Genomic DNA, 108,973 nt, shown 5'->3' with positions numbered 1-108,973 from the left:
ATGAAGATATACATAAATTGCAAGAAGATCAGGTAAAATTCACTCAGTGTGCCAAAGATTGGCTAATGTCCTTTAATTTATCAAAATGTGATCATCTAACCATTACTAACAAACAGCTACCTATTAGTGAGCTCAGCTAGAAGAAGTCACCATGTAGAGATCTCAGCTGCAAAGAAACCCTGTAGAGAGATCAATATTATCTATAGTAGTATTATTATAATTGCAGAACTTTGCACAGCGAGTATAAGAGTATTCAGATCCTGACTGTTCTATTAGAGTATCTCAATCTTTTCTCGCAAACAGTGTCCCAAAAAGTGTGTGTGTGTGTGTGTGGGGGGGGGGGGGGGGGGGGGTTTCCACCGCCTATGCTTTGTGTCATCCTGACCAGCTTCCCAGCTGCTTTGTAACTCAATACAAATGGGCAATTGGAAACAGTGGAAATGGAAAGTGGAAAACAGAGTAAAACCCTTGTTTAGTGGTTACCTCTTAAAGACCACTTTCTGACCACCTTTGTACAAAGATCACATTGTAATTAGATCTCAAAGATGGCTGAGGCATATACCGACCACTTCATGGTCACCTTTTATAAGATCACCTCTTTACAAAGACCACCTCTTCACATTGCAATAACAGCAGGTTCCAAACATCCTATGTCATTACTGTTTTATCAAAACAGCTAAAAAGACTAATGTCTTAAGGTCATCATCCTCTATGAGACTTCATTTTTGTTGATACAGTAGGTTGTAGTGCACTAGCTACATTTCACTTGTATGGAACATATTTTTTGTATCACACATTCTGGTACCATATTATTATCTATGCTGGTACAAACTAAGTGATGATGGTATATGAGTTGAGTGAAGTTTGGACAAAGAGATGACATTGATATGAGTCATAAAACACATAATCTCATGTTTGATGTTTACCAAATATTACCATGTAAAGATGTGGTCTTTATCAAGGTGGCCACAAAGTAGTCCTTAGCCATCTTTGAGATCTAATTACAATGTGGTATTTGTACAGAGGTGGTCTTTATAAGAAGATAGTCTTTAAGAGGGGGCCACTAAACAAGGGTTTTACTCTGGGTACATTTATATGACAATTTGACCATTTCTGTTTTCCATTTCCACTTTCCGTTTCCAGTTTCCATTTCCACTGTTTTCAATTGCCCGATACAAAGATGCAAACCAACTTTGGTAGAAACCAATGTGGTGACAGAGCTGCTACCTGAGCAAACTTAAAAACTTCATGCACTAAATAATTTTAAATAAACAGGTTTCCGGATACTGGGCATCAGATGATGTGAATAAATCGTTTCCGGATAGGTAGAAGGCATCCACCTAGAAAACCTACATAGTGTTTTTCCATTAGTGTCCATTATTCTCCATTAGTGTCCATTATTCTCCATTAGTGTCCATTATTCTCCATTAGTGTCCATTATTCTCCATTAGTGTCAAGTGCCAATAGCTTCCAGATTGGATCTTAATTAGTGGCTAATGCCACTTGTTAATAACAATAAAAAGTGGCATTAGCCACTGATTAAGATCCAATCTGCAACAGCTGTTAGCCTTTGTGTCACCAATGGGCTATAGCTTGGAAGAATTCACCAATTTTATTGTAAACAGCCACACATCATGTGACACATGCCAACATGGCTGTTAGCCTGTATATTATTATTATAGCTAATGCAAGTTCCTCTTGACATTTTGCTTGCCCACACTCCCTTCATTATCTAGCTATACCCGTGGACATGGCCAGTGCTTCACTATTCCTTTTCCCAGAACTGATACATATTTAAATTCTTCCCTACCCTCTACTATCAAATTGTGGAATTCTCTAATGATTCTATATGTTCACATGCATTGTTGTTTTCTTCATAGATCAGTGAATCTTTCTCTACCCACTCCACTAAAACACATACTATGAATTATATCCTAAATATAAAAATGCTAACAGATTCTTACAGCCAACATGCACGTTTCACCCTGTAGTGATGTAGATACATGAACAAGTATTTAGTACTAGCTACGTAGACTATAACATTCAAAAATATATGCGATGCACCGTATTACTTTTTGTGAACACAGTATTCTTATGGAACACTGTTCCGGTTTCTTTTTTGACACTCATACACTGTAAAAACTGAAGTGCTCTCTGGACACCAAAATGCCCCAATCATGAATCATGGTAGTGGTTCATAATAGAGATCACTTATGTTTTTTTTCCAAAATTCTAACGGAACACTCAACTAAACAACATCTTAGAAACCTTTTCCAACCTCAAAAGAAGCCTTAGAAGTTAATTTGGAAGAAGTTTAGGTCCACTAGCAAAGATGAAATCAAAAGAACTTAATAAAAGTACTTTTTTAAAGAACTGAAATTTGCAATTTTGTTCATATTCTTCTTATCATTATTATTTTCCTGCAGGGCTAAAGCAAAATGTGCATAGGTACTTTTTGGGGATAAAACTACATAACTTTCCTTCCTATGTCTTTCTTCACATCCATGACCTATTTTTAAATTCATATTACAATGATAACACCCATTCTCAAGCAAATTTGCTTCTTGTAGGTTCACTTTGCCATTACTTTCAACTTAGTCTCTGCAAGGGTAACCAACTTGTTATTACGTTAATAAGTATCCAATTTATTCATGTTAACACATCATTTGAAAACCTTATATCATTACCTATGTTTAACCACAGTATAACAATGTTGTTGTGTACCACTGTATGCTTGACTTACTGTGATCACATAACTGTACAAGTATGCATGTCTATATGATAAATCTGAAGCCATACTATTGCTGACCACAGCATGCTGTACACTGCTTATCATTGGATATGTCAGAGCTATATAGTACAAAGTACATTCCAAGGGCGTCAGAGTAGGTACAACCAGTGAGGCCAGAGCCTCACCACATTTTGGCTCAGTAAAATAAAAAAAAAATTTAAACTACTTGATGAAGCCAAACTAAAAGTAATTAACCTCTAATACTTGGCATCAATTTAATAGCAATAGTGGACAGAAACAACACTAATCTAACCTGTCTTTAAGTCAGAACAGCTTCGTGTTGACTTCGTCCATATTAAGTGCCACTAAAATAGTTATTTATTATTATTATTAGCGCTTTACAGTGACCGGCACTGAAGGTCTGACAGCAACATGTGCTTAACATTATAGTAGCTTTGGCTTTGTTTCTCTTTGTAGCTGCTTTGGAAACACTTAATAGACTCAAATGGTAAGGTTAGGAGTTAAACAGTATTATGGAGGTGCTTTTTGGTCAGCATCCATTGAACAATTGTACACAGCAGTACAACCAAAGAGTGCCTCCAAATAGCATTTCTACAATGTGCAAGTTTAAAACTTTCCTGGGGGCATTTCCCCAAACTGAGCCATACCACTTTCACTTTTACTCAGACGCCCCTGCATTCAATAGTAAGGAAACAATACACTCTTGTTTGCTAGCTCTGATAATATTAACTGACTACTTAACAGCTACTATACATGACTGACTTTGTTTTAGTACTGTGTAATATCAAGCACTACCAGTATATCTTATTATCATGTTAGCTATCCATAAATGGATTTATAAAAAGTAAACAAACTAGTGTAAAAGTAATTAAAAAAATTAAAACTTGGGAATAGAGATTGCTAAAAAAGTAAAGAAACAAGAGTCAAACAAGCCAGCAAGTTAAACACACATAAGAGATCTCTATTTGGACTCAAATAAGCATTAATACAAAAGCATTCTCAGTACTTATCTGCCCCTGATTTATGGCAGAGAAACTACTGTTTTTTACCTTAGTTTCTACCATATCCATTGAATCCAAATAGAGATCTCTGTATGTTTAACATGCTGGCTTGTTTGACTCTTGTTTCTTACTTTTTCAGCGATCTCTATTTCTTTGTTTTAATTTTTAAAATCATTTTTACATTAGTACAGATATGACCAGTGGTGACATTGTGACTGGTGGTGTCTGTATTGAGACATTTAGGTTTCCTGTGGAGACTTCAGTTTTTGCAGTGTGCAGTCCTTCGAAATTTTGACATGCCCTGCATCCACCATTTTATCATTGCTAAAATGTTAGGCTTGGTGTTACATTTTGCTTTTGTATTTGTTGACGTAACTGTATGATATCTTTGTTTTGTGTTTTGGGAAACCCTCATACACCATGTCTTCTGATAAATATATAAATAGACAGCTAGCTAAAAAACAAATCTAAGAAAATATAATTAACTAGAAAGCTAGAGGAGTCAACAAATCAAGTTACTACCATTAGTCCAACCAAGGTGTCCACACACCGTCAAAATTAGCAGGATTGGACTTGCGATCAATAGGAGGATACAATTGCTCAATATGTGTTGAATTGTAGTACTCAATCCTCTCTTTCAACTGCTGCACTATTTCAGGATGTTGGTCAGCAACATTGTTCCTTTCATTAGGATCATCTTCAATATTGAACAGCCATGTAAAGGAAGGAGTATATGGAGGAGGCTCTACTGTGCCATCCAAGTGAATCCATCCATCACGACAATTATCACCCACCCACCCAGGTGTTAAGGTACAGTTAGGTTGACCTGTAATAAGTTTCCATTGTCCAATACGTATAGCAGCCTGTCCAATATAATTTTCACGAACTGGGTCTAAGTTTATCAACAGTTCTTTACGAGGTGTGGTTTCATTTTCGGTAATAGTCTTCCACACGTTGTACCCATCTAGTGCCCACTTGTCTTTATCCAGTTCCAAACCAGCAATACCTTCTACTATTGTTGGTAGCCAGTCAGTTACATGAATTAGCTGTTTATTATCGTAATTTAGCATTGGTAATTTAGAGCCCCACACAAATGCAGTACCACGGACTCCACCTTCAAACACAGTAGCCTTGTTCCCCCTCAGTGGCCAGTTACTGCTACCCTCGAAAGTCTGCCCTCCATTATCAGTTGTGAATATAATAATAGTGTCATCTAACAAGTTCCTCTCTTTCAGTCTCATTGTAATATTAGCAATTCCCTCATCAACTGCTCGCAACATTCCACAAAATATACGTCGGTTGTCATAAGGTATATCCTGGCATTGATCAATGTACTCCCCAGGAACTTCCAGTGGAGTATGCACTGCCTGATATGCAGCATAAATTAAGAATGGTCCTTTATCACTATCATGGTTCATGATAACTTGTTCAACTTGTTCAGTAAATATATTGGTGCTGTATGTACCATTTTTATCCGTAACTGGTGTGGTATTATTTCTGAAATCTACTCCATTAAATATAGGTATATCTTCCTCATCCTCCAGACCACTAATTCCAACACTGTGCGTATAATAGTCTTCACCAGCATTGTAGAATCCATAAAAGCTATCAAATCCCCTGTAAGTCGGAGTAGTCTCCCACTTGTGCATACCAAGGTTCCATTTCCCTACATAATGCGTAGAATAACCACCTTTCTTCAGCTCATCTCCAATTGTGGTTTGGTTTAATGGCAATGAAAAAGGATGACCATTCGTGATTACCATCCTAGCTAATCCCATGTGATACGGATATCGACCAGCCATTATCGCAGCTCTCGTAGGAGAGCACACTCGTTGCACGTAGTATTGCTGTAAACGAATTCCTTCATTGGCAAATTGATCGATAGTTGGTGTTTTAATATCGGATCCTCGGTAGCTGGTATCATTCCATCCCAAGTCGTCTACTACAATCATCAGTATGTTACGCTTCGTGACTGCAACGGACTGACTCCACTGTGTCAAGAAAGCGAAACAGATAATAGCAGCGACACTGTTCAGCATTTTTCATGGAGTAGCTAGTTAACTCGCTATTTTCGTGCTAGCTAACAGCTAGCAAACTATTGAATAGAGTATCTATATATAGTCATGATACCCGTGAATCATAATAACCACACGTAATCATATGTTGGGTAGTTATGTAATGCAGCGATTTACCGTATAGCCGAGGGGCAAATAGCTATTTCGAGGTTGAGCAATATTGCTAGAAAAAAAAATAAAAAAAATTCGCGGATTGCGAAATAATATTTATATTAGACTATAATATTATGGAGGTCTAAATATTTCAAGGATAAAATTTTCGCTGATAACCCCAAAAACCGCGGAATCAGCGAAAATTTTCCCCCTCGAAATATATGGCTATATGGTAGGGTTGGCAGTGAAAAATCGACTCTCGTTGGATTACCTTGTAACTCAGGAGATGGAGCCTACCAATGGTCTAGTTTTAAACGCTGGATTCGGTAGCGACTTTATGTAACGCGTTACGTAATATTATTACTTTTGTGGTAACAAAGTAATATAACGAAATACGCTATGAAAACAGGTAATATAACGCTAGATACCTAGATACTTTACTTACAAATGTAACAGCGTTACCTAAGTAATATAATTACTGTAACGAGTCTAATATGACGACTAAAATGTAACGAAGTTACGAATCTCGTTAGTAATCCTCTGAGTAACGCCTAACCACAACGAAGTAGCGAGGCCTACTGAATGAAGCTTATTCACTAGCTTCTTACTTATAACCAAGATTTGCACATTGTCCAACAACGCAATCATGTCACGTGATAAGGTGGTAGTTTCACACGTGACAGCTTAAGGCTGTGGACACAAAGTAATATAATATAATTATATTACTTTGTGTCCACAGCCTTAAGTATATTACTTTGTGTCCACAGCCTTAAGCTGTCACGTGTGAAACTACCACCTTAAAGTAACTGTAATAATATTACATATATGTAATATTATTACACTTACTTTATTTATGGGTAATATGTAACTGTAACTAAATAATTCAGTTGCAAGTAATATGTAATATGTAACTAGTTACTTTTACAAAGTACTTGCCCAACACTGGGTAGCGACCAAAATGTCTTCCGTTTGTTACATTGCAGCAAACAATGACAACAGCAAGCAGCCTCATGCAGCAGTAGCATCAACATTGGATATACATTTGTTGCCAGGAGGGGCGGAGGAAGTAGTTGATATGAGGGGGGGGGGGGGGGGGGGGGGGGGGGGCTGGCTGACCAGACTTATGGAAATGAGGGCGATGTCCCTAATATCTAATATACAGTACTATCATACTGTATGAAGTATTATACAAATAGTATCTTATTGTGCTGTGTCACGCTGCTGTTCTGGTTATGATGGAGAACCTCCATTGTGTCAAAGTTAATATGCATGCATACACACATGTACAGAACATATATACACACATAACTACCTACCTACATACATACATAAACTCGTGAGTATTTACATAAGCATGTATACACACATATACATAAATGAACTTGTAGTCCTGTACATGTGACTGAATTTGACAAACAAGGCTTCGACACACAAGCCTTCGTTAGGAGATATGGCAATTTTAAGGAATCATTGTGTAATAACTTCCCAGTGCCTACAGCTGTGCAAACAACATTTGCACCAATTATTCATCTATTTACTAGCTATCACTGAGTGGGTGTATACATTTCTGATACCCAAAATTTGCCCTGTTTTGGGCAGCTTTTTTTCGAGCGTGGTAATAATATCACAGGTGGTAGTAATAGTGGTGGGCTTAATATAGGGGTATAAAATGAAGTAAGAAGACGATTGGAATCCAGAGGCCAAGTTTGGGCTCTCCATGGCCCTCGATGGCCCTCAAGATCACTTCAAATTGACTGAGAACACTATTGGCGAGCTCTCTGTGAAGTCCCCAATTCGCTACACACCATTATCACAAAGCCATGCCCATTTAATGGCATATGAGGCTTATTATAAGACCATAATTCTTTGTAACCTTTACAGTACACCAATGTACATGGTGTACATGGATTGCAGTTATAGCGCAACGAACACTAATCATTAACACGAGTATACATTTGTGCATGTGAGCCAAAACTTTATGGTGTTGTGCAGTGTACTGGTGTACACATAAAAGGCTACAGCATGTTAACGTAAGCGTATAGAGTGTACAGCGGTGTACATGGGTGTACAGCGGTGTACATGGTTGTACAGCGGTGTACATGGTTGTACAGCGGTGTACATGGGTGTACAGCGGTGTACATGGGTGTACAGCGACGTACATGGGTAGCCGTACATGGTACAGCGGTGTACATGGGTGTACAGCAGTATACATGAGTGTACAGCGGTTGTACATGGTATACAGCAGTGTATGCTAGCTATAATACTTTGAATGCTCCAGTAGCTATGGGTTATACTTTACGTAAGCTTTGCACACAATCAGACATCAGCCTATTATCGTTTTCCATTTTCCTATCATAGCTATCATACATTGCAGGGCTCAAAAATTCAATTATTTAGCTAAACTTAGTAAATTTGTACTTTCTGCATTAATAGCTCTCTCCATAACAGTAACTTTTAGTTTCTTCAATGTTTAAAATTTGGTCAACTTTTGTACGTGGAAAAGTTGGTATTCCATTGTTTAGTCACCAGCTTTAAGGTAGTTTTGTCAATCTATGCTAGACCTACCCAACTTGCGAGCCAGTGAGCTACAATCCCTGTTAATGCAGTGGTAACACCATGTAGACTATAGATATTGTCATTCACAACACCATCACTTCTAGCTTAACATCATTTGAACTGACATGTCCATTAGATTCTAATCATCACCTCTCAGGCTTGATCTTGTAAGCAAAATGAAGTAGAGTACCATCAAATTCTAGCAGAATTATATCGGCTGAACGTTTCTAACATATATGAAACCCTCGAAATTAGGACATTACCAACAATTTTCTGTGTCAAGAACACTTTCATTTTATTGCAAAATTTTTACCCAATACCAAGAGAGAAATTTTAGACGATGCCTCAAAGATTTGCATCACAACATCTCAAAATGTATTTATTGCATGGAACTGCAGGGAGTAGCTGTGCCTTACTGAATCTTGTAACTTATAAGGATTCAGGGCAGATCCAAGGGGCTCAAAATGTAATGGGACTCCAGATTGAGATATAGCTTTGCAGAGTATGCCAACCTATAGGGGCTCTGGGGTCACCCCCCCAGAAAAATTTTGAAAATTAAACTCTCTGAGATGGGATTTAGTGATTTCAGCATGAGTTCATCACTGTTTTTTGGCTGTTGTACTGCTATATTAGGGAATCTCAATCTTGGTAAACTAGAAAAATATTGAGGGGGTCAAGAGCCCCCTTGACCTCCCGAAATCCGCTGAACCTTGCAATATGGTCTATAGTTTATGTCACAAAATATTTTGTCATACTATGGACTACTGACTCAAAACCATGTGCTGGAGCATGGGATATTAATTCAGGAAATTCTATAGTATTTTGGTTATTCCATGTTAATTTTTCAGAGAAATTAAAAAATAGAAGTGCATGTAGCTATCATGTGACAAAGTCATACACTAAGTTTCATTTGATTCCTTTTATCATGTTCCATGTTATGGCTGTTTGATTTACTGTAGGAATTATATTGTATTTGTGATTGCACAATACTTGTAATATTCAACTATACAATAAAATCTGTTAATAGGATCACAGGTTACCTCATTTAAACTGGCCATTGTAACAGTCTCCCTATTTAAATGTCATTTGTGTACACAATGATGTTAACATGTTTAATGCAGCTACTTCCTTAATAGGCAGGCCCAAAGGTTACTGGAATGAACAGGTTCACTATTACTTTTATGCTTAATGATTAAGTAAAACTGTATACAGTATTTAAATTGATACATTCTCACTAACTAAATGGCTTATTAGGTATAAGTAAACTGCATAAGTTCTATTTTGATATCAGCTTGACTTGCTGTCCTGTTGAACCTTGAATAGAGCACATGTAAAGTAGTGTGTGATGAGATCAGTACAAAATAGCCAAGCTGTGACAGTTTAGCCAAGCTGTGACAGACTTTAAAGATAAAAGCAGCAACTAATTAAGAAATTGTTGCATTGCCATATCCAACAATTAAGCGACTTAAAAAAAAATTTTTTTTTGTTCACAAGATACATGCGTCTACACTGGAAGCAGGTTTTCAAGGCTCTGTCATAGAGCGTCAGACAACTTTTAAACCTTTCCCCGGGTCTAGCAGGAGTGGCCAACATGACATCTACTTTCACGTAAAATGTAGCAGCTTAATACAGCCTTTTTCATGGTACAAAGTAAGGGGTTTAACATTACACATAAAACCATTGGCAATGAAAATATTGGCTCACACCAACAATCCAGGCGCAAACTTTTAACGAATCCCGGTTATACAAGGCTAAATCGCTCCTTGCTTGAATACTTCAGCTAGTTATACTGTCCGTGACGAACATTTTACATGATACAAATAATTTTATAAAAATCACCATCTCAATCCAATAGTCGTATACCCCGGCTGAGCACTGATTATTAGTTCAGCTACATTTCAAGTCACCCAGTAGAGAGATCAGCTACAAAAAAAAGTTATCCTGTAGGGATTAATTGACATGTAATAAAAAAATATATCTGTTATATAATTTGTACATTTACTGATAAAATCTGAATTAATCAAAGTATTTATAAAATCTGCTTCTGTCATCTTTTTCTTCTTCCTGTGGTAAAGAAAGAAAGATAGGTTAAAAAGCCCCAAATCCAGCCATAGGCTGGCTTTGGGGTATACAAATACAAAAAGAAGTGAAATCTAATCCAAAACAGTCAAGCTGTAAAAAGGGAGTGCGGCCCTCAAAAAGGCTATGGTGAAAAAAGATGTGAAATCCAAGTGGCAGCCAAGAAATGGCTGTGATGGTAGGTTAAAGGTAAAAAATTTAATAACGACAATTCAGGTGAATTTGGTGCTGAAACACAAATTCACATGAATTTTCGTTATTAAATTTTTTACCATTAACCTACCATCACAGCTATTACTTGGCCGTCACCTTGGATTTCACATCTTTTTTCACCACAGCCTTTTTGAGGGCTGCACTCCTTTTTTACAGCTTGGCTGTTTTGGATTAGATTTGTCTTACAGCAGACAGGTAATTTTATAATCCCAACTCAATCAACCATCACCATCACTGTATGAACAGTTTAATAACAACCCCATGGATAGCGAGTTAACATGTTTCATGTCATTCTAATTATGATGAAGAGCAGTCTGGCCAATTATTTTATTTATTATCAATTTATAATTACAAAATAACCACAACAATTAGTGCATAGCTACACTGTAATATTATTTTGAACCAGTTGTACACCCATGTACATCAATGTATGGAGTTTAACTAGGTTAATGTTGCAGTCAAACATGCGTGAGTGTATTATGATAGTGACTAACCCAAAGCTCTACCTTGAATAGGGGGAAGATTGGGCAGGCACACACGTGAGAAGGGTTGACAATAATTGGAGAATAACATTGCGCATGCGTTACAAGAAAAAAGGCGCATGTAGAGGTGTTAGAACAAATGGTACTACATGGCATAGTGAATCTTGTCCGACCCATACCACTCCCCTCTACCAACTATCTCATATTAGTATTTTTAGAAGATGATAATCACAAGGGGATTGTTCGGTGGGATTTAATGTAATGTATTGCCCAAAAAATAAATAGAATAAAATTAATAACGGGGGTGTGGAGAGGTGAAGCATGCACCACAGACAGTCCCAGCAGGGAGCTTAAAAAAATCCCCCCCCCCCCCCTTTTTTTTCCATTGTCTTTTCCATCTTGAGGCTTGCTCAGGGTGTGACAGTGCAGGGTTTCTATTAGGAACATTGTGGCATGTGGAAATTCTTGTGGCTTCAGAGAATGCTAGAATCCCCAAGCATTCCTATCTCCAAGCCTTTGTAGTAAAACATGCTGTATACATCATGTAAAATTGTTGAAAAGGGGCCTATTTGAGAATTAATCGGAGAATCCATGGAACCCTGCACACCTACCAAAACAACCACCATCTGTTGATGGTGACAACCCGCTCACAACAGGGTAAGACCTGCTGACTGGGTTAAACTGACAAGCAACATTAAACACTGATTTACAATCATGTACACCAGTTTACACTCATGTACACCCATGTACACTGCTGTACACCCATGTACACTGAAGTACACTGCTGTACACCCATGTACACTGAAGTACACCACTGTACACGCATGTACACTGAAGTACACCGCATGTACACTGAAGTACACCGATGTACACCCATGTACACAGCTGTACACCCATGTACACTGAAGTACACCACTGTACACCCATGTACACTGCTGTACACCCATGTACACTGCTGTACACCCATGTACACTGCTGTACACCCATGTACACTGAAGTACACTACTGTACACCCATGTACACTGAAGTACACTGCTGTACACCCATGTACACTGAAGTACACCGATGTACACCACTGTACACCCATGTACACTGAAGTACACCCATGTACACCACTGTACACCCATGTACACTACTGTACAACCATGTACACTGCTGTACACCCATGTACACTGAAGTACACCAATGTACACTGCTGTACACCCATGTACACTGCTGTACACCCATGTACACTGAAGTAAACCCATGTACACTGAAGTACACCGCTGTACACCCATGTACACTGAAGTACACCCATGTACACTGCTGTACACCCATGTACACTGCTGTACACCCATGTACACTGCAGTACACCCATGTACACTGAAGTACACCCATGTACACCCATGTACACTGAAGTACACCGCTGTACACCCATGTACACTGAAGTACACCCATGTACACTGAAGTACACCCATGTACACTGAAGTACATCCATGTACACTGAAGTACACCCACGTACACTGAAGTACACCACTGTACACTGAAGTACACCACTGTACACCCATTTACACTGCTGTACACCCATGTACACTACTGTACACCCATGTACACTACTGTACACCCATGTACACTGAAGTACACCCATGTACACTGAAGTACACCCATGTACACTGAAGTACACCCATGTACACTGAAGTACACCCATGTACACCACTGTACACTGAAGTACACCAATGTACACCATTGTACACTGCTGTACACCCATGTACACTGAAGTACACCCATGTACACTGAAGTACACCACTGTACACCCATTTACACTGTTGTACACCCATGTACACTACTGTACACCCATGTACACTACTGTACACCCATGTACACTGAAGTACACCCATGTACACCAATGTACACTGAAGTACACCCATGTACACCACTGTACACTGAAGTACACCAATGTACACCATTTTACACTGAAGTACACCACTGTACACCCATGTACACTGCTGTACACCCATGTACACTGCTGTACACCCATGTACACTGCTGTACACCCATGTACACTGCTGTACACCCATGTACACTGCTGTACACCCATGTACACTGAAGTACACCCACACTGATGTACACATTTCTATACCTAGGTACACCCATGTACAACAGTGAACTGTAAAACAGACTCCTCTTTACCGTGTCAAATGCATACTACAACCCTTTATGTGTACACCTGTACACCAGTGTACTGTACCACTATCATGAAATTTTGGTCTTATTTCAAGCCTTATCTCTTTAATGGGAGATTTAATGGCGCCAATCTCCCACTCGTGGCTTTGACAGGGTCGGAAGAAAGCTGCTACAGAAACCAGACTTGCCAGTGCTGAAGGAAGTACAGTGTGGAATATGATAGTGTATTAGACCAGCAATCCATTTCTGGTAAAAACATAAGTTTGATTTTGTGTGTGTAGAAGCCTTGTTACATGAAATCCGGTCACATATGTAGATACATAAGTACTAATTCAACTGCAAGCTATAACACTTTAATTACAATTCTTGTACTGACACTTTACAGGTTGCGTTTAATTATACACAGCTATCTGTTCTGGTAGTTGTCTCAATAGAGGAACATGCAGTTCACCAGAAGTGTGCACATGTACTCCAGGATGGACTGGTAACAATTGTGAACAAGGTGAGCAGAGATGTTGGTATGAGTGATATTTACCTCATGATCATCTTCAAGACATCAATGACTGTAATGGTGATCATGAGTGTGATCATGACTGCACTAACACTGATGGATCTTTTGTGTGTTCATGTGATGATGGGTATCTGTTACAAGCTGATGGAAGAAGTTGCGGAGGTAGATACATATAAATGTCTCAGATAATGATGATGATGGCTATGCAGCTTCTACTGTGCATTAGCCCTCGTAAATAAAGAGAAAATACTAACATAATGCTGTAATCCCGTTAGCTATTATATATCTTTATTCAGAGAAAAGCTTTTCTTGATTTAATATCAAGAGAGTTCATGCATGTAGTGCTCAAACCTTCCCAAGCCAGAGCAGGCTAATAGTCAGTGTAAGCTATAATAGCCTGCACTGTGCATCACCCTAGTCAGTAAGTGTCCACCGACTTACATACACACCTCGTGACTTTGATGACATGTGGCAGTAGGTAATGTCAGGGCCACTGACAGGGGTGGGGGCAACTGGGGCAAATTTCCCTGGGCCCCACTTTGTTTAGGGTCCCAAGGGCCCCCAAAGGTGGGCCCCATAGCTATACATTGTTCATACATACATACAATAAAAGAACATACAACAGTGTAAATCTTCTATGTAGACTTGTCTGAAGACACAGAAAGTCTCAGGTCTCATGTAACAGTACTAACAAATTAGATAGCAAATTCAATATCCAGCATAGTTCCAAGGTCATCAAATCATTACATGCAACTGCTTGTAGTAATATAGGTGCTTAAAGAGCACTGTGACTTAGATCAAGATTGATATACTCTAATAGAACAGTCACCTATTCTCTAATAGAGCAATCAAGTACACTCTAAATATCCAAATACAAGTACTAATGGACAAGAAACTTTACTGTTGGAAAAAGCATTGAATTTCTAAAGCAGACATTGTAGCATTACAAATACCGTGAGTGATGCAAGACTGAGTATGACCTACTGTAATTACTATATGGTCTGCAGTTGTATTTTTAGTCATGTATGGGTATACAATTTTATATTATGCACCTGGGTGTACAAATATCCTCAATACACTTATTAAATTGTATAGCAAAAACTCTAATTTGTCACTGCAAAATTCTTCTGTACATGTGTAGACCATCTGCCAGTAGATAACTGTCCCAGCTGTGAGTTATACAAAGTATAGCAATAATTCATCCATAAGTTATATTATAGCAATCTGTTCGAGTTTTGGACCATTAAAATATTCAAGATCTTTCAGTGGCTGGGGGCTGTGCCTCCAGATCCCTGCCACTAGTATTATAAACTTGCGTTCTGTTGGAAACTTCCTTTGAAAATCCTGCCCTAAACAATAATACATTAATAATCAATCTCACATTCAAATTCAAAGGGTGCAGTATTTAGAAAATTCTTAGATGGCATTGCATGATAGCTAGAAAGAGCTTTAATTTAAGCTTCTGAGATACCCTGCTGATAGAGTAATACAAACAGTCATAATATACTGTGATAAACTACTCAAATCACTCTCATATTCATTCTCAGAAGGTCTGATTTTCAAAAATTTTTGGGGGAGGCATGCCCCCAGACCCCCCTAGTTTAGCATGCTTTGCATGCAATCTATATCAGTTATAGAGCCCCATATTCTTAAAATGCCCCTGGCCTCTTAAGGTCTCTTGGTGGCCCTGGGTAATGTTACTCCTATGTTTTTTTATGTGAATGGACAGGTCCTAGGAATATATATATATATATGTAATATATATACCACACCTATGGTTGAGATCAAAAGTGCCGTGCTGTGGTATATAACTGATATACCATGCTTTGTGGCTACGCTTACCATATATGGTATAACTTCACACATTCCGCGAAATCCTTATCTAAACGGTAAACAAATATCTAATACAAGCACCTAAATCAACCAATAATTATTCACCTGAGCACTATGGGCAAGGAGAAGGATTTTTGATGAACTCTTGTCTCCTTTACTAAATCTAGCTTGTCTCCTTTACTGAGTCACGAGTATATTGGTGTGACACTGCTAAAGAGTTTAAAACATCTAGGATTTCTAATTCTCAACAGGAGCTGTTTCACTATAAATTGGTATCTATAATCATTTTATCTACTGAGGTGTAGAATACAACAGTTATAACACAATGACTCGGGATATGACAAAAAAAATTATGCAAGTGCCCGCATCCCTTATAACCGTGTTATACATACAGTAAAATTGTTATAGGAATCCTATGAGCAAGTACACTATGCTAAACTATGGTACATGGTGAATTAAACATGAATTTCTTTATTAAGTTAGTTAGTGACCGTGCAAATGGTGTGTTAGTGTTTCATGTAGTGCAAGTTAAGTACAAATTTTAGTAGCTATATCAAGACTCACGGTAGTGAGTCGCGCGGCCAAGAAACTACAAGGCAGACGCCCAATTAAAAGACGCGCGGCCACTACTGTGAGTTATTTACGTGTAGGGCCGGTTTCGCAATATTAGTCCTAGATTATGCAACATCTCTCAATAGATTTGTATTGCGTTATGTGATTAAAAAATCTTTAGGAGTCGTCATCATCATCATAGTTTTCTTGCGACCTCACTAAAATAAAAAAGTAACCATCGCAAAATAAAAAATAGGCGTATTTCACTTTATTTCTCTACCTTATGTTACAACTACTGTCACGTTATACCAGTCAACATAGTCGTGTTTGTATAGCCCATCTAGCACTGACATTATCCAATCCTGGTTTGCCTATACGCGTATTTTCTTTAATCAAACCTCTAATCCCTACAATAACTTTTAAAGGCACGACGTGGACACAAACTCTAATGCCTGATAAACAAGTTGTGACAACGTGCTGAACCGTAAGTTCCCTAGGGATGGCGTTTTAAGCAGAAATCTTTTAAATTCCATTTAGTACCACACCCCATGCGAGCGTTTATAAATCGCCAGTTGTCTTATGGTGTGAAGAACAAAATCACTAGTGAAGGTGCTTTAAGCATACTCTTCAATTCTCTAGTTACATGTAATTTTTAATAGATTAACCACAAAGGCCGATAAGGTAAATACAAAAGGTAACAAGCCTTTAGGGGTTACCACCTCTATGTAGTGTTTACCATGTAGCTTGTGTTGTGGCTTTCATTAAGTATTATGCACACACAAATGGTGCAACAAAATTTTGTAATGGATTGCTCGAATGTGGTTGGTGGTGTTGTGGCTCGAATGTGGTTCGTGGTTTGCCAGTGACCCTGTATGAGTTGGGGTTGTTCCACACAACTTACACAATTTTCAAATTTCATGATGGCCATGAAAATTTCTTGCCATATGGTAAACATACAACAATGTGTAACAACGTTAATCAACATCACATCAAGACTTGACTAAAAATAGTTCCAACAATAGTGATGATTTCTTGTATGTCAGCATGACGATACTGAGATGTGTAAAAGAATAAGCAGGCACTGAAGTTAACCTTAAATTAAACACTCATGCAACTGACCTGGAACATTGGTCGCAACACCAAAAACACTTGTTTCAATATCTGATGACACAATCCAGCAGGCACTGAATTAAAAGAGAATGCACAAAAAATCAATATGCCGGGTTGTATCAATAATAGCATGGATAATCAAAATGAACAAAAATTATATCCCAGGCTAAGTGAATGAATAACATAACTGTTGGGTAAGCATGTCAAACCTGAACATTAGGACATTAGTCAAACAAAAATTCGTTATCACAACTTGGTCATAATACAATGTTTCTACCACTGGACTTCACACTGGTTGCCCAAAAATTGTGCCATTCCAGGACAACAGCATAATTATGAAACAAATAGTTACTACAACACAGAAGGCTTACTGTTGTACTGTCTACACTGATATACCATAATTTAAAAACATAACAGGTAGGCATTAAATACAATACACTTAACATCTGGGTACTAGGAAAAAATCACTAACATCACAACATGTAAACTGACCTAGAAATTAACACCCTTGATGCCACTACAGTCTACACTGGATATTTGTTTGAACCCATCAACACTATACTCGATACATCTGAGTAGACTGACCTGCAAATTCACATCACTAGTATACAGTGATAATTGATAACCACAAAAACAACAATTGCAATAATACAATTCTTCTGTACGTCAACTGACCTGAAATTTATGACACTCGATACCGAGACCTGTAAAAGAATAAGCAGGCACTGAAGTCAACCTTAAATTAAACACACATGCAAACTGACCTGGAACATCGGTCGCAACACCAAAGACACCTGTTTCAATATCTGACGAAACAATCCAGCAGGCACTGAATTAAAAAGAGAATGTGCAAAAAATCAATATGCCAGGCTGTACCAATAAAGGATGGATAATCAAAATGAACTAAAAATATATATATCCCATATGCAGGTTAAGTGAGTAACATAACTGTTGGGTAAGCATGTAAACCAGAACATTAGGTCATTGGTTAAACAAAAGTACGCTATCACAAACTGGTCACTGATAATTGATAACTACAAAAAGAACAATTGCAATAATACAATTCCTCTGAACGTTAACTGACCTGAAATTCATGACACCTGTATCTTTGTTCTTGCATGGTCTTACATATGTACCATGATCACATTCAACTGCTAGTGGATAAACCAGTATGACCAGATGGCCTGCAAAAGCCAACAACCAGGTGTTAAATACAATACACCTAAAGCCTGGAATACGAAAAATATTATATATGCATTATTCCACACTGATATAGTAATAGATTATAGGACGTTGTGGAACTTGCCTAAATGTGTAAACTTGAACATGAGGACAACTGCATAATCTGGACACTTGGAATTGTCCAATACCTGATGAACAAGTTAGTACTAATGACATTCACTCAACATTTTATCCCAGCTGGGTGAATCTCTTGTAACTGAGTAAAAAGGTGTTTATTTTCCACCTGCAACCAAAGTTCTCCAAAGTTCTACATTTCGATCTGTGGTTGAGTGTACATAAACTGACCAGGAAAATCAGTATGCCATAGCCGGGGTATGGAAATGGTTCCTTTCCTTCTGTTGTGACATTACTTACAGCTGACTGGTAAATGATCATCGATGTCCCCGTGGACCCCAACAATGAGTATATCAATAACTTCACAAGTTGGAATGAATTTCCTTTCAACATGTGGTGAAATGAATTTCCTTTCAGCATCTGGTGGACAGGTCCATAAACCCTATCGCACAAACACGGTGAATCAGTGTGTGGCGATGTGACACGTTACACAAACTTCACTCCTCGTTTCGTTAGCATTCAAGACCGGCATATATCATAGAGTACCTCGATCAGTATTCTTGACTCTTACTTCTTCAAGCGTTGCTCAAGCGATGTAGTTTCTCACGAGGGGTTCGAGTTTCTCATTAAAGTCGAGCCGATTAAAGTACGCCTCACCATCTAGTTACATTCTTAAACCATTCAATTTAAAACCACGTATCACGAGTGTCCGCTTAAGGTACGGTAATTAGGGACTTTCCAAGAGATTTCCCCTAAATAGATCACGTGTTAGTTGTCAATCCGGTGGATTCTGGTGGTATACATGGTTCAACAATGCGGTAAGTGTACATATGCTGTCAATAATTGTTTGTGCACTGCTAAACTAAGTTATTTTTGTGTGATAAGCATGCTTGAGGAAGGGTCTGGGGGACGACACTAATGTTTTGACAGCAGTTGATGATGGCCAGGCAAAGAACTGCGAGAAGAACTACTGTGATAGTGTGATAGTAGGGAAAAATTCCCACCCCTATAGCTCTGCCTAGGGGCATTATCTACAGCTACTGTATTATGTTGCCAATATGTACATCCAGGCCAAGAATAAAGGTGAAAGTGGTAGTAAGGCTCAATCCTATTATTCTGCTGAACAGCCAAGGGAGTCTGGGACTCTGGGGGCATGCTCCCTCAGGAAAGTATAAGTACTACAACTTTTTTGTTTTAATTGCTTCATCAAGTATAAAAATTTCAGTCAAAAGGTGATGATCGAGGTTCTGGTCTTATGCACTGGTTGGAGTGGTTGTATCGATACTGCACTGTGGCAACCTTGAGGGGTTAGTGCTGGTATTATCCTTGGCAATACTATTCCATCTCCCCGAGTCTTGATGATTGAGTCCTCCATTCCTTTCTCTGCTGCTCCAATCCTGAAGTTGTGACCACAGTCAAAAGGTGACGATCGAGGCTCTGGTCTTGCATCTATACTGTACTGCAACACTCTTGAGGAGTTAGTACCGGCATTGTCCATCGCAATACTGTTCCATCTCCCATATACAAGTCTTGATGGTTGAGTCCTCTATTCCTTTCTCTGCTGCTCTAATCCTGAAGTTGTGACCAAAATAATAAAAAATGGTTATAACATGATAAATGATTATGGTGATAACAATTACAAATGTATCTATAGCTGTGTAGCAACTGTAAACTAATTAGTCACTTGCAAGTTTAATTAGGTGTCTGAAGCATTTAACATGCACAGATATGAGATATATTCGTCACATGCAGGCAGTAAAGATAGATTTACTCTAATAGAACAGTCATACTACACCGTAAATTCATACCCATCCAAAAACAGCTTATAGCTGTAAAAAAAGTGCGCGTCCAAGTAAAGCAGAGTTAACTGCGACAAAAAGTAATGATATCATAATGCGGCCATGTGCGAGGTGTGCAAGTTGTAATATTAGCTAATCAGATAATACAATGTTATTGTTAAAGTGTTAATGAGAACTATGTGATGCTGCTAGTTTTGAAGTGTGTGAGCATCTTCATAAATGCCACATAAATTTAATTCTCAATAAAGCAATGTGTATAGATTCTCTGATAGTAATAAATAGTTTGAGTTTGGCCACCTTTCCTTTGTTCGTAGCATTGCTGTATACAGGAAAGGCGGCCAAACTCAAACTATTTATTACTATCAGAGAATCTATACACATTGCTTTATTGAGAATTAAATTTATGTGGCATTTATGAAGATGCTCACACACTTCAAAACTAGCAGCATCACATAGTTCTCATTAACACTTTAACAATAATATTGTATTATCTGATTAGCTAATATTACAACTTGCACACCTCGCACATGGCCGCATTATGATATCATTACTTTTTGTCGCAGTTAACTCTGCTTTACTTGGACGCGCACTTTTTTTACAGCTATAAGCTGTTTTTGGATGGGATTTCAATACTTTTTGTTAGAATAAGCAATGCACTGTTGATAACAGTAGGTGAGTCAGTAGTTTCCATGGTTTTGACAGAAACCCCAGATTACAGTGACAGAATATTAAAATATAACTGTAATTTTAGTGGCCAGGGCCGCCCACATTGGGGGTAACTGGGGTATTTTTCCCCCTACCACAGCCTGAAAGGGGCCACTTGAATACCTGTTTAAAGAAAGATCGATATACTCTAATAGAGCAGTCAGGATCTAGACCCTTCCTTGCCCCTGGGCCCCTCTTTAACTCTTTTCCCTGGGCCCTCTAATTTCTCTGGACGGCCCTGTTAGTGGCATGCAACTGCAGTCAACTAACACCCATTTTAACTAGTAAACCCTTAACAACACTTTGCCTTTCATCTTGTACTGCATTGAAACGATCAAGATACTCTATTAGAGCAGTCACAAAACAGCTGTAACACAGCCATAGGCGGCGGAAAGGGGGGGGCTTAGCCCCCCCTCAGAATGATATCACACCGAAATTATCTTTCTTGGAGTGGGGCTGAAAACCGTGATAAAGATCGAGATACTCTAATAGAGCAGTCACTCTAATAAAGTATTCAGTGTGTAGCGAGCTATGTAAGGATTTTTATGTAGTTTATCAGCTAGAAATGGTAGCTGGTGAGGTGGAAGCTCTTGTCAGTTGGTTGCGATCTTTTTTTTTTTTTTTTTTTTTTTTTTTTGGTCTCACCTTACTAAACTATAGAAATAAGTCTGGGTCAGCCCAGCCCCCCTCATATCAACTACTTGCTCCACCGCTGAACACAGCAATCAATATTTAGCATAGTTACAACTTCTGCTTAGCATCGGATTGTATAGTTTAAATTACTAGCTACTTACAGACTTTACAATATAAAAATATGGCACTTGTAGAAATGTGACTGTTTTATTAGAGTATCTCGATCTACTTCAAGCATTGACTAATTCAAGTGAAGAAGCTACGCCCCTGCCAAGAGATCTTGTGAAATGAAATGAGAATAGTAAAGAAAAGGCAAGTATGTACAGAGACAATAGAGGGGCGCGTAATTATGTCCTGTTGTAAATAAACGCCTTTAAAATTTATATTACTACTAAATAAACGCACCAGAATAGGCTTGTGTGGCTGTTGTCTCCAAGGTTGTCTCATTATTTGTCTTTTCGTGTTGAAGGGATTTAGTCGCAATTGGTGAGTTTAACTATACATGTATTTGTGTTGTAAAACTTAATTGTAAAAAGGCGATTAGCACATATCATGATAAACATGTATTTGTCACAGTAGAGTCTCTCACGAAGTCACGATTATTATGAGACATTGGACCAGGGTAAAAAATTTACTGCTATATTTAGAGGTTGTAGCGTTTGTATATCTTAGTATCTTAATAAATAATCCCCCATGATCACTAATCACTAATAGTACAGTGAAAACTGGTCATTATTCAGGCCGTAGGGACAAAATTTTCTAACCTTGCCTTTTAAAGAGGTGGCTGCATTATGCGGCCTTAAAAAAAGGTAAGAAGCATGCTGTTCTAACTGGCTATAGAGATGGATTTAGTGTATGACAGCGTATGAGACAGTGAGTGCTGGCAGCAAGGGGGCAGCCAATCTGTTAGAGCACCAAAAGCACTGCTTCAGACATAGGCAGTTGACTGTCAGCCCCAAGTGTAAAAAGTTTCACTGTTGGTCCTTATAAGCTCCTGATGAAGAAAGTGATGAAGTCATTATCCATAGGATATATTTTTCAGAGTATCCATTTCAGTTCTACAATATAGTAGCCAAGCATAAGATGAACATAACACAGCATTCCAGTAGTTTAGTGGTGACCACAACACTGCCTGAGTTAAACTGTGGTGAGATTTGAGACTACCAGAAGCCCTGGAATGTCTTCAACACATGAAATACCAAATATCTAATGCCTGGCTTTCATCCACAGTGGACCTGTCTTGGTGGCCACTTGTACAGAAGGGAAACAGCTAGTTGCCACACCCCTTAATTATCAATTTGTAAAATCGTTAGCAAAATTGTGTGTGCGAGCAAGTGCGATGTGGCAGTGCCGTGTATATGGTTGCTGCCTAGCAGTGACACATCACGAGTATTGAAGTCACAATGCGTTACTGTATCATCCATCTAAATACAATCTCTGAATGTGTCATTTTGTGTAGAGAGCAATCTTCCACAAGAAGTGACCTGCAGGTTTCAGTGTATATTGTTAACCATTAATATTGTTCACAATATTGTGAACTATATGTACAGTGAAACCTCACTTAGTGGCCACCTCTTTAATAAGACCACCTCATTATATTGGCCACCTCTAGTAGGTCCCAAATATAGCTAAGCATTACTTATGACCTCATTAATAAGGCCACCTTGTTATTCAGGCCAAATTTTTTGGTCCCACAGCCTGCCATATTAATGAGGTTTCATTGTACTTATGTGAATTTTTATTTTTCGTAACTTTTCTTCAGGTTTACTGATGGGCACTATGAAGCATTGTTGACTGGTACGTGTATAATGTGGTGACTTGAAATGCTAAAACAGTACGTAGCGTGTCTTGTATGTACATGTAATGTGTTGTAATGTGTCCACACATCCACACATCTTAGAAATAAATGTAATTGTATTCTCTATAAATAGTCAGTTCCATTGTGCCACTGGGTCATAAGTTGGTTGAGTATGGATCATCCAGGGCACTTGAGTCACATTTTGTCCTGGCCAAGTGGATCTCATCCACTGACAGAATATACAGGATCAGATCACGTGTATAAATTACGGTGGAACTTGTTTATTGCCACCTTCACTCATTCAGCAGGTAACAGTGTATAAATTCTCAATTGGAATTGGCTTTTCAAGAGTGGTTGTCTTTCTATACTAGTGGCCATTAAGATAGGTTGTACTGATAGAGTGTACATACTAGAGATGCAACAATATCCTCCACTTAGTGTCGTTTGATAGTGATGCAATGGAGACTATGTATTATTGCATTTAAATACTATACTATTATATTGCAACTCTAGCACGTATTTATAACAGGAATGTTTGTTAACCGTTTAGACATACTGGAGCCACACCCACTCATCTGGATTCTACAAATGGAGTCATACCAACTTGTTGTCATCATACTCACTCGTTACTCCCATTGTGTTTGGATGAATATACATGCCGTCATGTGAGACTTGCTACCATGGCGGGCCACTGGAAAACATTTGCATAGCAGTTATATTACAGTCATTATTGTACAATTCTTACATTATTGTTGTGAAAAGTGTTTGGTATTCATGTGTCTCCTCTGTATGTTGTAATTACATGTGTAATTTTGTGTGGGGGTGCTATAAAATGCAATAATGCATGGTGACAATTGTATTAGGCGATTTTGCACACTTCCTTTTAAGCTAGCTACATGTGCTAATTACTCACAGCTTGTGTCAACAACTGGTAACCGCAGTTGTACTCTTGTGTCATTCTTTAAGCCGCGCCCTTAGAGGACAAATTATGTGGGGGCGACTAATTTCAAAACGAAGGATGGTATGCAGCACCATAGATTAGCTATATCTATGGACTATAATCTATGGCAGCACACTTCTTGGTGGCTATATGTACTGATTAACTACATAGAGCGCCAGTTCATCAATACCCAGAGACCGCAGTTGTGCTCTGCGTCATTCTTTAAATTCCGAGTAAAATTCTTAGAGAGCAAATGACGTGGGGGCGACTAAATTCAAATTTCAAACTAGCCATTCTCGAAAACAAATGTTTCAATCTGAACGAAACTTTCAGAACAGTTTAAAGACACATTGCCCTACATGCCAAGCGAGTATTGCGGAAAACAACAATCTGGGATTTGTATTTGGCCTCTAGGTCGACTGAGGACGACTGAAACTTCGTTTGGTGCTGAAATCACGACTGTAGGGTAATCATGTATGGTGAAATCGATGATGTGAATCTTGAGGTGATTGAGTGAATACTGAAGCGATAACAGGGCGATCAATGTTCGGAATGCACAAAGGAACGCAAGGCATACACCTGCGGTTGCGTCTAACCGCATGCGATAAAAAAAAAAATTTAAAAAAAAATGAAACGTCCCCTTTCATGTCGGCAATCTCGATCACGAAACAATCGGCATGGATTTGCTTCACTGCTTGTGTGGTAGTTACTAGTGACACGATGAGTTCAACTCCAGAGTTTCAGAGGGATAGCGTAAGTGACGGGTGGATTACAGGAAGGCCAAATTTGAGAACGTTCGTTCTTGTAAAATCCTCACGTAGTGGTCGCGTCATTTATTGTCTGCGGCGCGAGTTTCTGCTTTACTGGCCGCGCGACTCACTACCGTGAGTCTTGATTTCCGAATTTACGGTGTTATGAAGCAATCATTATTATGTATGGATTTTACTGACTCTCCAAGATAATATTCTGCATTAATGTTAATTGCTCATTTCCAAAAAAATTACCTTTTAAACCAAATGTAGAGTCTATCACTGACAAAAATGAGTAATATCCACCCCAAGAACACCTTCGCTGTAAAAAAGGCGCGCCCAAGAAACTACAAGTACCTGGAACCCAATGTAAAAAAACAAAAAGAAAACAGCTCAGCTGAAGTGAAAAGTAACTGGTAACTTAAAGAGCTGATATCTGAAGCGGCCAAGAGTACAATTACTAAAGTTTAATCCATGCAAGAACACCTTGGCTATAAAACAGGTGTGTACATGAAAGTAACTGGCAACTGAAATGGCTGATATCTGAAGCGGCCAAGAATGAACGGTCATATACAACTAATTCAAAAATTTAACACTGAACCTTTATAATTCAGCTGTGTTCTATATTCACTCTTGCTGCATCGTAAAGTAATTTCTTTTAACTCTAATTGGCTGGTAATTTGGCCGCCTTTTTTTGCTCTATTATACTGACTATTAAAAAAAGCGGCCAAATTACCAGCCAATTAGAGTTAAAAGAAATTACTTTACGATGCAGCAAGAGTGAATATAGAACACAGCTGAATTATAAAGGTTCAGTGTTAAATTTTTGAATTAGTTGTATATGACCGTTCATTCTTGGCCGCTTCGGATATCAGTCATTTCAGTTGCCAGTTACTTTCATGTACACACCTGTTTTATAGCCAAGGTGTTCTTGCATGGATTAAACTTTAGTAATTGTATTCTTGGCCGCTTCAGATATCAGCTCTTTAAGTTACCAGTTACTTTTCACTTCAGCTGAGCTGTTTTCTTTTTGTTTTTTTTACATTGGGTTCCAGGTACTTGTAGTTTCTTGGGCGCCTTTTTACAGCGAAGGTGTTTTTGGAGTGTTATATATACAAACCCTATAACCATAGCTACTTTAGTGCAACCATAACCATAGCACACATATGTATACACTCCTCATCCTCAGTCATTGGAAATTTACTGTTGATAAACCCTTCACTTTTGGGTTGGGGCTTATTAAATAAATTTCCTCAAATCTTCGGATTCAAGTGTATATAGCTTTGTAAGTACAGTATACCTTGTAGTCATGGTTTATATATTTATCACAGGAGGGATTAATTTGAATGTATAATGTGAAAAGCTTTGACAGCGCTACAATTGTAGGGAAGTGTCACATGAGTACTGTAGGGTTCACCTAGTATGCAGCGTCTGTGACATAGCTTATAATTCAAGTTTGGAAATAAGACTTTATATCCAACTATTATGAACCCTTGCTTAAAATTAGAGTTGAGAATATGGAACCTCTCTTAACAAACTCCCTGAATTAAGGACACAACAGAAAAAACCTACATAACAAGGACAAAAATTTTGGTCTCAAAAGATCTGGTTAATACATTTTTTTTACCTCTGAAAGAGGAAAGCCTTTATGTTACAGCAAAAGTGGCCAAAACTTCTGGGTCCCAAAATGTCCACAATAGAGAGGTTCCACTTTCACTGTATACCGGTAATAGCAATAATGCTAATACAAGCTGTCTGTGGGTCAATTCATCACTTTGTCTGGGAACTTTTCAATAATTTTATTATAAAGATTCTGACCCCCTGCTGCACGGCTTTCAGTAGTTTCCTTAGCAGGCCCCTAGTGGGGTAGTGACTAATACTACAATATAGCTACTTTTACAAGAATTCAAACCTGCATTTCCATAAAAACAGGTCATTATTTATACATTAGAGGATTTGTGAGATTTAATTTGTCTAAGTTTACAACAAAAAATCCTCCTAGAAATACTGTATGCTGCAGGTGTATTGTAATATATGTAGTTGGTTACTATTTGTTGTATTTCTGTAATAACTCTTGGGACATGGGCTAACTGACAAAACATTGTGTAGTGCCATGGATGAAGCCCTTTAAATACTAAGCTGAAACAGTTTATCAAAAGCACTTTGATATGATCAGTTATGAGGCTTTAAAGTATGCCTATGTATCTAGCACCAAACCATGCATACATATGTAAACCAACTGTAGATGAATGCAAATTGATTATAGTTACTTAATAAATGTAATTGTTCAATATTCAGATATCAATGAATGTCAAACTGATAATGGAGGATGTACACAAACTTGTGATAACACTGATGGATCTTATCAGTGCTCTTGCAGAGATGGATATGAGTTAACTAGTGATGACCACAATTGTGCAGGTATGGGATACTGTAACAGTTGCAAATGTCTGTTTATATAAATGTGTCTTCCAATACAAGTGATCAATATTTCTGTCGAGAACTAGAACTTACATTATGCATACAGATCACGTGTTTAGGTTAGGTTATATTTAGAATGTTGTAATGTTGTGTATCACGTGAGTATAAGAGTTAGTGCGTGCTTATCTGTGGTTGAATCTCTCCGCCATCCGGCGATCCGACGTTGAAGTAGACGGCTCTCACTGTAGCCCCCTTCCTCCACTCCTATATGCTGGTGCAGTGACCAGGATTTTGCTTGTCTCCCCCTTTTAACCGATCACCTAGAAGTCGTGGTACCGTGGCATTTCCCTGAACGGTACCACCGAAGGCAAGCAATATTTCATTCAGAACACTTGTTTTGTTTCCTTTACCGTAGGAGATGGAAGAAATCAAGCGCCTTACCAACTCACGCAAAGGTTACCGAATTCATTTAAAGAAACTCCTAGTGAAGGCTGCTGACATCATCGAACGTCAACGCGACAAGTCCACGGAATTATCTGACTTACCCTCCCTTACTGATATGCGAGATCTTCGTGATCAACTGAGAAGAAAAGATGAACTGATTTCGACCTTGGATGCAGAGATATTGAAACACATTAAGGACGAGGAAGAAATAGTAACGGAGGTTTGTGAGGCAGAGGATATCAAGGAATCAATAGCAACCAGCATTGCCCACATAGAGCAGATCATTGCTACACACGTGGCAACTACTGTTGGTGAATCCATTCCAATAACTGCACACCCTCACATTATGTCACAGTCACGTGCAAGCACAGAACCCACCTCAGTAGCCACTGAATCCACTGCAGATCACACTGTTGAACACACCCCTCCCACAAATGTTGAGAAACCTCTTCCCCCAAGTGATGCACCCCCTTCGATTGGTCATGGTGCACCGCCAAGTCTAGTGTCAGCAAGTCATGATATTACAAGGCTCCCAAAACTCAGCATTCAAATGTTTTCAGGGGACACTCTAAAATGGCAGTCCTTTTGGGACTGCTTCGAGGCTGCAGTGCATCGTAACCGTTCAATCACTGGAGTTCAGAAATTGAGCTATCTTAGAGCACAGTTGCAAGGAAACGCACTCAGGGTCATTGCTGGTCTCCCATTAATCAATGACAATTATGATCATTCTGTGACACTGCTCAAGGAACGGTATGGCGAACCCCATAAGCTCATCGATGCGCACATGCAGGCACTGATAGAGTTAAAGTGCCCAAGTAACACCTTATCAGCACTTCAGGTGTTCTACGACTCGGTTGAAGGCCACATCAGAAGCCTTCAGTCTTTGGGCACTCCACAAGAGCACTATGGATCTATGCTGGTACCAACAATTTTGAGGAAACTCCCAGCAGATGTGCGTAGGAATCTTGCTAGATCTCACGGCAGTGAGCAATGTACATTGAAGGAATTACAGAGGTGCATTCTTCAAGAAGTGAGAATTCTAGAGATGGGAATGAACTACTCTCCTAACCAGAGCAATGCACACACACCAACTGGTGCCTTTGTTGCCAAATTGGAGCGGCAACAATCACAGAAGTCTTCCAATGCACAGATTACCAGGAAATGCACATTCTGCAAATAGAACTCTCATCCAACCTCAAAATGTGACATAATAAAAGATTCACAACAACGAATTGAGGTTGTCAAGACCGAAAATCTTTGCTTCAACTGCCTAGGCCACCACAAGGTGTCGCAGTGTACATCCAAATATCGATGCAAGGTCTGTAGAAGGAAGCATCATACCGGCCTCTGTGATGTCAATGCTAGCACTAAACCACAATCACAGCCAGAAAGGGATAGTGCTACTGCTACCACTACCACGACAGCTGAAACCAAAACATCCTTTCTAATCCCGGTATCATCAGACTCCACCCACAATCTGTCATTACCCACTGGTACCAAGTGTCTACTGAAGACAGCCGTAGCAGACGTGCGAGCTGGTCCCCATCGCTGTAGTGCCAACATACTGTTGGATGAAGGCGCACAGCAGTCGTTCATCTCGCAGAAACTAGCAGACCAATTACAAACATCCACAAGTGAAAGTGTCACCATGTCAATCTCAGCATTTGGAGGGACCTCAACACCCAGTACCCTACAGTCCACCAGTGTTCAGTTAGTAACCAGAACTGGTGATGAAGTGACTCTGTCTGTACTACTTGTTGTTCCGACAATTGCCACTCCACTGAAGATATCCAATCTAGTGTATCAAGCAGTTGAACAACTCCCCTACTTACACGGGCTGGATATGGCACATCCCATCACATACTCTCCAGACTTTGAAATCTCTGTGCTCATTGGTGCTGATTTTTACTGGCAAATAGTGGAAGATAAGATAATTCGTGGAAATGGGCCAACTGCAGTTCAGTCGAAGTTAGGCTACTTACTTTCTGGCCCTTTACTGTCACTCAACAGCACAAGAGATCTCCAAGTTTTTCATGCAGTTGCTCAACCCATTGATAATTGTTCAACTATACCTGAGTTTTGGCAAGTTGAATCAGCAGGCATATTGTCATCTCATGAGTCACCTCCCACCAATCCTTTCCTCAGTTCATATCTTGAATCTTCTATCAGATGCAGAGCAGATGGATCCTACATAGTGAAATTCCCATGGAAAGACTACCACCCTCCCTTGCCATTAAACAGAAACATTTGTGAAGGGCGAGCACTATCTCTAGCCCGTAAACTCAAACACACTCCTGTTCTACTAAACCTGTATGGGGATATAATTGCAGAACAGCTGAAGCGTGGCTTCATTGAACAAGTTGTTGAATGCCAGATTCTTGCGGATTGTCACTTTATTCCCCATCACCCAGTGAAGAAAGACTCAGCAACAACACCATTGAGGATCGTGTACGACTGTAGTTGTCGTCAGTCTTCAACCCAACCCAGCCTCAACGATTGTCTACATGCTAGGCCACCCTTCATCAATGATTTATGTGCTCTACTCATAAGGTTTCGAGCTCACAAGATTGGTATTGTGACTTATATTGAGAAGGCTTTCCTCCATGTACACCTAGCTGAAGAAGACAGAAATTACACCCACTTTGTGTGGCTATCCCAACCTACTGATCCTGAGAGTGAGTTTGTAATTTATCGTTTTAAAGTTGTGTTGTTTGGGTCAGTTAGTTCCCCATTCATGCTTAGTACTACACTACACAAGCTCCTTCTTGCTGATGGTTCCACTGTAGCTAAGGATATTCAACAGAACATTTATGTTGATAACATAATATCTGGCTTCCCCAGCGTAGATGTGGCTACACAATATTACCACAAGGCAAGGCAAATCATGTCAGATGCCCACTTTAACTTACGTAGCTGGGCTTCCAACCACCATTCTATAACAGCTCTTGCCCAACACGACAAGGTTGCTGACAGTCGTACTGCTGTCAATGTCTTAGGTTTGCTATGGGACACCAATTCTGATACCTTGATGCTCATTTCAAAGGAACCCTTATTCACACAACACTCACTGGCAACAAAACGAGATGTTTTAAAAGATGTATCTAAGCTGTTTGATCCCCTCGGGTTTGTTTCACCAATTACAATGTCCTTTAAAGTGTTTTTACAGGAGCTGTGGCAGCATAAGCTTGACTGGGATGAACCCCTGCCTGATGACCTCAAGACCCGCTGGGCTACTATTGCAACTAGTCTCCAATCAATTCAAACTCTTCCCATTTACAGACCATATCTCAGTTCAGATGCTGGTTGTAGAGAGCTTCATGTATTCGTGGATGCCAGCAAGAAGGGCTATGGAGCAGTTGCATACATTTGCCAAGATGGCAAGTCATCCCTCATCATGTCAAAAAGCCGTGTAGCACCAATCAGAGAGCTAACACTACCAAAGTTGGAGTTGATGGCAGCCGTCATTGGGTCCAGATTGCTCAACTTTATCCTAACTTCACTGTCACCAATTTACAACAACATTCCCATTTACATGTGGTCTGACAGTCAGATCGTTTTATATTGGATTGATAGCTCCAAGAAGCTGCCTCAGTTTGTGTCGCACCGTGTCACAGAAATTAATCAGACTGTACCTGTGACATCATGGAAATACTGCCCAACCGGTGACAACCCGGCTGATCTCCTCACTCGAGGCCTGACAACAGATCAATTCAATGCCACCCTTCATTTGTGGATGAATGGTCCAACATGGCTTCGTGTTCAGCACCAGTGGCCTACATGGCAACAGTCTGACATTTCCCACCTACATGCTATAGCTGCTGTCAGTGACACCTTTCAACCCGAGATACAAACACCATTCACTACAGGACTACACCATGTCCTCAACATCTCTAACTACAGTACACTGAACCGGCTTCTCTTAATTACAGTACATGTTCTCAGGTTTATCTTTAATCTACGCCATCCAGGGCATAGACAAACTGGACCCATTTCAGCTACTGAACTAGACAAAGCCAGGAAATTATGGATCAATGACTGTCAGAAGGCAGTATATTGGAGAGAAATTACCAACCTTACATCTACCTCACCGAGCAAGAAAAGGCTCACACTTGTTAGACAGCTTCGACTCCTTTTAGATAAAGAAGGTATTCTTCGTTGTGGTGGACGAATCCACAATGCACCGTTATCTGAACTCACAGAGTTTCCGTACTTCCTACCATACAGACACCCATTTACAGCTCTCATTATTCGCAGTATTCACATCAAGCTTTATCACACAGGAATCATTGGTACACTTACAGCCATTCGACAGAGTTATTGGATCCCCAGAGGCCGACAGTATGTGAAGATGCTACTTCGTCAGTGTACCATATGCAAGAGGCACAGCGGTAAGCCATATGCCACTCCAGATCCACCTCCACTGCCCAAGACCAGGACCTTGGATGCTCCACCCTTCACAGTGACTGGTGTGGATTTTACTGGTGCGCTGTACGTACGACAGAACTCTGAAGAAATGAAGGTGTACATTTGTCTATTTACATGCGCAACCACCAGGGCCATACACCTTGAAGTTGTGAATGACCTCTCCACCGAGACATTCCTGTTAGCATTTAGAAGATTTGCTGGTCGGAGATCCCTTCCACAAGTAGTCATGTCAGACAATGCGTCTACTTACAGGTCTGCTGCAACAGAACTGCACAATCTGTTCACCTCTAAGACACTTGCCACAGCCCTTGAGCATCAGGGTGTCGAGTGGAAATTTATCCCTAAGAAAGCTCCTTGGTTTGGGGGTTATTGGGAGAGATTAATTGGGGTAACCAAGTCTTGTCTAAAGAAGGTCCTAGGGAGAGCATACATCACTCTGACAACACTCCAGACCATGGTGGTTGAAATAGAAGCGGTACTGAATGACAGACCACTAACATACGTTTCTGATGACTCCCAAGATCCTGCACCACTTACGCCCTCGCATCTCCTTTATGGCAGACATATCACCAGGGTACCTTATGAGCACGTCACTGACATACAAGATGGAGACTATGGTGACAGGTCTGATATGAACAAACGAGCGAGAGTTTTTGCTCACCTTCTGGAACATTTCAGGAGTAGGTGGAGGCAAGAATAATTGACTTCGCTACGTGAATTTCACAAAGCTTCAGGGAACAATATGCAGCGTATTAAAGTTGGTGGTGTTGTGCTAATCCACGATAATGGGCCACGTGTGCAGTGGAAGCTCGCAGTGATTGAGAAATTATCTGAAGGGGGAGATGGTCTAATCCGCGCAGCAGATGTCAGAATGAGCAGTGGCAAAACCAACTGGCCGATTACTAAGCTTTATCCTTGGAAGTGACAGATGACTCCACTACAGCTGTGAAGAACAGCGCAACAGAAGAACAGGATACCACTTGTACTCAAGATGACAGGCCTCCAAGACGTGCAGCTGCAGAGAAGGCAACTAGAAAAATGAGAGAATGGGCGAAAACCCTTGGCGCCCCCCCGGAGGATGTCGAGAACTAGAACTTACATTATGCATACAGATCACGTGTTTAGGTTAGGTTATATTTAGAATGTTGTAATGTTGTGTATCACGTGAGTATAAGAGTTAGTGCGTGCTTATCCATGGTTGAATCTCTCCGCCATCCGGCGATCCGACGTTGAAGTAGACGGCTCTCACTGTAGCCCCCTTCCTCCACTCCTACAATTTCCAAGGGTACAAATGATATTTCCAATACTGTGTTGGTATGTCTAGTGCACTATATGTACTGCAAAAATTAACTATTAACATTGTGTTACAAAGACATTGATGAGTGTGTGGAGTCCAATGGAGGATGTCAACATAATTGTGAGAACACTGTTGGGAGCTATTCATGTACATGTCATAGTGGATATTTACTTCGACCAGATGGCCACCATTGCAAAGGTACACATAGTGGTAGTAAACAAAGGAGTTAGTTTGCTTACTGAACATGAACGTTTAATATGTACATGGTACAACATTAAAATAAATGTGACTGCATTTATGAATAGGTAATCTTCTTTAATGTTAAGGAGGTGTGGTTAATTTATTAGATACATAATTATATAATGCATTGAAATAAACTGTGTTTTCCAACTTGGGTTTCCAGCTGGATGAACAGAAGTTATACATACTGTATGTATGTACGCCTTCAATAATTTAATTTTCTTTGATATGATGGGTTTAAAGGTACCAACCATGTTGTGGTGGGTGATAATGGTGGCCAAAATGATCAGGATTATGATTATAAAGTACAGGGTAGAGACACAGCTTGTATACCTGATCAATTACACATTACAACAATAGATATTAAATTTAAAGTCAACAAGAAAAGTATGCAATAAAGAATTTGAACTATTAAGGGGTCATCCATAATTTTCAGCATTTTCACAAGAGTACAGAGAGTACTCTTTTCCATAACCCCCTCCCCCCCACCTAAAAGCGTACTATTAAAAATGTTGATATCGATCATGAATTGTTGTATGTATGTATGTCACATATGAAATTGTTTTTAAGAGTTATTGTTGCTGTTTTTACACTGTAGGAAATGCAGACAGATCAATCACACAAGAAGTTATTTACATGTGTGAATTTGTGTGACAGTCATATACTTATTTCTTTTTAGGTCTTCCCCTTCCCATTTTGTAATTTTGCTCAGTCTGGTGTTTCTGAAGCTGGTATTTGGTGGGATAAATTTCACCATAAGCAAGACGTTTTATCTCAACTTTGGACTTCTTTGACTGTGAAGTAGATTCTGATTCCTCTCGTGACCTAGTTCCACTGTGTATCAGGCATGTGTGGCGCTCCTTGTCAGCTTCACTGGTAAAAACATAACGGAAATGTGCACATCACAGAAATGGCTATCTGTTGGCTGTCTTCAATATAATGCATCAAATTATCATCAGTACTACAGCTTGAAACACCTGTACTAACTTGCTGAGTTACAACACTTTGTACATTATCATGAGCTTCAGCACCACTACTGACGTCGTCTTCTACTGCTACAGTTTCTTCATTCACTGTGCTTGTCTGCAAAGAAAACAAGTTATAGGTAGCTGTCGTTCAATACATTGTGCAAGTCACCTATTTGTAAACACTACTTCTATAAATTAAACCGGCTATCTGGCAAGCTACAATCCTGCATGTATGAAATAGTGCTAAACCTATCAATTTAGCCATTTAGTACTGTACAGCTACGTGCTTTTAGTACAGTGAAAACAGTTTTTTACTGAAAGCGATCCTGGCTATTACCCTACCTGCATACCTAATGTACAGCTAGCTACGTGGTTTTATAGCCTGTTTATATATTGTACCTTGAAAAATGAATCAATACGCCTTGTTCTGCTCCACTTCAAGTGTTGCGCAGCTTTTTTCAGTGCTGCCACATAGTGCTCTTTGCTGTAAACAACTCGCTCCTTCCACTCTACTTGCGCGCTTCACAGCATCTGCCCTCTTCATTTTCGTATCGTTCGTCACAACAAAGGCGTTCACGAAATGCTGGTAATGATTAGTTGGTGACTTATGTACACTATCTGGATGCCTAGCGAGTTCAAGAAGAAACTGCCTTGCCTCGAGCTGCAACTCACATTTCGCCATCTTGATACTGAAATTGTATGCGCATGCTAAATTATTTAGAATTATTTTTATATAGCGCTACTAGAGTAAATTATCTATTCTCGGACACCATGTATACTCGGACACTCGTTCTCGTAAACTGCTGGGCAGAATCCTACGAAAATTGGTGTGGAGGTACCTTGCATATAGCCCAACTATACCTCCAATTTTAAGCCAAAACTATTGTTTGATTGTTGTGCTAGACCACATCAAAGTCGTTGCTCAAAATCATATATTCTCGGACAAAATTCAAGCATTGTCGGACACCGGTCAGTAATCCTACATCAAATACTTTTAAAGATTTACCACCAACACCATCTGTTAGGGCTATTCATTAGCTATCAGCAGAGCCATAGTTTATTTCTTTCTATCTCATTTGCAGGAAGCTGTGATCGGAAATGTGCGAGCATGTCACTACCTCTATTCTCGGACACGAGCTATCAGCTGGTTCTCGTACACGGTTATATCAAATCGTACAAAAATTATTGTGGACATACTTTATACATAGCCTATCTGAACCTCCAAGTTTGAGCTAAAAATCTTTTATGGTTAGCTAACTAGAGCGGATTAAAGTTTCCACAAGAAAATTAGTATTCTAATTTTTCTCGGATAAAAGCCAATGCTTCCTACCCCAAATAATTTAGCCACTTGCTACCACCACCATCTGATAGAGCTGTTCATTGGCTATCAGCAGAGCCATAGTTTATTTCTTTCCATCACCATAATGGATAGTTATGATCGGAAATATGTGAGTATGTAATTACATCTATTTTCGGACACATTGTTTCTGTGCTGTCTGATTAAATCTTGACTCAAGCTATTTCTGGTGATGCAAAAAGGTAGTTTACTGGCATTACATGCTATTTAAAGTAGTTCAAGTCAATAAAAAGTAAAAAAAATTCACCAGAAATAACTTGAGCCAAGATTCAATCAGACAGCACAGAAACAATGTGTCCGAGAATAGATGTAATTACATACTCACATATTTCCAATTATAACTATCCATTAGGGTGATGGAAAGAAATAAACTATGGCTCTGCTGATAGCCAATGAGCAACTCTATCAAATGGTGGTGGTAGGAAGTGGCTAAATTATTTGGGGTAGGAAGCATTGGCTTTTATCCGAGAAAAATGAGAATACAAATTTTCTCGTGGAACCTTTAATCCGCTCTAGTTAGCTAACCATAAAAGATTTTTAGCTCAAACTTGGAGGTTCAGATAGGCTATGTATAAAGTATGTCCATAATAATTTTTGTACGATTTGATATAACCGTGTACGAGAACCAGCTGATAGCTCGTGTCCGAGAATAGAGGTGGTAACATGCTCGCACATTTCCGATCACAGCTTCCTGCAAATGAGATAGAAAGAAATAAACTATGGCTCTGCTGATAGCTAATGAATAGCCCAAACAGATGGTGTCGGTGGTAAATCTTTAAAGTATTTGATGTAGGATTACTGACCGGTGTCCGACAATACTTGAATTTTGTCCGAGAATATATGATTTTGAGCAACGACTTTGATGTGGTCTAGCACAACAATCAAACAAGAGTTTTGGCTCAAAATTGGAGGTATAGTTGGGCTATATGCAAGGTACCTCCACACCAATTTTCGTAGGATTCCGTCAAGCAGTTTACGAGAACGAGTGTCCGAGTATACATGGTGTCCGAGAATAGATAATTTACTCTAATATCAACATTATTAAAAAGCGTACGCATTGGATTTACCCCCTCCCCCCCAGCGTACGCTCTGTACGCTTGCGAAAATGCTGAAAATTATGGATGACCCCTAACAGATCTAGCATTTAAAATGTCTGAATATGTCTAAATCATTAATTATTTTGTTGAAGTACGTAATATGTAATTTTGTATGATGCTTGAAAAGCTTGAAGTGATAATTTTTATAGCTGTAGTTGTGATTGCCAAGTATTCATTGAAAAGGTCAACAAAGTGGACACATACCTTGCTCACCTGCACATGTCCAATACTTATAAATTACGTATCTATTCAGAAAGTGTAGCTAATATGTGACTGGATCTACGAAAACCGTTCTTATCGCCCAAGACAGGAAGTTTGATTTTTTCACACAAACACAAAGCTTAATGAATGCACTATCAAGTTTCACTGCCACAGTCGACCAGAGTAAAGTGGTCTGCTTTTGCTGGCTGCTTTTCTAGAGCACAGTGGCGAGCCGTACGAGTGGTCTGGGGTCTTGATGGAGCCCTGGCCAACCAGGAGATGGCTGTGTGTGGCTGTACAGCTCTGTGGTGTTGGACAATGACCTGTGCTGTAAATTTCCTTTCATTTTAGCCATTTCTGAGCCCTGGATGGCCTATAACTTGGCCTAATTCATCCCAGCACGTCTCTTTTCAATTTTTGAACACCATCTTGCCCGCCTTCCAGGGCCCCCCACCTCCCACCCTTCTGGAGCTCGCCTGATACAGACAACCTCGGTTTAAAAACTATCTAAAATGGCGGGAAACTTAGCTGTTGACTACTTCTTCAGTGGATGATCAGGAAGGTAAGAAATTGTTGTGAAACGTGTGAAAATTTGGTATGCGCAGCTACCACCATTGGCCAGCTACAACACACAGAATATTTAAAACTGACGTTTCTCGATACCTTTAAATGGGCGATAAGACCGGTTTTCCCAGAGACAGTCACATATGCTATCAAAACATGGAACTGAGGTATAAAATTAAATTCTCCAACTTTTCAAACACACCTTAAGTAGCTAAAGTCTAAGTAGCTAAAGTCTTTGAGCAGGTTGTAGGACCAGGTGTCCTACAGACCTTCAGCACTTGTGCTGTAAAGCATTAATAAATAAAAATAAAATAAATATTTAGTATGTTTGTAAGCCTATATAATAGGTTAAAGTTTTGAACACTGCAGCATAGGGTATTAAAAGTATACTAGGCTTGTGCTTAAAACAGAACAGATAGAAAGAATGTACCAGTCATCTGATCTTGTAGAGAGAAGTCCCAGGCTGAGCTAATAAGTTGTGTAATAACACTATTCCAAGTGGTAGCTCAGCAGCATCACTAAAAACCATAACTAACCGATTCAGTTAAATGATACTGAAGTGTTATTATAATCAAGATAATGATTGATATTGGAATTAATATGCGATTCATATGAGCACTTTTTCTTCTTTCCATAGTAATAATTAGCATTGATCACAATATGCGGTGCCACTGTTGAAATGAGGTGACAGAATAGGCACTTAAACTCAAAAAGAATGAGAGTTTTAATAGAGCAATCAAATACTCTAATATAACATTCAGATACTATAATCCACAAACTTTAATCTGAAACATGTGTTTGTGTAAATTTTTTGCACACAGATATCAATGAGTGCAGTAGTTCCAATGGAGGTTGCCAACACAATTGTGTTAATAGTCGTGGCAGTTACTATTGTACCTGTGCAGATCCTACTGGTTACACTCTTAATGAGGATGGTCACAGCTGCTCTGGTAAGCAATAAAATTGAGATAATGAGAAGAAAAAAGGTTCTTTGAAAGTGCAGTAATTTGCAATAGAAATTAATTTCAATTTTAAATAAAAATCATTCTGAGAAAAAATTCTAAGGCAAAACCATTCCCAAGTTCAGTGGTGGATCCAGGGGGGTACAGGGGACACCTCTTTAAAAAAAATTACATACAAGATTGAGATACTCTAATAGAGCAGTCACTCTAATAAAGCAGTCACAGTGTTCATGAGGCAGTGTAGCTTAACTATGAAGCTATGAATAAAGATCTTTATAATTTATAGTAATTACATTTGGTAAAGGCAGCTATTATTGCTGTGACCTTTATTTGTTTCCCTTTTTTTTTGCTCTTCAACTTTTCAGCAAAGTGCACCCCCCCTTTCCAAACTCTGGATCCGCCCCTGAAGTTAGTTAAATAGTTCAATGAAATACTTTCAAAGCCTGTTACAGTATAGATAAAGTACTGCTGCAAGTGCTATATGGGAAATATAGCACTCAAGGAGTAGGCGAGAGACAAAATTAGCATGAGGCAAAGCCGGGTGCTATATTTCATCTCAAGACCACTCTTGAAGTGCTATATTTTGCGTATTGCATAAGCAAAGACAGTGCTTTATCTGGTATAGAGAACTGTCAACTTGAGATACACACAAGACACACAAAACAATTAGAAACTCATGAAGTAGTATTATTATTGTTAGAATAGGAATTGCTCCCGTGTTGCACTGTGCTGCGCCTTCATTAGTCGTTTTGTGAGTCTAGTCTGTCTTCTCAACAACAAAAAGTTTCGATTGTGGTACTTTAATAAGCATGTTTCCATGATGTTTCCATGATATTCCTAGGACTCGTCCATTTATGTGAACAAAATGTAGTAAGAATGTTTACTGCTGACCACAATCGAAATCTTCAAGTGCGTCTATAAATTAAATTGAGTGGTTTTGCTCTTACTGGTTGGGTTGACTGATCAGCCAGTGCAGTCAGGCTATCAGCCTACGCTGGCTTGGTTGATTGATTGTACTGGCCAGAATGAGTGATTACTCACTCAAAGTAGGCTATTAGCCTGCAAAATAGACGTGGTAGTTCTATAACTACCTGATATAGAACTATGGTGTATTAATGTGTTCTATAACTGCCCATTATAGAACACTTGTGCTTGTATGGCAAATATAGAGCACTTTTTTGCTTTGATCCTCCCACGCAAAGTTCTTTATATATATATATATATATATATATACGGACAATGTTAAATTGCGTGTTGATTCCTTGCTACATAAGCTCTTAGTATATATAGCCTTCTTGCAGGTCCATATTGGGATATCAATTAATTGAAACCTCTTGAGCATCTGTTGGACCTGACGTGAGATTGGAATTCTATTAGTGATAAGGTGTTGTACATGACCGTGCTGAGTGACTGACTGACCAGTTAACCAATCAACTGGCTGACCAACCAGCTAACCAATTGAATAAGTGACTTTCCATCCAGTTTACCACTGACTGACTGACTGACTGACTGACTGACTATACAAATATACTAGATAGATGCTAAAGCATGTTGGGGCAAGCCTGAGTTTTTATAATATTAGCTAGCTAAATGTGAGTTTGGCTATAGTATAAACACACGCACAAGTACACACACGCGCACACGCACACACACACACACTGTATAATCTATGGATATAGGAGCTACTAAGTATTATGCATGTTGTTGGGCATGCAGGCTACTTGAATTATGATAAGTTTCACCAACCTTAATAACATTTCATCATCTGTCTCATTGTGCATTCTTAATGCATCACGGTCCCTTCTTAGGATGAAGCCTTGCATCCTGGCTTTCTTCAGAAGTTTCTCTTTGTCTTCTGGCTTTGTTACGTAAACTCTCAGGAATGGTTGTATGTATGGTTGAGCACTACCAGTGTGGGGCTTTCTGTGTTCGTTACATAAACTCTCGGGAATGGTTGTATGTATGGTTGAATGGTTGTACGTACGATTGAACAAGCACTGCTAGTGTGGGGTTTCGGTGTTCACTACGTAAACTCTCAGGAATGGTCATACATACATGAGCAAGTACCAGTGTGGGGCTGTCCATGTTCGTTACATAAACTCTTGGGAATGGTCAGGACTACTGCCATTTGTGGGGCTCACTCAGGCTTGCCCCAATAGTTGAATGGCTCATTTATAATGGACTGAGTGACCATCTAAATGAATGACTATGTTCAATACAAAGATGGAGAGCCAATGGAAGTACAGTGTGCATTTTGTTATGCAAATGCATGGTCAACTATTCAATCATTAAAAATATGAATATAATGTTGTATACTATACTGAAATCATAAACTCAGTAGACAGTGATATAATAAACCGATTAAAGGTTATTGCAATATGTATCTCAATCGTAGTATGCATCATTTTGTGGTCTTGTTTAGAAATTATGTAGTACTGAGGTACAAACCTCAATGTAGCAATTCCAGTTAATAATAGCAATATGCACTTTACTCAGATATCAATGAATGTCAAACTGATAATGGAGGATGTACACAAACATGTGATAACACTGATGGATCTTATGACTGTTCTTGTTGGGATGGATATGAGTTGACTGATGACGATCACACCTGCACTGGTAAGTCAGTAGATAATGTAAACAATAGCTACTAATTGTAATACTCTTCCTTAAAATTCTTTAAAACAGAGTTTTAAAAGTCTGTCTAAATCTTTGTAATAAGTAGCAGACTTTTAAAAGGGAGGTTCCAGTTTCGCTCTGAAGTATAGCAACTACATAGCTAATTGTAGCTATAGCTACAGTCTAGCTACTGTAATTTGCATAAATATAAATAATTATTTCCCTGCAATGTTTCACTGTTACCCTTTGGAATATATAAGAAAAGTAGTTGAAATATAGTCATCAAAATAACTGTAATACGCTCATCACATATAAAGGCATTAAGGGTAGCGGCAGATTTTATAGTAAAGAATAAAATGAGTTCTTTTGTCACTGTAAGTCATACAATACTTATTTCTGGGAGTGATAAACTGTGTATTATTGATGTCAGCATGCAGTCAAGAAAAAGTTGTCAGCAGTTCAGCATGTGATATGAAGGCTTCTGCCTAAATAGTGGGATTCCATGGATTCCTTGACCTGGATCCTACACTGATAAGGGTATTGATATTCTCATAATGCAATACACAGTGGAATCTCAGTTATACAGACTCCACTTATCCGGATTCTTGGTTAATCAAACTACGGAACAATGATTGCTCTATTAGAGTAATGACTGTTCTAGAGTAGTTGAAGAATACTGATACTTTTACCAATGTTGTTTTAAGATTGTTTTTACACAGTTACAGAGACATGGACTTTTCTGACTGATGGACCACCCCTGGTCCCAAGGGGTTTGGATAACTGAGTACATATAGGCGTCTTTTTTGTAATAGAAGGCCAAGGATATTGACACCAACGATTGGTGTCAATAGCCACTGTGGTAAAAGAATAATTGAGGAGCTACAGTTATGTGAATATTCAATGTAAGCATCAGCTATCACTTATACTACAGATATTGCAGAGTGCTATGTTGGAACACATAACTGCTCTCAAGTGTGTGTGAAACTAACTGGAGGGTTTAAGTGTAATTGTTCCTTTGGATATATGCTACAAGATGATGGAGTTACTTGTAAAGGTTAGAACTTTACAACAGTTACTACACAGACTTGATTTGACTTCTATGTAGATATTAATGAATGCCTACAAGGAACAGCAGGATGTGATCAAGGTTGTAACAACGAGGTTTTAATTGCACATGTGATGATGGATATGAGTTGCATCATGATAACCCTACTATGTGTGTTGGTATGCTACTGTATAGCTATAGAATGTCCTTGCTATATGTGTGTCCAAATTTTGAAAAACCGTTTATTTTGACACATTGTTTGATTTTCTTTATAGCTAAAATTATAAGCTGAGTGGTTATTAGAGAATACGGATGATAACCGGAACATTGACATATAAATAGACTGAGATGTATCGTTGTGTTAGTTGTGCTTGTCATTGATTTCGTGTCCAGTTGACAATAAATTATTTAAACTGTGTATGCGATCAAATAGGGACGTTCCTTATTCTCTATGACAAGCACAACTCAATGCTCAAGGGGACGGCTGTCTGGCGACTGGCTTCCTCAAGACCGGGAGAAAGGCTTGGCAATCTACCTGGCAAAAGGTCAGCTGGTCCAATTAAAGAGCATCGCTATTGTGAAGAGATGCCTGCCATCCGGTGCCAAATTGAAGGTTGCATGTACCAAACGCCGGATGTGGAACCTGTGGTGGCTGCTGTCCTTATCATAACCCATGCGAGCGTCCATGCTGTACCCCACCCTGTTGCTCCTACGGCGAAAGCTGAAAAGGTGAAATGCCCGTGTATATTGTCTGCTGGAACGACGGAGGAATGGCAGTATTTTCAGTCCAGATGGAGCGACTATGTGAGAGCGACTAACCTATCAGGTGTGGACAAAGTGATCCAACTACTTGAATGCTGCGACGACCAACTACGAAGGAACCTTACTCGAAATGCTGGAGGAACCCTTACGGGAAAGTCAGAAGAAGAGGTACTTGCGGCTGTGAAGACCCTGGCAGTCAGGGAGGAGAACGTTATGGTGGCCAGAGTGGCGCTCCACAATATGAAACAAGACAGAGGTGAACCAATTCGTGCTTTTGGAGCTAGACTTCAAGGGCAGGTCAGTGTATGTAAGTTCATACAAAAATGTACAAATTGTGACACTTATGTAGGTTATACTGAAGCCATACTGCAGGGCGTATTGTGCCAGGGTATGGAAGATGCTGAGATTCAGCTCGATCTATTGGGTGATAAAAACCAAGACATGACCTTTGAAAAAATACTTAGATTTATAGAAGCTAAGGAAGCTGGTAAGAGGTCAGCTACCCAGCTGGCCAGCTCCTTTTGCCACACGCAACTGATGCCATTGCTGGCAGTACATATAAGCATCAGAAAAGGGACGCTGCGGAGAGACCACCAAGGGAGCAGGATTCATGCTCATATTGTGGGAAGAGAGGTCATGGAAAAAGTGCACCCGCACGTCTGAGACGCAGAGAATGTCCAGCGTATGGCACAGTTTGTGGCCATTGTGGCAAGGACCATCACTTTGAAAGTGTCTGCAGAGCAAAGGTCAAGGTCAGAATGGATACCACTAACGAGAGTGCGATATTTGACACCTTATGTGAGTTAACAATACAGCATAATTTGGCATCTGTTTCCCTAGATCATCATGTTTATGATCAACCATCAAACAAATGGTTGCGGCACCCATCAAAGCCCCAGCCATTTGTCAGGTTATCAGTGAGAGTGGAGAAGGATGACTACAAACGTTTTGGGTTTCACTTATCCTTCTCACCAAGCAATATTCTACTTGGCAGACACAGGGTGCCAGAGTTGCTTGGCAGGGCTCAAGCTGGCTGAGAAGTCAGGACTTCCCAGTGAGGATCTCATCCCAGTTAACATGCGGATGCATTCTGCCAATAATCGTGATATCCCGATTCTGGGTGCTACAAATTTTAGGTTATCTGGGAGGGACCAATCAAGTAGTGAGAGGGTGACTCGACAGATGGTTTACATCACCAACAATACAGATAAGTTCTTTCTTAGTCGGGAAGCTTGTATGGACTTGGGTATTATACCAACTCAATTTCCAATTGTAGGTGAGATACCTCCATGGGTGGATCACCAGGTACTTAATATTGACCATACCAGTTCCTCTCAGGAAGTGGCTTCTCTGAAATGTGATTGTCTGAGGAGGACCAAACCACCGCCTCTCCCCACCACCCTCCCCTGTGCTGCCACCGAAGAAAACATAGTGAAGCTCAAGCAATTCTTACTAGAATATTATGGCTGCAGCACTTTTAATACATGTGAACATCAACCTTTGCCCACGATGGAGGGACCACCTATGCGTCTAATGATTGACCCCAAGGCGAAACCAACTGCCTATGATTCACCGATACTGGTCCCTATTCATTGCCAAGGTGACGTTAAGGCAGAATTGGACAGAGATGTCAGGCTGGGTGTTTTAGAACCTGTCCCCATTGGTGAGCCAGTAACATGGTGTCACAGAATGGTCATTTGTGCCAAAAAGAATGGAAAGTCTAGGAGGACCATTGACTTTCAACCACTCAACAGTCATGCCACTCGGGAAACTCACCATACTCAATCTCCTTTTCATCAGGCTAGATCTGTTCCCCACGGAAAGAGGAAAACCGTATTTGATGCTTGGAATGGCTATCACAGTGTTCCACTTCACCCTGATGATCATCATTATACCACCTTTATCACTCCATGGGGCAGGTACCAATATTGTTCTGCACTTCAAAGATACATTGCTTCAGGGGATGGTTACTCCAGGCGCTACGATGAAGTTGTAGCATTGTTCCCCCAGAAGACTAAATGTGTGGACGATACACTCTTGTGGTCAGACACTATCCATGACTGTTTCTTTCAAGCAGCCAAATGGCTTGAGATCTGTGGACGAAATGGTATCATCCTCAACCCAGAGAAGTTTGTGTTCACCCAAGACAATGTGGAATTTGCTGGATTTGAGATAACAAGTGATACGGTTCGCCCTTGTAAGAAATACCTTAGAGCTATTATGGAGTTTCCTACACCTAGAAACATTACAGATGTTAGATCATGGTTCGGCCTACTAAATCAAGTGGCATATGCCTTTAGCATCGCTGAACGGATGCTCCCATTTAGAAATCTGCTCAAACCAGCCACACCGTTTCATTGGGATGGTAGTCTTAATCAGTTATTTGAGGAGTCCAAAACTGTGATTGTTTCTGAAATTTCTGATGGGGTGAAGATCTTTGACAAAACTAAACCAACTTGCCTTGCTACAGATTGGTCCAGGCATGGCATAGGCTTCTGGCTTTTTCAGAAGCACTGCTCATGCCCATCAATTGGCCTCTTCTGTTGTCATCAGGGATGGAAGATCACCCTAGTGGGCAGTAGATTCACTCACCCTGCAGAATCCCGTTATGCGCCAATTGAGGGAGAAGCTCTGGCAGTGGCGGATGCCCTCGACAAGGCTAGGCACTTTGTTTTGGGATGTGATAATCTTGTGATTGCAGTTAACCACAAACCTTTATTGAAGATATTTGGAGATAGATCTTTAGATCAAGTAAGCAACCCTCGACTACGTAACCTTAATGAAAAAACTCTCCGCTATAGTTTTAATATGGTACACATTCCAGGAGTCAAAAACAGCTTCCAATGCTATCTCTAGGTATCCCTCTGGTGACCCAATCCCATCCAAGATGGAATTATCAGATGATGACATTTCCTACATCACCTCGGATCCTCTCGTGTCTCCGGGACTTAACATTCCTCTTCAACGTTTTGCAGGTGTACTTCGTGATGATCAACTACCATCGAATGACATGGAGGCTGCTTTGAGGCATTCTGCGGCTGCTCAACTTGAGGACATTCAAATAGTTGATTGGAATCAAGTCTGCATTGCCACAAGTTCAGACACAGATATGCATTCCTTACTCTCTATTATTGAAGATGGTATGCCAGACCAAAGATGCCAGTTACCATCTCAGCTTAGAGACTATCACCAATTTAAGGAGCATCTGTACAGTGTAGATGGTGTAATTCTGTACAAAGATAGAATCGTTATTCCACCATCTCTTCAGCAACGCTGCTTGTCTGCTCTTCATGCAGTGCATCAGGGCACTTCCTCAATAATTTCTAGAGCAGACGCTGCAATCTTCTGGCCAGGTATCACCTACGACATTCAAGCAACTAGGGCCAATTGCAGCCACTGTAACCAGATGGCACCATCCCAACCTGCTTTGCCACCTACACCACCAATTCTTGCAGTGTATCCTTTTCAATGTATATGTGCTAATTATTTTCACCAACAGGGAATGAACTACCTTGTCATTGTGGACCAATATTCCAGTTGGCCAGTAGTTGAAAGGGCGCAGAATGGATCCGAAGGCCTCATTGCGCTGCTTCGACGGACATTCGCCACTTATGGGATCTCGGATGAGCTGTCTTCTGTTGGTGGGCCTGAATTTGTCGCCCGCATGACAAGATCATTTTTATCTAGTTGGGGCGTTCATCACCTACTTAGCTCAGTGGCCTTTCCTCACAGCAATTGCAGAGCAGAAGTTGCAGTCAAAACAATCAAGCGACTAATTGTTGACAATGTTGGATCTGGAGGTAACCTTGATGTGGACAAGTTCCAACAAGCAATTCTGCAATACCGCAACACTCCAGACAAGGACACCAAACTATCTCCTGCAATGTGCATATTTGGCAGACCTATCAAAGATCTCATCCCAATCCTACCTGGAAAATACCAGCCAGATCCAGTGTGGAAAGAATCATTACTGGCTAGAGAGGCAGCACTGAGGAGGCATCACATAGCCAATCATGAAAGATGGCAAGAGCATACCAGACGCCTCCCACCTCTGTCTGTTGGGGATCATATAAGGATTCAAAATCAGGTTGGTAATCATCCCAGAAAATGGGATAAAACTGGAATTGTCATTGAGGTACTTCAGTATCATCAGTATGTTGTTAGAGTGGATGGCTCAGGCAGAATTACTATCAGAATAAATTTCTACGAAAATACACTCCTGTGTATAAACCTGATAGGAAAAGATCGATACTGGATGACTTGAAGTACCTGCCACCTCGCTGCTCTGCTGATCAGTCACCACCAACCTCCACTACACATACTGATGATGCACCCATCCATCCTGATGTTTCCTCTCCAGGCAATTCGCCTGAAGTGCACTTATCGACCTCCCCTCCTGTTGAACAGGATCAACCAGTAACCCTGATCCCTCCACAAAGTTACTCTCCTACATTGTCACCAAGACCACCCTCAACAACTCCAATTATTTCACCTCAGTTGATGGCCTCACCACAGCCAGCCCAGACGGAGACTTCACCACATGTACGTACAGCCGCCTGTTGAACCACAGACCTCTCCAATCAAGTTGCGGTGCTCTACCCGGATCAGACAACCCCCTAAGTGGCAAACCTCAGAAGATATCATCCTTTATTAAATTAGTCTCTACCATGTGATTATGATACAGACTTGGGGGGAGATAGAGAATACGGATGATAACTGGAACATTGACATATAAATAGACTGAGATGTATCGTTGTGTTAGTTGTGCTTGTCATTAATTTCGTGTCCAGTTGACAATAAATTATTAAAACTGTGTATGCGATCAAATAGGGATGCTCCTTATTCTCTAGTTATCTATCTAGCATTAAAATTTGAGCATGATACATTGAAGTGTTCCAAAGTTCAAGACACACGGTAGTGTGTCGTGCGGCCCAAGAAGCCGGCGCGCAACACCCGTGAGTATATTGACAGGAAGGAAGAAAACGCAATTTTCGCACCTCCGTAGCTCTGTGCTGCCTTGATGAAACAAGACGATTTTTGCTGTGGACACTCCCTCCACCTTCAGCACTCCACATTCCAAATTTGAGCGAAATCGCTTCAAGCGTTCCCGAGATATGCGACTTCAAAAATTGGCTTAGTTTCTTCGGGGTTTTTTTCTTCTTATTTTTCTTCCTCTTTTCGCACACTTACAAAAACTGCTATAAAACGCGAACGCCATATCCGATTGCCTTGAAATTTGGCACACTGAAGCGGAGTATAAAGGCGCATCTCTGTACAAATTTGGCTAGGATACGATAAACAGGAAAAGAGTTATGATCGATTATTCACGAAAAATAACACCAATATGTTGTCACGCCTACAGGGTAAACCGCGTATGGGAAGAAACTGAAAATCGGTGGGTGAATAGGTTAACTATTGAACCTCAAACCTTTTGTGGTTTGAAAGAAATCGAGCTAAAAACCAGGAACATACAACGAAAAAACCAACAGTGTGTAACAATTACGCAATCGAGATTAGCTAATAAAAAACTATTACTTGCCACGCCTACCAGATAAACCGCTTGGGGTAATGCTTTGAAAATCGCTGTATAGATGGAGTAATCATCTTAGAAAGGCTCTTCAATGGTGTAGAAGAATCAGACTTAAAGCCACGGAGTTATAACACGAAATCCAACTTGGTGCAGCAAGTGCGAGATCGAGATACTCTAATAGAGCAGTCATCCTAATAGAGCAGTCACCCTGAAGAGAATTCAAGAGATCAGCTAGAAACAGGTACGTAACCTGTATAGAGATCAGCTACAAACAATTCACCCTGTAGAGTGATCAGCTACAAACAATTCACCCTGTAGAGAGATCAGCTAGAAGAAGTTACCTTGTAGGGAGTTCATGCAACTATGGAAAGAGATAGTTCAGCTAGAAGAAATCACCTTGTAGAGTTCAGCTGCAAAGAAACTACCATGTAGAGAGTTCAACTACAAACAAATCACCCTGTAGAGAGATCAATAGAAGAAGTTATACCTTGTAGATAGTTCAGCTATAAAGAAACCATCATGTAGAGAAATCAGCTACAAAAAAATCACCTGTAGAGAGTTCATCTACAAACAAATCACCCTGTAGAAAGATCAGCTAGAAGGAGTCACCTTGTAGAGAGTTCAGTTACAAAGAAACCATCATGTAGAGAGTTCAGCTGCAAACAAATCTCCCTGTAGAGAGATCAGCTAGAAGAAGTTACCTTGTAGAGAGTTCAGCTACAAAGAAACCATCATGTAGAGAGTTCAGTTGCAAACAAATCACCTGTAGAAAGATCAGCTAGAAGAAGTCACCTTGTAGAGAGTTCAGTTACAAAGAAACCACCACGTAGAGAGTTCAGCAACAAACTAGTGACCTTGTAGAGACATCAGTTACCTTGTAGAGAGTTCAGCTACAAAGAAACCATCATGTAGAGAGTTCAGCTGCAAACAAATCACCTGTAGAGAGTTCAGCTACAAACAAATTACCCTGTAGAAAGATCAGCTAGAAGAAGTTACCTTGTGGAGAGTTCAGCTACAAAGAAACCATCATGTAGAGAGTTCAGCTGCAAACAAATCACCTGTAGAGAGTTCAGCTACAAACAAATCTCCCTGTAGAGAGATCAGCTAGAAGAAATTACCTTGTAGAGAGTTCAGTTACAAAGAAACCATCATGTAGAGAGTTCAGCTACAAACAAATCTCCCTGTAGAAAGATCAGCTAGAAGAAGTCACCTTGTAGAGAGTTCAGCTACAAAGAAAGCATCATGTAGAGAGTTCAGCTGCAAAGAAATCACCTGTAGAGAGTTCAGCTACAAACAAATCTCCCTGTATAGAGATCAGCTAGAAGAAGTTTCCTTGTAGAGAGTTCAGCTACAAACAAATCATCCTCTTGAAAGATCAGCTAGAAGAAGTCACCTTGTAGAGAGTTCAGTTACAAAGAAACCACCACGTAGAGAGTTCAGCTACAAACTAGTGACCTTGTAGAGACATCAGTTACCTTGTAGAGAGTTCAGCTACAAAGAAACCATCATGTAGAGAGTTCAGCTGCAAACAAATCACCTGTAGAGAGTTCAGCTACAAACAAATCACCCTGTAGAAAGATCAGCTAGAAGAAGTCACCTTGTAGAGAGTTCAGCTACAAAGAACCATCATGTAGAGAGATCAGCTGCAAACAAATCACCTGTAGAGAGTTCAGCTACAAACAAATCTCCCTGTAGAGAGATCAGCTAGAAGAAGTCACCTTGTAGAGAGTTCAGTTACAAAGAAACCACCACGTAGAGAGTTCAGCTACAAACTAGTGACTTTGTAGAGACATCAGTTACCTTGTAGAGAGTTCAGCTACAAAGAAACCATCATGTAGAGAGTTCAGCTGCAAACAAATCACCTGTAGAGAGTTCAGCTACAAACAAATCACCCTGTAGAAAGATCAGCTAGAAGAAGTCACCTTGTAGAGAGTTCAGCTACAAAGAACCATCATGTAGAGAGATCAGCTGCAAACAAATCACCTGTTGAGAGTTCAGCTACAAACAAATCTCCCTGTAGAGAGATCAGCTAGAAGAAGTTTCCTTGTAGATAGTTCAGCTACAAACAAATCACCCTGTAGAAAGATCAGCTACGTAGAAGAAGTTACCTTGTGGAGAGTTCAGCTACAAAGAAACCATCATGTAGAGAGTTCAGCTGCAAACAAATCACCTGTAGTGAGTTCAGCTACAAACAAATCTCCCTGTAGAGAGATCAGCTAGAAGAAATTACCTTGTAGAGAGTTCAGTTACAAAGAAACCATCATGTAGAGAGTTCAGCTACAAACAAATCACCTGTAGAGAGTTCAGCTACAAACAAATCTCCCTGTAGAGAGATCAGCCAGAATAAGTTTCCTTGTAGAGAGTTCAGCTACAAATAAATCACCCTGTAGAAAGATCAGCTAGAAGAAGTTACCTTGTGGAGAGTTCAGCTATAAAGAAACCATCATGTAGAGAGTTCAGCTGCAAACAAATCACCTGTAGAGAGTTCAGCTACAAACAAATCTCCCTGTAGAGAGATCAGCTAGAAGAAATTACCTTGTAGAGAGTTCAGTTACAAAGAAACCACCATGTAGAGAGTTCAGCTGCAAAGAAATCACCCTGTAGAAAATTCAGCCACAAACAAATTGTCCTGTAGAAAGATCAGTTAGAAGAAGTTACCTTGTAGAGAGTTCAGATACAAAGAAACCATTCTGTAAAGAACTCAGCTGCAAACAAATCACCTGCACAGAATTCAGCTACAAACAAATCAACCTGTAGAGAGATCAGCTAAAAGAAGTTACCTTGTAGATTGTTCAGCTACAAACATTCACCCTGCAGAGAGAGCAGCAAGAAGAAGTCTCCTTGTAGAGTGTTCAGTTACAAAGAAACCACCATGGAGAGTTCTATGATAAATATATGTATTATATATATATATAATTTGTACATTTAATGATAAAATCAGAAATATTTAAAGTACATTTGCTTCACATTTTCTTCTTCCTGTAGTAAAGAAAAAAAGACAGGTTAAAAAAGTCCCAAAGCTGGCCATAGGCCGGCTTTGGGGTATACAAATACAAAAATAAATGAAATCTAATCCAAAACAGCCAAGCTGTAAAAAAACAGTGCGGCCCTCAAAAAGGCTATGGTGAAAAAAGATGTGAAATCCAAGGTGGCGGCCAAGAAATGGCTGTGATGGTAGGTTAATGGTAAAAATTTTAATAACGGCAATTTAGGTGAATTTTTTTGCCAAGACCAAGTGGCACAAAAATTCACTTGAATTGTCGTTATTAAAATTTTTACCATTAACCTACCATCACAGCCACTTCTTGGCCGCCACCTTGGATTTCACATCTTTTTTTCACCATAGACTTTTTGAGGGCCACACTGTTTTTTTACAGCTAGGCTGTTTTGGATTAGATAATAATATTATGGCCTAATACATGTAATAGTTGTAACATGGGCATGAGGGCTTTGCCTGATGTGTATGCCAGAGGGCATACATATCAGGAAAAGCCCGAATGCCCATGTTACAACTAATATGCAACACTCATTAGGCTGATAGCCTGTACAGGGCAATCAATCACCCAAGCCAATGCAAGTGCAGCCACTAGATGTATTATATATGCATACCTAAAGTTTTTGATTATGGTTCAGCAGCTAGTACGTTCTGGTTACGTTCGGTTATGATAAACGGACATATCCTAGAGATATCACGGAGAATTTCCGTTAAGCGAGTTTAATGTTTTAATCAGTGCTATCGAATCATTTATGGGAAAACTACGCAGTTCACTAAAGGCCTAGACAGGTAAGCTTGCTTGTAGAGTGGTTACTCCATGCAGAGTGGTAGCTTGTCGTGCAGAGTGGTAGCTTGTCGTAACTTGTCGTAATTGTACATACTTATATGTGACTTTTGACAAAACAAGGCTTCGACGCACAAAGCTTTGTTAGGAGAAATGGCGATTTTAAGGAATCATTGTGTAATAACTTCCCAGTGCCTACAGCTGTGCAAACAAAATTTGCACCAATTATTCATCTGTTTACTAGCTATCACTGAGTGGGTGTATACATTTCTGATACCCAAAATTTGCCCTGTTTTGGGCAGCTTTTTTCGAGCGGGTAATAATATCACAGGTGGTAGTAATAGGGTTGGACGGTGGTCTTAATATAGGGGTATAAAATGAAGTAAGAAGACGATTGGAATCCAGAGGCCAAGTTTGGGCTCTCCATGGCCCTCCATGGCCCTCAAATTACTCCAAATTGACTGAGAACACTATTGGCAAGCTCTCTGTGAAGTCCCAGCTCACTATACACCATTATCACAAAGCCATGGCCATTTAATGGTGCCAATCTCCCACTCGTGGCTTTGACAGGGTCGGAAGAAAGCTGCTACAGAAACCAGACTTGCCAGTGCTGAATGAAGTACAGTGTGAAATACGATAGTGTATTAGACCAGCAATCCATTTCTGGTAAAATCGTAAGTTTGATTTTGTGTGTGTGGAAGCCTTGTTATATGAAATCCGGTCACATATAGTTAAGTAACTAATTGAGATTGTACACGTGTAATTGAACATCAGCATTATATCCCTGGAGGGTCCTGCTGATTAACAATAAATAATAATAATAGCTTGGGGGTGGTAGGCGGGAATAAAAATTGGCAAAAAAATAGCTTCGTGATGGGGGTGTGTCCGTATTTGAAAATGTGCGGAAACGATCGAATGAATAGGCTATAGCACTAGTTCTAATCTTAGACCAACGTTTTTCAACTTGTAGGATGGCGAGGTTAACGAAACGCTCTCCGTCTCAAGAGCGTAGGCAAGGGGGGTTCGGATGATTCGGACGAAAAGAAGCAGAATTTTTTTAAATTAAAAATCATACCAAATCTTACAACCCTGGAGCTCTCCGGTAGCTACTTTCCAACTGGCGCTCCTCTGTACTACTCTTGAGGGTCACATCACATTAATGCTGAACCCTGCAAATCATGTCTATTGCATCACGTGATCAATCGCGCACGTGATGAATGGCACGGGTGAAATGGCGAAGGACTGTTCAGTGGTTGGTTGAGACATATTACAAGCTCAAGGCTGCAGCTGCTAAACTTGAGTGGTCGTGTTATACATGTGTTAGCACAAACTGTGAATTGTTGATGTATATTTACCTGATTTATTTATTACATGTTGTGGTCACGTGATGTCTCGAACATATTGGAGTACAAGCCAAGTCTAAAGTTATTGACCATCAACAGGAGGACCGGCTGAGAATAATGTATATAGCTGGAAAGAAGTATTGCCAACTAAGGGACTCGAGTGTGGAGGACTTCCGTGTGCTAGGAAATTGAAGTTGGCTGTCAGTATGCTGTCTGGGAGTGAAGATTAGTTAGTTTTACAAAAGGTTCATGGTTTCTATAAGCTGCATAAACAGCAGTGTGTAGGTTTTAGCTAGTTAGATACACAAACACCTTTTAATGTTACTGCCTAAGGGCACATTTTGTGTATGCATCATTTTCGTTCAAACATGGTCTAGGGGAAGCACCCAGGCCTTCCCTTAAGACATTTCGGCCACTTTAAATCCAAACCCCCTTCAAAATAATCCTGGCTACGCCCCTGCGTCTGTATGGTTTTCATGGCAAAATTCAAGTCGTGTATCTTAATCACGTGGAGTACAAGCCAAGTAACCCCAGGCATCACCTACTGAAGCAGTCTTTATCATCTCTTTTGTCTCTTTTTTCCACTCAAAGATCACAATAATTTAATAAATCAGTCAGGAAAGCGTGCGCCCCTGATAATTATTACAAGGGTGGAATAGGAAGCAGGTGAAAAGTTTGAGGAGACTGGATTGTAATATGGATTTTAAAATCATACTAATTCATGCATAATATTTGTAAAAAAATCGTAGACCCTCTGGATGCTAGAGCTCTTTAACATTCCACTATATGTACCAATTATAACAACATTATTTGTGACTAAATTTTGGAAAATTACCCATATGGGCGCACGTGAAATAATTAGAATTTTTACGTTTAGTGGGTTGCTAATAAGAGCAGTAAACAATTCTATAAATATTTTAAGAATTTTCTTGTAATTTAAGGTATTGAGAATGGCTTAAAACCATCAACAAGTAGATTGCACTATAAAGTTTGTAATCTGATCATTAAATATTTTATGTGTCAAATGCGCCCATATGGGTGATTTTCCAAAATTCGGTCACATTTTTGTGTTGTGCTTCACCTTCTATGTTAGTTGGAAAATTACCTCTGGCATAATAATAGCAACTGCTTTAAATTTTCAGCATTTGAATATGCATGCAGTAACACAATTCTTGCGATTCAAATGAGAACACAAACTTAAATTGAAGGCATTTTGGTGAATGAAGACACCTACTTAATAGGTGTATTACTGTGAATATGCTATCTCTTTAATGGCTAAATTTGAAACACAAGATGTACGACTAATGAATTGCACTTGTTGTTATCCATTTATTTGCAAAAGCAAGTGTTCACAATTTTGAAATTGCTGCTCTTAAAGCTGACCTTATGTGCACGTGCACGTAGAATGAATTTAATAATCTGATTATGAAGCTATTATATTCAATGACACTGTTGTATGTATTGTGTTCAATTTGGAATTTATTTTCAAACATTTGTGGGCAAATATAAAGTCTTTGGTAAACTGATCTTTGCCTGCGTACTTTCATGGTGTAAATTTTCAATTCTATTGTTTTGAGTGTACAGCTACACACAATCAGTTAGAATAAGACATTTTGATTCAGTAGGCAAATTTACTATCTAAATTATTATGTATATTATACAAAATTACTGACTATATAATTACAATATTATCAAACTTTTATTTATCCATCCAAGGAGCTTCATCTGCATCTAAACAGTCCATTAAATAATTTTATCCTTATTTGACACAGAATGGCATTAAATTAAACATGCTAACAATAGCCAATGGTATTGTAGGTGAGTATCTACTGTACTTTTTGCTAACATATGTCAACAAATTTCTGTTACAATGTAGTTGTAGGGTTAGTAATCATCACTGTGATTGATTGTGGTGAAAAGAAAGCAAGGAAGGAGTAAGATCATTTCTATTCTGGCAGCAGCTCAATTAAGGTACAACTATAAGAAATAACCAGGCAGGAATGGAACTTGAAACAGATGAGACTATTAAGAATGTACAATATGCTCAACCAGTAGCTGCTAAAGTGAAAACATTTATGAAAATCCTGATTACGCTACCAGCACTTTTGGTAAACCTGCTAGTCCATATGAAAATCCTATATCTGGAAGTGTTGATCATATGTATGATGCTCCGCAAGTGAAAAAAAACTAGCACATCCAGTTTGTCTTTAATCAGTCGTAAAGAAAGCAAGAGCAAATATGAACGACTCTCTACTGTTGAAGAGCCTGGAGATGACCATTAGATTAATACACTGTTATATGAATACGTGCTGCTATACATAGTTAATTTACTGCACACATAATTTACTTGTGTTCTTGAACTAATGTTTGAATGAATGCAATTTGTAAATTTATCCTTAAATGGCCATTGATTGCTTTAGCAAAGCATCAATGTTTTAGTGTGATAGTATAATATTATAGTGTGTGTGTGTAGCATATGGGAAGGTGTAATGTATTTGTGAAAGCATAATTATAGTACACAAGCATCAAGGACATTATAATACATTGTGGTGCTTTCTAAATATTCGATTGTGGTACTGTAGGTGAGAAGGTAGGTAGTGGGGCCCACCCAGGTGGGCCACAATGTATAAACAATACAGAATAATCCTTTACAGTTTCATGCAGAATCATACCACAAGATATGTGAAAATCTTGTAAGATAGATTTTTGAAAATCTCAGGTAATCTGAATAATGCCATTAATTTTGTACTATTGCTTACACCCACCCATGACAATATCTTTTAAGATATCCATATACAGTGTATGGGTCAACCTCCACTAATTTTATATGTACTTATGTCCTGGGTTAGGTCTCTTGTTGTTAATTTTATGTTTCAGATAAGGAAAGTTAACTTAAATCAATGTGGGAGGTTCATTACAATGTACATTCTCCTGACTGTTTTATTAGAGTTAGCTGAATGCTCTATTAGAGTATTTCAATGTCTAAAGATGAAGAAGTGTTCCTCCACTAACAATGAGGTGGGTCTTCAGTCCAATCTGTTTACCTTCCTATATACCTAATTATATATACTTCCATAAACATAGACAACATGGATGGTGACATTATTTCATAATAATGGCCAAATTTAGGTGCTGAGACATATCAGTGCAGGTGGAGGATCTGAAATATAATCAAGCCTTACGTTGAGGTCACACCAATAAAATGCAACAAGAAATAAAAGTTCATGATCACCCACCCTACTATAGTACATGTTTATCCTATTGCGGTTAGTCAGCAACAATATATACACTAACTGTCACAATCAGGTGCTTCTGCTTCATATTTAATATGGCTGAAATTTTTGCGAACTTTCCATTTGTTCAACCGTATGCAGACCTACAGAACTTCCAGGCTACTGATTGACCTCAAGCAACAATTCCAATATCCATACTAACAACATTCTATCGCCCAGACATTGTTGCTGTTCAATTCTCAAGTTTCATCAATTGCCTTGTTAGAATTGATATGCCCTCTGGACTCTGTGCACCACATACAATAAGCTCGTTCTTGGAACAGTCCAAAGTAGCTATAGAATACCTTCAATAGTTTTATCATTTGAAAGTACCAAATTACTATGAGACAATTGAAATTACAGTATTTGGTCACTACCAGCCTGCCTCGTGAACAATCTGTTGAATTTATAATAAATTTTTCTTTCCATTACAACAACCTCCAAGTTGCTTGTAAGGAAGACGCTGCCTGTGACTCAACCAACTTTATTGTATTTTGTAGATGGTATATTTTTTTGGAAGCACGCCTTTCTTGCCATGCCCATGCAAGTCCCTTTTATGATCCTGTTTGGTTGCATGTGTCCAAGGATTTACCTGCCTACCATTAATTTTATCTATTTGGCTTTTTTTTGTTTTTTGTTTGTAGTATCAGTTCTTCTCTCTCAGATCATATCAATTATAAACTTATAATCACGATCATGAAAATGTTAGGCTGAGGAAAATTAATTACAGTGCAAACCTCAAAGAGTATGTGGCACAACGTTACAAGTGTGTGTGTGTATGTGTGCGTGTGTGTGTGTGTGTGTGTGTGTGGGGGGGGGGGGGGGGGCTGGTGGGGTTGTTAATTCTTGAGGGAGGGAGCTGATAGCAAAATTGATTGTGGCAAGTATGTGAGGTACATAAGAGACTGGCTGTAGGGTATGTTTACTAAATTGTTTGATATTAATTATAAATCATTGACTGGTTCATTTTGCCTATATTATACAGTATAGACTTCATACTATGATACTAAGTCTATGATTTTATACCCTTAGCAAATCATAAACAAGTGACCACAGCATCTGCGGAACCATATGCGGACTGGAGGGCGCCCCAAAGCTAGTTTCGTTTATATATAGAACGGGTTTCGTTACTTTCACATCGTTTGATGTCCCACGTAAAATTACGTAACAACATTGAGTTAGAGGCGCTTTAATAAAATAATTATTAAGCACTGACTGAGACACGCGAGGACACGCTTTATCAAACCAGATACATAGAATCTAATGGGGAGAGGTAACAGCAGCCAGCTAGTGTTCTGTGACTAAGGGGTCTGCCAGAATAACAGAGGTAAGTAATGTATGCAGCATTATGTATCACATCACCACCAAGATCACTTTAATATGCCTGGTTGTAATGTTTTATGCTGCAATACCGCTATTAATGCTATGAACAGAACTCTTAACACAGACATGGTAACAATTTCCTTCACTCCAGATATATTCCTGCCTTGGTCAATTATAGTAAGGGCAGAGGCTCAGATTGTCCCATGCAGTTGCAGTGGTGTTGATGGTTTTGCAGCAGTGTTCGTAGTTGAAGTATTCTTTACTAGAGGAATAGCATAACTGTAGCTAATGGATAATACTGTAGCCTCTTTCCCAAGGGTCTGAAACTCACATAATCTTACAATTTCTGAAACAGTTTTTGTTACTTTCACATTGTTTGATGCACCTCTACATACCATTATGTAACAACACTACATTATAGGCACATTGATAAAGCACTGAGACATGTCAAACTCAATGGGTGACAGCAGCCAGTCTTGTGATGACTGAAGATGATGTGCGACTAATTGCTCTGCCAGGATAACAGAGGTATGTATGCATTATGTATCACATCATCTCTGTTGCCTTCCATTATCCTTGAGTGTACTGTTTTAAAAATGCTATGAACAGAATTCTTAGCACAAGCATGGTGATAATTTACTTCAGGGATATTTCAACCTACTGGTGACCATCTTTTAATAGGGACCTAGTGTACGTTTGTTTCACTGGGGTGTCACACAAGCACTCACTATTGGATGATCTGCGTCAAAGACAAAATTTACCTTAGCCTTTGGCTTACAGCTTTTGACCTGACTTGAATGCATCTTCCTGAAATTTTGTCTGCTGTTTTAGGCTTAATTGTTAGGTTTTCATTCCTGGCCACATCCAATGTGGCCATTTAGCATTTTTAAAAGTTAGTATAACTAGCTATAGTAAACCAAGAAAGCTGCTGTCTGGGCCATGTGAGCCAGCTAGATATAAATCCGTACACCTTCATTGTTACTTTAAGTGTTGAAACTATTTAGGTTTATTATATCCATTTACCAAACACACCAGTCCTGTGCTTTAAACTTTCTTAATACATCCTATTTATATAACCAGGGGAGTAGGACAAGACCACGTGAATGCGTAATAATGTTGCACAAGTACTTAAAGTATTTCATGTGAACTGAATAGATCCTGTACAAAAAGTAGAGGAAGGGGCTTGATACATATTTTGCTCTATTTAGTTTGTTGCTTGTAGTGGTGTGATTCATGATTGGAAAGATGCTGCTGTTATGGCAAGGGCTAAAAAGGGGGGCTAGTTGTGGCCAAAAAGCTAGTTGTAAATGACTTTTGGCTAGTTGCAAATGGTGATTGGGCTAGTTCTAAAATTTAGACAAAATAGCCAGGTTTACTACAGGAAAGTATACTTACGTATTGTACCTCTTAACTCTTTTACAATTTACCACAGGGATTTGACTAAAAGTCTAAAGATACATCTTGAGATAGCCATTTTCAAAAATTTTCTTTTTGATGGTCTACTACTGTGATTAAAAATTACCTTACTAGTTTTAATTTCTTTCTTACAGTTCACTATAAACTGAAAATCAACACATTCATCAAATCAATGCTTTCATGCACATAATTATACACATAGTTATTTTGTCCCTTCAGCTTGCTAATTATTTCCAGATCTCACTCATTCTCTAAAATCATTTCCAGGTTCAATCATGGCACTTATGTTTCAAAATTCTTGGGGAGTATGCCCAGACCCCTAGAAACCCCTCTTTACTGCCACTTTGTCCCATGACTTTCATGTCAACAGTAACAGTAGGCATCAATGATTACAATACAATTGTTGTTGTATGATCTATTACTTTCAACAGGTAGTATGACTATGGTTTAATAAAATATTTTTGTTAGTGCTTTGTAGTGCACGTGATCTTGTCTTACCCCTCTGATCTACAACTGTGAAAGATACATCATTGAAATTGTTACAGAGCTTTGAAACATTTTAAGTTTTTCTATCTCGTAAGTTTTAATATTTACTTATAGGTAACTGTGAGTTTTAACACCTCTTCCCATCTCCCACTGTAGTGATATTTTGTAGTCTTGACTGTTGACTGTGAGTTTGACTACAATCACAGATTGAGATTGACTTAGTAAGTGATACGTGATACCCCTAGTGTTTTGTTTTATAAGCCTATCACTACAATTAAACAGGTGATTCTGAAGTCACAGTCTAACCCCCTCCACCATACTCCAAATAACCCACACCCTGTTTGCCCATTGTAATCTGTAACATCTGGGTTTTGCACCACTAGCAACTGTAGCAGGCTATCTATCATTGTTGCCAAACAACCAACAACATACTTAGTAACCATAGATACAAGACAATAACCATATGTAAGTCCAGGAGCACGACTACCTGAAAACTTATATTCATAAGTGAATAGAATATAATGAAAGACTAAATACAACAATGGAGAGTGAGGGCTAGCAACAAGAAATCAAAACGTAAAAATTTTGAACCATTCAGCACCAAGATGATTCAGGGAAAAACCCACTGGGTTTTACCCACATACGCATGTTACGCACATCAGTAATATCATCAGTAATGACTGAGTTTCTTTCTGTAGCTATGTATGTGTTCACTTCTTCATTTTGATGACAGTAGTGACTTTCCATGTAGAATTCTGCCGTTCTCCTAATACAAATGTCATTTTGCAAAGTTTTTTTAGACATGCTCTGTAAAGTGAAATACAATAGTAATTGTTTTGTTTGTTTTTGTTAATGCAGGTAGCAATGATGTCATCGTCTAATTGTGGGTCAGTCATGACTACTCGCACAGCAGGTGAAATTGGCCAGTATCTCCTCATATTGTACATAGAACTCTATCATCAAGGGTGCCTTTTTTTGCTGAAGAGCTGCAGCATTTGCAATAGTGTGATGCTACACTGTGGTACATCACTCAATAACTTTTTGTTCCAAGTTTTATGTACATGCTGTAACTGATCATATTATTGTTGTTTAAATATCACATCTTTTTATTTACAAATAACTAACCCTTTGTTATCACATCTTTATAGTAGATCCAATATTACCGTAACTTCTTTCTGTAACAGAACATGTACAGTATGTTACCTCTATTACATTCAGATGGTAGCCCTAATAATTTATGAATAGAATGTGGCTTATTCGTAGTAATGCTTGACCTGCTAAAACACCCTGAAGCTTTTATTTCTATGTGGTCTGACAATTTCACTGTTTTATATGTACTAGGAAACACACCATTTGGTCTTCTTTTCTGAATTTGGAACCAAACCATTATTGCTTTATTTATTATACTGGACAGTCTGTAATTATTGATGCATCCAGTGGGGGGAGGGGGGATGCATAATCAACAGAGACACTAACAATAATGTTCATGTAAGTTTAGACAGTTCAAGAGTGTCATCATCTACAACTTCATAAATATCATTTGTACACTCAGTCAGATTGTTATCACCAGGAACTTGTCGCTTCTCCAACAGAGGGGACATTACTTGTTCTAAGTACGATTTCACCATTAAGTATTATTCACAACCTTTCCGTAGTTGACTCTCCAACAAACCCCATACATATTCACTGTACACAGAATCACAACTGCACTTTACCTTTGATTTAAACCCCTGGGTTACCACACATGAATTGAATCACTTCATCTGAAGCCTATACGTACTTAATGTCCCTAGCAGTGCAAAACACGCTGCGCTGTGCTGTACATGATACGAAAGCAATAGATTTTTAAACAACATTTCAGTCTAATAAATAGAGTAGTTACAGTTGTACAGGAGCAGCTTTACATAGTAATGGCATGTTTCAAGCCTTTAGTGAAAGGGGAAAGGGTCCTGATGTAGGGAAAGAGAATAGTGCACGTGCTGAATTGTCGCTGTTCAAGACCAGCTAAATAAATTACTTCACACTTGGACACGCTGACATGGTCCGCATTCTGTGGGTATGCCTTACAATGACAGTGTACAGGACAAAGTTCTTGTAAACAATTTCAATTTAGTACATACTGTAACAGTATAGTTGGTATTTTGAAGGCACACACATGTTGCTGTACCTTAATTTGTTTGCTACTGATTATGGAGGATGATTTGATGCCTACCAACTGAGGCGATTCACTTGGTTTGTCTTTTAACTCAGACTCTACTGATTGTGTGCAGTGTAACACCATTTTGCAGTAAATGTACTTGAAATTTAACTGTTAGACTGGAGTGATTCAATTATATCTAATCACGAGCAAGAGTTGAACTTGCACACGCTGGATAACAAATGGCAGAAATGATAACCCTCTTGAGTTTACTTAATTTTGGGACAGTCTGTACTAATATATTGCAGGTCCCTATGGTGAATGGGTGAATCCCCCAATTCCCTGTATCCCACCAGTCCCAACATAAGCAGTCCATTGTGTTTATGTTATGAAGTAACAGCTGCTCGTGCCTAATTGTATAAAATAACAAAGGTTACCTGCATGCACAACATGGGGCAGGGTACAAAACCTTGCACGAGACTGTACTATCAGCAAAGATTGCAAATGTAATTTAATGCCAATATTTCTGTATTAACTAATTCAATGAAATATTAAAAATTAATTTAAGGTGTTTAATCAAGCAATACAGCTACTCAACCTATACAGCACTGTGCATGACAATAAATTGATTTCAGTGGCTGCTTTGAGCTTCAGTAATGGTGGAGTAATATATAACATACACTTGTACAATGGCATGACTCACACACTATAGCTAACTGTCACAAATGAAAGGCAGACAGCGCTGCACAGATGATTAGGTATGCAGATATTTAACAAAGTTTTACAGATACAACAGGAAGTACTGACGAAAGAAAAATTTGAAGAATTCACAATATTATTAATCAGCTTTGATGAAATAAAATTTGACAAAAGCAAAAAATAACAGGTCTAAACACTGACTTTTGAGGTGCTTATTGGACAAATTAACCAATTTGTCAAATTTAACTTTTGTAAAAATTTTCCTGTTGTAAATTTACAATTAATATTGTTTCAGAAATTGTACTATAGTATTATCCATTAGCTACGTAGTTATGCTCACAGGCAATTCTAAGGGGAAGGGGGGCGATTCTGTAGGTCTAGTTCAACTACCAACACTGCAAAACCATCAACACCACTGCAACTGCATGGGACAATCTAAGCCTCTGCCCCTCTACTATAATTGACCAAGGCAAGTTGAAATATATCTGGACTAAAGGAATTATCACCATGTCTATGTTAAGAATTCTGTTCATAGCATTGTAGCATAAAACATTACAACCATGCAGGCAAACAGTGGTGATCTTGGTGGTGATGTGATATATACTCATGCATACATAACTCACTTCTGTTATCCTGGCAGACCCCCTAGTAGCACGTCATCACAGGCCACTGGCTGCTGTCACTCTCTCGAGGTTTGATAAAGCGTGTCAGTGTGCTTAATAATTATTATTTTATAAAAGCGCCTATAGCGCAGTGTTGTTACGTAATTTTACGTAGGGCATCAAATGTGAAAGTAACGAAACCCTATATAGAACAGACACGGCGTTTATTATTTCTGATTGATAAGGACCGTTTGGAGAAAGGGGTCTGGCTACGCGAGTGTCTAGGTGCTCACAGGTGGCTGTTAGTCTGAAGTCGAAGAATGGGATCGATAGGATTATTGATACTCGGTTTTGGACTACTGATAACCTCAATGATAACAGTGCAAGCACAGTAAGGATTTAGTCCGTGTTGTAGCTAGCTAAATAACTGATAATTAGCTAATTTTGTAAGTTGCCAAGCTAAAGCTAAGAGAGTTCGCTTAAACAACGTCAATTCTGATCATGATAGTTGAGTACAGCATAAAAATACACAAGAGAATAGCTACAAATAGACAAAGACACTCTAAAAAAGAATAAGGTTACATAGTAATTACAAGAGCATGAATACAATTTAGCTAATTGGATCAAAAGGTTAACTACTAAACATACATATATATATACATAGCTACATGGTAGTTTAATGTGACCACTCCAAGTGAGGATGTTGCTTCCTGTCACGGCTCCGCTTGCATCACCAGGTCATTATCACCATAGTCATGAGAAAAACATTATTTTCCTGTCAGTGCTGCTACATGCATGTGTAAAATCTTCTGTTTGAAAGTGGCATCTAATATGTCTTGACTGATTGGTCACTTTAAGAAGCTGATGAAATATGGGAAGTTATAAAGCAATAACTCAGTCAATTTCTACATGTAGCTATAGCTATTGTATTAGTTATTGTATTAGCTATGCAGTAGATAGTATTTCAGGCTTATTATCTAAATAATGCTAAATATAGACGTAGCTGTAATTATTATAATTATTTCTAATAGCCATGCATTGCACCAATAGCCATGCATTGCACATAAGGGCTTAGTTATATACATTTTGTTAGATTGTTTACTCAATGTTGGTGAAATATGAATAGTTGAATCACAACCTATTTTTGTGATCATATAGTTCTCATTCTGCATGTAGGACTGCCATACTTACACTGGCAAGTAGCTATATGAAGTACAGAACTACAAGAGAACACATGTGACTATACAAGGACTATAGCACAAACTCTAGCAAATGCTTTTGACATCATGATAGCTGCTTCTAAGAAAGCTGCACAGCTGCCTTTTGTATAAATGTAAGGGTGAAATAATAAAAGGAAAAGTTCTTAGTTATTCAGAAGAGCAGACTGCTGCTCAGTTGAGAGAAGCTCATACTGAAAGAATACTGTACTTACGGAAAGATTCTATCTAGTTCCTGCAAAGACAGGAAGTGTACATCAGGAAATTAAATGTCCAGAGATGAGATAGTATCTCATACTCTGGCTCTTTTTGTGCTCCTGTCAAAACTATCTTAGTCAAGACAAGGATTGCTTTCACTCAAGATAGTTGTAGAGGTTGCATTTGTATATAAATTTTGGCCTGTGATAGACTTGGTAGAAAATCAGTACTATTCAATGGCTAAGTTCGAAAAATATGCGTCTGCTCTGGTCTTATAGAGACCCTCCCTCACCAGATCATGCATTTAGACCATCCCTCACCAAATTTTCTAAAAGCTCAGACAGGAAACTAAATTCTCATTAAGAGGAGTGGCTGCATGATCACGTGTGTACAGCTACATATAGTGGCTTCTGTGTAGGTTTGACTACATCCTAGCACAAATTTCATAATGCACAGATATAAACATAATGCACAGGTGTAAAGCTAGCTGCATGAGGAAGCACACGGAGTACATGCATGCGCATAATCTGGAAGAGTTTCCTAATGTCCTTTACAATTGTCCCAATTACTCAATGTGCATGGAACGAATTTGGATTACACAAACATGAATAGTACATATTCATGAACAGTGGATATGCACGAACAATATGATGGTATACTACACTGGCGAACAACAATGGCTACTTTCCTATTACTGTAGATACATAGAAATAAAAGCATAGCTACTTCTATATATATGCTTCTAAAGCTTTGCTATTGACTTCCTTGATACAAACTTGTTTACATAGTCATAATTTTCATCATATTTTCTTTTAATGAGTTGATAATCATGCAGGTAAGGTAAAGTAAATTTACATAATTATATAGGATATAAAGACTCCAAGGTTTATATCTTATTAGTTATTACAATTGAGCATTGAAGTACTCATACTGGAATTTTGGCTGAGAATTTTGAAGAAAAATACCCAGTTCCACCTACACATTACACTGTAGTTACTCACCACAATACCACATATGCCTTACAGTCAACATCCCTACACAAGGTGTTATGTCAACTGTTACATTTTTCAACATCCCTACACAAAGTGTTATGTCAACTGTTACACTTTAATAATACTAGCCACATAGGGTGATTCAGATTTGTCATGTCATGTGTTGTGCAAATCTTTAAATCTCTATAGCCTTTGACCATTTCTTTACTGTTGGGCTGTTTTAGTTTAACACTCCTGTAATAATTATTAATGTATTTATAGTAAATTCTGATAGCTACTTGTGATGTGATGTGAGAAATTGTGTATTATTTACTTTTGTATTTAAAATTACAGGGAAATTTGTTACATTACTTCAACTTCATACCGTTCAATCGCAAGCACCACATATGTAGTGCAATATCGAATGGCTTATTTCTATTATACTTGTAAAGTTTTTGGGTTGACACGCTGTTCACAAACCTAGTGAGTTATTACACTGTACACGTACATACATGTTATTTGCTGTTTTTGTTATGCATATAGTCAAGTCAGTGAAATGGTATCTCAAATATCATACCATGTAACTGCAACCAATTCTACAGTACCATATTGTTGTTCTGGGTATGTTGGAGAGCCTCCAAATTGTCAAGGTATTATATAACCATATGGTACTTTATAACTATTATACGTACATGCATATTTACATGTTACTATACACACATATATATATATTAGCCAGAGTTCACAATAGAGTGATTACAGTTTGTTTAATAAAGCTAACTGTTCTGGCGGTTGTCACAATGGAGGAACATGCAGTTCACCAGAAGTGTGTACATGTGCTCCAGGATGGACTGGTAACAATTGTGAACAAGGTGAGTAGAGATGTTGGTATGAGTGATAACTACGTACCTCATGATCATTTTCAAGACATTGATGAATGTAATGGTGATCATAAATGTGATCATGACTGTACTAACACTGATGGATCTTTTGTGTGTTCATGTGATGGTGGGTATCTGTTACAAACTGATGAAAGGACTTGTAAAGGTAAGTGTGACTACCATCAACTCAGTTACATTGATAGTGTGTCATATGTGACTGCTGGAAAAGCCCGTCTTGTCACCTACTGTACATGTATTCCCAGGTACTGGCTTTTAACACCATGAATCACTTTATAATATATTATGATTGTCCATAATTTTGCTCAATGCACACTGTAAACAATCATCTTCATTTCAGAACAACCTGCTTGTGCTAACTTTCCCTTAATTGAGAATTGCTTTTGGCTAAAACTACTTCCTTAGTTAATGTCACTCATCAGTCAATGTTCTGTTGAGACTGCTCTATCTGACTGGACCATTTCTTCAAGTACTCTGCAGCTGCTGATGGTGGAGGCAGTTTGGTAAAAATGTACAAGGCCTCATTGCATTTGACTGCAATGGGATCAAATATCTGAAACCTTTTCAGCTAGCAAGTACACAGAAATATTTGGAATTTTTAACTAGAGTAGGGACCATAGCACATCGACAAAAAGTACTGAAACAAGTTGGAGTAGTGCATGATATTAAATCACAGTAAAACAATAAGACATGTTATATCCCTACTGTGCTCATGATACCATAATGGAAATGCACAGTAGGGATATAACACTTCTTATTGTTTTACTGTGATTTAATATCGTGCACTACTCCAACTTGTTTCAGTACTTTTTTCTTTGATGTGCTATGGTCCCTACTCTAGTTGAAAATTTCAAACTTTTGTTTGTTAACTTTTTTGTAAATAATTATTATGACTGGTGAACCCACGTATACCGTATCTGGTGCTGCGTGCCCCAATTATCGTGAAGTATCCATTACGCTTCATTGTCAGCTTTCTTCAACCCGTTACGCAGCATTTCGAATCAAGAACTGTTTGAAAAGCACCTCTGCAATTCACGCATACCGAAACAAATGGGACACAATGGAGGACACTGGAAAGTCCATGAAGAATGCATTGTACATACTACGGTATACCAAAAGGCACCTGTCGGGCTGAAGTGATGTTGAACAGTGAAAAAATCAAGCCCATTGCCTTAGCCGTTATCAAGTTACACTTCTCTGAAGGCATCAGTCAGTCAGTTACTCGGTCAGTCAGTAAGTCACTAGAAAATTTCGTTAAATAAATAATTTTTAAAATTCCGTAGCAACTTGTTGAAGCGTTTCGGGTAGATCTGAAAGCTTGTTCGGGCTTAGTTTTACCTAACCAATACTGCCTCATCGTCGTCAGGGAAAATTGAGGCTGTTTTTAGGGTGATATTATTTTGTGGGCCACGCCTACTCCTTTGTTGTCCCTAATATACAGTTACTATCGTACAGTATGATAAAATTCCTGTGTACCAGTGACACAGCATTTTCATAAGGCATCAGGGATATGGGCCTGTGCTCCAGAAGTAGTTCAATCCAGATACTGCTGCCTAGGTGCATGATGCTTAGATAGCAGGGGTGTAGCAGTGCTGCAAAGGTTTGATGCGATAGGCCACTAATATTTTGGGTGATGAAGAATGTATGGATAGAGGTTTTTGTTACTGGTAATCATGTGTTTAATAAGACTGGGAAATAGGTCTGTCAGTGGCATCAAGGTAGACATTCTCTACTCTGTGGAGAGCAGCAGATAATCACTTGCAGAAGGTGAGGATTGTCCCACCTGTCAACTAAAATGTAGATAAAAAGATTCTCCATAGCTACTTTTCTAGGGATGGTGAATTCTCCAACCCAAAGAAGGCTATGTTACATGTTGCCTACACCATGACATTAGTGTCAGAGTAAGGCTTCTGCAACATGTATCTTACACCCCGTTCACACTATCCCGGGTTAGCCAGAGTGTTTTCAACTCGGGTTATTGAACTCGGGTTGGCACTTGTTCACACTACTGCATCTGACACGAGCTCGATAGTGCGAGCGCCGAATAATAATTAGCTAAGAGAAGCGCATGAGCTTTAGATTATTTAGGCGCTTAATAAAAAGACACTAGAATTGTAGCAAGGAAGTGTAGAACCAGCTGAAATAAGCTGTACAATGTTAGAGACACCATGTTTAAGCTAGTGGATGCTCCTTTCTCCAGGATTATTAACACGTCGTTCGAGCGTAATTGTCACAAAGTCTACTAGAACTACGGTACGTCATAGCCATTTTGAAGAACAGTTTTAGAACATAGAATATACTTGCTGTGTGGCCAACAGAAACAAGTTATATTGTTAACCTGACTTGGCCAGCTCGGAATGCGTTCAGACTGTATGCTATCCTGAGTCAACTCAGGGCCAACCCGTGCCAGCCCACCTCTCCTTGTCGTGCCATGCTGGACCCAGTTCGGCACGGCTCGATTGATTCACACTCCAGTTTGTTTCAAGCCGTGCCGTGCTCTACCCGGGTTAGAGGGTAGTGTGAACGGGGTGTTTGACTGCATTATGTGAATACATTGTGAATGGCAGTCTTATTCTTTTTTTGGAAAACATGCAGCTTGATGCTTCTTGATGTACCTTAGGATCTGCTGGAATCATGGCTGCAAAGCAATGAATAATGCTAATGCTGGTTAGAGGCGAGCTAAGGTTGATCTGGATCTTAAACCCTAGCTTGCCTTGAACTCACCATAAAATCAAATCTATCCCTTATTTCCAAAGTATCAGTTTACACTATTCAATGTATTTCCTGGTGTCTCTTACCTACAACAAATTATCACCCTGACACTACTTAAATTCTGCTGGTAGATGACTTTTGTAGCTATCTAGTAAAACACCAAAGGTTGTTAATAAATAAATCTTTCATAGTGTACAGTAAAAATTAATGAGAATACTTTAATTTAGTTATAAATTTGCCACTATTCCAATTAAATAATTCTGTGATCACCCCAATGTTCTTATTTAGTTATTGGGGAGAAAAAAGGATTCGTGAGAATAAGATTTATTTATTGCCACATGAAAAGAATAGGAATATGAATAGCACAATTAAGTATTGTAGGCTTGTGAAAGCAAGATCCTTATATGGAAATTTATATTTCTAACTTGCAATTGTGCTAAAAGGATTTCTATGGGCTTAATATATGGCCACTCACCAATAAACAATAAGCCACCGATTCCTATATACTTGATTCCTTTTAAATCTAATTGGTTAGTAATTTTCAATAGTTAGTGTGGAGAAAAAGGGCAGCCAAATAACTAGCCAATTTGAGTCAAGAAGAATTAATTAGGAATGCATGCAACACTGCACAGGTCAATGATAAAGGACCAATGTTATATAAGTAGCATTAATATGGTTAGTTGTACTAATGTTTATTCTTGGTCACACCTCACATCAGCTCTTTAGTTACCAGTTACTTTCACAGGCTGAACTTCATTACTGGTGTGATGATAGTTCAATCAAATGTGTATTCTATTTAGTAAACTAGCTTGGAAAGGTTATTCCAAGTTTCTTTGCATCTTTTCTGAGAATGTACGTACAAAATTCATGACAAAATTCCTCTATTGGAAAGCCACATTTCAGAAATAAATATTAGGGTCCAGCAAATATGTTAACAGTAAGTTATCTTTACATATGATCAGCTTTTTACTAGCAAAAATCTGCAGAAAAATGTGAATCAATATAGTCTAATAGAACAGTCAGTAAACCCAAAAAAGACTATAATTAAATAGTCACTACATTGTTCCATTCACTTGCATCTAAAACTGAATTAATTTTCATGGGACCACCTCAATGCACAGTAAAGTAAATGTATTTAGTTGGTACTCATTATGGGTGTTTGCTTATTATGCTTATTATGTGGCAGCAAACAATGCACAAGTCAATGATGAAGGACCAATGTAAATGTTTTACAAAATAACATAATGGTGACATGCCCATACAGATATCAGCTCTTTTAGCTGCCAGTTACTTTCACTTTCATAGATACACCCTTTTTGTTCAACCATGCAAGCCGTTTTTGCATGGAGTAGTGATATAACATAGCTATATATGTGGAAAAATCCCTACTTTGGTTTTGAACAGATGGTAGATATATAGTAACATGCCAATGTAGCTTTCACAACTCTTTAGCATCTCTTTCACATCATTTATAATGCCCTTTCACAGGATCACCCTGGGGTTCTTAAGGAACAGAGAGCTTCTTATGATGATGGGTTGTGCCCTGGCGATGTTTTTCATCCTGACTTCCAGTATGGTCGTCCAGCTTACTTCGATGTCTCCATACGCTGCACCACTCAGCCTGCTTTTATCTCCTCCTGTGCTTCATGTGCTGGGGTGGCTGCTGCTGCTGGAGAAGTTGCCAAGGATGAGAAGCATTTGGCAGCTGTGGAGAAGGTGGGGTCAGATTTCATTCCATTAGTTGTGGAAACATTTGGAGTTTGGACACCTTTTGCTCTAAAAACTTTACAGAGTATAGCTGACCGTACCACTCCTCGCAGCGGTGTCCCTCGGAAAGTTGCTAGAAAGAACTTGCTACAACAACTGTCTGTGCAACTGTGGTCCAACAATGCTAAGATGATCTTGAGGTACTGGGCCTTTCAGGGCTCAGATGATGATGACAATCCCCTTTTCCCCTAGTAATAGTTTTCCCCTGTAGCTAGCTGTTAGTAGTTTATGTAGTTGTAATAGTTGTTTGTAATTGTAATAAGTTATTGTTACAAATCAAAAAAAAAAAATAATTAGCATTGGATTGCTACTTCATTTAAAAAAATTTTTTTTTTAATTACAATGGTACATTCTTAATTGCCATGATCAAGTAAATGCATTAAAACACCTGGCAGTATATTAACATGCCAAATTTTATTGCAGATATCAATGAATGTCAAACTGATAATGGAGGATGTACACAAAAATGTGATAACACTGATGGATCTTATCAGTGTTCCTGTTGGAATGGATATGAGTTGACTAGTGATGGTCACAACTGTTCAGGTATATGTAATATATAAACCATGGCTCACTTCGGTGTATTGCACTTATATACACCCCGACTCCGAAGTCAGAGGAAGTTTACTATTGATAAACGCCGAGGCATTTATCAACAGTAAACTTCCGATGACTGAGGAGGAGGGGTGTATATAAGTGCAATACACCGAAGTGAGCCATGGTTCATGATATATACCATGTTTCTACGCACTACATTACTTACTAACAAGCCATACGCACACAAACCAACTTAAAGTATATACTTACACTTAATTCGCCATAGTTTGGCATGGTAGACAGGCTGGAAACGTCCCTCTCACAATTCAGCTCTCACAATGAAGAATCAAATTGATTGTGGGACTTAGTAAACATATCTCCGTATATCGCCAGGACTTGTCCGTTCATATCAACAAACGTAGGAGCAACGTTACTTGCTGCCACCCATCATCGAAGTCGCTAGGTATGAGTATAAAATGAGTCCAGTGGGTGGACTTGTACTGGCTGGACTCGTACTGGCTGGGGTGATTGATCGCCTAGCGTGACAAAGCTGAGTCATCTGGGTGATTAGTCATGCTATTGTGGGCGTCATTCGCCCGCCCACGTCGGGCTATCAGCCCGTAATCGTGACACAGTAATGTTTCATGTGACATCCCAGGTGAGTATTATATAGTTATACAACGGCCACGAGTGCTCTGCCTGATATAAACGCACGAGCCTGAGGGCCGTCAGGCCCAAAGGCAAGTGCATTTATACAGGCAGAGCACGAGTGCACGTTGTATAACTGTTATGTACCACTCACCTAATAGGTGGGGAGAGTCTCACAAGACAGCTGTAACACTTATAAAGGCCAGGTTTCTAACATCGATTGTGGGTAACCAAGCCAGATGTTGCGATGACGTTCCCCCTGCAGTACTGCAGACACCTGAGATATTGAAAGCTAGTACGCTATGGGTTATATCACTAACCTGCATTCGTTGTTCGACTCTCATCATGTAGTGCTCAGCATGCCAGTGTGCCATATAGACTAAGCACCAGACTAATCACCATAGTGATTCTCTCGAGCGAAAAAAGCAGCTAAATAGACAGTTTAAGTAAACAAAACCTAACTACTAAACGATACTAGTCTAATTCTTACTATTCACACTGGCTAAACTTGAGTCTGGTGGCATGACAAAACTGGTTCCCACAATCGAACGTAAAGGTTAGTATTATTTAGAATATATTTGTTTTATTGAGTCATTGTCGAAGTGGACTACAGTTTAATCTGGGCTAAGATGGTACCAGACTAGTAAGGTGTATAAGTACGTTTATATATATATGTAGACTAAAGTTGTGGCCACCCGCGTTGGCTTTTTCGATCGCCATTGGCTGCTTGTAAACATTATACGTATTGGTGACGTTATGGCCCACAATCGACCTTTACATGTCAGGCTATAAAAGAATTCAAGTGAAGTCTCTTTCCACCTATTAGGTGAGGTGTCGTAGTGGTCTTCGCCACCGGTACTTGTGCTATGCTGCACAAAACCACAGCCAGTGCAATATATGTATATTGCACTGTGGTCGGTGCATTATAACTTATAATGCACTCATTGTGGTCTACAAAACCACAACCAGTGCGTTATAAGTTATAATGCACTCGCTGCGGTCTGCAGCAGTGCAATATACAAATTACGGCACTGGTGGTGCCTTTGGACTGCCCACGCAGAGTGGTACATATATATATATACCACACCTGTGGTTGAGATCAAAAGTGCCGTGCTGTGGTTTATAACTGATAGTAGCATGGCAAACTGTGGTCGATATGCCACGCTTTGTGGCTACGCTTACCATAATATTATATGGTGTAACTTCACACATTCCGCGAAATCCTTATCTAAACTGAAACAAGTCTCTAATAACAAGCACCTAAATCAACCAACAATTATTTACCTGAGCAATTTTTGATGAACTCTTGTCTCCTTTACTAACTCTTGTCTCCTTCACTAATCACGAGTAGATGGGCGTGGCACTGCTAAAGAATCTAAAACATCTGATCCATCAAGGATGTCTACTCAAAAGGTGCTGTTTTACTATACCTTGCTATCTATAATCGTTTCATCTACTGGGGTGTAGAATATAACAGTTATAACACGATTACTCGGGATAATTATGACAAAAATATATGCACTCGCACCTGCGGCACTCGTGCGTACATTTTTGTCATATTCCTTGTAAGTGTGTTATAGCTATAAAAAAATATAATACTATTAGCTATATATATATATATATATGTAAGTACAGTAATATGTATTTAGTATAGTGGGAAGTTTGCATTTTCCCACCAACAAGGTGGTGTTCTGCTCCTTTTTAAAAAAAATGCCAGACACTCAGATAGCTAAACAGCTATCCCTAGGGAACTAGTTTAGTATCAATAGTTAGTCAGGATTTATGGTAGTGAATTGCATGGCCAAGAATTGAAAGTAAAAGCACATGAAGTATGATGACTGTATAAAGGTGAAAGGCTTTATTAGGATGATTTCTTGTAGCTTAGCTCTCCTCTACAGGGTGACTTGTAACATAGCTGAACTCTTTAAAAATAATGGAACTGAACTTCCTACAGGATGGTGAGTTTGTAGCTGAACTCGCTACAGAAATTGTTAGGGGCTATAAAAGCATATTCTGCTGGTCACTAGATGTTGATGTGCAAGCATGTATCTGTATGTCTATATATTATGTTACAGATATTGGAAATTGCCGCAATGGCCTTCATAACTGCTCTCAAGTGTGTATAGAATCCATTGGAGGATTTGAATGTGATTGTGACACTGGGTATTTGTTGCTAGCCGATAGAACATCCTGCATAGGTTAGGCATACACATATACATCCATGTCTGTAGTCTTCTATTATACATTTAGATATTGATGAGTGTTTACTAGGAAAAACAGGATGTAATCAAGGTTGTAGTAACACTCTTGGAAGTTTCACCTGCACATGTAATGATGGATATCAGTTACATCATAGTAATCTGACTATGTGTGTTGGTATGTTTCTTTACTTTGTAGTTACAAGTTTTAATCAGTTTTTGTCTAGATATAAATGAGTGTGTGGAGTCCAATGGAGAATGTCAGCACGTTTGTGAAAACACTATTGGTAGCTACTTGTGTACATGTTATAATGGATATGCACTTCAATCAAATGATCACAACTGTGAAGGTACCTCATAGCATACAACTGTTAGTAACTACATGAAACCAAATGCATTTAACCGTTACATATTTAATTTTAAGTGCTTTATAATGCATACAATTATTATATAAATTTGGGTTTTTCTGCTAAAATATATCACCCAAAACCCGCATTACTTTTCATTTATGACAGCTTAGCAGTAGTGGTTAGACAAAATCAAACTCAAAAGTGCCTTCAGGTTTACTCCAAACACTTCCATCAAGTTTCTATGTACTTTTAACAATTTTCTATAGGAATACTGTACTGACTGACTGACTGACTGACTGACTGACTGACTGACTGACTGACGGACGGACTGACTGACTGACTGACTGACTGACTGACTGACTGACTGACTGACTGACTGACTGACTGACTGACTGACTGACTGACTGACTGACTGACTGACTGACTGACTGACTGACTGACTGACTGACTGACTGACTGACTGACTGACTGACTGACTGACTGACTGACTGACTGACTGACTGACTGACACTGACTGACTGACTAACTGACTGACTGACTGACTGACTGACTGACTGACACTGACTGGCTGACTGACTGACTGACTGACTGACTGACTGACTGACTGACTGACTGACTGACTGACTGACTGACTGACTGACTGACTGACTGACTGACTGACTGACTGACTGACTGACTGACTGACTGACTGACTGACTGACTGACTACCAATATATCAGATGAAAAGAAAGTAATAAGCATGTTTTGTAATGTTGAAATTTGCCATTTTCATTAAAAAAAAGAACGCACGTGACCATATTTTGTCACTTTACGACTGAAAATATTAGGCTTTGTTGCATAACTATGAACCGTTTTAGGCCACAAAAAGTTAATTATATGTTTCTGGTTCCCTTCCTGGTCATTTTTTTTGCTGAATGAATTGTGCAATCACCGTACAATAATTTATAATATTTTATATCTGTTGATAAGTTTTCATGTCTTGTAAACACTTTTTAAGATGTACTAACTTTATACATCAACTTTGTTTTCTCCTATAGCCTGCTAATTCTATGTACTGCTACACATGTCAAATGTAGTGTACCACACCAAAAATATATATATATATATAATAAAAATAATTTTAAAAAAGCCTGGTCACCTGGTCAATTTTGGGGAATTGGTAGGACCAGAAACATATAATTAACTTTGCATGGCCTTACTCCCGGATTTTTTCATGAATTCATACTTGTCTTTCGTTTATCAACAATCATGCACTGTGATTACTAAGAAATGGTGACTTTGACTTTTCACGGTGGAACCCTATATACAGGCAGACAGCTTACCCTTTGCCAATAATAAAATCTGTTTTTCGAAGTGATCAGATGAATGCTTTGTGAGATATACTTGTTTGAAACCGCCTATGTAAATTGGCAAAAAGTATTGTACGTTTTCAATTCGTTTTTTATCAAATCCAGTTTTCTGGTTTAAGGGTTAAAGCAATTAGATAAAGCATTTGCATTATATGGCAGATTATGTAAGTGTAAAAAAAAAAAATGAAAAAGGCAAAGAAGTTGAGCCAATTTTTGAAGGATAGTATCTCAGAAATTCCTTGAGCAATTATACTCAAATTCAGTATGTGGACTATTGAAGGTGGAGGACATTTCCTCCATGACAAAAAATTATCTCATTTTGTAAAGGCAGTACAGGGCTACGCATGTGTGAAAATTGTGTTATTTTTCTTTCTGTCAATAACACACTGGTATGGCGCTTTTATAGAGGCATATATGACGTATCGCTGGCTTGACAAGCTTACTACAGCTCATGTAAACAAAGAACACAAGTGACCATATTTCATCACTTTGTGACTAAAATATTAGACCTCGTTGTGTAGCTATGAACTGTTTTACTCCAGGTTTTTTCGTGAATTCGTACTTGTCTTTTGTTTATCAACAATTTTGCACAGTGATTACTAAGAAATGGTGACTTTGACTTTTCACGGTGGAAACCCTACCACAAAATGATTCAGCGTGTCGTAGTGGGTGAGTTGCTTGTTTGTATGCTGAAAGTTTATATAAACTTTCAGCATACAAACAAGCAACTCACCCACTACGACACCCTGAATCATTTTGTGTCCTTCCACGATCATATCATCATTGTGTTCGTCCGACAGTGATGATATCACGTGATATCTATATACCAACTGAGTCACCATCATGTGAGGAGTAATATGACACCAAGCAAAAGGCGATACAACAAAGTACGGCTGAGTTATGGCCTTTTGTACATCGTGTATGTGAAGAAGGAAGATGGAGGGATATAATATAGTTCTTTAACTCTTTCAAAGTGAAGCGAGTATCTCTGGGTTAAGACCCAACGAAGTATGAGACCATTCAAACCAAACTTTAACGGTGAGTAAGATGGTGTGTGTTGTTTTTAGATAGCTTTAACAGTATTTGTGTTATAGACTTTAGTTTTACAAGGCATGCATGCGATCCAGTTTACTAGATTATGCATTTTCAGTGTTTGCATTTTATAAAACAGCTGCAGGTTTAAGGGTTAAATTGACACACATATTCACAAAAAATATGCCAATATGTTGTCACATATACAGAATAATCCGAGGGGTCCAAAACCAAGCTAAATAGCCTACGGGATTTTGAAATCTCTACATTTTAGCAAAGATTTCAAGATTCCAGGGAAGATTTCAAGATTCTTGTGAAGATTTCTAGAGATCTTAATATTGCAGTGAAGATTTCAAGATTACCTATAAAATTTATAGAAAAGGTATAGATTTTAAATTGATTTCTATATGTTTACAGCATAAAAATAAAATTTCAATTAGCAATTATACTTGATGATTGTGTTAGTCATAAGTATTAAAAAACAATGATTCGATTGGCTAGAGAGCAAGTCTGGCAGTACCACCTGTCTTCTGTAATCGCCTTAGCTTTTGCACAACTTGGGTGAAACCATTCATTGCATTTGTCACAACACACCATTGGGCTTCCATCATCTATTGATCTGCATTGACAATAGACATCAACTTTATCATACCTTGGATTTCCACCTCTTCGATTCTTGCCTTGATCACTGGAAAGGGAGTCATCTTCGTATTGGACAAGCATTGCTGTAAATGTTTTCTCATAATACAGTACTTTGATTATACACAAATTAATGATCCAGGATCTTGCCCATGTGCCAGTGCAGTACAATATGTAGTGGTAAACACACAATCACGATCAGCCACAGCTCAGCCAGATTCAAATTTTGAGCTAAATGTGTGCAAGTATAATTATCCTAAGTATTAACAGCTACATATTTCTATATTCAGGCTTACAAAGAATCCCTCGGAGAATCCCAATCTAGCTCCAGCCAAGAATATCCAGTAAGTTTCTATAGCTGCATGTCCCAGCCAGCTGCTTGTCCTAGTTCATGTCCTAGCCAGCTGCTTCTCCAGCTGCAGCCACTCAACTTGAGCTTGGCAGCCTGCTCAGTTATCTTTGGTATTAAACACCAAGTTGAGTGCAGGTGGAGCACCAAGTGGGAAACGCTAATAAGCACTAATGTATAGTAGAGTATATAAATCGTAGCTACTAGCTACTGTAGCTAGTGTATATGCCATGCTGACTTACCAAGAAGCTGAATCCCAGCCAACTAATGTAAACCAGCTCAGTGCAAGCACAATCTCAGTACTGTGAGTTCAGTCTTCAACCTGCTGCAAGATCTGAATTGGTAGCACCTCAGTAGCATCTGAAAACCGGGCGGCAATGGGAAAACATGCTTTGATACACTTGTAATATCTGGACATGTCTGAAAATTCCCAGGAACTTTGAAATTATAAGATTTCAGATTTCAGGATTCCGGAGATTTGTAGTAAAGATTTCAATTGTGGACCTACGAGATTTCTAGCTTGTTGCAGACCCCTCGGAGTAATCCACTTATGTACATGTATGTGCCTGGGTAACTACACATGTACTGAACTTTAAACCTTTGAAAGAAATTGAGTAAAGACCGTGATTGAAACCCAACAGCGTGTAAATGATCGAGTTTTGCTAATAAAAATTGCTATGGCTACCAATAGAATTTTGCCCTGGGGGGTAGAAGTGACTGCACAGTGTGCAAATCACACCCTGGAATATATAAAACAAAAGCTTTCTTGGGCATGCCCCCAAGAAAATTTAAACTTACTGAGATTGAATTTGGTGGCACTTTTAACTAAAAATTAGCATGAACACCTTATAAATGCTATACAGACAGTTTGCTGAAATCTTAATTTACTGTAGATAGACAATGTTATTCAGCAGTTTCAGGCCTAGGCTATATGTACACTAAAGCCTATCAGCTTAACCATATCTCCAGATGCTTACCGTAATTCACTTTTTCATGCAAAAATTTTTGTGATAAAAATTTTCATGTAAAAATATTTTTGTATGATTTATGTGAATGACTGTTCTATTAGAGTAGTTCGATCTTGTATAAAAAATTTCGTGCAAGAACTTTTCATACACATTTTGCATATGAAAATTATTTTACAATGAAAAAAAGCAAATTACAGTATAGCTATTACAATGGGATATGCATATGCATTATGAAAAAAAAAACTGTTTGCACATAACTATGTGGATTGCGAGATCATACACTTCAACTGTATGATTTTCACCTCTAGAAAATTTCTAGTCACAGTAATTAGGGACTGGGTGGAGTTGGTAACTCTATTTCGAATAGGAATAATCTATTGTGGTTGTTTAAACTAATAAAGAGTTGAATGGTTGTTTATGATTATGCTATGTATATGTACTGTTGACTGTTTTATTAGAGTACATGACTACTCTATTAGAGTAAGAAATTTATTCCTTTGAAATCAAGGAGTGAAATGGGTATTATGGTTTGAAAATGGAAATCTACCACTGTAGTGTTAGGGTCCATTTAGCCACCCCAAAGTACTGTATTCTAATGTGCAAGTGGCTGCACTGGGACCCTGCATGGTAGTGCCAAGAAATGTACTTCCCACTTACAGCTTGTATGGCTAGTAATTAAATTCCTAATGTTACTAGCACTTGTCTCCAATATGATTGTTGTAGTGAATAATTGGAAGACACTAAAGCACCAAAATATTAATGCTTCCTTGTGATTAACAAATGCTTTGTTTATTAGATGTCAATGAATGTGCTACTTCCAATGGAGGATGTCAGCACAACTGCATTAATACTCATGGCAGCTACTATTGTACATGTTTTGATCCTATTGGATATACTCTTAATGAAGATGGTCACAGCTGTTCTGGTACATAATAGTGCTGGCTATAGTCTGATTAATTGTATGTATGTTAGACATTCAAGTTCTGTGTGTTTGGTGATTTATAGCTATCAATTCTTGTCTCTTCGGGTAATGAAAGTAGGTTAGGGCAAAGGCTGATCTTTCCTTTGATTTTTATTATAATGCAATTGAGTCTGTTACCACCGGTGGTGATTCTAGACTTGACCTACAAGGGGGCCAACTAGTGCACAACATGACTATTGTTGTATGGCTGTAATATAAAGTAGAATTTCAGGGGGGTCTGGGGTGTAATCCCCAGAAGCTGCAGGTGCTGCTACTCAAAACTTATTGTTTCTATATGGATGCTGTTAAAACTATTTTATTATGTATGCATCTGAGTAAATATTTTGTGGACTACCTGTTACAGTAAGGTAAGCACACTTATGTTTTTAGCATCTATATACATGTATGCCTATGACTGAAGTGTGGATACCACCTTGATATGGTTTTCTTGCAAAAGAACAAGAAGAAGTAACTACTAAGATTGGAGATGAAAGGTGAATGTAAGGTGCAGAGGATAGACATTCGTCAGAACCTGAAATGGCACATGCAGCATGTACATGAATTTGTTATTGCGAAGTAAATGGTTGGCATAGATTAGCCTCTTATGTTGCATGTGTGACTGTGGTCAGGCTGGCAGGCAGCAGGCATACCATTAAATGGTTTTTCGATAGTTAGATTTTTCGATATTGTTGCTTCTGTATAGGTTTTTAATGCTACATAGATTTTGATGTAAGATACTTAGACTCTTCTGTAAAAGTACTTTTCATCATGTGAGATACTGTATTTCTGTGTGATGATTTTAATGACACCATTTTGTCTTCTGGTATATTATACTGTACTGAATGTGGTGTAGAGTGCTTAGTATACCAAGGCTATAATTACAACATCTTTAGATATCAATGAATGTCAAGTTAATAATGGAAGATGTATGCAAACATGTGATAACACTGATGGATCTTATCATTGTTCCTGTTGGGATGGATATGAGTTAAATAGTGATGGCTACAGCTGTTATGGTAAGTTAATTAGCTACCTTACACCTTTACTGCTGCTAGCTATTGAGCTGTTTGCTCTAGTAATTGAACAGGAATACATACTTTGCTCAAAAACAAATTATTGAACAGTCTTTGTATAATACAATTTATCACTCCCTGGAGACTTGTTGTAACAGCCTTGAGGTTTCCATATTTTACTCCTATAGTTACCAAATCCAAGTATTTCATAGAGAGTCATTCACCTATTGTTCATTGCTGTTCAGTGTATAATGGCAAGTGCCACTTATTTATAATTTTGACAACATATCATACACTATGATAGTAGTATATAGTAGGGACCACAAAGAAGTAGGCATGGCCAACGAAATAGCATCATCCAAAAAAAAAGAGTCTAAATTTTCCCAGACGATGATGAGGCAGTATTGGTTAGGTAAAACTAAGCCCAAACAAGCTTTCAGATAAACCCGAAATGCTTTCAACAAGTTGCTACGTAATTTAATTTTTTTTTTATTAAACGGAATTTTCTACTGACTGCCTGACTGACTGACTGATTCCTTCAGACAAGCGTAACTCAACAACAGCTAAGGATACAGGCTTGATTATTTTTTCACTGTTTGAAGTCACTTCAGCCTAACAGGTGCCTTTTGGCATAGTGCAGTACATACAATGCATTTTTCATGGACTTACCAGTGTCCTCCTTTGTGTCCCATTCATCTTTGCTGACAGCAAAAAGTGTCGATATGTTGGTAGCACGTGATGGCTTCCCTTCGTAACAAAAATCGTCTGCATTTTTCATAGTGGCTACTTCAATTGCAGAGGTGTTTTTTTGATTCGTACTGCTGTGAAACGGGTTAAACATAGCCAACAACGAAGCTTAATGGATACTTCATTTTTCAAATGATAATTTATATAACTGGGGCGCGTGGCACCAACCCTTTCTTTTGGTATGCGTGGGTTGCAGAGATGCTTTTCGAACAGCTCTTGATTCGTCCTGGGTTGAACATAGCTGACAACAAAGCGTAATGGATACTTCACTTTTCAGACGATATAGCTGAGGCACACGGCACCATTTCAAATGCAGTATGCATCACCAATCATAATAATATTATATACAAAAAAGTTAACAAACAAGTGTTTCAAAAAATTTGGAATTTATAACTAGAGTAGGCACCATAGCACATGGATAAAAAGTACTGAAACAAGCTGGAGTATATAGTGCATGATATTAAATCATATAGTAAAACAATAAGAAGTGTTATATCCCTACTGTGCATTTCCATTATGGTATCTTGAGCACAGTAGGGATATAACACTTCTTATTGTTTTACTATGATTTAATATCGTGCACTACTCCAGCTTGTTTCAGTACTTTTTATCGATGTGCTATGGTGCCTACTCTAGTTATAAATTCCAAAATTTTTTAAAATATATAGTATAGGAGTCATGGGTATTATTGAGATTGTAGTTTACTTCATGCGTTTAGCAAAGATGGGTCTTGTTTATTACATGCAGAACTGCTCTAGTTGATCTAGTTGAGAAGTGAATCTATACTTTTATCATCAGCTTATATGAAAAAAAATACTGAAGGCTGCACAAATTTGCCTCTTTTTCACAGCACAAGATACCATTTAGTTGATAAAGAAGAAAGCTAAAGAAAGATGAAATGTTATCATAACTAAACACTGGATGCTCCTGGTTAATAGGGGGCTGTAGCCCCTGTCAAAAGGATTATGGAGACTATATATGAATCAAAAATTGATATACCCCAATAAAGCAGTCACCCTAATACAACAGTCAACAAATATAACATTAACATTGACTGCTAAAATCACTCTCAGGTTCACTTTTGAGAGTCTAAATCTCAAAAGGTAGAGTGGCATTCCCAATACCCCTTTATGGTTCACTGAATACTAATATAAATGCCCCTCAAGATCAAGATACCCTAATAGAACAGTCACCCTAATACAACAGTCAACTACTATCAATAGTATTCTGATAAAATCACTCCCAGATTCAATCTCAGTGGGCCTAATTTACAAATTTCCTGTAGAGGGCATGCTTTGCACACTAAGACATGTCATCCTCTGAATAAGCCTAGCTACACCCCCCCCCCCCCCCCCCCAAATAAAGGTGTCTCCTCCTCTCCTGTCCTTAACCCTTGGGGCTTTTGGCATGCATATATGGTGCATAATGTTTATGTTTTTCTTGTCCTTACCATTAGTACATACATTACATGTACATAGTATATGAAATCACACCATCACCATTACTATAGATATTATGCCATGTGCTTCTGGTGATCACAACTGCTCTCAAGTCTGTGTGAGAATATCCGGAGGATTTCACTGTAGCTGCTTATATGGTTATGAGATACAGGAGGATGGAATATCCTGTGAAGGTTAAAAACATTACCTCATTATACCAATGTATATGTCAACTCTGATATATTACAGATATTGATGAATGCTCTCAAGGAATAGGGGGATGTAATCAAAAATGTATTAACACTCTCGGAGGTTACAATTGTTCATGTTACGATGGATATGAGATACATCAAGATAATGCAACTTTGTGTGTTGGTATGTGATTTATTGTACTTATAGTTTTCTATGACAGAATTATTACATTGCACGTGAGTGATAATTGTTAAACTGTTACAAAATAGAAATGTAAGTATGTAGCATATGCCACAAAGTTAGGTAGTAGATTGTCTGTTATATTCATGTAGATCCCACCCAACACATCAAGTAAATCTCAGCATATTCATATTAAATGTGGGCTGTGATTGAGAGGTTAATTTCTGTATATATCAACCCAAAATTAACTTCACATAATTATTATTGTAAACGCTTGGTGATATCATGATCACACCCAATCAAAATTACCCAAAACACAACTCCATGAATTTTTCTATTGGTTAATATATACTGTACCATCTGGTTCAAAAATGTTTATTCCTACACAGCAACAGGGTTGATATACTTCATGTTTGGGCCATTGAATTCATTAATAATAGCTATAATCAGTACACATTCACCTGAGCCCCTGCCAAAAACAGTAATATTAAAGTGGTGAACATGTGTTCACTCCCAATGGTTTTGTACAGGACCAAGCATGTTTTCATGTCGTAAACATGTTTGCACACCTGGATTGTCCACACTAAAAGTATGGGATATTTTTAAAGCCTCATAACTCACTTGTTCTTTCCTGTATCAAAGCACTTTTTTGACTATTAGTTCAATTAATGTTGGTGGTAGGACTAATGGTCCTTGGATACAACCCCCATCCTAGGATGGTGATTGGGTTTGGTAATTGTACAGGTTCCCAGAGCCCCACTGCAACACTTCCAGTATTCGCAAAGTCCTTTCTATCTTTCTACTGGTATAATACTGCAAACCTAAGTACCATACTGGACTCAGTTACCAACCAACCTAATGGCTTGGGGATAACCTGTCCATATTTACTATTGCAAACAAACAAATAGATTGTAGGAGGATTGCTGCAGTAAGACCCTGTTAGGATCCTGTACTGTCACATTCCACAAGGGAATGGATGAGTTTGCAGCTATGTTGCCATGCAGCTGCAGACCTATTACAGCCTCATGGATAACCATGTGACTGTATTCTTGTTTTACTGCACTGTTCACTGAAATGTGTGAATAACCAACCAAGCAATGGTTAATTAAGTTATATCACGTGTTTCTAAATATGAAATGCACTAATAATATGTACTGACTGTGATCATTGGCTTTCTTTTAAGCACGCGCATTGCACTTTATAATTAAATTGTAAGATATCATCTTTATTATGCTAACATTATGCTTGATGCTTTTGGTTACCTATTATAATTATAGCAATTCTGGGAGAATTTTAAAATTAATTGAAATGTTTTTTATTTAGCATATCCTTGTGTAGTACTCCCTGAGGATTTCATAAACACTTAGTTTTTAAAAATCTGTCATAGGATGGTGGAGTTATAAGCAATTTTGCCTTTAAGATGGGCAAATTTTCTCCATATCTTTCCATTGTAAAAAGTGCCCAAAAGGGCACAATTGAATAAATGCTTATAACTGAGCTTTGCAATAACATTTTGAACTTCTGTTTTCTGTTATAAATACCTTAATACATGGACCACAGTGTAACGTTACTTGTAAGACCCTCTAAATAAAGGTCATCTCCATAAAAAGCCACTAAATAGTTGTATGCATTTAGCATCTTGCGGATGGCATAACAGCATACACATGGTGAAGTGCAACCACTCTGTACCAGTCACCTCCACTCAAAAATACAATGTGCATGCAAAACAAGGAGTTGTACTGTTGATTTATAGCTGCTTATGTTTTTTTTTTCTTAATATACAACTCCATGACAGCTACCAAAATGGTGCACCAAAGAGATGAGCTATTAGTGGTGCAAATTTGCTGACTTTTAGCATAGCAATATTGAAAACTACATAGACAAAAATGCTCACCTTGGTGGAACTAACATGTGCTGGGACGTTTCTTGCAAATAGAACATAACATTGTGGTAGCTATATTGTAAAATAATCTTATTTAATAATTATACCGCGGCTGCCAGGGATTTTACTGATATATACACTCAAAGCCTGAGGGCCATAGGCCCAAAGGCTGCAGGTGTATATATCAGCAAAATCCCAAGCAACCATGGTATAAGTGATAAATATCACTCAGGGCACACTCACCTGATAGGTGAAAGAATTACAGAGCACTAACCCCATTTGTTTTATACACTAGCATCTGATGATCGATTGTAGTTTCAATTGCATGAACAAATAGCTCTCACGGTGTTATTCCTATGTCACAATGTTTCAACACACACCAGGAACTTTTGATTGTGGGGTTGACTTTTGGGGTATAAAGTTTTTAATACTAGATTAAACCTTCGCTATTGTGGCAGTAAGTAAGTTAATACATTAAGTTAAGTACTAAGGACTATAAGCTACTCACTTAGTTGTCATAGTCTTCTTGTTGTGTGGTTGCTCAATGGCTGACACACTCCTTGCGCAGTAGGTAGAAATACGCATCCACGAATCGCCCAAGCATTCGTTTTACAGATCATTTGTCTCAGAATATAGTTTAGTTACTGTCAAATAATTTAAACTTAGCAACTACACTGACTTTTAAACCAAAACTCATAATTAAATCCTCTGTGTTGTTCAGTATAATGAGTCAAAATGTATCATATCTTTGAACTGGTTGGGCATCAAAGCCATGAGCAAACTGCGTTCTCATGATATTGCCCGGGCAACATGCCAGTTAAACCCTGAGCGGCACCTTTGAATGCCCACGCTAAAGTGGTATAAAACTCCACACAAACATATTTGTAGCAGAAAACTAACTGTACCATCAGATTCCTTACCCCCAGAAACCCTAGAAATGATCCAATTGTTTGATCAATTACTCGTATGGCAGTGAATTGATTGCGCTAACTCTCCAATGGAAGATTCAAGGAGAAAAGTTTATGCAAAATTTACGGAATTCCAGAATCGCTACCTATTATGTTTTAAATAATGCTGGCATAATTGGATAGGGTATAAATAGCAGCAAATAACACACACACATGACTGCAGTTAGGTTGCCATGCAGCTGTATAGGCATAGAAGTTCTTTCATTCTTTCATTGTAAATCCTGCAATAGCAGCAAATAAGGCCACCTAAACTTTACTTTACAGAAGTATTCATTCCGAACAAGATGTAGTAGCCCTTCAAAATGGCTTGAATACCTCATCGCAGTGGGCAGATGTTTGGCAGATGTCATTTAATCGACGGAGTTCTTGAGAATTACCAACAAAATTAATCCTGTGAAATCATTCTATCTCCTTAATACCATCAGTAAGCCATGCAAAATATCTGGGCATTGTTATTGAAAAAAACCTTAAATGGACACAGCATGTCAATACGGTTACGCGAATTCAGTAAGAGTTCTTTTACAATGAAATTTAGCAAAATGTCCTGAAACAGTCAAATGTCACTGCAGACACTGCTACAATACTTTTGTTCGACCCATTCCAGAATATGCCTGCACAGTGTGGTCTCCATGCCATGAACAGAACATCCACAAAATAGAAATGGTACAGAAAAAGGCAGTAAGATTTGTGATGAATAGGTATGATAGGACAGCTAGTGTTACAGAAATGTTGAACAGTTTGCAATGGCACACATTGGAGAAATGAAGGAACGATTTGAGAATTCAACTGATGTATAAAATAGTAAATGATATGATAGATATTAATGTACAAGACCAGCTAACACCAAGTACCATCATAACTAGAGGACACCATCTAAGATTCTTACAGCTACCAACAAGAGTAGATGCCTATAAGAACTCCTTTCCTTTCACTATTAAATTATGAAACGAACTTGATGATCACATTGTCCAAGCCTCAACACTTGATTTATTTAATAATCATATAAATTTAAGTAAATTATGTAATATGTACAATTATACTCTTTGATTGAGTTTGTACATTAAATAATATAATAATAATAACTTAATTATTAGTTTCTCATCCTCCAGTACTCAAAGTAGCAGTGCGGGAGGGAAGATTTTTATTTTATTTTTACTGACTATAGATAGCTGAATTAGCTAGCTAAAATGACTCAGAATGCAGTTTTCTTAGACTGCTCTAGCAAGGTAGCAACTTTAGAAGGTGCTGGATAGCTGCACTCAGTCACCAGTGGTGTAAAAATTCCTTAATGAGGTAAGAAAAATGGCCATGTGGGTGGGGATGAGAAACTAATAATTAAGTTTATGTGGCCTAACACATACGCATAACTACAGTTAGGTTGCTGTGTAGCTGCAAAGGTACAGAAGTTCTTTCATTCTCTCGTTGTTAATCCTGCAAAAGCAGCAAAAGCCACACACATAACTGTAGCTAGGTTTCCATGCAGCTGCATTGGTATAGAAGTTCTTTCATTCTCTCATTGTAATCCTGCAATAGCAGCAAATAACACACACACACACACACACACACACACACACACACACACACACACACACACACACACACACACACCTAACTGGGTAACATCGCAGCAAACAATGGACAACAGCAAGCAGCCTCATGCAGCAGTAGCATCAACATTAATATATATCTGTGCCTGTATACATACAGGTGTGGTGTCATGCACATTGTATATACAGCTATAATATCATGCGTATGGGATATTTTTAAAACCTCATAACTCACTTATTCTTGCCTGTATCAAAGCACTTTTTTTGACTATTATTTCAATTGTTTAAAAGGCTTCACTACCCTACTAAATCTTTGGGCAGCTGGTCCATGTAACAAGAGTTATTAACAAGAAAAAAAACTGGCTATACAGGAGTTCCAGTGAATTTAGTATGTACTACCATTCTTCATTAATTTTTGTGTTGACCCACTTTACTATGTGTTCTTTGCTTAAAGCATTGACTTCATTTAGACTTATCATTGCTTTACATGGCTATCTGTAATTAAAAGACCATCCCTTTGCTATTAAAATAATAGCATAGTGTTTTAGAACTTTGAAACCAAATAATAATACAGTGAAACCTCATTAATATTGCCACCTATGGGAACTATGATAAGTGGCCCTATTATTGAGGTGGCCCTATTACTGAATTACCTCATTAATGTGGCCGTAAAACAAAATGGCCTTACTATCAAGGCTTTCAGCAAACCATGGCCAGCAAGTACCTAGTTGCTGTAACAGCAATTTACAATTGATCTAAACATACTGTGTATAGAGTTTATCACAGAGAAAGGTAGGAACATACATACACTGTACCAATTATTCCAGCATTACTTGAGATATAATGGTTGGAAAAGCATGAAGTATACTGCCAGAATAATTGGTACAGCTTTCAGTAGTTAACAAATGCACTTAAGAGCAGCAACTTTTGCAGTGATATCTTGACTGCTTGTTCAGCTGGCCTCTTTATTGAAGGAACATTGTATTAGTTTTACCAGTTTGGTCCTGTAGTATGTGTGGCCACTGGCCTTTATAATATGGTGGCCCTATTAATGAAAATTAAATTAATGTAATATAATTTTTGACTTGCTGGACCTGGCCGCTATAATGAGGTGCATGGCCACTAAGTGAGGTTCCACTGTATATAGAGAGATTCTCCTGGTAGCTTGTCATGATGGATATGTTCTTATAAATGATTCCTCCAGTTGTATTGGTATGTGTGATACATTGTGTGTGGCTAATAGTTACTGTTGTGATTCAGATATCAATGAATGTCAAACTGATAATGGAGGATGTTCACAAACATGTGATAACACTGATGGATCTTATCAGTGTTCCTGTTGGGATGGATATGAGTTGACTGATGATAGGCACAGCTGTAGTGGTAAGCAAACTTTTATTAAAATGCTATACTAAGTTAATGCAACTCAAAGAACTCTTCTTAAAGGTTTGAATATCTATGCTGCTTATAATTCTGTCACTGTACTAGGGGTAGATGAGGTAGCTAAACTAGCATACACAGAGTACCAGTATCTTATTTAGTAATAAAATTTTACTTTAAAAAAGAGTGATGGAAATTAATTAGCTGGCCTTTCCTAGGTATAAAACCTGCAACACAAGTTGGATTACAATTATCGCACTCAGGTACACTATATATGTCAGTTCTTACAAAAACAGACTGTATTTAACACTTCTGTACTGATTGGTATATTGCCTGACTATATGCATCAGAGGTGACTGAGAAGCTGTGTTTCCACATATTGAAAGGTGATGCTATGTTGTTATTCCTTACTGTATTGCCAAAAATGTCCGAGGGTCAAAACTTTCACAAATTTGATGAGTAATGAAACATATAATCATGAAATGTTTGAGGTTGCATGCACATAACTATTACCTAAGTGAAACATTTTCCAAGCTTTCATGAATTAAAAAATTGCAAAAATCATACTTTACACAATTTCGCAAAAGTGTCATCCCTCAAAAATTTCTGGCTATACCGTAAGCTAAACTTGCAAGACGTTTTACATATTGGGACATGCTTTAAGATGTTAGAATTGCAATGAAGCTCAGGCACAGCATAACATGTCAGTGTTAATAATACTCGGTGTGCAGATTTTTCATACATATGCTGACACAGTCAGGACAGTGTGAAAGTTGAAGAAATTTGCCTTGATATTTTAATTTTTTTTGTGATTTCTCGTTTCCTACATGCCTTCTACCATCTCAGCTGTTTGGTCCAAGTAATGAGGTCACCAATATACTGTAGAACTGGTTACTACTCAACCACCAACCATAGATATTAGAGCCTATGTAGGCTCTAATATCTATGCACTCACAGACTGTGACAGAACAGCATTTTAGAAGGGTATTGGTTACGTATAAGGAAGAGGGCTTCTGTGGAATAAATTCTGTTACAGGGGCTTTTGTCAGAAAGCAGTCATAAGGATTTTGTGAATTGAATGTGCCTTGATTATTATGAAGTACTGTAGGTACATAATCACAACCAGGGCCTCCAACATGATTTAGGGGGCCCAGGGCAAATTTAGAATGTGGGGCCCCAATTTTAAATAAACAAAAACCAGCACAAGTACATTACAAGAACAAGCTCAGCCAAGTAACTACTAGACTACAACTAAAGCAAACTAGCTATTAACTGATAAGCTTATTAATAGTTTTTAGCATGCAAACCAAGCTAGGGGCATGCCCCCAGGAAATTTTTGAAAATTAGACACTCTGAGATTGAATATCAGAGCAATTTTACTAGAACAAGCTTAGCTAACTAGCAACTAGACTACAAACTACTAACTGATAATTATAAGCTTATTGACAGTTGCATGCCAACCTAGGCAGCATGCCCCCCAGGAAAATTTTGAAACTTAGACTCTCTGCGATTGAATGTGAGAGCCATTTTACAAGAACATGCTTAGCTAACTAATTAATAGACTACAAGCTACTAACTGACAAGCGTATTGACAGTTTTTGCATGCAAGCATGCACAAACCTAGGGGAATCTTGGGGCATGCCCCCCCTCCACCCCCCAGGAAATTTTGAAAATTAGACTCTCTGAGATTGAATATGACAATGATTTTACAAGAACAAACTGACTACAACTAAAGGCTACTAACTGATAAGCATATTGACATATGCGAAGCATGCCAAGCCAGGGAATCCCCCCAGGAAATTTTGAAAATTAGGCTCTCTGAGATTAAATATGATTTTATATTATAATTTATCACAGTATAATTATAATTTTATTGAATTGTTGTATTAGGGGAATTGCTAGCTGTATTAGGGCACAAGCTTTCTGCCAAATACATACCACCTACTGTAGGAAATTTTTGTACTCTATGCCACACTGATTTTTTAACAGTTACTGTGGCTGAATATTTGCCTGACTGCTGTAATAGGGTGACTGTTCTATTAGAGTATCTCGATCTTAATATGTAGAAGTCACACTGTCTATGTAGTCGACTTATAAGATATATCATGAGTTTTGGTTTGCTGCCACTGCTGCACTGGATTGCTATGGATCTCAATGAGCAGAGTTTGGATGGTATCTGTTACACTGAGGCTTCATATGTATCTTTGAGTCTACAGGGAAGATTTATACTGTTGTAAGTTTGTTTTATTGTAGCTATGTGTGGATAAGTAGCTTTGGGGTAGCTACTACTGTATGAGGCCCCTGGAGATCCCTTACAAAGTGGGGCCCAGGGCAAAATTCCCCAGTTGCCCCCCCCCCCCCCCCCCCCGTCGGTGGCCCTGATCACAACTTAATATGGACTGAAACCCTACCACTAAGCTTACAATGTCACTATCACTAACTGTGTTAAGAGATACACAAATATCTTGTTCATTCTAATATAAAATTTAAGCTGGATGCGCAAGTGTAAAAGTTACTAATGGCTAACAGGTCATAAGTACTTTTACTGCTGCAGAACAGCTGACTAACAAGGGTAGGTTGGTAAACTGTTAACCTCAGAGTTTATCTTAGGCATGGCTTGTGGTCACCAGTTATTTTTAACTTAAAGACATGCCAATACCATTCTGTCTGGTCTTCCTCTTAGTCTAATACCACGCTAAACTCTGTTACACTTTGAAAGGACATTATTTCCTTACATATTCAATTAAGTATGACAATATTGGCTGGTAATTTTCCATTGCCAAACCATTATTGGGGTGGGGGATGGCAGTTGTTCTTTAGTTTTCTGAAATGCTTTGTTATATGTGTCTACAGGGCACTCCCCTGACACAATTATATAATGACTACTGGAGACAGTGTTGTTCCTATCACACGGACATAATGCGGAAAAAGATTAGGTGTTTTCAATTCTTTACACCTGATTTATTTAAAGTTTCACAAACATATCTCAAATATTGTTCATAAGGCTAATGCTGGAGTTTTAAAGAGATTATTTGAGTGACCTAGACTCCTCACCTAGTTCCTCACCTAGACTATGCCTCAGTGATTTGGAACCCTTACCAGTTGGGTGATTTACATCTGTTAGCGGTACAGAGACAAGCAACATGACTAGTTTTGCAACTCAATAAGGCCCCATAATTTATAGTGAAAGAGTTAGCACTCTTACTCTACCAAGTTTGTTATATAGAAGACACAGAATGGACATGATAATGGATGCCCCTCTGAGAATTTTTTTCTATCAATATAGGGACCCACCAATTATGCTGGCATGGTTATGAGCATAATAGGTGCCTGAAAGCATTGAGCATGATACTAGCATAATAGGAAAAATATATTTGAGCCATACTACAAATCCTTGATAGTCAAAATAAAAAAGATCAATATACTCTAATAGAACAGTCAACAACTCTAATAGAACAATCAGGCAGCTGACTGTTCTATTAGAGTATATCGATCTTTTCTGTCACATGCATTTTGAAGAGCAAAGATGTGCCTCAGCCACTTATTATGTGTTCATAACTACAAATTTATTAGCGAAACATGGGAAATTGGGCATAAAGCTTGAGCATAATTTGAGCATAAGGCCACATAAACTTAATTATTTTTCTCATCCACCTGTCTGCAAAATTTTGATGAGGGAAGGAAGTTTTTTTTTGTAATCAAATATCTTATACTGTAAATATATTTTAAATTACTTGTGAATTTGTGTAGGAAGAAACAGCACTATCCTCTGCTATGTACTTCAATTAGGTGTTGAAGTTATATATATGTATAGTTTGTTTTTTATTTCAATATTTTCTATGCTACATATACAGACAAAGTAGTAAGTATACAAATCTATTTAAAAGTTAAAAACTTTAATACAAAATTACTTTGTTTTCTTTGGAGCAGAAACTATAGCCACTGTCTTTCGTTTCCTCTTATTAACTGTTGGTTTGTTGCTATCAAGACACGACTTACAAATAGAATATTAATTTTGTCTGGTACGTTCTATAACTCACTTTCTTGTCCACAATAAAAGCAAACTGGCTCATGACTTGTACCATAATAGGGGATTTCCATAGGTGACTCACATGCATGTTAAGTTCTCATGTACATAAACCTTGGTAAGAACAGAGTCTGATCCATGTTCAATATCCTGCAAGATGGAACCAAATGAATATTGGACATTCTCAAGTATATTTTGTAATGCAGATTTTTCTTTGCCACTTAGAACATGCTTAGTGTAAATAAGCCTCCACATATCACATTCTTGGTACTGAATAACTGTACCTGTATTTTTTGCATTTTGAGCTGAAGTAGGGATAGGTATGGTAGAGAGGCTTTGGGGGGTATTTCCAAGAGATGGATGATATTTTTCTGTTGTATCCACTTTGTCATATAACTGGTTAAATTCCTTGTAATGTTTACCACTTTGATCAGGTGTTGGATCAGGTGAATACTTTGACACAATTCAGAAGATAATTTAGAAGATTGGTTGCATTTCTTGATACTAAACATGTAGTGATGCACCTTGCAATAGCTTTGAACAAATTCCTGGAATGCCATCTTTTTTTCTAGTTCTGCTTTCTTAGAACACTCAAGTGGAATGGTTTTATCAACCATATGTAGTAGTTCCTGTGTTTTGATTATATTCTCTTTAGTAGCTGCTTTAAATATGCTGAACTTGTGATTCTTTAGATGAAGTCTTGTAAAAATACCATTTCATTTTATTAATTAGCAAAGCCCCTAAAGGGGTAAAATGCTAATACAAAAGTTTAGTTAGTTATTAGTTAATACAAGTTTAAATCTGCAAGGGATCGGATAGGTTATTAATGTTATTGATTTGGAGACTGTTTAATTCTGGTATCGTTCTGGGGAAGAAGGAGAATTTGTAAGTATCGCATATAACAAAGCTTTTGTAGGTTCTACACAATCAAGTACCTCTTTTTCTATTGCAGGATTGTTATCTCACACAGATCGAACTATTACAGTTCTTTAAGGTTTCCTCAAAGTTACAGGTTTCCTTATGCATGATACCAACAGACTGTAGTCCAATGTTGAGAATTGACATAATTCTCTGTGCAGGGTTTTTCCAACTATGATATGGTGGAGTTCTTAGAGCACACAAAAAAATCTAGATCTTGAGCAAGAAACAAATCAATTAAAGCAAGAGTTCATAATATATATCCTAAATATATATATATTATGTACTCTTGATTAAAGATATCTGACAGATGCATATGTAAGGCGGTGGTCTGGTCCCCCATCAGTATAAGTAGAAGTATAGGTAAATCAGCTGAATCTAGTACATTATTCAGCTCTGTAATATGTCGCATTGGAGAAGATGGTTGAAATTTATTTTCTTTCAAGCCTATAAAAACTCTTCCAGAATAAAATGATCCGTCAATACTTGTAGGAATGTCAATAATGAAATTCACACCTGGGGTCATTGAAAACTTAGTAAAATAATGATCAGCAACTACTAACTTTCTAATTAGACTTACTAATACTTGTTTTCCTCTTTCCACTCCGGCCACAGGGTAGTGAAGTTCACCAGCCTTAATAGTATGTTTGTCATCCATGCTTACAAGGGTGGTATGTTCTGAATAAACTATGGCAAATTCCTTCAAATAGCGGAACAGAGCTGATGCATAATGTGAGTCAACATGACATTTTCTAAATTGTCTTGCTTGTATCATGAATTTCAAGTTCAGTGAACCTTTCTGGCACTTAGCAAAGGCAATATTTGCTCTCCTTGGCCAAAACTGCAAGCGAAGCCATTGCACAGATGGTATATCAACTTCTCCTGGACAAGACTCGGCTACTTGTTTGTGCAGATCACACACACTCATGGCTATTGCTAAATGTGTCACTACATCATTGTCTGTAATTACATCATGACGACAATCATCAACTGCTGTCTCCACTTTACTGTCTATGAACTTCTTACATTGTTCTAGAAAACATCTATACTTTTCTTGCTGTCCTTCATTCTCTGCACATAGATCAAATATAAAATCAGGATCTTCAACTCTACCATTTGTCTAACTCTTTCATCAACTGCCTTTTCCACTGCATTGGTACTACAAGATTGATCCCTTGTCAGCCTGTGATAAACTTCTCTAAGAAAAGCTGGCTTAGAACTTGTCAATTTCCTAAAGATGTTAACAGATTCATATACCGCATTGCTCTTGAATGATACAGAGTAAAGTCAACCGTATAAGTCTATCTCAACATTTGATACTGCATTCAAGTACTTCACTTTCTGTTGCATCAATTAGAAATTTCCACAGGAATGCTAAATGGTTTGTACTCCCAGTGTAGACATACCTTTTTGGAACAGTTAAAGGTTTGATGTAATCATATCTTCTCCTAGGATTAGATGGTGCATACTCATTGGTAAAAATAGGCTCAAACATGTTACTATTTTCTATCTTTTTATATGTGAAGAACATTATAGTGATTACTACCAGGACTTGCAGTGGATGCATTTAAGATACAAAAAACATCCACATCACTGGTAGATTCCAACTGAGAATGTCTTAATTTCATTGACTTATTCTGACTATCCAAATACTCAGCATATTTTCTGATATTTTCAAATAACAAACAAACTGCTTCTCTGATAGCACTCCAACATTGAGATTTCATGTACAAGTTACCTGCAAGTCACTTAAAATTCCACAATCTAAACTGTCTGCATCAACTTTTTTGTGCTTGTGCTTCTCAGGCTTTCGATACCCCTGAAAACAATGAAATTGACTAGGAATTGAAAGTGAATGGTCACTAAAAGTCTTTTCATTTCCATCAATACACCACAAGGCATCACTCAGCACATTCACAAAAGTAGTGCCCAACTGCTTAGCTAAGTATAAAGATGGCTCCCAACCCAGTTCACTTTTTGAAAGCCAGACTACTATATCATTTTTTAACTGGGTCTTTGAATTTATAGCATTCCACTTAGGGGGTAAAGCTGTCTTATTACATGCACTTTGCATTAATAAATCAAAAGTACTCACCGTGTTTGAAGTATGTTGATGAGGTTCTTGCTCTACTTGTAAATTAAATCCAATGTAACTTCCAATAGTACGAGCCACTTCTCCGATGCTTGTATCGCATGAGACGCGAATAAGGTCACTTTTACTTTAGCCTGACCGGCATTTAACAACTGCATCAATATATCATCTGTCAAGGGGATCACTATCGTCAAGCTGCCCAGTAGAATAATGAGTATACAAATCTGCTATCTTTGATGACTCTGCAAATGAGCACTCATACCAAGGTTTTAACACTTTTCCTTGACACTTAATCTGTACAACTACGAACACCATTTATTTCTAACAATAGACACATGTAGTTTGTGGTTTTGGATCACGTCTACAATCACGTGATTAATAAGTTATTCTGATGAGGCTATGATAATATTGGTGTGGGCGGGGATGAGAAACTAATAATTAAGTTTATGTGGCCTAATAGGTAAAAATTTTGAACAGTGAAGCATAGCATATTAAATAAAATTTTGAACATAATAGGCAGATCCCTAGCTATCAATAACTGTTAGGGACCAGTCTATTTTGCTTTTTTTTTCACCTATTTTTCTTTCCAGCAATTATTTTATTTTTCATCTATTATGCTCCATATTTTGCTCAAGAATTATAAATTTTGCTCAGCACTGATCTTTGTTAATTGAATATTTCCAAGTGCAAAGCTACAGTTTCGCCTTAAAGTGACTGTTCTATTAGAGTATCTCAATCAGCACTTTCTCCTAGCTAGCTAATATTGCTTAACATGTGTGACTGTTTTATTAGGGTATCTTGATTGTCACTTGTTGTTCCTGTAACAATTAGCTATGCATTGTTGATATTTTAGCAAGTCTGACTGTTCTATTAGAGTATCTCGATCTTTTGTGCAATTTTTATGTCCACTTCACAAAAATTGCACCAAAATCGATGCGTCCCTAATAACTGTATATCTATAAGAAACAATGTATTTAAACTATATACACAGTACAGTCAAGAAATAAAGCTCTTCTCAAAGAGTGGTCAATGATTGGAACAGCCTCCCAAGAGACGTATATAGTACAGTTACCAAATGTTTTTCTATTTAAGAAAAAAACCTGATAAGCATGCATTGGCAACAGTTATGTTTTGACTTTCTGGAATAGGTTTATATTAGGAGTTGGTATATAGGACAGTTGTTTTAACCATTTGTACAATGCACCAAAAGTAATTAATTATTTCACACAGTAGTTAATACCAAACTGAAATATACGTCAAAATTTTGTTACTCAATCTTGATTCCCACTTTCTGGACCATTGGTATGGTACCAAACAATTTACAAAGCTTTGTGTATCTGGTATTTTCAAGAGTCTTTTAATTATAGATGTCCTTAGGCATACCGAAGTACGTACTGGTGCTATTAGTCATACCGCAATGAACACATAATGGACCTACCTTTATATCCTCCTATGTGGCCCATTTCTTTTTGCTGACTTATGAAAGATATAATTTATTGCATCACAATAAATTGAAGTTAACATGCATGCTGCAGATGTAGGTATAATAAGAACTTACACATAATTGCTACCCAAACCTGTTAAACCAATTTGTCAATTACATAACGCTTGAAACCATTTCAACATTACTGCACATGCTTAGGTCATAGCGCACCCTTAGGTCATAGCATTCACTTAGGTCACCACATAACACACCACGTTCTAGAAAGGTGAATGTCCTAGTACTTCCATCAGTGGGTATAAAGCTATGCAGGCTGTTATACTACATATGTAACCTCTTTAGCTCCATTTGTAAGTTTAATCGTGCTTACCAATGTCTGTATGTATAGTACTTTGCTGTATTCAAATTCTGAATACAACTGTTGCTGCTGCTTATGTACTTATGTTTATGTTCTGCTTACATGCTTACACAAAACAGTGCATAGCAATTGCTGTTTCTATTTGCAGACTCACTTAATGCTCACTGATGCGTGTGTACAGTTGTTGCTGCATACAGGTAGCTGACGCTTGTATACAACCATTGGTAGACCTGCTGTATACATTCATGCTATATTTACACACTCCTTTATACTCATGCTATATTTGCACACTCCTTTGTACTCATCTCTGCTTAGTATGTTGCTGCTTACAGCTATTGGTACACATACAGGCTCACTTAGTTGCATGCTCATTTAGTATTGTCGTAATTTGCTATATATACCATCTATATGTGTCATCTGCTTCATGCGTATCTGTACAGGGGTGGATCCAGGACCTGGCAAGGGGAGGAACACAAACAGGTAAGTTGTAGGTGGTTAGGGTGAGCCAGATCCTCTTGTTAGTTGCTGCATTTTTGAAGCAGTAAATAATACATCTCTTAGTAGTATCTTACAGTTGATTTTTACCATTTTGGCCTTTGCAGATGGTTGTCAAGTCTTTAAAACTGTTTAAAAGGCTCTGAATGTCTTAAACAACAGCAACACGATAATTATTTTAGAGGCGCTTAGTACACACAGAGGTGCTGGGTGACAATTTCATAGTTAGTCAACTTTATTTTGCTTAGTTTCAGGTGAATTACAAGTAAAATGTGTGTATTTTCGTGAGTTTTATAAGTTGATCTTGGCCTGGAATAAAGTTTAGTATTTCATCAGCAGTATGGCTCCTCCACAAGGTGGGGGGGGGGCATTTTCCCCAAATTTCCCATCGTGGATCCGCCATTGCTGTGTTATGTGTAGTTATTCTAACTAGCTACAATAATCTAATCCAAAACAGCCAGCTGTAAAAAAAGTGTGCGGCCCTCAAAAAGGCTATGGTGAAAAAAGATATGAAATCCAAGGTAGCGGCCAAGAAATGGCTGTGATGGTAAGTTAATGGTAAAAATTTTAATAACAACAATTCAGGTGAATTTTTGTGCCGCTTGGTCTTGGCAAAAAATTCATCTAAATTGCTGTTATTAAAATTTTTACCATTAACCTACCATCACAGCCATTTCTTGGCCGCCACCTTGGATTTCACATTTTTTTTCACCATAGCCTTTTTGAGGGCCGCACACTTTTTTTACAGCTGGCTGTTTTGGATTAGATTTCACTTCTTTTTGTATTTGTATACCCCGAAGCCGGCCTATCCGGCCATAAGCCGGCTTTGGGACTTTTTTAACCTGTCTTTTTTTCTTTTCCACAGGAAGAAGGAAAGATGAAGCAGATGTACTTTAAATATTTCTGATTTTATCAGTAAATGTACAAATTATATATATAATACATATATTTATTACAGAACTCTCCATGTTGGTTTCTTTGTAACTGAACACTCTACAAAGTGACTTCTTCTTGCTGCTCTCTCTATAGGGTGAATTATTTGTAGCTGAACAATATACAAGTAACTTCTTCTAGCTGATCTCTCTACAGGGTGGTTTGTTTGTAGCTGAATTCTGTGCAGGTGATTTGTTTGCAGCTGAGCTCTTTACAGAACGGTTTCTTTGTAGCTGAACTCTCTACAAGGTAACTTCTTCTAACTGATCTTTCTACAGGGCAATTTGTTTGTGGCTGAATTTTCTACAGGGTAATTTCTTTGCAGCTGAACTCTCTACATGGTGGTTTCTTTGTAACTGAACTCTCTACAAGGTAATTTCTTCTAGCTGATCTCTCTACAGGGTGATTTGTTTGTAGCTGAACTCTCTACAGGTGATTTGTTTGCAGCTGAACTCTTTACATGATGGTTTCTTTGTTGCTGAACTCTCCACAAGGAAACTTTTTCTAGCTGATCTTTCTACAGGGAGATTTGTTTGTAGCTGAACTCTATACAGGTAATTTGTTTGCAGCTGAACTCTCTACATGATGGTTCTTTGTAGCTGAACTCACTACAAGGTGACTTCTTCTAGCTGACCTTTCTACAGGGAGATTTGTTTGTAGCTGAACTCTCTACAGGTGATTTGTTTGAAGCTGAACTCTTTACATGGTGGTTTCTTTGTAGCTGAACTCTCTACAAGGTAACTTCTTCTAGCTGATCTCTCTACAGAGAGATTTGTTTGTAGCTGAACTCTCTACAGGCGATTTGTTTGCAGCTGAACTCTCTACATGATGGTTTCTTTGTAGCTGAACTCTCTACAAGGTAACTTCTTCTAGCTGATCTCTCTACAGAGAGATTTGTTTGTAGCTGAACTCTCTACAGGCGATTTGTTTGCAGCTGAACTCTCTACATGATGGTTTCTTTGTAGCTGAACTCTCTACAAGGTAACTTCTTCTAGCTGATCTCTCTACAGAGAGATTTGTTTGTAGCTGAACTCTATACAGGTGATTTGTTTGCAGCTGAACTCTCTACATGATGGTTTCTTTGTAGCTGAACTCTCTACAAGGTAACTTCTTCTAGCTGATCTCTCTACAGAGAGATTTGTTTGTAGCTGAACTCTCTACAGGCGATTTGTTTGCAGCTGAACTCTCTACATGATGGTTTCTTTGTAGCTGAACTCTCTACAAGGTAACTTCTTCTAGCTGATCTCTCTACAGAGAGATTTGTTTGTAGCTGAACTCTATACAGGTGATTTGTTTGCAGCTGAACTCTCTACATGATGGTTCTTTGTAGCTGAACTCTCTACAAGGTGACTTCTTCTAGCTGATCTTTCTACAGGGTGATTTGTTTGTAGCTGAACGAAACTTCTCCTAGCTGATCTCTCTACAGGGAGATTTGTTTGTAGCTGAACTCTCTACATGATGGTTCTTTGTAGCTGAACTCTCTACAAGGTGACTTCTTCTAGCTGACCTTTCTACAGGGAGATTTGTTTGTAGCTGAACTCTCTACAGGTGATTTGTTTGCAGCTGAACTCTCTACATGATGGTTTCTTTGTAGCTGAACTCTCTACAAGGTAATTTCTTCTAGCTGATCTCTCTACAGAGAGATTTGTTTGTAGCTGAACTCTCTACAGGTGATTTGTTTGAAGCTGAACTCTCTACATGATGGTTTCTTTGTAGCTGAACTCTCCACAAGGTAACTTCTTCTAGCTGATCTTTCTACAGGGTGATTTGTTTGTAGCTGAACGAAACTTCTCCTAGCTGATCTCTCTACAGGGAGATTTGTTTGTAGCTGAACTCTCTACAGGTGATTTGTTTGCAACTGAACTCTCTACATGATGGTTCTTTGTAGCTGAACTCTCTACAAGGTGACTTCTTCTAGCTGACCTTTCTACAGGGAGATTTGTTTGTAGCTGAACTCTCTACAGGTGATTTGTTTGCAGCTGAACACTCTACATGATGGTTTCTTTGTAGCTGAACTCTCTACAAGGTAACTGATGTCTCTAGAAGGTCACTAGTTTGTAGCTTAACTCTCTACATGGTGGTTTCTTTGTAACTGAACTCTCTACAGGGTGACTACTTTTAGCTGATCTTTCTAGAGGGTGATTTGTTTGTAGCTGAACTCTGTACAGGTGATTTGTTTGCAGCTGAACTCTCTACATGATGGTTTCTTTGTAGCTGAACTCTCTACAAGGTAACTTCTTCTAGCTGATCTCTGTACAGGGAGATTTGTTTGTAGCTGACCTCTCTACAGGGTGATTTTTTTTTTGTAGCTGAACTTTCTACATACAAAGTGACTTGTTCTAGCTGGTCTCTCTACAGGATGACTTGTTTCTAGCTGATCTCTCTACAGGGTGACTTGTTTCTAGCTGAACTCTACCGGGTGATCTGTTCGTAGCTGAACTCTCTACAGGATGATTTGTTTACAGCTGAACTATCTACATGGTGGTTTCTCTGCAGATGAATTCTCTACAAGGTGACTTCTTCTAGCTGAACTCTCTATAGGGTGATCTTCTCGTAGCTGAACTCTCTGCAGGGTGATTCGTTTGCAGCTGAACTTTCTACATGATGGTTTGTTCATAACTGAACACTCTACAAGGTAACCTCTTCTAGCTTATCTCTTTACAGGATAACTTGTTTCTAGCTGAACTGTCTACATGGTGATTTGTTGGTAGTTAAACTCTCTACAATTCGATTTGTTTGCAGCTGAACTCTCTACATGGTAGTTTCTTTGTAGCTGAACTCTCTACAAGGTAGCTTCTTCTAGCTGATCTCTCTACAGGATGACTTGTTTCTAGCTGAACTCTCTACAGGGTGATCCTTTCGTAGCTGAACTCTCTACAGGGTGCTTTGTTTGCAGCTGAAGTCTCTACATGATGGTTTGTTTGCAGCTGAACTCTCTACAAGGTAGCTTCTTCTAGCTGATCTCTCTACAGGATGACTTGTTTCTAGCTGAACTCTCTACAGGGTGATCCTTTCGTAGCTGAACTCTCTACAGGGTGCTTTGTTTGCAGTTGAACTTTCTACATGGTTGTTTCTTTGTAGCTGAACTCTCTACAAGGTAACTTCTTCTAGTTGATCTCTCTACAGGATGACTTGTTTCTAGCTGAACTCTCGACAGGATGATCTGTTCATAGCTGAATTCTCTACATGGTAGTTTCTTTGTAGCTAAACTCTTTACAAGGTGACTTCTTCTAGCTGATCTCTCTATAGGGTGATTTGTTTGTAGCTGAACTATCTGCAGGGTGATTTGAACTCTCTACAAGGTGATGTTTTCTAGTTGATCTCTCTACTCAGTCTGGATGACTTGTTTCTAGCTGAACTCTCTACAGTGTGATCTGTTAAGTTTCTACCTGATCTCTCTATAGAGTTATATCTTGTTTGTATAGCTGAACTCTTTTACATGGTGGTTTTTTGATTGGTTGCTGAACTCTCTCTCCACGGTGACTTGTTTGTACTACAGAGTGACTTGTTTGTAGCTGAACTCTCTACAGAGTGACTTACTTGTAGCTGAACATTGCATAAAGTAACTTGTTTGTAGCTGATCTAGATGAACTCTCTACTAGGTAGCTTTTTTGTAGCTGAACCCTTTAAGCAGTGACTTGTTTGTAGCTGAATTCTCTACAGAGTGACTTGTTGTAGCTGAACTCTCTACAAGGTGACTTGTTTATAGTTGAATTCTCTTCAGTGTTACTTATAATGTTCTGAATCTCTACAGCAACATATTTGTAGCTGAACTCTCTACAGGATGACTTGCTTGTAGCTGAATTGTCTATAAGATTAACTGTTTGTAGCTGAACTCCCTACAGAATAACTTGCAATGCCATATAATTCTATAATGGAGTAAGTTATAAACGTAGCTGAATACTTTATTAGGGTGACTGTTCTATTAGAGTATCTCGATCTCGCATATGCTACACGTAGTTAGCTTTGGAATCATAATTCAGTGATTTGTAATCCGATTCTTCTGTACTACTGCAAGGACTTTGTATGATAATTATTCCAGCTACACACCGATTTTCAGCTCACTGTTCTAAGCGGTTTGGCTGGTAGGCGTGAAAACTAATAGTTTTTTTATTCATAAAAGTCGATCGCGTAATTGTGACATAGGTTGGGTTTTGTGTCATATCTCGATGGCCTTTAACTGGATTCCTTTCAAACCACAAAAAGGCACTCCTACGATAGTTACTCCATCTACATAGCAATTTTCAGCTCATTCCTTCAAGCGGTTTACCCTGTGAGCGTGACAGACCTTCGACCTTATTTTACGCAGATAATCGGTCATAACTCCGTGAATGTTCATCGGATTCCTACCAAACTTGGTACTGAGATTCGCCTTAATGAGCCCTTTAAGTGTGCCAAATTTCAGCCCGATCCAAGCACGCATTCGTGTTTTATTGCGGATTTTGCAAAGTGTGCGAAAAGAAGAAGAAGAAGAAGTAGAAGAAGAAGAAAAAAACGAAGAAAAAAAACCCAAACTTTGGCCGCTCGTATCTCGGAAATGGCTGGAGCGATTTTCTTCAAATTTGGTATGTGGACTCCCCTATCTCGCCGGCATTTCTGTAGCAACTTTGATTTGAATCGGATAAGGAATCACGGAGCTACAAAGGTGTGAAAATCGCGTTTACTTTCTTCCTGTAAATATACTCACGGTGTGGCGCGCCGGCTACTTGGGCCGCACGACACACTACCGTGTGTCTTGATATCACTGTCTGTGTACTATCTTAATTTTATTATATGTGGAGTAAGGAAATAATTATAGCCTTATATGTCTGGCTCTAGCCCTATTTTTCCTTTGATATGATATCACCAAAAGTTGACTGATCAATTGTGTTACAAAAGTGGTTAACAAGTGCAAGGGAAATTAGAAGCTAGTAGGATCATTGGTGCATAAACAAGAGAATCATCACTGAAGTGCACATTTAATCCCTGCCGGTTTACATGGGAACTAAGCTTGCACTTCATGAGATGATCCCCCCTTTTAAAGCTTTTTATTATAATGATTCTTAATAGCTTATAAAATTCCTACACTTTTAAACAATTAAGACACATAGTAGTGTGTCATGTGGCCAATAAAGCTGATGCTCCTCACCATGTGTAATATTGGCAGGAAGAAAATGCAATTTTCAGGCATGCATAGCTCCATGACTCCTTCTCCAAAGTGCACTGTTATTGCATTATAGCTGTCCGCTAGGTAGAGCAGGTTACAATCCAAATCTGATTGAAATCACTCCAATCATTCCTGAGATATTAGCAGCTGAATTTGTTTCTTAAGGCATTCATGTGGGCTAGAATTAAATTCTTCTTTTTGTACACTTTACAAAAATCACTATAAATGAAAACCCTTTAATGGTTACCTTGAAATTTGGTATAAAGAGAGAATGTATTTAGGCACCAAGTTTGATGATTACTTACATAAAAGATTGATTTTCTGTCACAACTACGGAACAAAATGGATAAAACTTAAACATTGAAGTGTAAATAGATTACTTATTGGAATGCAAACCTTTTGTGGTTTCAAAGAAATCAGAGTAGCAGCTACAGATCTACAAAGAAAAAATTGAACAAGTGTTGGATTTCAGGGCCAAGGTACTCTAATAGAACAATAACTTAAGGGTAAAAAATGCACAAAAATGTCAAAGAAAGTTGTACAGAGTTTGAACCATGGACCTCCACACCTAGTGCCCATAACTACCTATAACCAATGAGCCACTTCTTTCATGGCTGTTCAGCTTACTTTATTTCTTTATACCTTATAAATGAAGGAACATATACTTGATAGTAATTTCATGGATCTAACAATGGAAATTCTAGAACATTCTATGAGCGTTGCACTAAAATCCTCAAAAAAATTGCATTTTCTATTATAGTATTACAAAAATATGAACACATAGTCAAACCAAATGTGCATTACAGTACCTTCAATGACCATCACTTTGCTTGAAGTCAAGAGGAAATGCGGGGTAACAGCAAATCCCAAAGCTAGGCAGTAAGGCTGGCTTTAGGTATTATAAAAATAAAAGAAATAAAATTCACTCAGACAGTCAAGCTGTAAAAAAAGGTGGGGCATTTAAAAGCCCGGGTGTGAAATCATGGTGGCAGCCAATAAATGTCTGCAATGATGTTATTGCTATTAATGGCTGTGCATTATCAATCATTAACATCATAGCAGCCATTTCTTGGTCATCACCTTTGATTTCATTCAGGCTTTTATAGGAAAACCCTCTTTTACAGCTTGCCTGTTTTTGAGTGGACTAGATCATCAGATTCAGCTGGTGTCATAGCAAGGTTTAGTCCTTAACTTCCTTTTCATTTGCTTTTTCATAAATATTGGTGACAATATTTTGACAAATCGATTATTGACTTGACACCTTTACACAGTCTAGTATATATGAAATTGTTTAAGATTATTTTGGTGCATGAAATGATTGCTTTATACTTTTGTTGTTTGTGTATCATTCATATAGTGATAGTCATTAAAGGAGCTCCATCTTCATCTGGACAGGTAAACAGCATATGCATGCATTTATTATTAGTATATTCAAACTATCCTAATTATTGTAGGATGGCAGTGGATTAAATGTCATACAAATAGCTGGTGGTAGTTCAGGTATTGTTGGTGAGTGCTATTTAATGTGCTTATTGTGTTAATATTATTTGACTTGTTTTCATATAGTTGTAGTTTTGGTGATTCTGGTGATAATCATAATCATTGTGATGAGAAAACAACGAAAGAGTAGGAGCATTTCAACACTAGCTACAGCAGCAGCTCATGCAGCTGATAACACAACTTTCCAGCTTGAAATGGAGCTTCAAAATGATGAAGTTATTCAGAACATGCATTATGCTGTACCAGCAGTTGTTACACAGGAAAATATATTTGATAATCCTGAGCATCCCACTAGTGGCATTTATGACAATCCTGCTGCTAGCCCCTATGAAACTCCTGCCATCATTTATGAAAGTATGCAAACAGGAGATGATCATGTGTATGATGTCCCTAAAGTTAAAAAGACTAGTACAACCAGCTTGTCTTTAATGCGTCGTAAAGAAAGCAAGAGTAAATATGAACGACTCTCAACTGCTGAAGAGCCTGGAGGTGACCCTTAACTGACTGACTCCAGGGTTAAGTTGCTGTTTATTCCGTGTCTGTAAAGATATTGCATATTTTATACAATAAACATGTATTATTATAATAATGGCTGTGCAGTTGCATTTGTAACTATGACACCATGCCTATAGGCAATTCTAAGAGGTTGGGGAGAAAATTAAGCTCTGATAATCTTGGAGCTGAGAAAAGTTGTAATATGGAATGGCAATTATTTATTTATTTATTAAGACTTTACAGCACAAGTACTGAAGGTCTGTAGGACACCTGGTCCTACGGCCTGTTTAAAGTTGTTCTATAACATTGTTGGTTAAATTTTTATGATTTAAGCATGGAAAATTCTAGGGGTTGCACTGTTGAAATTCCAACTTTATGCAGCAACATTTACAATGTTCCTTTCCTTGAATTGTGCTTTAAGCTCAGGTATTGTCATTGATACCATACTACAACTAATAGCTGCCATCTTCCACTTTTCAAATTTATAGCAGTATCACAAATCCTTCCATCAATTTAAAGGTGAAGGGCACATGAAGCAAACACGTACACCAGCTAGAATTAAAGACAATGTAGATATAGAATGTTGCTCTGAATGTGCTATCTCCTTAAGGACTAAATTTGGGGTAATTCAAATCTTTAGCCATGCAAATATTATTATCATTTGTTGAAGCCAGGTTCTGCAAGTAGCTAATCATACTTTTAAAATTGGTTGCTCAGTTTTAAAGCCAGCATTGTGTATGCATGGAGGAATATTGAGACTTGATAGTAATATTTCAATCATGCAGCTATTCAGTAGTGATGTTATATATCTGCAGTGGTGGATCCAAGGGGAGGAGGAGGGGCCGACCCCAGAGAAATACAAACAAAATTGAGATACTTTAATAAAGCAGGTCAATCAAAAAATCAAATACTCTAATAGAACAGTCATTAATTTAGCAATATTAGTGTGAACCCTCCTGAGTAGTCTATATGTGACCGAATTTTGGAAAATCAACCATATGGGCGCATTTGACACCTAATATATTTAATGACAAATAACAAGCTTTATAGTGCAAATCTACTTGTTGATGATTGTAAGCCATTATCAATACCTTGA

The 108,973-nt window shown here is 38.4% G+C and overlaps 4 protein-coding genes, 3 long non-coding RNA genes and 1 pseudogene across 15 annotated transcripts; 5 read left to right on the top strand and 3 right to left on the bottom strand.

The window, feature by feature from the left end:
• Positions 1–4,176: 4,176 nt before the first annotated feature.
• Positions 4,177–5,858, bottom strand: LOC136266732 (arylsulfatase B pseudogene; annotated as a pseudogene).
• A 9,029-nt stretch (positions 5,859–14,887) lies between these two features.
• On the bottom strand, positions 14,888–19,810 carry LOC136266746 (uncharacterized). 8 transcript variants are annotated; one of them, XR_010706250.1, is made up of 11 exons: positions 18,948–19,809; positions 18,727–18,885; positions 18,505–18,604; positions 18,185–18,454; positions 18,096–18,124; positions 17,913–18,005; positions 17,430–17,494; positions 17,212–17,363; positions 15,864–15,968; positions 15,768–15,807; positions 14,895–15,274 (listed from the first exon to the last, which is right to left on the bottom strand). XR_010706250.1 is itself a non-coding variant. In XM_066061773.1 (10 exons), the coding sequence occupies exons 2-6, from the start codon at positions 18,746–18,748 to the stop codon at positions 17,913–17,915; spliced, it is 309 nt and encodes a 102-aa protein (XP_065917845.1). In that variant the 5' UTR covers positions 18,749–18,885; positions 18,948–19,805; the 3' UTR covers positions 14,888–15,274; positions 15,768–15,807; positions 15,864–15,968; positions 17,430–17,494. The 8 variants fall into 8 exon arrangements, 7 of the variants coding, with proteins under 7 accessions (XP_065917845.1, XP_065917846.1, XP_065917849.1 ...); XM_066061773.1 differs by lacking the exon at positions 17,212–17,363 and having other exon boundaries at positions 14,888–15,274; positions 18,185–18,249; positions 18,948–19,805; XM_066061774.1 differs by lacking the exon at positions 17,212–17,363 and having other exon boundaries at positions 14,888–15,274; positions 15,864–15,965; positions 18,185–18,249; positions 18,948–19,805.
• Positions 19,811–21,840: 2,030 nt separating this feature from the next.
• Positions 21,841–24,505, top strand: LOC136266750 (uncharacterized). Its single transcript, XR_010706261.1, has 3 exons — positions 21,841–22,339; positions 23,616–23,687; positions 24,202–24,505. It is a non-coding gene; the product is annotated as an uncharacterized lncRNA (long non-coding RNA).
• Positions 24,506–27,664: 3,159 nt separating this feature from the next.
• Positions 27,665–41,917, top strand: LOC136266720 (uncharacterized). Its single transcript, XM_066061737.1, has 4 exons — positions 27,665–27,761; positions 27,994–33,944; positions 34,003–34,125; positions 41,813–41,917. Exon 2 carries the CDS (start codon positions 29,854–29,856, stop codon positions 33,328–33,330), a length of 3,477 nt encoding a protein of 1,158 aa, XP_065917809.1. The 5' UTR covers positions 27,665–27,761; positions 27,994–29,853; the 3' UTR covers positions 33,331–33,944; positions 34,003–34,125; positions 41,813–41,917.
• A 1,253-nt stretch (positions 41,918–43,170) lies between these two features.
• On the top strand, positions 43,171–44,598 carry LOC136266738 (uncharacterized). The gene is made up of 2 exons (XM_066061761.1): positions 43,171–44,039; positions 44,092–44,598. The coding sequence occupies exons 1-2, from the start codon at positions 43,449–43,451 to the stop codon at positions 44,185–44,187; spliced, it is 687 nt and encodes a 228-aa protein (XP_065917833.1). The 5' UTR covers positions 43,171–43,448; the 3' UTR covers positions 44,188–44,598.
• Positions 44,599–58,837: 14,239 nt separating this feature from the next.
• Positions 58,838–62,113, top strand: LOC136266753 (uncharacterized). The gene is made up of 3 exons (XR_010706265.1): positions 58,838–58,993; positions 59,411–59,517; positions 61,750–62,113. It is a non-coding gene; the product is annotated as an uncharacterized lncRNA (long non-coding RNA).
• Positions 61,670–73,077, bottom strand: LOC136266752 (uncharacterized). 2 transcript variants are annotated; one of them, XR_010706264.1, is made up of 4 exons: positions 72,901–73,077; positions 64,351–65,190; positions 62,017–62,066; positions 61,670–61,961 (listed from the first exon to the last, which is right to left on the bottom strand). It is a non-coding gene; the product is annotated as an uncharacterized lncRNA (long non-coding RNA). The 2 variants fall into 2 exon arrangements; XR_010706263.1 differs by having other exon boundaries at positions 61,670–62,066.
• LOC136266727 (fibulin-1-like) lies at positions 64,503–108,000 on the top strand. Its single transcript, XM_066061748.1, has 17 exons — positions 64,503–64,720; positions 67,070–67,198; positions 67,259–67,365; positions 67,492–67,587; positions 67,643–67,762; positions 72,517–72,639; positions 75,354–75,476; positions 75,529–75,654; positions 75,704–75,826; positions 80,960–81,088; positions 82,018–82,140; positions 84,395–84,517; positions 84,573–84,698; positions 90,353–90,475; positions 107,240–107,277; positions 107,337–107,391; positions 107,449–108,000. The coding sequence occupies exons 1-17, from the start codon at positions 64,650–64,652 to the stop codon at positions 107,880–107,882; spliced, it is 2,169 nt and encodes a 722-aa protein (XP_065917820.1). The 5' UTR covers positions 64,503–64,649; the 3' UTR covers positions 107,883–108,000.
• Positions 108,001–108,973: the final 973 nt, after the last annotated feature.

The sequence above is a fragment of the Dysidea avara genome, chromosome 9 (genome assembly GCF_963678975.1).
Source record: "Dysidea avara chromosome 9, odDysAvar1.4, whole genome shotgun sequence".
In the NCBI taxonomy this organism is placed as follows: domain Eukaryota; kingdom Metazoa; phylum Porifera; class Demospongiae; order Dictyoceratida; family Dysideidae; genus Dysidea; species Dysidea avara.
The sequence above is the reverse complement of the archived record's forward strand: the minus strand, read 5'-3'. Positions and strand labels throughout refer to the sequence as shown.

Coding starts and splice junctions, on each gene's coding strand:
- LOC136266746 (XM_066061775.1), bottom strand. CDS start 18,748: ATGTTCAAGTTTACACATTTAG. Junction 18,250..18,504: donor ACAGGTGTCATGAATTTCAG/GTCAGTTAACGT, acceptor TTTTTAATTCAG/TGCCTGCTGGATTGTTTCGT. Junction 18,006..18,095: donor TCGAGTGTCATAAATTTCAG/GTCAGTTGACGT, acceptor GTGAATTTGCAG/GTCAGTCTACTCAGATGTAT.
- LOC136266720 (XM_066061737.1), top strand. CDS start 29,854: ATGTCAATCTCAGCATTTGGAGGGACCTCAACACCCAGTACCCTACAG.
- LOC136266738 (XM_066061761.1), top strand. CDS start 43,449: ATGCTCAAGGGGACGGCTGTCTGGCGACTGGCTTCCTCAAGACCGGGA. Junction 44,040..44,091: donor GAGCTAGACTTCAAGGGCAG/GTCAGTGTATGT, acceptor ACACTTATGTAG/GTTATACTGAAGCCATACTG.
- LOC136266727 (XM_066061748.1), top strand. CDS start 64,650: ATGGGATCGATAGGATTATTGATACTCGGTTTTGGACTACTGATAACC. Junction 67,366..67,491: donor AGAGCCTCCAAATTGTCAAG/GTATTATATAAC, acceptor TGTTTAATAAAG/CTAACTGTTCTGGCGGTTGT. Junction 67,588..67,642: donor TGGTAACAATTGTGAACAAG/GTGAGTAGAGAT, acceptor ATCATTTTCAAG/ACATTGATGAATGTAATGGT.